Source organism: Simochromis diagramma, unplaced genomic scaffold, assembly GCF_900408965.1.
Source record: "Simochromis diagramma unplaced genomic scaffold, fSimDia1.1 OVJJ01000334.1, whole genome shotgun sequence".
Lineage (NCBI taxonomy): Eukaryota > Metazoa > Chordata > Actinopteri > Cichliformes > Cichlidae > Simochromis > Simochromis diagramma.
The window spans coordinates 1,580,487-1,722,810 of record NW_024386764.1 but is presented as its reverse complement, the minus strand read 5'-3'; the positions used below and the strand labels follow the sequence as shown (position 1 = coordinate 1,722,810).

Here is a 142,324-nt window from a genome sequence, read left to right as displayed (position 1 = left end):
CGGGTTTTTTTGAAGTCACCACGAGTTCCCCAAACAGGAAGTTTTGAGCGACACGTCATTTTTATATTTGTCGGTCACTGTTTCTAAATCACTGTAGTTTTTTTAATGGTGGACCAAGAGCCGCCCCGCTATTACTTACGCCAGTTCAGCCGGTGGCACAACAGAGGGCGCTCGGGAGGTAAACTCAATGGCGCTAAACAGCGAAAATTATAATTGTTTTCTTGCTTTAAGACACCTTACACACATACAATAACAGTAGTCGACGAAAAGGTAAATAACACAAGACTCGTATTCTTTAGTTTTCCTACACGGAAGCAGATTTGGGCCATTAAAACGTCAATCTTCTTCTAATGCATGCTGATTGGTCCATTGGAGTATTCAACCGTGCATATCATCTGTTTCTCTCCCCAACCCTTTAGATTCACACATAGGAAGAATCTGTCTAACAAACCACAGTAAAAGTAATAAGAATATCCGTGCTTTGTTCCAGACAGAATCTCTAACTTTCCCACATGTGGTCTCTTACTGGGATTCCTTTGTCAGTGACATTAACTGGAAAAGAGTATGGACAATTCCTAACAAGTAACTGGTAACGAAAAAAGTGAAGGAAGTCTCATTTAAAATACTGCATAAATTTTATCCTGCTAATCATTACGTGACGAAGTTCAAAAGGGACATAAATGTGAACTGTGGATTTTGTGGAAGCCATCCTGAGACTGTGCAACACCTCTGGATCTGTTCATACGCTGGAACATTTTGGAAAGACTTCAGTAGATTCATTGCTGGACATCTCTATAAAGACTTTACTGTGAAACGGGAAAATGTTGTATTTTGTTTCTTTCGAAGGCAAAAAAAAGAAGATGTTCACTTTATAATAAACTTGTTAGTTATCTTAGCTAAATTTTATTTTCACAAATGCAAATACAGTAACCAAAAGGCTAATTTTAAACATTACTAATGATGTTTTATGTTACATAAAATTGATTAGTGGATCACTTAACAAAAAGGCTGTGAAAACTATTACTGTTTGTAGTAATTACACGTTTGTAATTCTTTGTATTACACCCGCTGGCATGTGTTACTTTTGTTCTGGTTGTGTACATGTTCTGTGTGCTGTTTCTTAATAAAGTTTAATATTTAAAAAAACAAACAAACAAAAAACTAGACGTTAAAATCGTAGTTACAACACCAGAGAAACTGAACCAAACTGAAGGTGACTGCTATCGGAAACTGCTGCTCGAAATTCTCAGCGACTTCATGCCTGAAATCAAAATGGCGGGTGCCGTACAGTGGCCTGTGGTGCTGTGACGTCCCAAATACCAAAACTGTACTCGAGACCGAGAAATAAATAATAATTATTAAATGAATAAATGAATGAATAAATAAATCAATAATGGCGCTAACAGGATCCACCAAATTTGCATTAAAACCCGCGTACAGCACGAAATTTGCATTATTAGGCCACAGTTTGACTGCACCGTTCACCCCGGTGTTTGTAGGAAACAGCGCGTTCACAAAGTATTTTTTTCTGTGCCGTTTTTATTTTATTGCAGTCACCAGGCCCTGCCAGGTTCCAGCTGCTGAATAACTGTAGTAAAAATCAAATTATATTAATAACTCAAACAAGAAAAATGGCACAAACCTCTCAGCGGGTACTGAACCATAAATGTTAAATATTAGAGCACTCACACCTCAGCACATGGTTGTCCTAAGCGGTCTGTGCTTTTTATGATGCCAGGTAATAGCAACATAAAAGTTCTCATTTAAGTGTTTTTGTTGTTGACTTGCCTGGTTCAAGGTTACTTTGAGTCACTGCACCACCTTGTGGTCTAAACGGGCATTACACAAAGCGCATTTCAGCCCCACAACTTCATGTTTTGAACATGAAACTGTAGCAGTTATTTGTTTGAAATTTGTTCATCGCTTTAGTGAATTTGGTTTGAAACTATTTTAAATACATTAATTTACAACAGGTACCTTTTAAAATAAAAATCCATGGTATTCCTAAGAATGATCATTTGTGACACACATGACACGCATGTGTAGTGTGACACAGATGAGACCCAGATCTTGTAAAATGTATTAATACATCTTTTTAAAATTAACTTCAGATAATGTTTTCTTACATATGTGTCTGCAATATTGTTGTGATTTGACGCTATATAAATAAAATTGAATTGAATTCAATATGACTGTATGTGGGAGTTATCATGAGGACAAGTTACTACTGAGGGTAAATCTTTTCCCACATGTGTCCCGTGGCCTTCTCACTGATGTGGGTTCTCATCTCGGCTTGTAGTTCAGCGTTACAGCAGAATCTTTTCTGATGTTTTGCGTGAACATCTGATGAGATCTTTGTGGATTTCCATGCAGCATGTTAGTTTATTGCTTTCACCAAATTTCTTTCTCAAAAAATTGCAGAACTATGGCTTCCCGTCTGTGTGGACTCTCCTGTTCCAGACTGGAGTTCCTTTCGGGTCATACAGGTGAGAAGTGGGAACTTTCTCTTCCTTACAGGCGTGTTGCTGTGGGAGTTCTTAAAAAAGACAGAAATACATGATTAAAAACACAAATCTGGACAAATATATTTTAAATGAAATCTGGGAGCCCTGTTGTTCTGCACACAGTTTTGTTTGCAAAGCTCACAATGAAACCACTTTATGAATAATCATAATTTTATGAACCCATACTAGCAATGCTGTGGCTTTGGGTGATGCATGGGTTTAACTGCTACGTGTCCAGATGTTCTTGCCAGCCTTTATGTTTCCCTTCATATATGCACAATACCTGTTCATTTGAACTTTGATGAGCCTGTATTTTTTTTTAATCCATGACTGTAGAGCAGGGAGGTGTAATTGGAAGGTAGGTGGTTCAAACCCTGGCTGCTCTGGTCAAAGTATCCTAACCCCCCCCAAAAAAGCACAGAAAAAGTCCATTTACTATTACATAATCTCTTCAGCCTGTGTCCTGAGTCTGCAGGTGCTGTGTGCCCAAAACACCTCACCTAGCAGGCGTGCAGGGGGCCTTCTAGCTGCTTCTTTTGATATGGATTAGTCCCAGCTCTACTTTGAGTCAGCATCCTGATCATACCCTCAGCTGCCCATAAAAACCGTGAACAAATAAACCCCATGTTTCCAAAACACAAAATAAAATTAAAAAACGTGAACTCTTGATTTTATTTTGCATCTCATGAGCCAGTTGTAACAGAACACACAATGAATGAAGTGAGTGAAGAAAAGTTATTTTAACTAATTTGTTTCCACGGGGGAACCAGCGTGACACAGACGGATGATATGAGCTAGCTCTCCTGCTATGTTTCTTTCTTTGAAATCGCAAAGCTGTGATTCTAGAAGTTCACTGAATTCACCAAAGTTAAAGATTATTTGGAGACATCAAATCATAAACAGAAGGGGCTGTCTCAAAAAAGGTGAGACACAGTGGATGTGATTAGAAAGTGACAGATGTCTCCTCCCTCAGCAGCAGGAATGCCTCAGCAGGCCGACACATGTCCTGCTTTAGTCTCAGTGGATAACAAGCCTCCGACAGTCTGACAGAACAACAGCACTGCTGAGAGGACATGAGAGGATACCGAGGCGTTAAGTACACCTTATTCATCTTCTGCTACTTCTTTTGGGTGAGTCTCTCCCATTTTAAGCAATTTATTGTTTAAAAAAATGTAGCATCATACTTTCATTAGTGCGTGATAGTAACAAACCTGTTGCATAATAGTGACTAAATGCCTCAGTTGCACCATAACAGAGGAAGAAGATGAGCTACAAACAGCATTTTAATATTTAATATTAACTCATTTATCCTTCTGATTTTATTTAGATATGTTGGATTTAACAGTGAAGAAAAGCCAATATCAGAGAAACATGCTCTCTCTCTCTGTTAGTATCCTTACTGCAGCAGTTTGGATCAGCGAGTTTTTAGGGCAGCTTGATAATAATAAACTACAACAATTGTCCAACCTAGAAGTAATAAATCCATCAGCTACTTTTTCAGCGCCACTCTGAGACAGGATGTTTCCAACTTTAAAGATATTTTGCAAATGTAAGAAAGCAGTCTTACACTGTTCAATGTGCAAATATTTAACAAATCCAACATTGCTGGAAGCCAAGTCAATGCCACCTAAAGTAAGTATCTGGATTCTAAGAGTTTTAGGGCCAGAGTGGCAGCTCCCAGATGGCTAAGCTCCTCATCCTTCCTGTAATGGAAAGGCCAGCCACCCTTTAGAGGACGCTCATTTCCGCTGCTTGTATCCGTGATTTCTTCACCCTTTTCTGGGTGAGGACCATGACCTCAGAGTTGGAGGTTCACCCAGCTGGGAAATTACTGTAGTTTAACTAGCTGGTGTTTGTCATCTGGCTTCATGAATAGAAACTGGGTATCATCTGCATAGCAATACAAATCTATGCTGTGCCTTTAAATGATGCTGATTTCAATCATCAATAATCTCTAGCAGGGGAGGGCTTCTTTCCCATGAAGGCCAGAAAGATGATGTGTACAGAAAGTAACAAAGGAGGTACTCTGTAAAAATAACCAGTTATTTTTCACATGTCAGGTGTAGAGATGGACATTGCCACCATGCTAGCAGATATCTGCTACTCAGTGCTAAATGACATACAAATAGTAGAACTTCACTCAACAAAACCGGAGCACACACTTCCTGGTCTGTTATCACAACTGAACACTGTTAGTATTTAGCTGTCAGCTAAAGAAGCCACATCTTAACAGTGCAAACTTTATTATAAGATTTAATATATTTTTTTTTCACAGTTATCCAAGTGGCCTTTAGAGGAACTGCAGGTTTTGATGCTTCCACAATGGCTTCGTTTTTCAGCCCTAGAAGCTGTAGCTTGCTCCCGGGCAGGCTTCCAGAAGCTGGCCAATCAAAATGAAAGTGGGCTCTTAGGGAGGCATTTAAAGAAAGAGGAGGCCAAAACGGGTTGTTTCACAGAGAGGATGAAGTGAGGGGCTGTGTGAAGGGCCAGGATAACAACCACACTGATACACTTTATATTTAAGACGATGTTTTCCAATAAAACCCATCTCTGTTCTGTCAAGTATTTTTAGAACAGTGTCAGAGATAATCTCCATTTATACTTACATTCTCACCATACACAAAACGGCATGTATTTGCTGGTAAACAGGAAGCAATAGAAAATACTACAGAGGAAGAACAATAGCAGAAAGTAAGAGCAGAAATGTGTCTTCTTGGACCGATAGTGAGATGGAACGTAAAGCAGGGGAAGCTTTGGACTGGGGCCTGTTTCAAAGTAAACATGGTGGCATACTGTCACTCGGGAGGCACTGCGAGTGTGACATCCATCGCCAGCAGAAGCCTCAACAATGTGAAAACAATATGTCAGTTGAACTGCTCTGGTCTAATTTGTGTGACTGATAAGACCCAGTCAAGATGCAAATCTAGGTGTTCATGTCGTCAATTCCAAGTGGGCTTCGTCTCATCCAGGCTAAGCCACAGTCACAGAAATGAAAATGATGTTAATTCCAGTGACAGTAGAGCTAGTTACAGCTGTTCCTCTGTTTTAATGAAATCTGCGTTTCTCTGTGACTTTGCAGGTTGTGAGTGCCATACTTACAGCAGTGGGGATCTATGCTAAGATCGCCAGAGAGAAAGGTGGGTTAGTTTAGTCCACTTTGAATTATTGATTTTTTCCTGGCATTATTAAAAAATGAAAGGAATTTAAGCCTCATTTCTCTGCATTTTGTCTGAATGTTATCTTTATTGTGCACAGTCAAGATTGTATGAAGGTTTGTCTCGGCTTTGTTTTGTCTAATTCTCACATATAGATATCTGGTAGCTATCTCTAGATGAGTCATAGGGTGGGTGGAACCAGGCTACGACCTGGACAGGTTGCCAGTCTACTGCAGGTACAACACAGAGTCTGACAACCATTCACACTCAGATTCATACATGTGGCCAATTTCGAATCACCTTCCATGTTTTGGACTGTGGGAGGAAGTTGATCAAGTTGTCATGGAAACAGTGTGAGAGTGTAACGAGTACAGACCCTACCAGTCTCATGATATGTAACATATTAATTACTGATGCCAGGGTTATAAAATCTGTCCACACAGTCACTTTGTGAAGATTCAAACTAATTAAGCAAAGATTTGTTTTATGGATTGTGAAAGTCTCCAAGTCGGTGGTCCTGGAATAACGACTGTGTGTATGTCGGGTAATCAAAACAAGGCTTGTTGATCACATTCCTGAAGATGAGCCACAGAGTTATTCAGACATGTTTCAACGTTTACTCGCTCTTGTGTTATCACTGATGTTGAGGTGAATGTTGGCTCGTTCACGAACCTCTGGAAAACAACTGGGATTTAGACCCGGTCAAAGCACTGAGGCAGACTTTGAAGGACTTTTCCAGGATTCCCAAAATGACCTTTTGGGTTCCAGGGTCCATTCTGGAATCAGGTTTAAGTCGGGGTAAGTTCTGCTAACAATAGGTAAGCGAGGACATTTAGCCATATCTTCACTTTTGGAAAGACCTTAAAAGAGATTTTTCAAGGACTTGGGTTTCGGGTCCGTGTTATGATCATGTTTAAGTCAGGATAAGGGTCCTGGAAATCCATTATATCCACAAACATAGAAGTGCAAACATATACTGTGTGTGTATGTGTGTGTATAGACGTGGTTGACACCCTGACGGTTGATCCCGCTCTACTGTTGATCGTCGTCGGCTCTGTGATGTTCCTCATCACGTTCCTCGGATGTTTCGGGGCGCTGCGTAACACCATCTGCTTGCTGAAGATGGTATGTCAGTGTGCTGGTTTTTATCTTGTTCTGACTCTGGCCGTCTGTTCTAATCAGCTCCTATTTGTCCTGCAGTTTGTGGGACTCCTGGTGGCCATTTTACTCTTGCAGATCGCAGCTGCATTCGTGGGATACTTTTTCACTGATACGGTAACAAGACGTCGAGAAATCGTACTAAACCGAAGCAGTAAACAAACCAACGTGACAGTTCTCTTGTTTTTCAGGTGATGGAGAGAACTGAGAGGCTGATGATGAAGGCAATTGAACGATACAGGGAGGACCAAGACCTGGAGAACGCCATTGACTTCATCCAGAAGAAGGTGGAGACGAGTTTTAAGAGTCAGTAATCTTTTTTGTTCTTTCTTTTTTACTGTTGTGATGACTGTGCTTCTGCTTCACTGTGATTGCAGTTCCAGTGCTGTGGAGTTGAAAGCTATAAAAACTGGTCCCGTAACGCCTACTTTGAGTGCTCGGACACCAACCCGAGTCTGGAGGCCTGTGGAGTTCCCTTCTCCTGCTGCATTCGCTTGCAGACCCAGGTCAGAACCAGTCAGTGAGCCAGTCCTGGATGTGTTTGGGATGCCTCAGGTGTACCAAGGCTGTTCCATTCTTTACTTAAGTAGAAATACAGATACTTGTGTTTAAAAAATACTCTAGTAAAAGCTGAAGTACTGAATCACCTTCTTTACTCAACTAAAGGTGAAAAAGCTCTGAAATGTTCTCAAAGCAAGAAAGTAAAAAGTAGCTCCTAAGGACAGTTCTAGCATGGATGTTTATGCAAAAGCAACTGAACCCTGCGCTGTATTAATATAATAATAATAAAATAATATTATACATGATAATACAAATGTTCAAATCTAAATTCGGTTATGTAGGACACAAGAGTGACTTCTTCAGTTGCCTCAATAATGGCGTCGTTGTAAATGGTAAGTTTTCCTCTTCATCTAAACAGCTGGGAGCGGCTGTAGTGGCTCCATGTGGGGAAAAGAGTCACAGCTAACAATCATTTCTAATGTGAACTCAGATTTTCTTTGTGTTCAGGCTGTGATCAGCTGACCTGCTGGTCTTTGTGGATTTATAATTGAATTTAACAGGATGTAAGCAGATGTTTCATGAGCTGATTTCCCTTTCCTTCACTAACAGTATGCTGTATTTTGTCTTTACACTAAATCAGCGCTCCCCAACATTTTTTGCTCCACAGACGGTTTAACGTCAGAAAATATTTTCATGGACCGGCCTTTAAGGTGTCGCGGATAAATACAACAAAATAAAATGATGCGACCGAGACAAAAACTGTGGTGTTTTGTAAATATAACAATAAATATTAATTCAATGTGTAACTTTATTAGCAGCGTCCTCCTGAAATGCACCAACAACATTGAGAGTAACACCCTCCTCTCTGCCTCTTAATGCACTCTGGTCGCTATGGTAACGCGTAAATATTTCTTTCAAAATAAGACGCACGACTGCAACACGAGAAAGACCCAGGGAAACCGAGTTAACGATAAAAACCCTGAAAACCATAAATTTCACACCCGAGCCTCGACCCCCGGGTCTGGTACTGGTCCGTGGCCCGGGGGTTGGGGACCGCTGCACTAAATCATATACAGTTGGTATAACGGTGGAATTCAGTGAATTAATCTAAGCGTCATCAGCTTAAATACAAATTAATCTCTGCTACACTTGACGTGACTCAACACTGGCCATGAGAACGACAGCCACTGTGTTTGTGGGATTTGAAATTATTTGCCAGTCGTTCCTCCCTTTGTGCTTACTCTTTTCAGTAGCTGCAGATCCTTTAAGGTACACCTTTTAGGTAGCGTCCTTGTGGAGAGCTAGCACTGGAGGCATTCTTAAAAAAGTCAAAGAAGATCACACGAGACACACCTATGGTATCAAATTTAAATGAGATTTTCAGAAAATCTGACGGTCAGAGGTCAAGTTTTCTGAAAATCTTGTGAATACGATTACTCGAGGACAAAATTGTAAAATTATACCGTAGGTGTGTCTACTCGGAGACTGGGAGGCAGCGCTGGCTGTTTCCAGTTCAGCTCACACCCTGTTTGATGGGCAGGATGAAACAAGATGAGCTGAAACTATTGATACAGGTGAACGTTGAATCCATGCACAAATGAACTTCTTGTCCATGCTGGTGTTCAGTGCATCAAAGCCCTTTTTGTGTTACCTTAAGCAGCTTCTTTCTTTTGCAGACTGTACTGAACACCATGTGTGGTTATGGGATGCAGCAGCTGGAGGAGAAACTGGCCCGTCAAGACATATTCACCATCGGCTGCCTGGATAAAATTGTCTGGTGGGCCAAACACAATCTGCTTCTGGTGGCTGGTCTGACCGCCGGCCTGCTGCTGCTCGAGGTAACACTAGTGAACGTTTGGCTGCAGAAAAACCTCTGAAGTCACTGACAGCAGTTTCTGATCTTTGGTGTGTTTCCTTGAGCAGGTCTGCATGATAGCTTTGGCTGCTGTTCAGATCTGCTGGATAAAAAACGTCCTACAGCGACAGGAAAGAAAAGCAGCTCAAAGCAAATCGCAGAGGAAGGAGAGCCTCTGGTTTCCTCCTTTTGCAGAGTTTGATGATTAATAAAACCCTTTGTTGAGAAAGTGGGGGATGCTGTGTTTACACTGTGAATTTATAGGTTTGAGCTGTGGATTTGAGGTTTGTACAGTGGGTGAACGCATCGATGCTGGGCTCCAGGAGGCAGTTGAAATACTACCTCGTGTAAAACCCTTTTTAATTTTTAGGCCCTGAAACTCAGTTTTGTCATTTTTATGTAGCGCTCAGTGTTTCTATTGCTGCCTTTCTACTAAACAGAATTTATAATTCACCAAAAAGATCTGAGTTAGTCAAAACATGACATGAACAGATATGTTTTTTATAATGTGAAAATGTTTCATTATCATATCATGTGCAAGCTGTTCTTTGGTCAGTGAAATAAGTCAGTCAGCCTCGTTCTGTCCAGTGTGAAGGCTTGTAAAGCTTAAAGTAAGCATAGTTAATGCTGTGAAAGCCTAATGTATTTCTAAAGCTATCCAAGTACATTTGTCGCTCAGCCCCACTCTCCTGGCTGACTAATCTCCCCGACCTCCTGATGCCTGCGTTGCATGTTTATCAGCCAGGAGACTGAAGTTTGCGTCCTGTTTGTGGGACCTTCTGCAGCCTTTCATCCCACTTGCTGTTTTGTTTTCAGCCGCCTGCACTAAAAGCTACTCGGTTTGGGCTTGTGACTCTGGATACAATGTGACCCTTTACACTGAGGAATGACAAACGCCAAAGGACACCTTGTGCATAACTGAAGCACACCTGCTGCTTTAATAAATATTCATCATGCTACAGCCCAGCAATGAGAATGACCTGCATTTGACATGGGAAAAGAATGTGTTGGCTGTTTGGGATCTATAAACAAGAAATGAATGAACATTGAAAGAATATTATGTGCTTACAAAACTAACTAAAGTCTTTATTTTGATCTGTGTTTATTTGGTTTAATTTGCCAATAGATCTGGCCTGGGGAAGCTTTGGTGTAAAGAGACTGCAGAGAATGTGTCTGTGATTGTGTTTGTACTGTTTTATTATGAAACTGTTCTGAACCCTTTATATCCTATAATGTGATAAATAAAATACATATTGTGATAGAAATAGATTTAAAAAAAAGAAGAGCTAAATTAACAAAAACTCTAAAAACTGTGTTTGTCTGTACGTCTGCTATTAGCTGTTCAAACAGACCAACCTCTCCCGTCAGGTTGCCAATCTATTGCTGGACTAACCCAGAGAGACAAACATTCACATCTATGGCCAGTTTAGGACAACCAGTTAACCTAACCCCATGCATGTATCTGGAACTCATGCAGACAAACTCCAAACAGAAAGGCCCCAGCTAACCACTGGATTTAAACACCAGGCCTGTGCAGCTTGCCATCCCACTGCCTTACCTAAGTTTTACCATATTACCATAAATTATTATTGTATGAAAAGGCTGCTGCTGAATGACATCAACTATTTCTAAATACCTGCAGAGATGGCGTGCTTACATGCTATTGGGGTGGCTGCAGCTCAGGAGGTAAAGCAAGTCGTTTATTAATTGGTTAGATGGAAAGTACTTACAGTGTAAACTGAACTTTGCTGTTTGCTTTGCTTTTCAACTTAAATATTAACAGAGAGCTCTTGTTTGTGTCTACATTAGGATAAGGGTTGGGTCTCTCAGCAGGGCCAGAGGTGTATATTGTGAAATTATACAACAATACATATCAGGCCATGTTGCAGAGAGAGTAAGCTACTGAAGTACTTTACCAAACCGGAATGAATTATGTGCAATATATTACATTTATGAGTAGAAATTCCAATACTGCTGTGGTTAGTACTCAAACGCTGCTGTGTATCAGTATATTGGTGTTTCCAGATGGTTCTGAGTTTTTCCCTCAGATGGGAGAGTGTGATTGTTTCAGTTTATCCCTAAGATTGAAGCATCCTTGCCTTTAAGTATTAAGCACCTCGAGGTGACTGTGGTTGTGAATAAAATGAAGCTGAACTGACGTGAACTGAATTGGACACAAAATACACTCCTGGAAACAGGTAGTCATGGCAACAAAGACAAAAACAGTGAAACAAGAAAACAGAGAAGGAGGATATGTGAAAAAGCAGGACACTATCCCCTCTTCTTTTTTTTTAGTGAAAAATGTGTATTTTTAAAATCCTGAATAAGCATAATAAACCTGGTGTGAATACATTCTCACATCAGAGCCTCGTACTTTGATTATTTATCTACTTTCAATATTTTTATATTTTATTTCATTAAAAAAGTTACCACATGTAAAATGATTTTAACTGGTACAAACAATAAGAATAAAAGTAAATAAAAGTAAAATGTGTGCATTATTCAGGGTTACATGCAAAACTGTCATTATTTGTACCTTTGTTGTATGTGGAGGGTCAGAAGTGGCAAAATATATTGAAAAAAAATACATAATTTAATAATTAATTAACTGTGTCAATGATTAATTAAAAATGTAATAAATAAATAATTAATTAAATGTGTCAATAGTTAAATACAATTTGAAATAAATTAAAAAAGTGTTTTTTAAATGTTTTAAATCAAATGAATGGGCATGTAATTAATTATTGAAATATTTATTCAATTAATCAATTCTAATTTTAATTAATGAATGAAACATTTAATTAATTATTAAATTGCGTATTTAATTAATTCATTTTGTCACTCCTGGCCCTCCACAGTTGTACAGATTAAACATGTTATACAACTGCTGGGGTATAATGACCATCTGAGGTGCTTTTAAAGTCTTTAAAAAATGATTACGATTTTGTAAGAAGCTGATTCTGTTATTAGAACATACTCTTTTATAAATGTTCATTCCTGTTTCATACTTTGTAAAACCTGCACTGACTCTATTCCACACTGGTGTTTCCAACCAAACAATGATCTGATTGGACTGGATTCAGTCCTTCGTGCATTTCAGTCTCTGTTCCTCTAGTGCCCCCTGCAGGCTGCATTGTAAATTCAAAACTTGGACAGCAATCACACCAGTGACCAATGTCGTTATCTTGCTAGAAGTCTCATCCTGAGTTACAGAGTTGCAACAAGGCTTGGCATCTTTTAATTTCATTTAATTATTGCTAAGCTAAAACCTCTGAACATCAGGTCATTTTACAACGTGCCCATCTGCTCTGAAAGATTTGCATGCTAAGTGAAACTTACAAAGCTAAGAGACCCCCCTGGTAAGCCTGCCTAATCCCTGTTGTTCTTCCCAAACTAATTAAGTCTTCATAGTACCTTTAATCTGTGGTGGATTATTAGCTAAGGCACCTGCAGTTGCATGTCGTTGGATGGATTCAGTCCCGTGGCTCTCACACTTGCTTTACTGGATTAATGACTGCAGTGCTTTGTGCAGGTAAAAATAACTGCAGTATCGAGCTGCAGCAATGACGTCCCTTTACTGTCCAACCTGCACACTAAAAAACTGCAATTACTATCAGTGTTCTACTAAAAGCCATAATTCATTGTACACCGGCTGGCCACTTTATTAGGTATACTGTTATATATACTGCAATCATATGGCAGCAAAGCAATGCAGTATTGTTTAAATGCCACAGCCTACCTTGGTTTTGTTGTCACTCATGGCATGTCTTTATGACCACAGTGTATTCATCTTAAGTTCAGCACAAAAACTAAGGAAAAATTGCATTTGGTGAATTGTTTATTTATTGTAACAATGCTTAGACATTGAATCCTGTTTATTTCCCCTTAAATTATGCTACATTTGTAAGAAAAATCCACTGGTGGGTTGAGCAGCAGAGTTGAGTGGGTTGCACCCATGAAAAACTTCCATTGCCAAACAGATTATTCTGCTGTGGAGTTGATTGTGACTTTTGTGGTTTATTGAATTAGATGATTGAAATCTGCAGAAACAAGCAATTTAACAATTCATTTATTTGATAAACTGTGGCCTCAGTAGCGTGTGGAAGAGCACACAGGCACAGCAGCCTGGCACCTCCTCATGCTGGTCACCAGCATGGTCATAAAGATGGCATCCCATTCTTCAATCAGCATTTATTGTAAATCAGCTGTTGTGTTTGAGTAAGCTGTTTGACATTAGCAGATAAATATTTGGCAAGTTTTCCATTGCTGCATTTTTCAATCTGCCACAAAGTGATTCTGGCACACTGTCGGGCAACTTAGTAAGAGAAAGCAGTCCTCTACTCACACAGTATAGTCGTGTCCAAATTCATGGGCTGCATCCTCCTGAGGACCCGGCCTTTGTGGTCTACGTGGGCCTCAGAAGGTCGGGTAGGCCGGAAGTAAACGGCTGTAAAATTGCGTCACCGCTGTCTCGGTGGAGTTTAATAAACTCGGCTGTCTTCTGCTTGCTATCTAAAATATAACAGGACACTGGAGTAAACGCTCGACCGTCTCACACTTCTGTTTAATCAGTTTTCTGTTTGACTTTATTCAGCTGTGCAAAAACCACCCGGGGGATTAATAAAGTTTTATTTTATCTAATCTAATCTAATAACTTTAATCTCAGCCAAACTGATTTACTCGCGAACAAATAAAACACTGAAAAAAGCCCAACAATAACATTTTTAGGTTGTTGAAGTGACTTATATATTATGTTTAAACTGAGTAGCCAAAGTCCGCGGTGATCTGAAAATGATGTGCCGGGAGTTGTGCCGTTCTAGGCGGCTTCAGTGTTCCTCGAGCTCCCGACTAGCTATCGAGCTGGTGGGTAACAGACGTCTCTGAAAACGTTGAAGCACTTTTGCAAATATGTGGTGTCTTGATAAACCGAGCAGATATTTGAAATTTACACAGCTGCTTTCTCGCCTGAAAATATGTTAAAAGTTTATTTTGTGACCCAGAAAGATTAATAAGAGTAATTTTAAAACTTAGTAGTGGCCACCATTGCCGGAAACTGAAGTTTGGCTGGGCCGCGCTATGAATTCTGGGATATGATGGGCCACAAAGGACACACCCGACCCATCCTTCAAATTCGGGGAAAAGGAGGACGCATTTGTTGGCTGCATTTGGAGGAGTCTACGAATTTGGACAGCCTTCGGCGCGTCGCTGTGACGTAATCGGTCTACAAATGCGGTGTAGCACCCTCAAGGATTGACGTACGCACGATGTAGTTATAAAACAGGGTTTATTCTGGTCTTGGCAACCCGTGAGAACTGCTCACGGACAAAACAATAAAACAAAAACATCACATCAAAATGCGCTCTTGTACGTAGTGTCAATCAATCAAAAATCCTTAATTACAGAAAATAAAACATTTAAAATACACAAACCTCGTGAGCTGACATCCAGGAGGTGCTAAATAGTCCTTTATAACCTTATTGCCGTATCTTCCATCTTCTTTGTCAATTATTTCCACTCTTTAAACGATATTTTCTCCATGTGTGGAGCTAACTGTGAGCTGCAGCATAGAGACACCATGTGCGCTAGCAAGAGAAAAAGTGGCTGGGTGGAGACCCAAACAGCAAAGCTGTACCATACACAGTTCACCACCAGAGGGCGCAAAGGAACAAAATCCAGACATACAGCTTAAGAAATATCAAATGCAACAAACATCAAATGCAAAAGACCGTTACATGCGGCCTCAGGAGGATGCAGCCCATGAATTTGGACACGACCTGTATAGTGTGAGTGGGGCCCTGCTGACTTCATCGTTAGTCTAACCTCAGATTCAGGAGAAACATTGTAGTTTTTATCCTGGTTACAGAATGCTGGATCAGGTCTCTGTCCTTTCAAAGATATTTGAAGGTGCATCTGGGTTCTCATGGGTTTTGTGAACTTGGTGAAGAGAAGGTGATCATTTGCATCCCTCCTTGAACCTTGAAGCTTGAACCTTTGTGAGGTGCTTTGGCTGTGTGGGTTGTCGGACTTGTTCCCACAAGCCATTTAGTCGGAGTACAACCATTGCAAGAGCTTGGGCCGCATTGTCAACAATAAGTTGGACAATAAGTATTGGGTTAGGGTTAGGGTAGGACTCTGCCACGGCTGCCCTTCGTCACCAAGTTTATAATTTTTATGAACAAAATAAAAGGTAATTGTGTCCCTACGCTCACCTACGGTCACAAGTTGTGGGTAGTGACTGGAGGAAGGACATTGTAGATACTAAAAGGTGGAGATGAGTTTTCTTCAAAGGGTGGCTGGCCTTTCTATAGCCCTTTTCTACTAGTACCTACTGGGCCCGGCGTGACTCAATTCTTTTTTTAGGGCTTTCCATTATTTGGTAGCACCTGGTACCAGGTACCTTTTTAGTACCTACTGCTCTGGGTTCCAAGTGAAGCGTGCCACTGAAAATGTGACGTCAACAGACTGCATACTGCCGATGGGTCACTCAGTGGCACGAAGGAGCAGCTGCTTCACAAAAATCAAAACTGCCCTTTTTGAAAGCACAGGAGAGAAATGGCTTCACACAAAGCAACATGTAAGTGCACACGTTTACCACGTTCAGCAGCAGGTATAGCACCTTCTCAATGTTTTCATTTGCTGTGTTGTTTGTGTTACATACAAATGACATCACTGGACTTTCAGCGCCATAGCTATAACGGCCCCATGCACTCTGAGGCTGCACTCGCTCTGCTAGGACGCTGTCCCTGTAACCTGATCCTGAACAAGTCAAAAAAGATGGATGGAGGTCAAGTTCTGCAAGTTTGGAAGTTCTGGCTTTCCATTCATTGCAGGATATTTTTGACTCACTTTGACATATGTACAGAAATATCTTCATGAAAAAGAATTTATGTATATATTAACATGTATTTATTTTAAAAAAAAAGCAAACATAAATGACAAATAACACACCATATAAAAACACACAAGTGTCATACAACAAGATGCATTTTGATGAAGACAAAATTTCAGTAAAACTTCAGTAAAAGTTGAAAATGCTAGCGTTTGTTGGGCTGATGGTGTGTGTTGGCAGAAGAACGTTGAGGTTAACAGTATTTACAGTTGTGGTCTGAAGTTTACATTCACTCACCATGGGCATTATTGCCATGGTAACACTGAGCTTTTAATGGTTTTTAGTGCTGTTCTTTTCCCAGAGTGGAATAATTGAACATTATACGCCTTTAATGACTTAAAAAAAATCATAATTGGGTCTAGATCAGGGGTGGGCAATCTCAGTCCATGAGGGCCGGTGTTCCTGCAGGTTTTAGATGTGTCCTCGAACCAACACAGCTGATTTAAATGGCTAAATTAGCTCCTCAACATGTCCTGAAGTTCTCCAGAGGCCTGGTAACGAACTAATCATGTGATTCAGGTGTGTTGACCCAAGGTGAGATCTAAAACCTGCAGGACACCGGCCCTCGTGGACTGAGATTGCCCACCCCTGGCCTCGATGTTTATATATAGAATCAATACTGTATATACATGTACTAACTTAGTTCCTTAAGTTACTGGTGCTGGATTTATCCCTATGATGTATTGTATGTAACTTCTTACCACAACTGTAGATTAAGGCAGGTCTACATTATCACATTTAACTCAAACAAACAAACAAACAAACAAACAAACAAACAAACAAACAAACAAAAAGCTACTTTAAAACAGAGACATTCAGGGGCACTTCAAGCAGTTTAAAGAGCTGTATCTCAACCACTGAACATCAATTCATGCAGCATACAAGTCTTTAATCTTTCCTTTAATTTCTCCTTCTCACTTTTAGCCCTGAAGATAAATAGTCAATATTTCATTCTATTTTTATTTTCAGTACAGACTCCCAAACTCAAGGTAATATACACAGCTAAGAAGTACTGGGAAGGTTAGAAAAGTACATAATTAGAAACCATTAATAACACTATTATTGTGTCAGAATTTCCAGGGATCCATATTGTTTAGATTGATGAATTTTTGACATTCGGACCTGGAAATATTATTGTGAAGATAAACACAACAACAAACACAACATGCAACTGACAACGTTGTGCTCTCAGAATACCAATTTCTACATACCAGTTACTTATTGTTGTGCTTGTAATTTAATATAGACATATGTATTTTATAGAGTTGGGTGTTTTGAAACGTGTTGATTGTTGTGCTGAGACGTAACTTTTACGTTAAAGGCAGTTATTCTCCATTTCTGCCTTGTGTTGCAGTTTTTACAGTTTGACTACCATCTGGTGAGTAGCTTTTGAGTGTTTGCATATAATCTCATGTCTTACATGCAAACTATGGGTAACAAACTATGGGTAACAAACTATGGGTAGTCTGCTAGCAACCAAAGCCATCACAAGGAGGCTTTTGGTACAGCACCCTCTTCGTGACCTATTTTATCCATTCACACCGATTCACACAAGCACTTTTTCTATGCTTTTTCTATGTAAATGCTTTCTATCTGCCACACATTCATACTCCGATGGATGCATCAGAGAGCAACTTGCCCAAGGATATTTGACATATTGACTGGAGCAGATGGAGATCCAACTACCAACCTTTCAATTTGTAGCTGACATCCAAATTTTTCCCTTGCAACTGTTGGTTGCATCTTGAGCTACATAAGCATGACGTCACTCAGCACGTAGCCAGTATTGGTATCTTCATCACGCCAACTCAGATGACATGAGTTGTTGTATTACATAGAAGACATATAGCACATACAGTACATCTTAGTGGTTCAGAAAAGCCTTGTCAACTATGTTTTGTCACTGAGGATGGAGTGTGAGCATCAGCTATGCACAAACTTGAGCCCCATAATGCTGATTTTGCTATAGATTATGCATAGCTCCTTTCAGTAATCCTTACAAGTGAATTAGTAAATTGAGAGCACTTATTTGTGGTGTGCTCTTCAGATCTCCTGGCCTTAACAGAAAGTTGGTTTTGTGGCTCCAGAGGCTCCTGATAAATCACTGAAAGTAACCAATTCTGAATGTTTAGTAGACCCAGAATTAAATTAAAATCTGTTCACATTAGCTGCAACTGTCATCGACAAAATTCCACAAATCCACACAGCACTTTGTTTACCTTTGTAATATTCAAGTGAAAAAACAAAAAAACAAAAAGAAGAAAATAATGCACCTCGACTTTGCATGAAGTCAGTGAGAACGCATGCCAGCATGCTACTGTATACAAAGGAATCAGAAGAAGGTTGACTCTACAAGATGAAGAGCACTTGAATTCGTTCATTACACTTTAACCCTTCACCCAGTGTGTGCACTGAGCATCAGCCAATCGGATCACAGTCCAGTGTCTTGCCAGTGGAAACAGCTCCATGTTTCCACTGGCAACATCAGGAATTGGATTTCTTATATGAAACCAGAATAAAACGAACTTCTCCTGAAAGGAAAACTCATTTTACCTGCAGTTACAAACAATAATAATAAAAACAATAGTTTGACATTTAGGTGGCTTTAATTCGTGACATGTGACACCCAGTCATTCTAACCACATGGTGGCTATGATCAGCACAGCAACACAAACCCATTTATTTCAGCCACAGTGGACCAAAATAAGCTGATGCAATAAAGCCTGCAATTCCTGTAGCTGGAGGGCTTCTTTTAAAAGGACCCTATCTGCTTTTTCTTGTTTTCTGTCCTGCATTCACTGCTGCAGTCTCTGATGTTATTAAATGTAAAAGTAATCCCAGTGAACAAAAAGTGCCAGCTTCAGACTGCTCTGTGCTGTTCATGAGCACTGGGTGCTGCCCCTCTGCAGGCTTCCAGAAAGTGCCTAATCAGATGAACGTGGGCTTATGCCCAGGCCTGAAAGAGACAGGAGCTTTTTTGAGACAACAGATGAGTTGAGGGGTTGCTGGAGTGCTGAAAATGAGAACAATAGAGGCTGCTGAAATGTGTTACCTCACACATTTCTTGTCCTTAATGAGCAAGAGAAGCTCCGAAATAAGCAGTCCAGTTTTGGCCACCTCCACCTCAAGTTAGCTTAATCAAGCTGACACCAAGAAGGAGGTTCCTGTATAGAATTAATCTCTTCTTAACAATCCTGTTCAGATGGCACTATGAGGTCTCACAGACCCAGTTGGACCTTTGCAAGGTGAGTTGCTCCACTCTCTCCATTCACACCTGGCAGATGTTGTAGTAGACTGTGTGTGCATTCATCTGGCTCACCGAGTCACCCGTCAAATCGAACGTGCAGTCTTTGTGTGTGTGCATCTCCGTCATTGGCACATCGACCGTGTTGGAGTTTTTGTGCGGAGTCTGTGTCCCGTAGGACGGCACAGGCTGCAGATGAAGTGCAAAAACATGTTAGCCTCTTACTGCAGCAAGATCAGCATGCTTAATCAGCAAACTAGCTACAACCAGTTAACCCCTGCTTTGAGTTTCATTGCTAATCTAGATTAACTAACTTCAACTTCATTCAGAACACAGAAAAGAACATCTGCCTTCTCACAAAGAGGTGTTTGAAGCAACAAAACAACTCAAGAAAGGTTGATCAGTGCTGGTAAGTTGACAGAAACAGCTTCTGGTGTGCTATTAACAGACTGTTCTTCCTGGCAACATGGAGCACTGAGTTCAGTAGATATGGGAGGAGCTAGTCTGAGGCTCAGGATGACAGTAGGAGCTTTAATCCTTTGTAGTTGTTGGTCCAATCTGAACACACCTACTGCTGTAATCGTATTATGTCCATAGACATGAATGAAGTAACAGGTCACAGGCTCAGGTTTATAGTCATCAGGTACATACAGAGATATGTGGTCAGTAAGGTTGGTCATATAAAGACAGTCATATAAATGGAACATGGCCTAAACCCTCTAATAAAGGTAAAAGTCCCATAAATACAACGATGAGACACAAATGTTTTTGAATCTGCTGATTTGAGTGAATTTGTTGTTGGGAGATTTTAAGTATTTTCTATTCAAAACAAACTCTAAACAGTTTGCACATCACTACGTTCTGTTATATTACCCTATTACACAGCATTTCTTTTTAAATTAATCTTTTTTAGAAACAGGATCATACTAATGTACAGTTGTGGTCAAAGGTTTACATCCGCTAATCACAGGAACAAATTTCATGGTCATTTTGGGCTTTCTGTTAATTCTTTGAACTGTCCTTGTACAGCATCCATCTTTCAGCCTTGGATTATCTCTAACATTAGGCCAGTACAAGAAGAAACAGGCCCAGCCTGATATATGTACATATGATCACTTAAATACTTTAATAAGAGGTGCTGAATGTTCGACAGCGTCTTTTGACTTGACAAGGCCAAGGTCTATACACTTCTCACATGATAAACATGATTTGTAGTTTTTGCTGGACAGCACTCACTGGACTGACAAATTCTTCCAAGAGGAGTGATACTTTGCCATTGTTCATAGCATCGGTCAATTCAAAGAGTGCTGTCAAGCAAATCCTTTCATGCTGGCAAATAGAAACTACCAGGTGTAATCGATCATGTTTTTACCTTTCCTGCTGTGCTCAGGGGAAAGTCTTTCTGACAGAGGTGCGCAATGATTCCTGCTGCAAGGGCGTCACCAAGAACGTTGATCATGGTACGAAACCTGTCACTGCAGAGAGAAGGAAAGACAAAATGCCACAAGACCACCTCACCAAGGACTGATTCCATCCTTTGAAACCTGTGATTTTCCATAATCAGCACTTACAGGATCCAATCAATGGCTACGATTAGTGTGATGTCATCTGGTGGCAGGCCTACTGATGTGAGTACGATTACCATGGTAACCAGACCAGCCTGAGGAATCCCAGCTGCTCCAATGCTGGCGGCTGTAGCTGTGATACTGGAAGACGGGGAGACATGAGGAGAGTTAGAGATCAAAACTGAAAGAAAATGAGCAGACAGCAGGCTTCTTCAATGTTTATTATGTATTTTCATAAAGTTTTAAAAGGCTCCACTGGCTACACAGGAGAGTATAATCTGTGTCTCCCATGCACACAGACTGGTTCTATACAGATAAAGTGAAAGTAACTGTTTGTCTCATTTTACCTGATGGTGACCAATTGGCCAAAGTCCAGCTCATAGTCATTAACCTGAGCAATAAAGATGGCTGCCACTGCCTCATAGAGAGCTGTGCCATCCATGTTGATAGTGGCACCCACTGGGAGAACAAAACGAGCGATCTGCCGGTCCACATGACAGTTTTCCAACAAACACTTCATGGTGATAGGCAGTGTGGCAGAGCTGTGGACAGGTGGCATTCAAACAAAAGATTAATAGGCCCATATTCTGTTTCGTATCTTCACTCCTGAAGTAGGGAATCTGTTTTGCTCAGTTAGGGTTTAGCATATTTGCTATGAACCTTTCCAGGACTAACTAACTGAAGCGTAGGAAGCAGGTTAAAGTAGGCCTGACCTGGAGGAGGTTGCCAGGGCGATGACCAAGGCCTGCAGGAGGCCACGGATGTAGCTGAAGGGGTTCTTCCTGGTGAGAAGGAAGTAGAAGAGAGGAAGGAGGACAAGTCCATGAACAAAGAGCCCGGTGAGCACAGTAACGCCGTACCAGCCCAACTTCTTCCCCAGTGTGCTCGGATCCTGCATGTCCAGGATCTTCCCCGCCACCAAAAAGATAATCCCAAATGGAAAATACCTGGAAGAACAGAACATCATTATGAATCCTATAAGAGCTAAACGTGAAGTTTGTCTCTGAAGCTTAAGGCAAAACTTAAATGTTTTACATTTCTTTCCTTTCATGTTCATTTCACATATTTTTCATATATGCCTTGTTCTTGAGTGGAGTTCAGATATCATTAGTTTATTTAGAATTATGAACATAGATTTCTTGAAGTCCACGGAGCATTATTTTAGAAAATTTGATCGGTTTTGCAAGAAAGAGTTACCATATTAAAATAACTCACAAAATATTTTTCAATTTAAAAAATGTAGAAAAAAAACAGCCTCTCCCATTTAAGATCATCTTCTCAGGAACCTCGTGACTGTTCTTCTCCCATTTTTTGATCATTCCTTAGAAGTCCTGTTATGTTGGGTGAGAATGGTTCTGGTTACGGGTGCTCTCACCAACAGTAGCATTCTTTGAGGGTTGATTCAGACTTAGGTGTATACATGCATACAGAATAAAACCTGTAGAGCTGCATCTGTTTGTGTTGAGCGTTAAGGTTTTAAAGCCTTGCTACAGTTTTAAATCTCCTCGTATTTGGTATTTGTCTTGACAGTTGACACATATGAACACAAAAACACAGCTAGTTAAGAATATAATAAAGAAAATATACACAATGCGTGTTGTTGTGACTATTTTCCACCCAGTGGGATTTGTTTTTGTGGTTTAGTTTAATTAAGCTCACCTTTGTTGGGATAGTGAGATTCATTTTCAGTAATGTGAATACCAGTAAAGTCAAATGAATCAATCACTACAAGCTTTCATGGCTCATTTACAAAGCCAACCATGCACTTTTGATTCAAACACAGGTGTAGAAAGCTGCAATTGTAACATAGGCTCTGCATGGCATTGTTCAACCCCTCAAAATCAAACTGAGAGTCTGCACATCAGTTTGTCTTTGATTGTCAATTTGAAGTTATTGTGGGGGTAAACAGACCCCTAGCTGTATGACTGTACTCTGAGTTTTCATCTCACCAAACAGCAGCGTTGATGATCTTCATGACACACTCGTTGATGCACTGACAGACATTGATCAGTGGGACTCCTCGCTCTCCCATCCTGCCCAGCAACAAACCTGCAGCACACATAAACACTGATTATGCTTGCGTTTCTATGCAAGCTTCAGCTCTGTAAATGTTATCACAGACTTTGCCCATAAATGAGGGAGGTCTGGAATGGTGGGAAAACCATCACAGACTGTGGAGAAGGCAAACGAACTCAACAACTTCTTCAACAGGTTTGACCAGCACACAACCCCCCCACCCTCACCTTTACCTACAGAGCCCTCTCCCCACTCTCCTACCTCCCTCGCTTCACCCCTTCCTGGCACTATGACACACCAACTCTGAATTATGCCACATTCAGAAGTTTGCAGACGACACGGCCATCATGGGGTGTATCTGGGATGATCGGAAAGAGGAGTACAGCAGTGTGGTGAGGAACTTCGTCACATTGAGTCACACAAACCACCTGCAACTCAACACCTCAAAGACTAAGGATCTGGTTGTGGACTTCGGGAGGTCCAGAGAAGGTCTACTGCCGGTTCAGATAGAGGGGGAGGAGGTGGAGGTGGTCAACAAGTACAAGTACCTCGGGCTGTGGGTGGACAACAAACTGGACTGGTCATGCAACACAGAGCACCTGTATAAAAAAGCCCAAAGCCGACTGTACTTCCTCAGGAGGCTGAGGTCTTTTAACATCTGCAGGAAGCTCCTGAGGATGTTTTACCAGTCAGTGGTTGCTGGAGTCCTTTTCTATGCTGTGGTGTGCTGGGGGAGCAGCACAGCAAAGAAGGACTCATCCAGGCTGGAGAAACTGATCAGGAAGGCTGGCTCTGTGGTCGGCATGAAGCTGGACACTCTGGTGACAGTGGCAGAGAAGAGGACACTAAAGAAACTGCTGGACATTATGAACAATGCTGGGCATCCTCTGCACACGGCCATTAACAACCAGAGGAGTCTGTTCAGTGACAGGTTGCTTCTCCCAAAAACAAGAACTAACAGACTTAAAAACTCCTTTGTCCCACACGCCATCAGACTGTTTAACTCCTCTCTGGAGGGGAGAGGGAGGGGAGACAGGAGGACAAAGGAGGGGGGACAACCAAGCTATAGTGCCCTTTCACTGTGCAATACTTTGTGTTAATGGGGCGACTGTGGCTCAGGGGGTTGGGAAGCGCATCTGTAACCGGGAAGGTCGCCAGTTCGATCCCCGTACTCTCTGTCCTGGTCGTTGTGTCCTTGGGCAAAGACACTTTACCCTACCGCCTACTGGTGCGATATGGCAGTCTCGCTTCTGTCAGTCTGTCCCAGGGCAGCCGTGGCTACAACCGTAGCTGCCTCCACATGTGTGAATGCAGTGGGCCGTTTGGCTAAAAACACACCAATTATTATTATTCCAAAGCTCCTGCAATTCACCCATTTAGTCGGGAATGCGAGATAAGTGTGTATATTGGAATTCTGTACCTCTGTACTCTGTGCTGTGCTATTGGAAACCGAATTTCCCGGAGGAACCCACCCGAGATTAATAAAGTTTTATCTAATCTATCTACACCCCCATCACCATCAACGGCGCTGCTGTGGAGAGAGTGAGCAGCTTCCGCTTCCTTGGTGTACATCTGGCTGAGGATCTTACGTGGTCAGTACACACAAACAAAACAGTGAAGAAGGCGCAGCAGCGCCTCTTCTTTCTCAGGAGACTGAAAAGATTCGGCATGAGCCCCCGCATCCTCAGGACCTTCTATCACTGTGCCATTGAGAGCATCCTCACCGGATGCATCACCACCTGGTACGCCAACAGCACCGCCTACAACCGCAAAGCTCTCCAGAGAGTAGTGCGGTGCTCTGAACGGATAATTGGAGGTGAGCTTCCCTCCCTCCAGGACATCTACAGGAAGCGCTGCCTGAGGAAACCGGGAAGGATCATCAAGGACTCCAGTCACCCCAGCCAGAAACTGTTCAGACTGCTTCCCTCAGGAAGGAGGTTCTGCAGCATCCGGTCCCGTACCAGCAGACTGAGAGACAGCTTCTTCCACCAGGCCATCAGACTGCTGAACACTTCATAAGACACCCACCTCCACTACTGGAACTTCAACATTATGCACTCCATACTGTACATTAATGCCACTGTTTTGCACGTCTCAACCAACTCTGTATATCCATCCATTCACTTCTGCTTATCCTTTTCAGGGTCGCGGGGGGCGCTGGAGCCTATCCCAGCTGTCATAGGGCGAGAGGCGGGGTACACCCTGGACAGGTCGCCAGTCTGTCGCAGGGCTAACACACAGGGACAGACAACCATTCGTGCTCACATTCACTCGCACATTCACACCTAGTGGCAATTTGGATTATCCAGTTAACCTATCCCCACAATGATGGTGGAATTGAACTCAGGACCTTCTTGCTGTGTGGCAACAGTGCTAACCACCGTGCCACCAACTCTGTATATTTTTTATATATTTTTTATACATTTTATTTTATTGTTTACTCTATTTAATTTGTAAAATATGTACACACACACACACACACGCACACGTAGAAAAACATATTTAGTATACACATCCAGTACTATTATATATTATACATATATTTATTAGTCTCAGATTTAGCCATTCTTATATTTTGCTTGTTTTACGTTATTGTATTTTTGTACAACTCTGTTGCTTGTGAAGCTCGCACACAAGAATTTCACTCACATGTACTGTACCAGTGTACCTGCACATGTGATGTGACAATAAAAGTGATTTGATTTGATTTGATCTAATCTAAATTAAGAAAAATTGGTCTTGACTGGTTCATCACACAACCTGAAAGTGGAACTATTGTGTTTTCCTTATTGTCTGTCACACTTGCTCGTGCTCATGCACATATTATAAAAGAAGTAATCTCTCCAAGCCAAAAGAATAGATTTCACCGTGCTCTGATTATTCAGTTTCAGACAGTTTTTTTTTCAGTTCTGGGACCCATATAATGTCATATAAAGAGAATATCTTATAACATTATTTTGTTATATAACAAAATAGCAGTTTCTGTCATATCTCAGGCTTCTGTGCCTGAGATATGACAGAAACTGCTCAGTTTAGAAAAAAGATTCAAGGGTTACTCTTAGTAGGCTTTCAAGCAGAAAAGAGTTAAAGGGCCTCACAGCAGGAAAAGCTTGTTTCACAAGGTGGATGAACTTAGGGGCTACACTATAGAAGTATGAATAAAGATTATTTTTAACTGTCAATAATTCAAACAATATTCTAGTGGAGTCCAAAAAGAAATGAACAGGTCATTTCTGGTTACAAAAACCAACATGTTGGCAGTTAAAACGCTAATGATGAGGTTTCAAAATTTACGATGTTAGCAACCCCGATCCCACTCACCCATAGTTGCAGAGAAGATAACGATGCCAAGGACATTCATCTGCTGGCTGCTGCCTGGACTTGTCTTGTATATGACATCTGGAGGAGGAGTCAGCTCGAGGTACACCATGCGCCCTTTGGGGTCATTGTCATCAGGGATCACATAGACAAAGTTGGGCTGAATTGTTTTGGTTGGGACTTTGAAGATGGGAATCAGGTCTGTTTTGTACTGAAGAAAGAAAATCATATTTAGTCACAGGATTCAAGCTTGTAGCATTAAAGAAACAACACGATTCTGTTTTCTTACCTGTTGAAATGTGGCCTCAATTAGATTGGAAGGAACCATGTTTCTGTGATAAACAAATTACATCGTTAGCTTTAAACAAACAAACAAACAAACAAACTCCTCCCACCCGCTGCCTCTTCTGCATAGGAGGAGCCTAAGATTCCTCCATGTTGTACGTTTTTGTTCTTATTAATTTTTTATTTTGGAATAAATTTTATTTAGCAGCACGACTTGGGTGGCTCTTCTACATATTGGGGGCTCATCCAGGATTCAGACCTGGGACTTTTTGCACCCCAAGACATAATTCCAGGGATTTAAATCAGCTATGAATAATCCTCCATTTTCTCCCTATAAGCTATTATTTCTGATAGAAATAAAACAAGTAATCTTTCATCAATCTTTCATCAATCTTTCATCAATCTTTCAGTAATCTTTCATCACCATGCTTACCATACTTCAAATCTGGTTTCAAGTACTTCTTTAGTTTGCAATTACCGAGGTCAGACGCCATCATCCTTTGAGAAGTTTGCAGCTATCTGTGAGGTAGAATAACCTTGCTGGTGGCTGATTTGGATAAGTGGTTGTATATTAGTAAGTGCCTGGAAATGCCTTTGCGATAAATTAGGGGGTGGGGAGAGGAAAGTCTGGACCTGGATAAGTTACAGCAAATGACTGGATGGATGGATGGATGGATGTAACTCTAGGAAACAGCATTCACAGGAACATCTATGAGGCAATCACAACTGGGAAAGCTGATTTTTTTTTTTTTGAAAACTCTGATATACCTGATCAGATACTTAGAAATACAGAAAAGCTGTAGATGTCGATGTTTTATACTAGCTAAATTATGCTGTTATTAAATAGTTCATAAATATGGTGAAAACATACAACAAAATGTATCCAACTCAATATTTCAGCCACACTAATGAGAGAAGAGGCAGCACATGTAGGCTGACAACTGTTATCACCAGATGACTCATGAATGTTTACAACATGTGAGTGTTTCCATGTTTATCCTCTATAGGATGACTGTCTGCACCCTTTGCTGGGAGGGGTTCATCACCTCAGGAGGTAAACAATCCAACGAATCCTTCCAACATGGGAGTGACTTTCAAACATGGCACGAGAGCTTGGTCTGCCAACGTGCCGCAGCAGAGATCATGCACAGCCACTGACTTGGTTAATCTATCACTTATCCCTGCAGGATTACTAAAAATATACTGATCAGCCCTGCACTCTAATTGGATTTGTGTGTGTGAGAGAAGAAGAGAGAGTGTGTGTTGGTTTTCTACGTTTTGTTGACCTCAGTTCAGCTGAACAGGTCAGAGTGGATGTGCATCCGGACGGTGATCTCTAATACCCAAAACAAACTGTAAAGCTGTGTGCACGTTTCTATGCTGCTGTGCACCAATTCTCATTTCCCTGAATCTCACAGAGGCCACAGAGATGCAACAAGCACAATTACAGGACATGTACCAAAGTGAAATAAACCAGAATTATCCTTTTGATGTGTTTTCCTCCAAAGCAGCACAACCGAGGTTCATGGAAATTTTGTTGTTGTTTAGAGAAAAATCCTGGCACATTTAGTTTCTGCACATTCTCCAAGTTAAGTGTGAAACTTTTTACGAACTACACAGCAAAACAGAATGAGATTCAGCACACTGAATACAGCGTTTGTATTTTTGATAATCTTGTATTTGTTAGGAGTTGGGTTCTGGTTATGTGGTGTTTGAGTCACTGAACCTGGCACACCTGTTACTCGTCAGCTGCATTCTTCAGAAGTGTTCCCGACAGAAGACTAGTGTCGGAGTATTGACGTTTTTGGAGTCTGTAATTCTGCCCCTGCCTGCTGGAGCCGTTGGATTATTTCTGGTGACTGTCAGGAGTTTTGTTTCCTCCCCAGGATTTCGCCTCGTCTGGTTTGTTTCCGTCTGGAGGTTTATAAACAGTACCAAATCGAGGGCACTACCTGTGTGTGTTTCCGTCACCTGCACGTCCTGGCTCCGCGTCCCCATTCATACGCTATTGTACATACTTGTAAAACCTCCTCATCACTGTAAATAAACTGTCTTCACCGCAACTCTGCTCCCTGCGTCCATCTGCATTTGCCATAACAGTATTTTTGTTCTGTATTCTGTGCATTATAGTCTTCTGGTTATAGTGTTATTTTCACATTCCTGGACTTACGATGACCTTGGCTTTTGTGCTGTCAGTTTCATGATTCCTGATTTATTGATCCTTTTTCTGTCTCCCCAGTTTTGTCCCTGTGTCCGTCCCGTCTCTCTGTGTCCTCTCTTATCCCTTATGCTGTGTGCTCATCTGTCTGCATGTTTCTCCACTAGACCTAGTTTCTCAGTTTGCTCCTGCCCTGCTCTGTCATTGTGTTTTATTAACCAGTCAGTTGCCAGCTAATAAAAGCTGTGTTTTAGGTTCAGCCTGTGTCACAAGTCCTGCATTGGGGTCCTCTTCCTTCCTTCCTTTTTTTTAGCATTTACTTTCACTTTTTCTTTTACAGTTTGCTCTTTCAAACACAGAGAACAATTATCACCACACAGATAACTGGCAGGGACCCTTCCAGAGTCTCCAGCTGACTTTTGACCTGTCACACCTGATGAGGTCGAGGAGGGCATCAGCCGAGGTCATGACAGGCCCGCCACCCAGCCGGTTGCTCTCCATCTCTGTGCCCACACCTGGTTTGATGATGATCACGAGAAAGATGCCGACCACTACGGCGATGAAGGTGGTCCAGAGGTAGTATGTGACGGTGAGGACACCCATTCGGCAACATGCCTTCGACTCCATCGATGATAGACCCGACATTAAACTGCACAGCAAGGCAAGGACAGAGGGGGATCCATCAACAGAGAGGATACACAACTGCACCATAGTGCTGACTGAGAGGTACTGAATAAGAAAATCTATAACAGATCGCTGCTTCTTCAGACTATTTGTTTTAAAACCAGTTTGGGGACATATCTAACAGCAGAATCCTCTTCTGCTGTTAGAAAACTACTCTGTACTTACTACTTAAGAAAAGACTGAAATGTTACTGATAGAAAGCCATGGACACAGTTATTTTTGTGGGTGGTCTTATTGCGTAGATTTGATGCTGGGAGGAGACACAAATCACACTGAGGTTGTTTGAGGACGGCCGTGAAAGTCTGTGTCAAGTCAAATATGTGGAGCTATCCATGTTTTTCTTTTAGAGGATTTACCCTTCTAGTTGAAAATTTATGGAGGAGAATCTTTAAATCACTCATATGAATAAAGTCCACGAGTCCTGTCATTGGACTGGACTTTGATTTATCTTATAAGTGTCATAAGTGTCAGAATCAGTATCTCGAGGCAAAACTTTCCAAATAAATATGCTGTTAACATGCCTTTGTTTGATATTTTTATACGCATAATTTATGGATTTTCTTTAGTAATGTGGGTGAGGAAACATATGTGGTAACACACCGACAAAAATGTGGCCCCACTGCAAACACCTGCTGATAGATTTAGTCTCAATTAGAAGGCCAACTGGACTGTTCCTAACAAACAGGTAAAGTACTGCATGTTTAACTGAAATAACTGTAATAATAATAACAACAACAATAATAGTTTAACACAACTGGCACAGTTCATGTTTAACGTCATAGATACACTCTCTGAGGAGCGCAAAGCTGACCTGCAGAAAAACAACACACAGGAAATACAGCAGGCTCAAATGAAGTGGGATGATCCTTTAAGGTGCTTTTGTTAAAACAAGAGCTTTAACATCACAGCCTTCTAAATCTAAGAGTTCTATAGGGGGCTTTTCTCTTCTCACGGGTTCATATGGCCAGAGTTTCAAATAATGAGATCAGCCTCTGTACAAGTAATCCCTGCAAGCCACAAACTCAGGCTTCAGACTGTTCTAAAGGTCGCATCCTTAAATGTGCATCTATGGTTGTGAACAGAGAAGCTCCACTAACCGGCTTCTTCAACCTTTGGGTTGAAGACGTTTGAGAGGAGCATCTTATCAGCAGAAAGTTATATTCAAGGGGGAGGAGCTAAAATAGCTTATTTCCAATGTTTCAGACAGAGGATGAACTTAGGGTCTGCACTAAGGCCCAGCATAAAAAATAATTATTTGATTGGGACTATTTCTCACAGCCCATGTGCATGACTGGATGGATTATTTGAATCATACAAAGCTACTCTAGTACAAGAATACAAAACAGTCCACTTTAAGGAAATCTAACTGCACCCTACAGAATGCAGACTGTTGCAAAGCCTCATGGTTCTGATTACCTTGATTTTCCTTGTCATACTGTGTGTCGGTACTTTGACCCACCTGGACGTGATGAGAGGAAGGATGAGCATCTTCAGCATCCTCATCAGCAGCTCACCAGGAAAAGAGAAGTAGATCTTGGCCTGTAGAGACAAAAACAATCACTTAAAAAAAAAAAGATAACAAAGGTTTCCATTTGTAATCTGTTAGACCTAAAATGTTCATTTAAGGTCTTAAATCCAGCTCTTTGTAACAGTTTAAACAGATTTTATTCATTTACATTTGATAAGTTGAATCACATGAATTTCTCTGAAAGTTTTAACCAAGAGATTAATGTAAAAGAAATCGATTAACAAAGCTTAAAGTTTTGTTTCATGGCCTTAAACTTTTAGTTGGAACAAAACTTTGGACAGATTTTATGGAGAGCCACAGATTGGTCATAGACCCACAGAGGGCGACGCGCTGAACATGACGCACATCGTGCTGAATCACTGAAAACTTCATAAACTCAGTGCACATAACGGATAATTACAACATGCCATTTGTCCACACAGAAACTCTGGGTCCATGTTTAAAAAGATATGACGTTTTTAGATAATTGAATCTGACAGGAGTTCCATATATTTCCATTAAATAATGTTAGCATGCAAGTCTGAAATGTGTTTTCACAGAATTACAGCACAACCTGGTTTCCAAATTTTCAATCCAAGCATTTATCTTACATTCACTCTGTCTGATACACAGAGAAAATATTCAGTGAGAAGCAGTTGTCTGTTTGAAAATGCCTCGTTGCTGCCAGAGGTCAGAAGATGATAAGATATAATAACCACTAATTACAACCAAAGTATGTGAATCAAGCCTTAAAGCAGATGAGCTACAGCAGCAGGTAAGAGTGCAAAGTGGACACTGAAAACCACACAGGCTCACCTAAACGGCACTAAAGAAAATTGGAAAACATGTTGCCTGGTCTGATGAGTCTTCATTTCTGTTGCAACATTTGGAAGGTAGAATTAGAGTTTGGTGTTAACAGCATGAAAGCATGGTTCTAACCTGCCTACAAACAGCTTATACCAGATGTGGAGGTGTCATAGTGAGCAGATTCTTGTCAGACTTTTGGTGCTTTAGTACCAACTGAGGATCATTGACATGCCACAGCCTGACTGACCTCCACAGTCACCAGATCTCAGTCCAGTGGAGCACCATCGGGATGTGGTGGTACATGAGATTTCAATCATGGATGTAGAGCTGACGAATCTGGAGCAACTTTGTGATGCTATAATGTCTAATAATGTCTCTCTGGACCAAAATCTCTGAGGAAGTGAGGACCTTCCAGCACCTTGTTGAATCTATGCCACAAAGAATTAATGAAGCACTGAAAGCAAAAAAGTGGTCCTAACAGGAACTATCAAGGTGTAACTAATTAAGTGGCCAGTGAGCTATATACTGTTATGGTATATGTTTTCATCTTATCGATTTCAATTCTTTGTATTTGATTATATTATCCCTCTGTTGAGCATTTTGGCAGACACTTGATGTCCTTTAAATGTGCTATTTAAATAAAGATGACTTGACTGTAAGCTCTTATGAACAGGTTCTGATGAAAATTTGAGACTGAGTCTTTATCAGAAATCAAACACATCAGGTCCTCAATTCGGTCTCATCTGTTATAGACAAATTAAATTTAAACACCAAATAGTAACAACAACAACAACATGTCTGTGAAGGTTCTCAGTCATCCAGGTCATCGTAGTCTAAGGAGCTTGGAAAGAAAAGCGTCTGGACTTCTTTAAGTTGCTTGAAGATGTTTCACCTTCATCCGAGAAGCTTCTTCAGTTCTAGGTTCAAATGGTGGGGAGTCCCAGATTTAGACCCAGTGGGAGTTTCCCCCCAAAGAGGGACAAAAGGGCCCCCCGATGATCCTCTAATCACATGAGCCAAGGTGTGAAACTGGGTGTGGGTCACAATCAGCCAGGGTTTCGGGTGAGCTCGTTGTGAAACCTGGCCCCACCTTATCATGTGATGTCCTGAGGTCAGATGGCCCAGGATGTGAGTGGGCGTTAAGGCGTCTGGGGAGGGAACTCAAAACTGGATTATAGATGGCAGACAGTTGGTGTCGTAAGCCACCGCCTCTGTTCAAAGATGGTCGCTCACAGTGGACATAGATGCTTCTTTCACTCCTCTTTCAAACCATCTGTCCTCTCTGTCCAAAATGTGAACATTGGCATCCTCGAAAGAGTGACCTTTGACCTCTAGATGCAGATGGACAGCTGAGTCTTGTCCTGTGGAGGTGGCTCTTCTGTGTTGTGCCATGCACTTGTAAAGTGGCTGTTTGGTCTCTCCGATGTAGAGGTCTGGGCATTCCTCGCTGTACTGTACAGCAAACACCACATTGTTAAGTCTGTGTTTAGGAGTTTTTGTCTTTGGTGAACCAGTTTCTGTCTGAGTGTGTTGCTGGGTCTGAAATGCACCGGGATGTCGTGCTTGGGTTTATATCTGGGACTCTCCACCATTTGACCTTAGAACTGAAGAAGCTTCTCGGATGAGAGGTGAAACATCTTCAAGCAACTTAAAGAAGTGCAGATGCTTTTCTTTCCAATTTCCTTAGACAACAACAACAACAACAACAACAACAACAACAACAACAACAATAATATGCATTAAAATAAAATAATCTTTCTTTTTTCATCCATTAAAATATGGCATCATGCCTCATGTTCTATCATTTAACACAAAGGACAGAAGTTTATCATTCAGTCAGGATTTGTGAAAGTTTGCACCACATAAACGGAGCTTCCAGCAAGGAATTCATCGGCCTCAATATTTATGATCACAGTGCTGCCTTTTATTGATACTTGGTTACCTAATTACTTAGTTATGATTATTTAGTGTATTTATCTTTCAGAATGATGGATTGGCCACTTTGTGTATTATCTCTATCTAGCTAAAAATAGTCACTGTTAGTTAGGATGTCTGGATGTGTTTGCTGATATGACACCGACCAGTCGTGCTTTTGTTGCATCGTTCCTGTCGTTCTCTTCTTTCACGTTTTTTGTTCAGTTTAGGACCAAACTAAATGGTAGATGTAAAGATGCAAGAATAAATCTCTGTGTCATAACACATAATGTAAATACTGTGATTACTCTCAGCTTTCTAAAAATGCAGCTCATTCAAAATGTTTTTTCCTGTTGTTTTTTTTTTTTTTTTATAAAACTGCTGTTAAAACTAAATTTATATAAAGTACATTTAACTTAAAATGAAGAAGAAGTCTTTCACTTCAGTATTCTCTCATAAGTTTGCAGGATTGACATTATTTTATTTGTCATTTATGTTTGTGGAAACAAGTTTGCGTATTTTAATTAAACCAACATATATCTCTGATACAGGCAGGCAAATAAAAATAAATTAATTAGTGAGTGTTTAAAGAACAGCTTGTCCATGCCCACTATGATATCACTGACATGTTGGTCTCCTTAAGCTGTGTTTAAATGTGTTTGACAAATAAACGTGACTGAGAAAGAACAGGAGAGTCACTGAGTGGTGCAGCTGTAATCGGTTCAAGGTTCTTTATTTGTCACATGCATAGTTATACAAGTATAACACACAGTGAAATGTAGCCTGACACGCTCCTCGACATGTGCAAAAATGGGGGGGGGGGTAGAGGAAGAACATTATATATATATATATATATATATATATATATATGTATATACATTGGGTGAATGTGCAGTAGTAGCAGCAAGCAGGTGAATTCTGTACATTAATAAGAATAGACATCTGACTATTTTACAGAATAGACGATATAAAAATATTTGAAATTAAAGGAATTGAAATGTACATTGTGCCTGGGTTTAGTGTCTGGAAGAGTCCTGTCTCAGTCAATTATAGATGATGTGAGAGGGCGGGTGTGTGTGTTCAGGGCCCGGATGGCTTGGGGATAGAAGCTCCTCTTGAGTCTCTCTGTCCTTGCCCGGAAGATGCGGAACCTTCTACCAGATTGCAGAAGTTGGAACAGTTTGTTGCCAGGATGGGACGGGTCCTTCAGTATCTGCGCTGCTCTAGTCCGGCATCTCCTGGTGTAGGTGTCCTGAAGCGGGGGGAGAGCAATCCTGCAGCAGCGTTCTGCTGTACGGATCACTCTCTGGAGAGCTTTTTGGTCCTTCACACAGCTGTTCCCGAACCACGATGTCATGTTCTGTGTGAGGATGCTCTCCACAGCGCCTGTATAGACAATCCTGAGGATCTTTGGAGAGACCCTGAACTTCCTCAGTTGTCGTAGGTGATACAGGCGCTGCCTAGCCTTTTTGGTCTGGACCTGAATGTGGGCAGCCCATGTCAGGTCTGAGGAGATGTGGACACCAAGATACTTGAAGGACTGCACCCTCTCCACTGGAGCTCCATTGATGATGATGGGCTTGTAGTCTCTGTGCTGACCCCTTCTGAAGTCCACCACCAGCTCCTTGGTCTTGCAGACGTTCAGCTGGAGGTGGTTGTCCTGGCACCACGATGCCAGATTCTTCACTTCATCCATGTAGGCCGCCTCATCGTTGTTGGAGATGGCACCCAACACCACTGTGTCGTCAGCAAACTTCACAATGGTGTTGGAGCCATGGGTGGCCACACAGTCTGAAGTGTAGAGGGAGTAGAGCAGTGGCGAGAGGACACATCCCTGAGGTGCTCCTGTGTTGATGGTGATGCTGTTAGAGACGCATCTACCCACCCTCACCACCTGAGTTCTGCCAGTGAGGAAGTCCAACACCCATGCACACAGACGGCTGTTGAGTCCCAGATCCCTGAGCTTTGTGAACAGTCTGCTGGGCACTTAAGTCTAGCTGAGAGGGATCAATTCTTCTCAGAAAGACCGTTCACACACAAACGGAACTATTTTTAACAAACACAGACTCTGAAGTGCATGTGCTCATACAGTAGGTCACAGTTTTACTTCACATAACCGAGTAGTTTCGTTGGGTTTTCTGAATCTGCAGAAACACAGATTGACAGTGATGGAGATTAAAATCACATCAACATTTTCAGATTAAGTTAATCTCAGTTAACTTTAAAATCTTTGTTTGATTTGTGAAACAAGACACAGAGGTGTCATTCATGCTTGCAACAATTAATGTAAACAGTTTTATTTCTCATCTGTAACTTTAATCTTTCTAGATGAACATTTCTATCCGAGTTGGTTTTATTTATTAACATTATATTAGAAGAGTATAATTAGTAACTGTTAAACAATCGCTTAAGAACTTATCCTATGATTTTGTGTTGAAATGTAAAAACTGATGAAAAAAAGATGAATGAAAAAAACTCATGTTGTATTCTGAATATAAAAATAACCAACGGTGATCAAAGTAAGCCATTATTATTATGTTTATACTATCATAGAGTTTTTTGGTTATATTTACAGTAAGATGTTCAGAGGCTGCACAAACAGCTTTGTTTTAACTGTTTCTTTTAAAAGCTCAAAGAGAAGAAGCCCTCTGAGAGCATGAGAGGCACTCCTTACATGGACGGATTAACGTTGGTGGATTTGGACTGGCTGCTCTTAAAGCTCTGTGACACTGTTTTTCTTCAACTACAGTGTATCCTCCAGAGAATTAACAGGCCAGAGACCTCTACATTTCTTGGAAAAGTTCCCCTCAACATGGAAACTTAACAGACCAGTTGTGTTGAAATTAAGTGGCACTGCATATCCTGCATATCCTGCATATCCTGCATATCTGCATCTCTGAAACTGCACGGTGCTCGATTTATCTGTAATCCTATGAGTATCAGGTTGAAATGTAAAAACAGCTATTCATTATGCTTAGTACATTAAGCTTTGCAACCAGACATGCTCAAACTCCTGCAAATACAAAATGAAATATTCTATTTGATATATGTTCTGAATATAATGGATTGCACTTATGTAGCGCTTTTCGAGACCCTCAAAGCGCTTTACAATTCCACTATTCATTCACTCTCACATTCACACACTGGTGGAGGCAGCTACGGTTGTAGCCACAGCTGCCCTGGAGCAGACTGGGGCAGAAGCGAGGCTGCTGGACACTGGCGCCATCAGTGGCCAACACCAGTAGGCGGTAGGGTGAAATGTCTTGCCCAAGACATCAAAACAGTTTGATCATCTTTGCTCTGCAGCAGGAGATTTGCTGTTTAAATGTAAACACATATCTGGATAATTATCTTCTGATACAAACTTTAGTTTTCCCTTTTATCTCTCTTTGGTGTGTTTAACAGTAAGAACTCATTGGACAATGTAAAAACGAATCTTGTTATGAAATGACATTTGTTTCATTTTATTTTTTAAACGTTCATATAGTTCTTCACAGAGCTGACCGGAACCATTACCTGTGCTGGGTTAACATGTTACAAAGTAACTTGTTACTGTTATCCATAATTACATTACAGTTACAGTTATACTGACACTTGTGTTATAAAGCTTCCTAAGTTATCTGCATGCTGCATATAGAAAGCATAAAAGGACAGAAAAACTTCATTCTTCTGTTAGAGAAATTTGGGGTTTTGCAAGCATCTGCAGAGATACTGTGCGATCATGAAGCTAGGCAACACCCCAGAGTGATGTCACAGCTGAGTCATTTGGGAAATGCAGTAATGTAACACATTACTGCATTAAATTTAATAATCACATTACAGTTACAAGTATGTTGTTGTTGTGTTACACAGGTTCTGATCAGGAGATCAGGAGATCAGAAAGATCTGATCAGAAAGAAACATCAATCATGCCTTTGTCAGCTACCAGCTGACTTCAGTTTCTGTGCAAAGAAAAAAAAACTTTTGAAATGAAGCCATAGACACTACTTTTACTTTCAATGCACAAAAGGCCAAGGGCGCGATGGTGAAGAGCAAGCTGCGTCCAGGACAGAAGCAACTGCGTTTATACTACTAACACACACGGGCTCCTTGCAAGCTGCACAGACAGCACATTTACACAAAACTAAAGTGCTGAGTGTGTGTCGACCTCAGGCCAGCAGACAGAGCCCAAACTGTTGGCAACAGAAGCAAGCCGAGCCTTTCTGCCTCTTCATTTTGCTACAGTAGAATCGCTGCAGTGATTTCTTTGAAGTCCCTTTGAGCATGTAATAATTTTGTTGGGATGTTGTTATGAGTAATTCTTGAGAGTAATTCAGTAATATATATAATACAGATCTTTTAAAAAAGTAAAGAATAATTAAAAATACATTACTTTTTTTTCTTAGAGTGCCCCAACACTGGGTTTGTACAAGAAAATGTGAGTGAAATGTAAACCATAAATTCAAGTGTCACATTTTTACTACGTTTAGTTTCATTAAAACAGTGATTAAAGAAACCTAAACCTAACTGGACTAAACTATCCAAACACTGGAACTGACAACCTTTCTCTCTTTCTTGGCTTCTACCTTCAGCTGTGTCCTTCACTCTCCTTAATAAGAGATACATAATCCAGTAAGCAAGAAAGATTTGATATGAACTAGAAACTAAGAAGCACAATCTATATTACTATGTTGCTAATCAATCACATATAAAAACAATTTTCACTGTCCTTTATTTCTCCCCAGAGATGCTCTGTTGGGTTCAGGCCTGGACTTGTGGTGGGTTTCATTCTGGATCTAGCCTGGCCTGGACTTTCAGTTTTCCTGAAGCCTGTCTTTTTCTTTCTTGTTTACAGTAACGACTGTGTCAAATTCCCTGTGAATTATTCATCAGGTTTGTCACACTTTTTTTTAAAAATCTGGTTCTTCTTGTAGAACATAGCAAACTTGGCAGTGCTGGAGAAGTATAGTTGCTGCACATTATCACTTTTCATGCCCCTCCAGGGACTTAGGCTGTAAATAAAGAGTTATCTTGTTGAAATGTAAATGCTGAAATGTTTTTAAAATCAGGATTTATTTTCCTACATCCATCTTTCCCTCTCTAATAGTGGGTCTCCCATTTGCTGCTGCAAAAGAAAGATCACCACCACAGAAGCCTACAACAATGATGTCTTCTGTAAAGTTCACCAGTCTTCGTAAAGGAACTCTGGATCTCATTCAAGGTGTGCGAAAGGGTCGTGAGGTGACAGTTTTTGGCACTATTTAATTAAAACTGAACTGAATTCAAGGAAACTGATTCAGTTCATTTCACTGTTATAGTGAAATAGGGCTTAAATAGGGATCAAAGGAAGAGAAACCAGTAAGGGAGAAGTCCCTGTCAGTACTCACAGCAGTATTCTAGATCAACTGAAAGACTTTTCCAGGAGCTTTTAATAATAATGAATTACAATAGTCCAGTCTAGAAATAAAAAACGCATAACCAGCGAGTTTTCAGCATCACTCAAAGACAACATGTTTGTCTTTGAGTGATGCACTAACTAAACATCACAAACAATAGAAGATATAATAGCAGAGAGCCCTACATGCTACTTTAATATGTGTGTTAAAGGACATGTCCTGGGCATAAGCAACTCCAAGATTCTTCAAAGTGTTACTGGGGCCTTATAAATATAATAACTCCAGTTTTATCTGAATTCAGCAAATTAGAGGTAATCCAGGCCTTTGTGTTTTTAAGACATTCCTGCAATTCAACTAGTTCATTTGTATCTTCATAGATAAAGTATCATCTGCATAGCAATGAAAATGTATGTTTTCTAATAATATTGTGTAAGGGAAGCCTGTTTAATATATGTGTCATTTAAACAATAATGGTTCCAGCACAGAACCCTGAGGGACTCCTTAACTAACTTTTGTGTGCAGAGCTTTTCTCATTTACATGCAGACTGGAGTCTATTAAACAGACATGATTTCATTTAATGGAAGACTTAATTTCTGTCGTAAAATAATGTAGTTTGTATCTGCAATCTCGTTCTTTCGGTCACTACCCACAGCTCGTGACCACTGGTGAAGGTAGGGACGTAGATTGATGGGTAATTTGAGGACTTTGCTTTTACACTCAGCTCTCTCTTCACCACGATGGAGCGGTACAGCGTCCGCATCACTGCAGCTGCAGCACCAATCCGTCTGTCGAGCTCCCGTCACTCGTGAACAAGACCCCGAGATACTTGAACTCCTCCACTGGAGTTTAGGAGAAGTGGAGGAGAAGACTCGAACCTTTGTATTAAAATATCAAAAGTTCAGCAGTTTTTTTTTCAGTTTTTTGATTTATCTTCTTTTTTATTTCCTCTTTTTTTATGTTATAGTATTTTGTTAATTTGGTAACTCTTCCGTCCCTCTCTGCTACTGTGTGTTTTGTATACTTTTTACTTATTTCCACAAAAAATATATAAAATAAACAGAAAACAAAACAAAACCAACCAAACAAACCAAAAAAAGTAATCAACACAGAAGCTGAAATTTAAATTTAAAAAGATATATCGCAATAAATCGAGGCACGAAGCAACGTAAAGACATTTGAAATAAAAATATCAACACAAAGCTTTAGGTTATTTTAAATATTACCTTCAGCTTCACAGGAAAATATAAACACAGAAGCTGAAATTTTACATCCTAACAGAGTGTTTAAAGGCAGCTACTGAGCAGAAAGCTGAGAGAAGTAATTAACAGGAAAAGTGTTGGACAGTATCAATACACGAGCTTAAAGGTGAGCTCCTGGCAGCACCACTGAAGGTGACCTAACAGGATGTTTGAAGGAAAGAAGTCCAGTCGACATAATGACGTGATGTAAATATGAAGCTGAGAGTTTAATGGCATGCTGTTTGCTGTAAGGTGAACAGTACCTGTGTAGACATCTGACTTCCTCTCAACATAAAGCCTAGCGTGCAGCCGGTGATCACAGAGATGACTGACAGCGTGAGCAGCCCATTCCTCTTAAAGAAATTCTTCACCTGTCCTCAGGTCCCCCTTCACTGTCTTCAGGAGGAAAGTCTTCATTTGGTCCCCCATCGTCTTCTCTGCATTTCCAGGCGCGTACGAGCTGTTGTCAGAGCGCACCTCCTCCTCAACGTTCGGTAACAGAAGTTCCTCCATACCTGTGAAGATCTGAGTGTTTATATGTGTGGCTGGCAGGCAGACAAACCTGTGAGACCCAACCCTCTCCACTAAAGGATTAAATGATCACTGATCAGCACCAAGGTAGCTCTGCAGACAGCCAGGCAGACTTACAGGACTAAGAGGCTTAAAGAGGTGGAGGAAATATCACAGGCCTTTGGCATCTGGTCCTGCTGCTAGACTCAATCGTGTTGTTGTTGTTTCGGTTTTACACCTTTTGGCAAAAGAGTCTGGGTGAGCATGGGTCAGAGGAACCTTCAGCTTTAGGAAAAGCTGCTGGACTCTCAATAAGCTTTCACTTTGAAGTCTCAAATCAGGGTCAGGGTGACTGCACGTGACGGGAGGAAATGTTAATGAACCTGTTGGTCAATGAATCTTCATTAACAACTATATTTACTCCAGAGTTCAGTCTCGATTTCTTTGGTCGGACGTTTAACATTCACATGCACCTACGTTTTTTTTAAGGCCCAAATCTTTCGAACACATTTATAAATCAAGAGGCTTCATTTTGTCTTAAGACAGGAGGCCACTTTATTAGCAAACATCTAATCAGCCAATCACATGGCAGCAACCCAATGCTTTTAAGTGCTGAAGTTTAAGCCAAGCATCATGTTGTGAAGAAAGAAAAAACAAACAAACACTGTTCTCAAAGTTTGTGTGCTTTTGCAGTTTTTTATTTGGAGCTCTTGGAGTTTAGATTATGTAGAATCCCCATGAGAGTAAACTGGGAGATGTTTTTCCAGTAGCAGGACCTGCAGTCTGTGGGTTTAAGGGTTGAGCTGAGAACAGCAGTGGGCCCTGATCTCTCTCTGAGCTTCTATGAAACTTGCTGATTGCTTTTAAAAGCAGCTAAAAAGTCATCTTTTAAACTTGCTTCTTGGTTAGCTGCGACCTGCTGGAGCGGGGGGCTAGGAGGAGGAGTTGGCCGTCCGACTGCAGTCTGGAGTGTGGGGCCTCCCTGCTGCTGCGGAGTCGGGGCGGTCTGCCTCCCCCCTCCGCAGGGAAAAGGGTAACACCACCTGGGTCTGGGTGCAGTTCCCCCTCCAGGGGTAAGGGTACCTAGACCCGGTTCGTAGAGTACGCTTGGGGAGTGTGATCGTGTGTACAGCGTCTCTTTATGTCTGTCTCCACGTTGGTTGAGTGTGGAGTGAGTGCATATGAGAGCATGAGGGTGGGAATGGATGTTTGTATCTGTGTGTGTCTGTATGTCTGTGTCTATATGTCAGGTTGGGTGTCAGACGCCACCTCTCTGGGGACATCTCAGGCCCTCCAAGGTTTGGAGGCCTATCTCCCCCCACCACCACTTCCCCTGCCAGTGGCGGACGCCCTCAGACATCGGTGCGTTGGTGGTTCTTTGTGTCTGGGGGTGGGCGTCCAGGTACACACCGGCTCACTCCTTGGCGGCCGCTTATCGGGGCCTGGAGCCTGGGGCTCGCTCGGGCCACTTCGGGGATGGGGTGCCCTCGGCCTCTCGGCCTGGGGCTCGGTCACTCAGGCACGGCTGGCTGCCGGCGGAGCTCACGGGCGCGTCACTGCAACTCCCCCTGGCTTCTGCTCCGCGGCTGCTGAGTGAGCCCTCATCTGGGACTCTCCTCAGCTCTTACTGGGACAGTGGCGCGGCTGCCCCTCTGTTGGTCTTCCTTGGTCTCTTGTGTTCTGGGGGCCTCTGGATGTCTGGAGTTTTGATCTCCTCCATACCTGCTTCATGCCCTGGAGGACGGGGCTGTGGCCCCCCACACTCCCTCTAGCACATAGGTGTCAAACTCTGGCCCGCGGGCCAAATTTGGCCCGCAGCCTACTTACATTTGGCCCGTGAAGCCATACCAAATTACTATTAGAGCTGGCCTACTGGTATTATACAGCTAATATATATATATTGTTTAGTATTAAGCTTTGCTTGTTCCATATTCAGTTTTTCAGCAAAACGTGTTTGAGTCCATAAGAAAAGATTCATTCTTATATCTGGAGGAATAAATATATTTCAATAAATATTAACATTAGCCCGCGACTTTGTTCCAGTTTTGAATTTTGGCCCACTGTGTATTTGAGTTTGACACCCCTGCTCTAGCAGATCATTACATGAAGGAACCTTTAAAAACAAGCGCGTCCATGCTCACAGGTGTACACACGGGTGATCACACACACAAACTACACCCTTTTTGGCTCCTACCTCAAAGCACACTGTGTGCTGTCGATCTTACGTGCTGCACAATAATGTTTAATATTTAGTATTTACTGTCATATTCCCATATATCATTGTGATGTTGTTTATTCTATTACTCTTGTTCTCTTCTGCTTGTTTTCTTTTTTCTTTCTCAACAGGTGATCCAGGTGATCGATAGATGCATTTTTTTGTCTGCTTATTTAGTTGGTTTTTGTTTTTTGCCCTTTATCCCCGTCCCTCTTCTCCGCTGTTTTTTTTCCCCCTCTTCATTTCTCCCTTTTCTTTTCCTCATTCAAGTCTGTCCCGTATCTAGCAAGTGAAAATTAAAAAAATAAATAAAATAAACAATAAAAGGTGAATCAAATGGACCATTACGGCAAGGCTGGGATGGTCAATTTGGTAAAGTAAATCCGTTGGGCATCTTTCTTTGCCTTTAGACAATAATTCTGATGCAAAAGAGCCAAACGGGACAGGCAAAAAAAAGAAAAAGAAAAAAAAAACTTGCTTCTTGGTGACTTTTTCTGTTTTGATGTTCTACCATTTTTGTTGTGAAGCAGTTCGTGATATTTATCTTGAAACATGCTATATAATAAAAAATTTGACTGTACTTTAGTTAATACACAAGAACAAGCACAGTGCAGCAGATATTTTATTCATTAATTGTGAACTTAAACAGAGAGTATTACAGTAATTCAGAGACAAAATGTTAAGAATACAAAGATGTTAACAGCGTACTTCCCGCTGTAACGGCCATAAAGGACATTTTATAGATGGACAGACATTTTGCTTTAAGTGAGAAACAGCAATAAGAATCTAAAGGCACCGACTGAACAAAGCTCAGTTTTTATTGCAGTGCAGAACTGGTGAAGAAGAGTATGTTCTTCACATGCACTATGTTAGACATGAAAAGCAGAGGGCAGTAGAGGCACATTAACTCTAACCAGTTGAAAGCAAGAAGGTTTATTATTAACTGCTCCTGTTTCATTCAAGTGAAGACGCACAAACGTCATGCTCGTTGTTCATTTGCTGGCGGAAGAGTTTGTTTGCCAGTTCCTTCTGTTCTGGTGTGGTCAGATACTTGTTGAGCAGCGCTTTAAAGTGCTGTTCTGGGTGGCCGCACATGTTGGACATCTTCCAGGTGAAGTATGCGCTGCAGCAGTTCTCGTTGAGCTGATTGGCTAGCCACAGCCACAGCCTGGAGCAGGGAAGCAGAGCCACGGCGAATCTGATTCTCCATGATGTCTTTGTAATCAGACAAGTACTTTTTCATGGCAGGGGTTGGTTAATGTTTGACACACTGTGTGGATGTGACAAGTAGATTTAATTATTGACACAGGTTAAATATAAATTGTAGCAATGACTTCAAAACAGTAACATTCCAGTTAAACAGAGAAATGCTAAATGAGGTTGCTGAAGGTTTCTTACATTGAGGTTAAATTCCTTTAACGTGCTTTCAGCATACGTCTTGTAGCTTTCACACCTATCCTCCATGAAATCGTGGAGGTCCTCGGGGACCTCGACTTCGTTTCTCATCTCATCCAACATGTCTGTGACCACCACCAGATAGTTGATGTCTTGGATTATGAATTTGACATAGTTGTCTGCAGAGGCGGAGCCAGACATTTGAAACACCCGGGGCTTAGCCCAGTAAGCCACCCCCACGCTCCGCCCCTGGTTGTCTGCCTGCAGGTCTCCAAGCTGCATGTGCTGTAGACACGGTGTATGCAGCGTGTGCTCAGCAATGTCCTGGTTACTGACCCACAGGTATTCATAGACATCAATGTTATTAACTGTGGGGGAGAATTTTAAACAGAATTAACCGAAATTCACATTTGCAACTACGTTACAACACATTTATAACCGAAACAGCCACTTCATGTTTTGACAGTTATTTTCTTTTTGTCTGTTTTGAGGGTTTTTGCAGTTTTTCAGTGAGCAGATTGAAATATAAAGACATTTCTTACCTGATTCCATCTCAACGTATCACTCGGACGCTGCAGCACAGTCACACAGCAGGAAGCTTCTTCAAAGGTTAAGAATGTCAGACTGATACTGCATTCACAGTTTTGGTGAGTGGGTGTTTTCTAAACTGTGGTGTAATTTAATACATTTTCACTTCATGTTCTAACTCCTTAGATGAGTCATCTTTTCTTTTATTTCAAAATGTAGTTACACAAGAGAAGGGAAAAGTCACACCGGTTAGACCTGTTTCAGTTGTTTAGCTCCCATCCTGTCAGCATCAGCACTCTTTTACCAAAGCGTTAAGCCGAAGTTTTCGAAAAGTGTAACTTTTGTCAGAAAGCTTGACGGGTTGGCTAAGGCTACGTCCACACTAGCCCGGATAGATTTGAAAATGGTGGTTTCGTCTGAAAACGCTCTGGGTCCACACTAGCAAAGACGCAGGAGGTGAAAGGGATGGCTTCGCAGTATACTGCAAAACAAGCTCAAATCACCCACCTATCTGATAGGCAATATCCTCTTAGTACAATAAACTTAAGAGGATATTGCACCTCATACCAACTGTCAACGTGCAGGTGTTTGTGCTCATACGCTGTGTTTGGTTTTCATCAAATGCGGTGTTTTTGCATTATAGCCAAACATCACTTTGGTCTTCTGTAACAAGGAAATTGTTCCAGAAATCTTGTGTTTGTTCAGATGCAACTTTGCCAACCTAAGCGATGCTGCCATGTTCTATATAGAGAAACCTGTGGCGTTTGAGATGCAGCTCTTCCATGTTTTGCAGTTTCTCTGAGCATTGCACGGCCTGAGCTATGGCTGAATTTACATCTACTCCTGGCGATGTGTTAACACACAGCTGAATGCTCCAGACCAGCAAACTGGCAAAACTTTTGCTTTCATGGAGGCGTTCATGCTCGCTGATGATCAGTTATCGAATGTATTTGATTAGCAGCATCGTGCTGCTATTTGCTCTCTACTTCCCATGGAAGCAGTAAGGGTGCACTGAAGGTTTTACAGGCCAGTCCTTTGTTTTTCATGACTGCAGTCACCTGATTTCCTCTTTAACCTTTGTCTACTCATGTCCTTCAAAAAGTTTACAATTTCTAAGCCAGTTTTTTTTGTTCTGTGCAGCTGCGCTGCTTTTATCATGTATTACGCATTTAACCTCTTTGTTTTCGACTCTGCTATCAGCAAACCGTATGGTGGTGATATCCTGGGTATGCCAAACCTGGTTCATAGCACAGCCTCTAGGCTAAGTTCAGACTACAGTCTGAGTGAACCATCAAACACAAAGCCGTAAATGGATGTATCAGATAGTAATCAGTTTATTTCCAACTAATACACACACAAAAAAATCACCTTGCAAAACATATTAATGACATCAAGACAAGATGGCAAAAACAATCATAAATACAAACCTGATCCAGATCTCAATATGAACACATGAAGAAAGAAAAAGCAGCTAAAAGGCTCCAGTGTGTTTGTGTGGGCATTTCTGAGAATACAGCAGGAATGTAAAAACAGAAGAGAAACTGAAGAGCTTTGACAAACTAACAGAAAATATCTGGGATTCACCTTTGGCTCACAGCTCTGGCATCTAGGCTAGGAGAGCAGGACAAATCTGATTCCGTTTCTGAGTCCTCTAAGCTAAAGGCTTTAGCTTGTTACTGAGTAGACGAATAGTAAATAAAACTATAAACATGGACGTGTTCGGCTTGCATCATCAGTAACATCCCCGCGCGCTGATACTGCACCTCTGTCGTCTTCTTGACATCCAAATGTTTGAGTTGGTCTCCCAGTTTGTATGAAAACCTGAATCTCTCTACAGCAGTGCTTCTCATAGCGCAACAACAACAAAGATCACCAATAAAAAATAATGTGGTGGCCACCACCTCAGCCTCCTCCTCATAGCCTCCTATGGTATAAAGTTTTAAATCACAGGTGATTTTCAGAAAAGCCGACCAAGCCTTGTTCTCAAGTTATTGTATTTGCAAACAACAGCTCATCAGCCTTTTATGGGTGAGGGTTAAAAAGGATAGGAGATGAATTAAAAAAGGTCAGCGAGCAGCATCAGAAAACACTTTTTTCCTAAAATAAAGTTGTTTTTCATGGTCATTCATCGTTTGAGAATCACAACTTTAAAGTCTCTCTCTGCATAGACTTTGTTTGTTACATGCAAAGTCTGTGTAAAGATGCAGATTGGCAGAAGTAAGATTGGACAAAGCGAAAATGTGAATGCGTATCCACAAAACTTCTGTGAAAAATTCACTTCACACCATGTTGAAAAAGCTAATCAGATGATCATCATCAGTGACATCACTTTCCTGATGTCACAGACAATAAGAAATGGAGGACAAGCATTTGTATTCGCAATTTACAGATAGGTGGAGCGGCAAGAATCGACTTCACTCGGAGTTTGGAGAAGAAACGTCCAGGATGTAGCGTGTTTCATAAACGTAAGAACCACTCCTGTCTCTAATAAATAAAAACTGACGTTTAGGCCTGAAACTATGTAGAAACAAATGACCTAAAACTGGGAGGATGCTAGATGTTAGGAACAATGTCAGTGAGATGGAATCCTGAGAAGTCAGGTATTACATACTACCTTATGAGGTATGACCAAAAAGGCCTGAGAACGAGTCTATAAAATAAAAACAACCCAACCATGTTTAATATGAAACAATCTCTTGGTCAATGTCATCATCTCAGACACATCCAGGTAGTGTTTAGCAGAGCAGCTATTTTTAGATGTCTTGCTGGAAGCCCTGTTCTGACCCCTTTTTCCACATTAACAGACCACCAGATTTGCACTTTTCAGCTTCCCACAAATTAAAAACAGTTCAGGCTTATGTCGACACAGTGAAGGAGACAGAGGAAGCTTAGTACAACAGGACCTAGCAGGGCTTTCATGAAGCAATCTAAAAATAGCTGCTGCCTTGAAAATGGTCTAGAAGTGTCCAAGAAGATGACCTTACATGTAAATCAGTGACGGCTTTTTATTTTTAGGGGCTCATTCCTGGAACTTTTTGGTTACCCCACACATATATGTGAATGCAGCGCTAGCCCTATGTAGCAGTCGCCCCCTTCAACCTGCAGTTTCTACTGCGAGATTCAATCACTGTAACGGAAAGGTTTATAAAAATAAGTTAAAAACATTTTAAGCCCCTTTGTTTAGCATCTCCAAGCAGCCTACAAATATCATAAATGGTTTGTTATAGACTATAAAGTAGCTGTAAGGAAATTTGAAGTGTCCTTATATTACAGCTCCAGATGTGCAGCAGCAGCAGTCTCACTGCAGCCACTTACAGATATTAGTTATTAAACACATAAATGAACTCATCCGTCCTTCAGGGGCAAAAGTCTGATTTTAGAGTAATTTCCTCTTTAAAACGCCACGGTCACTGCAAACAGAAACGCCACATGTTCCCGCCTCCCACAACTGATTGCTTCATTAAAGTGAACTCTTAGTGTAGTTTGGCATCGCTGGGTGTCTGTCACCACTTGATGAAGACGAGAGCAGCGAGTGCGGCGTAGCCGATGATGAGGAAAAGCACTTTGAGCAGCCGGTCCTGTTTCTCCTCCAGCTCCCGGGTGAGGATCTCAAAGAAGGTAACAAACAGGAAGGTTCCGGCAGCGAGTCCCTGCAGCACCACGGACACTATGCTGCCCGCCAGCGTCTGGGCCGACTCGATGCCCATTCCCACCACCATGCCCAGCGGAATCATCATGCTGACTGTCACACCCAGCTTGGTGGCGTCCTTCATGCCGAGAGATGCCTTAGCTACGCTCACCCCAAGGGCGATGGCTGCCAGTGTCTCATGCACAGCCACGCCCAGAAAGAGACTGCCCAGCTTGGCCCCGTCCTCCTGCAGGCCGAGCGCCAGGCCCTCGAATGCGGAGTGTGCGGACAGAGCGAGGACCAAGCTGACCAGCCGCAGAGGACCCGCCCCCGCCAGCTCGGCCGGGTTGAAGTGTCCGTGGTGGTGGCCGTGGGAGCGGTGACCGCCGTTGCTCGGTGAGCCCCGTGCTGAGGAGATAAAAGGGGTATCATACTCAGAGTCGCTGCCGGCCTCGGAGCCGCCGGCGTTGAAAGTCTCGAGGTCGATGAAGGATGGCTTCTCCTTCCTGAAGGTGAGGACAGCCTGCTCTATAAAGACGGTGAGGAAGAAGCCGAGCATCATCATTGTTTCAGCCAGAGGATAATCGCTGCTGATCTTCAGCTGCTGGAACACATCGACCACCTGAAGGCGCAAAACGAAGACCACAACAATAAGCAGATAAAACTTCATCGTTATCTTAGTATTCTGAAACAGGACATCCTGAGGGAGCAGTTGCTATGAAATACCAACGACAACACAAACCATCAGAGCAAAGTCTTTGCTCTGGTGAGAACATTATGAACTCATCTGGAAAGTTTGGCTTCACTTTTAAGAATGCAAAGTATGTGTGCAAGGTGAGAGGATGTGTGTTTACCTTATCTCTGACAGTAGGAAGCAGAGCATTGAAGCAAGTTGCGAGGAACACGCCCCCTCCAAATGAATTGCACAGAGACAATGGCCTCCTGTATCTCTGTGCTCTATCACAGTCAACGAGCAGGAGACGTACTGGGACCAGCACACCAGCCAGCATAAGGCCGAACAAGCCCAGCAGGCCAAGCAGCTTGGCCACCAGGATCTGCATCCTGATGCTTCAGAGACACTAGAGCGAACGGAGCGGTGAACACAAAGTCATCTCCTGTCTGCTGCTTCTGATGAGCTTTACTGGAGCTGCTGGGACATCTCTGCTGGTTTTAGTGGAGGAGACACAGGCAGATGTTGGTCTAAACACAAGAAATAAACACATGTTGCACTGGTCTGTGCTGGAAAAATGCATCTAAAGATTCTGACCGACAAATATCCCCCATATATATTCACTAGGGGTGCAACGATATTCGTATCGATATTGAACCGTTCGATACAGTGCTTTCGGTTCGGTACGCATATGTATCGAACAATACAATTTAAAAAAAAAAAAAAATTTAATTTTTTTTTTTTTTTTTTTTTTAATGTGTCCCGTTTGGATCTATAGCCATCAGAATTGTTGTCTTGAGGCCAAGAAAGATGCCAAGAGGATTTATTTTACCAAGTGGATCATCATATTGGTCCATTTGATTGACCTTTATTATAATTATGAATTTATTTTATTTTCAGTTGCAAACGGGACAGACATGACTGTGGGATAGGACAGGGGGAAAGAATGAAAGAAAGAGAGGGAGAGAAAGAAAGAAAACCAAAGGGGATAAAAAAAAAGAACAATACAAAATTTGTAATTTATTTTATCAACTTTCCTTCTGACGATGCTGTCTGTGTTGAGCGCTCAGTGAATCTGCATTTGACTACTCCGCCTAGGCTCGAGAGTGCAGCCTAGGCGGAGTAGTCGAACGCAGATTCACTGAGCACTCAACACAGACAGCATGGTCAGAAGGAAGAGCGCAGGGCAAGCTAGCGAGACAGAAGTGGACCTCCCCCACCCTCATTCAGATCTGGCGTTTGGAATTATTTTGGTTTTCATGTGACGTATGACCCTGAAGGTAAGCGAGTCATGGACTAAAGTAAAACAGTATGTTGGATGTGCCATGCAATGCTCAATTACATGGGTGGGAGCTAGTGTGTTAGCGCAGTTAGCTCGTTAACGTGTTGGCCGTCTAGCCCCATGCACGGGGCGATCGGTGGTAGCTCGTTAACGGAGATTTGCCGTGTTGTGGCGTTAAGGTTATTTCAACGAGATTAACCTGAAAGCACTAGTGGGAACACAACGAATATGACTGCACATTTACGCCGACATCATCCTAGTGCAAAGACAAAAACAACAAGCACGCATGCTACAAACTTTAGCCGAGTCATTTAGACAGCTGTTAGCACATGATTCTCCTTATGGGGACCTGATATGTTTAATATGCTGCTGAGAATATAGCCCAGAAGAAGCGGATAGTATAGCTTTTATTTTGGAAAGAGACATTTCTCTGTAATAAACTCTCTTTTCCAAAGATGAGTGATTCCTCAATCAGATACAGGGCTCGCAATATCGCTAGCCCAACGTCCCGGGGCTATCTCTGCCCTGCCTGTCAGGCTATTGTAGGAAGGAAAAATATATGTCAATGCTTTTGCATTCTTTCAGAAATGTAGCTGGGTAATTATGTCATTGGGTGAGCCACTGTCAATATGTGACATATTGAAATCGTGTTTGAATTTGCGCTTGTTTTTTTGCTTTCACTTTGCAATCGCGCGAACTGTGTATAGAGAGCGACAGTACTGATCTGTGAGTGATGATAATTTGTGCACCAATTCCTCTGACATCGTCTTATTAATTGTTAGCTTACTATGCAAACATGACAAGTGAAATCTCCCGCAGCTTAAACATGTGAGAGGTTGATCGCGCAGAGAATCGCTGAGCTTATGTGAGTGTGTGTGTAAAAGCAGCAGGATATATATTTTAGTTCTGCTGAGCCAAATAAGACAGGTCAGGGTGAAGAAGTGACAGCCAAAGAAAAGCTTACCACAAAACGGAGAAGTTATGACAAATCAGACTATAAGGCAAAAAGAAAGTGCAGCTTTATGGTTTCATGGACAAAAGAATTTCTGTGGCTGCAATATGATGAGCTAAATAACCAGGGCTGCACATAAGTGGTCCACAGGTGCGTATTCGCTGTCAAAATAAAAAACACGCACAAGGGTTAGGGTTAAATTTAAAAACTGTACTTTTGAGTTAAAATATATATTTATAATTTTAATAAATGACAAATTAAAAAGACATGAACATTTTTTTGTATCGAAAAAATATCGAACCGTGACACCAAAGTATCGAACCGAACCGAACCGTGAATTTTGTGTATCGTTGCACCCCTAATATTCACATCTTTCTTATACCTTAATTGGGGTGTTCATCTTTCTTTCTTTAGTTCAATGAGTCAGTTTAGTATCAGGACGAATTAAACATGTTACTAACAGCAAACTATTATAAAATAACTTCTCATCTTTAGGTTTGGATTTTCTTTCAATTAAAAAGCAATACAGAAATTTGACATTTTATAGAGGAAGGTCAGAGGTCAAAGCCAGAGCCCCTGAGCAAGATGAAGTTACAGGTTAACCGGCGTTGAATTCAGTAAACGTTCTCATTTCCATCATTATTTTCCATGGCACCTGGTTTCATTCTGACCAGCTTTTAGCCAGAGACTTCCTGTTTCAATCATCAGAGATGAGCTCTGCAGTTGTTCTTTGTACCGCTCCCTTACAAAGAAACCATGAAATAAACAAAATGTCAGCAGGTCCAATCTTGTCATTATTAGTACAACGTTAAATCCACCATTTCAAATCATCTTAAATAAGTTATGCATCATTTATAGAACAATGCTAATTTTTCTGTTTAGTTGTTCAGACAAAGTCAGCCACGTGTTCTAGCGGAGTACATTCATTAGAATGATTAGAATTTAAATAAATGCTCCTGTTCACGTGTATTAATACTACTTTACTATTATATTATTATGACATGAGGTTCAGTTAGATTTGCACAAAAACAGAAAAGTCCTTCAAAGACCTGCTTTTTAATTTCACAGCTTAAATACATTCAGAGCCGTATTTTTCACTTTTATTTGAGTAAATAAACTACCAGTTTAAAAAAATCTGTAAGTATCTGTACTTCTAAATGAGTGAAGAATGTATGTAATTATACCATATATATTATGGGGAACATATAAAAATATAGAGTTTATGCATTACCACCACCTGGAAGTCGATATTTTTGCATATTAATATAATTTTAACTCTTATATCAAATCTTATATTAACTTTCGAACACTTTATGTACACCCCAACTTACACTACCAGTAAACTAATCAGAAGTATAGTAAAGTGAAAATAAAGCTGAAATTTAATTTACTTGAGAGTTTCTTTGTAATGGAGCAACACAAAAAACAGCTGCAGAGGTCATCTCTTATGTACTGAACATGGAACAGGAAGTCTCTGGCTAAAATCTGGTTGGATGAATCCAGGTGCAGATGTATCACAGCTTAATCTGGTTGGTTTGTTAGAGTCTGCATTGTTCTTTTGTGAGACAATGCCAACAGTTAAATGCCTTTTTGGTGCCTTTGGAGTTTATTTCCTGGTTTGTCATTATTTCCTCCTAAAACATCAGGTGTATGATACACCCGTTTTATCCTCACCAGTTAATCTGGATCACCAGCGCTGTGCCAAAAACGTGACTGTCTGTCACAAAAGTATTGCTGACATTTCTATACGTTTTCTATGTTTAATGCTGTATTATTGCTTATTTTGGTAAACAGGCTGACATCAACAGGATTTACAAAGGGGTTATATGTAAAACAAAGAAATAACCTGTTTTGAAAGACTGTAATATTGTGCCTACTTTGTATTCTACATTAATTTTAATTCAGCCCTATTTGGGTTCCTAAAATCCTTCCATAGAACTGCTTTGTTACATTTGTCGCCATTCCTGCTGCACTCTTGGCCACATGTTTTACTTTTTAAATCTCAATCTCAATGAGACTTATCACCTGAGTTGTCGCCTTAACACTAAATAGCAAATATGAAACAGTGGCTTTGCAGGTCACCTAAAGCAACACCTGAGTTTAGACACCACTCGTGCTATTAATACATTAACTATTGTCAAATATCGAATTTACAAACTTAAATATAGCGTTTCGGAAAAACTGTTACTGAGGGAAAAATGATCTGAATGTTAGGTCATTTGTATTGTCATATGTAATTAGAAGGTGGATTTTCATTAGTTTGTGGCAGCCATTAAAACGCGTTGTTGTCGCCTTTGACACAGTTACTACCTTTAGTCAGAACACAAACACCGCGAGCTCTCCCATTGTGGAGATTACCCCATTCACCGGTTTTCTGTCCCACTGGTTTTATCCGTCTTTTATTTGTTATATTAATATATAATATGATGCGGGAGAAAAACATGTCAAACCACCAAGCGGGAATACGTGCTACTTCCGGTGGGTAATTTCATAATAAGACAACTGGGTCCTCCTTTACGTCTGACAGTCGAATCAATTTGTATTTATTATTGTAATTCAGCGTCACAACTTGTAATCACGTCTTTGGTCCCACTTCATCAAGTGTGTAGAACAAAAATGAAAGTTTACACAACGCAAATAACCGCACTGTTTCCGTGCGAATACTGTCTAACAGCGGCTAACTTGACGCTAGCATTAGCTTTCTGTCATTTGTTCATGGGGGGCTAAAGAGGCTAACAAACCGGTGTGGCGCTCAGGTAGGGAAAGCAGTTGTTTTCCTTTGCTGTTCACGCTTAACAGCGGCTTTAGCTCCGAAACAACAAGATAAACCGCAAATATCACTCAAACACCGTGTTTACCTGTTAGAACATCCGCTCTCATCTACTGCAGGTGCACAATAATACTTCCGCGTTTACATCACGCAACGCAACCCCCCGGGCGTGATGACGTAGTCCACAAACAGGGTGACGTGCAGCGTCCTGGCGTGACAAAGGATGGAGACGCACGACCCCTGAAAGGACCAGCCGAAGGAAAATTGTTTTAACGGATTTTTAAGTATGATTTTTTTTTCCTGTCCATACATATTTTTTTAACATATTCCGTTATATGAAAAATATTCAAATTTGATATACGTGTAATTTCTTTAAGGTTTTCAAAACTGCTAAATATTGTGTCGACCATGTTGTTATTGTTTTCGATTGGTGTGAAATTAGGTTAAGAGTAGTTATTGAATAAACTGGACTTCCTCTTTTTTTTTTTCTTTTTATTCCTTTGAGTCATGAGAAATGGCCAAACTATGCCATTCCTACTTCGGGTTTCCTTCTCACTAGAATTTCTCCCCTCATAAATGTGTATGTTTTCCTGTAAATATATATTTCTTTCAATATTTTTTTTAAGTCAACCCATCTTACATTTGACACTTAATTAATTAAATCATCTAGGCCAGTGTTTTACTGGACTCAGTAGACTTCTACTTTTGGAACCAGCGTTTTCTGTTTTTTCTGGCTCTTGATTTGTCTTCTTGTGACTTTTTTTTATTTTAAATTAAATTAAATCAACACTACAACTCGAAGCAGCTATAAGAAGAGACTTCACTGAAGAAGAGGAGCTGCATTAGTTTTGCTGGTTGTAAATAGATAACCACACTTTGGAGGAGAAGAGTAAAATGTTGAGATGGTCTTTTTATTTAAACTGTGTTCAAACAGCCTCCCTGGTGCCTCCTCAGAGCTTCGTGTGACCGAGGAGTCATTAGTTCATTTACACTAAATTAACCCTGACACTCATCCTCACACACATACACACACTCATACTCTGACACACCCATCAAAAACAACAAAAATGCATTTACAGGTACACTGTGTAGTTTCTAGAGGATAAGACTTTCCAGGTTTCTACAGTTGTTTAACATCTGGTGTCCAATATCCTATCAGAACTTCTCTGATTATTCTGCATTTGATCTAAAAACCACACAGTTGCAGGAAGTGGGTGGAGTTTTCGGTGACGTGCCTCCTGAAAGACAAGGGAGGACTCGCTTGCGCTCTCTCTCTCATGCAGAAATTAATCAGCGATGGAAAAACAGAACTTCTTTTGAGTCCTCCGAGTTATTATGATCCAGATCAGAAAGAAAAACAGGTCAGACAGTGCGTGCTCCTCCTCCTCCATAAACCCGTCCCACCTGAAATAAGTAAGGAAACAAAAATATAAACCCTGCCAAAAGGAGAATCAATAAAGTCACAGCTCCACATTACAGCATGAAATTATGAACATCTTCATGTCTTGAAGAACACATTTTTTGTACTTGAGTGTAAAAGTCTTACACGATCAATATGGTCACGCTGTATTTTCAATTATTCGTTTTTCTGTATCTATGAGGACTCACACTAAACACAGGCTATCGGGGCAGAGATGTATATTTTAACTGAATGTTTTTACAGCTGAAGGTGAAAAATATGTAGAATCCCTTTTATCTCATAGATCAGTGTGTTATAGTGCATATGACTTTTTAAATTCCAGCTTTCAGTGTCCTCCTCCTCCTCAGTATGTTTGCTGTTACAGGCAGATATTCAAAACTTCGTTCTGAGTTCGAGGTGAAGGCACTGCTAGATTTGCCTAAACATTGTGACCAACGCTGAGGCCTCACAGGAGGCCGTCAGCTCTCCAGCAAATTTGCTCTGTATTGTGATCAGTGATCACTGACATGATAAAAAACCATTTACAGGAAATAATGACAATGATTATGGTTCAGTTTCATGTGTACAGACACAAGCTAAGTTTAAGCTACTGCTCTAAGTTTGTGCTAAGAACAAACGTTAAGATTGTAAATATGCGCAGGAGTTCAGCGAATAGCAGTTATTATCAGGAACAATAGTGGATACATTAACATTACATTAAACTTTGATGTCTTTGTTGCTGTGGTTCCATTTTTATGATAGTTGCCAAAAACGCAAAGAAAGGAAAATAAATCTTACATCACACAGACTGTAATTAAATAACTTCACTGTCTGAGCTTTTCTACGTTGCATGAACTATGCAATCATGCATGACTGGTTGTGACACCATCCGGATGAAGCTCATCTCATACACTGTGGATGAAGAACAGCAGTAAGACCTGTGGTGTGTTAAACTGAATTAGTGTGTATTTACTCTATGCGAGGGTCACGGCTGCTCCTCATTCCCAGAGCTGGGTGTCTGATTGCGCATTTGACTCCTCAGCTGTTCGATGAGTTCAGGGTTCTGCTGCTGCATCTGCTGAGCGAATTGCTGCCCTCTGCAGAAGCAAACAGAAAGGCAAAATCACCTGTCATTCATTGACACCACCAGCTTTAAAATGCAGTCCCTGTGCTCAGGTACGTACGCCTGGATCAGTCTTGATAAATCTCCAGGTGCTGCAGCACTAGGGGCTGCTGGTGCAGCCCCAGGAGGCGGGGCTGCACCTCCTCCCCCTCCAGCGCCCCCACCTCCCAGTCCACCATACGCTCCAGACATCATCCCGGACATCCTGGAAGATAGGACAGGAAGTTAACTCTGAAAAACCACAGAGGAAGAATGGATTTCAGATGAAGTGAGACAGACTTACAGCTGCTGAACCTGAGGGTTGTTCATCAGAGACGAGGCCTGCAAAGAGACAAGAGTAGGATGGAAAAATTTACCGAGTAGAAACAGAAACTGTAAATACCTAAATTAAAAATAATGAGCAATGCTGGTAAATTCTCAGAGTTCTCACTGTTTATGTAAGCTGCAATTTAATCACTGTTCAAATGTGTGTGTGTGTGGTTTTTCTGGTCATTTCTGAAATTCTACACTTCTTTAAAGGAGTGTCTTGTAATTAAGAGAAAATAAAAAACATTACTATACCAATGCTATGCGTGGCTGTTGAGTCAACAGAACTCATTATGTTGCTGTGTGCATGTATCTTTTAGAAATTAGTATCCAAGTGAGTTTTACCTACCAAAACTGACAAGACACACACCAGCATTATATGTGCTGTATGGACTAATAGGCATGTTACAGTTTCTGCATCTGAAAGGTCGTTAGGTTCTGACGAGGACCGAGTGATGCAAATTTGGCCATCATACAGATTTGCTTTGTGCAGTTGTGTGATTTACTATTGAAAATAACCAAATAGCAATAGCATGTGAATGCGATCAAAAACAGCTTTTTTCTAGCATTTACAGGAGCAAGCAAGATAAGGTTAGCCACCTACACCGCACCGACATGTTTACTGTCAATTAGGAAAGTTAGCCGATAACGTATTTTGCCAAAATCAGGAGACCTCATTGACTCAAAGAACTATATTGCATGAAACAAGATTCGATTTTGTGTCAGCAGAAAGACAAACAAAGAGCTCAGGTTGGAGTTTGTGTGGCTTCCATGAACTGAGCTTGGCTTCACTGCCCAAAACTGGCTTTCTTTCTGCTAAAGTAAGCCACACTGATAATGTGGTACCCAATGCAGCATGTTGCTGGCTAACCTTCACTTGCTTGTTTATTATCAAAATAATGTCTGAAGTCACATGACTTTGTGCTTTTGTATATTAGAGGCAAACTCTTAGAATGTGGTCTCATCATTTGTACGATGGTTCGATGCAACAGAAAAGGTGATTTAAAGGAAACCGAAACAAGAAAATTAGCAGTGAGCTCTGACGAGTGCAACTGGTTCTGATGGCTGCCAAAACTCCGTGACCGCTTAGAAATGTTACAGGCCAAACACTCAGATCTCACCATGTTCATGAAGCCGGGGTTACTCAGCAAACCAGCTAGATCGACTCCGCCCAGCCCTGCAGTCTGAGAGAACAGAGACAGGTTCACGTAAACACAGTGCTGTCGGGAAGTCGGAAATTTGATCCCTCATCCTGCCTCTTCTCACCGGACTGGACGTGTCCATCTTCTCCTCTGCGATCTTCAGATTGGTTTTGTAGGTGTCGTTATCTGGGTCGAGCTCCAAAGCCTTCTTATAGTAACTGACTGCTTCTGTGTGTTTGTTGAGGCTGGCCAGAGCCAAACTGAAACACAAGACGACAAGTCAGGGCCAGAGACAGCTGAAAACAGAACGCAAGGAGCTTCCAGCTTTTCATTCTTCATGCTCTAATGCTGCATGTTTGTCTACTTAAACAACTGCAAACTCCTGCATAACTGGTTAAAAATAAATAAATAAATAAATAAATAAATAAATAAATAATGTAAAAACTTTGTGGAAATAACTTTGTGCTGGCTGACTTTGGTTTTACGGCTGCAGTCAGCACTGACCTTCATTTTCAGTAAATCTGCCACTTGTGTTTAATAACTGACAGTTTTCTTCCAAAGGCAGTGAAAACACTTCATAAATATCGTAAAACAAGATTTGTTTATTTGACCAGCTTCACAAAATCCAAAGATATTCAGCTTCAGCACAGAGCTTCATTTATGAAAACTGCAAACTTTACTTGTTCCTAAAATACTTTTACAAAGGCAGAGTATAAATACTCATCATCTTAAGAAGACACAATTTTTATATTTTATTTTACTATTCAACAGATAAATCCTGAGATCTGAAGGAGCCAAACACTGTGAAAGCTTTCTTTTCTGATGCTCCAAAGTCACTTATTAAGAAAATAAAAGTTATAGGAAAATTTTTAAGTTGGATCTCTTTGTGGAATCCATTTGTTCGAAGAACCTGGTTTCATTTACGTTATTTTATCCCCAGTCTGTCTGATTTTAAAGGACATAGAGACAACAATCCTCTGATGAGCCTTTGTTGCTAATTCGTCTGTTAAAAATAAACGTGTATATGTAATGGAGAAAACTACAGCCGTGATGCAACAGTGTCCAGGGTGCAGATCAGAATCAGAAATACTTTATTAATCCCGAAGGAAATTATAGGTTACAGCAGGCAGCAGGCTAATGGCACATGCGCACTTACAAAGGAACCCTCTGACCAAACTTTACACAAACATGTCAAAGAGTAGGCTGATAGGAAAAAAAAAAAACACCAAGATTTGCTATTAGCTCGGGTCCACACCAGCAGGTGGCGCTGTGAGACGCATCCTTGGTGTAAAAGGAAAGCTCCTCTCTGCTGCCTAAGAACAAAGAAATGCCTTCCTGCAGTTTCCTCTGATAAACACAGGACATTTTTTCTACATGTGAGATGTTTTTGATGTCAATGTGAAATCGCTTCACGGCAACAATGAAAGACAAAGAGAAGATGCTGTCATACCCCATCCGCCCATAAGCTTTGCTATAGTTGGGGTCGATGCTGATGGCTCGTTCACAGTCCTGCACGGCTCCTGCGTAGTTCCCCAGCTTACTGTAAGCTGCAGCTCTGCACAAAAAACACACAAAAACTAACTGCTTCACGTGAACGTCAACAATCTGAACACAGCAAAACAACTGCAACAGAGCATTTGCATAAAACGTACATAAACAGCACAGAAAAAATCGTTTCTAACAATATTGTCATGTGACAATATGTGAAGAATTTGTTTTTTTTAAAGGACCAAACTTAAAGGTTTTATGTAACAAAGTATGTAAAAATATCTAAAGTGACAAAACAAGTGAAAACACATGAAAAGTGTTTGTTCTTTTGTTTCTGGTTCATCATCAAATACAATTTTACTGTTTTTAAAATAAAATGAACAACAAATATTTAGTGATGCTGAGGAAATGCTGACCGACCTGTTGCAGTAGTAGACGGCGTTCTGAGGGTTGATGGCGATTGCCTTCGAGTAAAACTCAACAGCAGCTGCAAAGTTGTCCACCTTCATCTGGTCGTTGCCTCCAGTCGAGAAAACAGAAAAGAACAAAAACGCCTCACTCACCTGAGCACTGTGCAATAAACTTTATACAGCAATGTCACTCTAATGTCATCTCTCACTTGCTGTCCTTGCTATCATTAGCATTAATTATTATTACACAATATTTATTCCATTCATTTGGCATCACTGATTTTTCCTAGTATTTTGCTGTGTAGAGATACTAATGCTATAGTATCATGTGAAACATAGACTTTTATATTTACTTTTAAATGTTATCTTTAACTTTCTCTATTTAACTTTTTTAAAGTTATTTATTTGACTTTATTTATTTTTTTACAGACACTTTTTATGATTTTATTTTACCTTATTAAGTAAAGTTTTTGTCACATTACCCTTTATTTTACTGAGCTACTCTACTATAAGCTTAATTTTTTATTTTAATTGCATTTATTGTTTTGGCTGCTGGAATCTCCCAACTTCATTTTAATCCTCTAAGTGATGACGTGATGAACCCTGCTTCCAGGTCCAAACTGCTCCGTGTTTATTAAGGCTGTTGTGTTTTTAACATGTTTTAATACTTTGTACCTTGTTCTAATCTCAACAAGCCCATAAAAACAGTCAGTGATCACTGTCGGCCTCTCTCGGTTTTAATCATCACTGTTCATTTTACAGCTCAGTGTTTAAACCCTTAGGATGTAGCTGCAGCCCAGCAGCAGTATATTAATGACTAACCTCGTATTGTGGATGGATTATCTCAGTTGTTCTCCTGACTGAAGTTTGGTCCGTTTACAGCATCCTGCCATGCGACTGCATTTGTCCCTAACTATCAGGAACCCTCAGGTTAACTTTTATCGAGTGGAAAAAAGTTAGCGTTCATCCTCCAGCTTCACTGTGTTTATGCTAACATAGCTGTGTTGCTAGCAATCACGTAGCACATCATTATATAGCAGCTAGCCCAACTTCAGTAACCCTACAAACGTCACTGCTGTTTAGTTTTCTGTCTTCATTTATGTTGGAAGTGATAGCAGAGCTGTACGTTTGAATTTATTCACAAATCTCTCAGTCAGAACATGCTATATCATGTTTAGGTGGAAGCTAGCGAGCTAACTTCCTGCTAACTTCTAACTCTGTTAAATGTAATAAATTCTGTTTTCATGGATGCCTGGATGTTAAACTTCATTGTTACACCTGGTAAAGCAGCAACGCTGATCATTTTATTACAGATGAAAGAATTTAGGTTTTAACTCTCAGTGATGCTGCAGTGTTCGTTTGACTTTATAACCTGCAGCAGAGTTTGGGCCTGACACGGCTGATGTCTGACGTAAAGACCAGATAACAATAAATACATGTCCTCTTATTTCTATACTGGGGATAGATGATTAGACAGAAGTCAGCACTTTAGCTTTCATCATTAACCTGCCTTGAGGCCACTTTTGTTGCCTGCTTACATCAACAGTACTGCATTTGTGCTTGAGTAAATTATCACGTAACTGTACTTCTGACTGCTGTATTTCCAGTTAATGTATCTGCTCTGCCTCTGTGAGTCTCTGTTATAGAGTGTCAGGAAAACCAAGTGTTACTTCCTACAGCTTTCCAAAAACCTGATTCAAGGAGCTGCAGGTTCATTTGCATCATCTCTTCCTTGTACCAGCTTAACCCTACAAATGAACACAAAGACAAACTAGCTGCTCTAGATAACGTGTTCACACCAGCCTGGACTCACCGTCACTTTTGAGTCTTTCAGCCTCTGCTTTCTGTTCCTCTGTTGGGGAGTTTGGGGTGGAGTTGTTGTTGACCTGCGACTGAGCTGAATACTGTCAAACAAACAAACACTGGGTTAAATGAGACTTCCTGTAAAACAACTATTAAAAACAGACAGACGGACTCTTCAGGTGTGCAAGATCACAGAGAAACACTTAAAAAAAATATGCTCATGTAAAATTAACATCTGGTGCAACCCGCACTAAGGCCAGTGCTCCATTTAAACGTTTAAAGAATGGCATTTGGATCTTCACCAGTATGTAATAGCTTACTTTGCCTTTTGTAAGCCACAGCAAATAATACTGATATTTATTATGCATTTCGTTTCAGCTCTGGCTTTGGAAGAACAGTGAAATTAACTCAGACTTGCTGCAGGACATTGATGCAAAGGCCAAAATGTTCAGACTTGTCATCTCTGCAATACAAAACTGAAACCGTTTGGAAAGTTGCAAGGGTCTTCTGTGTTTACCTTTGCTGTAGCGGAGGTAAAGATCTCCGGTAACGTCATGGGGACCGCGAGACTCTGGTCATCGGTGGAAACCTCAAACGCCGTCTCCAAACACTGAACAGCAACTGAAAAACAATAAGATCATGTCAACAACAAGCTGGTTCCAAAAGATAAAATAAAAGAGCCACACAAAAGGAAGAACGATTCAATCTGTCGTGATCTTTCAACTACTCCAAGATGTGGAATCAGAAACATCCCTGTGTGTCCTGAGGTCTTCTCACCTGTTGGGGAGTTGGATCAGGTGTTGGGGGAGGATAACAAACAGCCTGGGAGCACGTATGGCCAGGTTCACTACTGCAAACTTGGTTCTGGTGTAAAAGTATTGTTGATATTTACTGCGAGAGCACAATGGGACAATGGGAATGGGAACTGAGGTTTGTTGACTGACCCTGTTGCACATCTATTTCTGGAAGCTCAGGGAGGAGAGTATTTAAGTCAAGCACACAAACTGATTTACTAAAATTTGCATGTCTTAGTTTTTGCACTTGATAATGAACTAACTGACAGTGTTTAAAAAGAAAGCACAACTTTTGTAAATCACCTGTAAAAATAAACACACCTATGAGCGCTATTTGGAAATTGTGCTCACATGACATCTTGCCCAATTTAGTACATCTGGCCCACAGTGAGGTATTCTCTTAGAGCATCTGGCAGAGCCTGAGGTCCTTTTCCATCCTCTGAGGGGAAACGTGGATTAACTGAGGTCACCGAGTTAGTTAAAAAACTATTTTGTGACTGGACTTTATGCAGATGATGTTTGTCTTCAGCTCTTCGGGTGTTGTGAGGGTTTCCTGGTTGACACGTCGATAAAATGATCCAACTGTTTCAGAGGCACACTTGAGGACAGCGACTCTGGAATAGCCGGATATGGTGGTAAAATATTCCGTGGCATAAATGCCTTTCCCTCTCTGAAGCCTTTATTATACTTTGTGTCTAGAAGTCCACTATGGTTTGCTTAGGTCAGAGTGATATAAATTTTGTCAACAGATATTTGCAGCTGTCTTGTGTCCACAACAGAGCATCATAAGAGAATGTCTATGCCAGAGTAACGGAGGAGCCATTAGGTGAACCTCAAATTCAGGAGAAACAATCAGGTTTTCATACTGATTGAGGCGTATTGGACCGACTCTTTATCCTCTCAAGGACACTTTGAAGTGATGGTTTACTCATCTAGACACCATTTGTTTTGTTTTTCTCGAGAAAGTATTCAACGGCATCCATGTAGTGTTACAGCACGTGTTACATGTGCTATGTGAGCTATTTGGTCTCTATCAGGCTACCAGGCACAAGTTTTGAATTAGTGATGGCAATGCAAACTGCCAGCCTGCCCTATGTCACAGATTCTATTAATAATCTTTGTGGACAACACAGAGCAACAGCATTCAGCAGGTGAAGGGTGTCAGGTTCAGTGGTCTCTGGGATCATCTCTTTGCTCCTTGTTGATTTATTACAATTCAGTTTTATTTCTACAGCACACACAACAGATGTCTCAAGACACCGTATAGTGTGAAATAAAAACAGAACACAAAGAACAAAAAAATTAGAGAGTTTACAAAAGTTAGTGACATGCAATATAAGGACGCTGGGAGTGAAAAGAGGGAAAAGAGGATGATGAAGAAGCGCCAGTATCTAAAGGCTCTGGCTGCTATAGTAATGAATAGTTTGTAGCCAAGTGGGTGGCAGCTGGGATGTAAATAACAAATCCAAGTTCAAGGTCAAGATTTCTATTCAAAGACTGATCTAATGGGCACTCTTTGCTGGGCAGAAGTACAGAGACTTGTGTTAAAAAAGTGAAACAAAAGTGAAGTACTGATTAAATTTCACTCAAGTAAAAGTGAAAAAGTACAGGCTCTGAAATGTACTTCAGAGTAAACAGTAGCTCTTTTCTACTCGCTGTTTTTGCCCAAAGCTAAGTAAACCTGTGCTGATCCTTGTAATGACACAACAACAGTATAGTCAGGAGATAAAGTGAAATTTGGCAGATGGGTAAACCTGTAAGCCATCCTTTCTGTGACTTAATACTGATCATAAACAAAATAACTGTTGTGCACCAGCCCAACACAGTGCTTTACAGCACAACAAGCTAACTTGTTTATCCTGCAATAAACGGCAGGATTTTATGCAACATGCATTCATAGACACGATGCATTCGTGCATCAAGCGCTTTGAGGGTCTCGAAAAGCGCTATATAAATGCAATGCATCATTATTATGTCTATTTTGCAGGAATGTTACACATAGCTTCACATAAATATATAGTATTTGATTAAAAAATCAAGACATTACATGTAGCTTTTATATCCAGCTTGTCAATTAATATCAGTTTGTCAGTGGGCAGTCCTTACCTTCAAAGAGAACCCCTCTTCCTCCTCTACTGTCCTGTTTCTCCTACATCTTTCTCTATCGCTGACTCAAGTTATCTCTCATTCTTTTCTCTCCCTGAGAAATACAGCAGCTGGACCTTTAGCTAGCAAACACACTCCATGACAAACTGCACAAGAACAGTTTGTGTGTTTACTGATGATTGTTGAGCAATTACAGAAACGCTGCATTTGAAAATAGCTGCTACTTAACAAGTTATTCCCTGTATGCTCGCTCCTCTTAGGGATATCTGCACCAAGAACACCACTGGATTGTTCTGCTCCACTTAGCTCTATAAACAAAGCCTCTTTCATTTCTTTGTACATGATACAACCTGGTGATGGATACACCAATAGGACTGTCTTTTATGTGCTACTGGTCCCAACTGGGCTACTTGGCTCAAATCCGTCTGATGTTTGAAGGCACAGACTAACGTCTTAAACCCAAAGTAACAAACCCATTTGGAAAATTTAAGCAGTAAAAAATATAAGATTATGTGTAAAAATGTAGACAGTCAGAGTAAAAAGTTGTCATAAAAAAACAATACTCAAGTAAAGTACAGATACCTAAAAATGAGTTACTCTGCTTAATTTTGAAGTATTTGTACTTCTGTTTCCTCTGCTGCTCCTCCAACCCAGACTCAGACATATGAAGCCAGGCTATGTGTGCTGCTGTATGTATGTTGTGGAAAGAAATATTGAAGTGAACTTTTTTTTAGTGCTGTAGCCGACTCAGTCAGAAAATCTGCTGGCATAACAGTCAGTGATGATTTTGACCAAGATCACAGTCAAATGGAGTCACAGGAAGTTTGAGCTTTTGTAATAAAAACAAATATAATAATAATAATAATAATAATAATAATTCCATTCATTATGGTATCCCTGGTCCGTGGTTATAAGACACTACGACACACGGCAACAAACCACACAAACTCTGAACATCATACTTATTCCCCATGAGAAAGTTTAAGTGTGCATTCTGAGTCAGGAGAGAAATGAACTGAGCAGCTTCATGTTCTTCTTCTTCATGTCTGAGGACTCACCTTCGAGACTCTCCTGAGCATCTGAAGACAGAGTCCCTGACTGGAGCTGGTCATGGAGGAACTGGATGATGGAGAAAGCGAGGCGTTTGTTGTCTGTCATGGCGGCAGAGGTGCTGCGTCTCTGTGCTCACTGAGGGAGAGACACCCTGCAACTAAAACCTTGTTTCCAATAAGAACCGGAACCCTGTAAATGTACATAATGCATGCAATGAAATCCAAATCATTTAAATACCGCTTAAGCATTATATGAAAATAGTGCAGTGCATTTGTTCATTAAAAAGAATATGTGCCAACTTTGAATTTGATGTGAGCAACATATTTCAGCAAAGTTTCAATATGTACTACATAACCTCTTCTTTTAACAACACTAAGAGGAGATCAGAGGGTAAACACATAGCATATCAGTAATGTGTTCTGAGCCTAAAGCCAGAGTTTTCAAGCTTACGAGTGTGGCTAACTTTAGTTGACTATAGGAATTTATGTTAAACACCTTACACGGTACGGACCAAACCAGAAATGTTGCCGTGCCGGTGTATTTACACTATAAAAAACAGCCTGTTTTCAAAACTGTGCTGCCTGCAGGCCTAAGGGTCACAGGAAAAGGTTTCCAGCCTTTTGCCCTCATGACATTTCTGCTAGCTCTCTAACTCTTTCTATCTCACAAACTGCAGACCCCATCTTTAATTCTGAAATACTCAGCATCAGTAATGCCCTTTTTTACACCTCATTAGGTCAGTAATTAACCTCATTAGCTGTCAGATATTGCAGACGTGTTTGATTTTTTTTTAAAAATCACATCACTCTCTATATGTAGACATGCAGCATGTATTTATATGCATGCATACATTTTGTTATATTTATTACTTTCTTTGGTATCAACCAGGATTGAGTACTAACTTTGATGTACTTTGATCACACCTGCTTATTTTGAATTTGATCTCTGCAGCATGAAGGAATGCCTTTATTGTCATTGCACAAACTTCTTTGTTTCAGCCTCTGCTATACTGCTGTTTTGAGGGGGGCGTAAAGTTTAGTTGTCTGGGTATTCTGCCAGATAATGCTATTAATGATGCATTAACACCTTGTATCAACAGTGATTAATGCTCGTCAGGGACATGGAAGTACCTTCTTTCCACCACACCATATGTTTAGCCACCCCCTTTGGTATTAGCATGGAGAATGTTCTAGCAACTCCAGCACTGTGTGAGCAGAGCTAACGTTAACCACCTCTGAACATAAAACCATTACACAAACAGAACAGCTGATGCGGGCTGATAAAGGAGATCTGTGTGTCGTGTTTTAAAACTGCTAAAATCAGTGAAGTTTATGAGGAGTCACCGCAGACACAGTGACTCAAGATCTCTAGCTAATTTCTAGCTTGGCGTGCTAGCATACCAGTTAGGACAACTACAAATCAGCACACATCTACGGTTTATTTGGCTCTTGAGGGTACACGTTACGTTTTAAAATGGGTTTCCAGGAACTGCTATGGCAAATCTCGCAGTCTAACGCTATTACTATAATCGGTACTGAATTAGGTGGTTATGCTGTATTGTTGAAACCCTGAAAACTTAAGACTACAACTGACTCGTCGGACACGAATTTATCTCCTTTGAAGTTAACAAGCAGCTGGTTTATCTTCAGACTGAGCATGACTCGAAATGGAAAGAATGTGTCAACAAAAAGACGAAGCTGATGCTAAAATGCTTGTATTTAGTCAACCCGTGTTACTTTCTGTATGCAACACAGGCCGGATTTGACAGATGATTTCGAGAGTTAAAGATATGTCTTTAAGTTTTCTTCTATTACACCTGAGGGTCGCTCTAGATTCTAGAAGAAAGACCACGATGTACTGCAAGAGATTTGAAAGGAGCGTGACGTGTTCGTCAAACCATAGCGGCACGATGCTAACGGGTGGCTAGCTGATCATATTCCTTTGAGTACATAGGCGCTGCTTTATAAATAAACCTTCCACGCTGCCAAAGCGAGGCTGACAATACAGCTAAGCGTTTCTCCTACCTGTCGTCTCCGAGTTTCAGATGCGAATCAGTCCTAAAAAAGAGAATTTACGTTGCTTAGCTTCTTTGAGGAACACTCACTCAGTTCGTTCATAAGCTTGTCGCAGAATGATGTCATCATGCGAGGATGCAGTTGAGGGGTCGTAATATTTTTAGCGACCTTACTCACTGCCACTGCATTATTATTATTATTTTTTAAATTAATTATTTATATTAAATTGAACAAGTGTGGCGGAACACACAACTGTGAAATAATAGAAAAAAGAATAATTAAACAATAATAATAAAAAAAACAATACACTGAGGGTTTTAACACAAAACACAACTTGTATGTACTCTTTGTCCTGGGCCATTCTGAAGGAAGCTTAAATTTCCGTCGATCTTACGCATCTTTACGGACACTAAAATTTGTACCTGACAGGGGCGCCTCCAGAATTCTTTCATAGGGGTGGCCATATGGGGACCACTAAAAATATCAGGGTGGCACACAAAAAATAGAATTTCTCCTTTTATTATGCTGTTATCAAATATAGGTCACTTGACAAAAAAAAAAAAATCCCCCCAAAAGAGAGAAAGTAAAGAATTTTATCCAGTAGACTCGCTCATTTTTCAGGAAGTGATGCCTCCAACTGGTGAGGCATCCTTTTTCTTTGTTTCATTCTTCTTTATTATTATTATTATTGATATAAAGCTGGCCATTTTCACATGACAGTCACTTTCAAACTTTTTTAGAACTGCATTTTTTTTAAAGGAATAGAAATGGTAGTACTCCAAATATGCAAGAACAAAATGTCCCTCAAAGTGAGAAGAGTCAATTTTAAATCAGGTAACTATTTCATTTGTTTTTATTTTTGATATATGGAAAACTGACATGCATAAAGGAATAATGCCACATTTTTACCAGGAAAGGTTAGTTAGTTTTCTTGAAAAACATCAGGTAAGAGTATTAAATTCCCTTCAAACCTTTGTCATGGATCATATATACAGAAACCCATGTTTATTATTATGTTATCATGTTTATTATGTTTCTTATTACACTTAAATAGTTGTTATGTGTGCTTTGGACTTTATTCTTTTTACAATAGACTTTTGTCACTCCTCTCTGAAGTATTTTGAATTGTTCTAAACTGCACAAAAGTGTTGGGTAGCTGTGTAAAGCCTAGCTGATAATCCTGTATATAGCTTCTTCACTTTTTACTCTGTCTTTAATAAATGAAAATATTTATAAAAAGAACTTCTCAACACCTCTTTGCGTGCTCCTCCTCCTCATTATAGCAGATTGTGGTTGTCAGAGGATTAAACTTGGCCCCGGACTCACCGCAGGCTGTTGTCCTCCGACTTCTCTGCTGTCTGAGGACCAGATTGAGGACAATGGGCCTGCTGAATATTATCAGCTCTATCAAAGACCGAGCTGAAAAGTTTCTAAATGAGAAAAATGTGGTGACGGATATTCTGGGAAAAATGGAGGAGAAAACTGGGATCAAGAAGAAGGTCATTGCTCTTGGTACGTGTGATTTAATCTTCTAGAATTATTTTTTTTACCAACTTGCTGCTTTGTGTAGTAGCACATGGCTACTTCTGGATCATTCTGCTCTCGTTCTAGATGTAGTTGATTTGTATAAAGCTTGTTGCAGGCCAGTGGAAACCTGAAGAGGATTCAGTTAATCCTCCTGTGATCAGCTACCGTCCACAACAGGAAGCTGGGAATGTTCTGGAGGTTTTCTGCTTCGTTTATTCTGCAGTTAATCCTCTGCACTGATAAATATTTTGTCATACTGAACTCAGATAAACTGCGGCCCTCGGGGTTTTAGCATCGTTAAGCTCCTGGTTTTGTGGCAGTGCCTGCTTCATTGTGTCCAGTTCTTTGATAGGACATGTATCACCCTGAGCTGAAAGCTGAAAGTCTTCTGTTTAGTACTTTCTCTGACTAAGCAGTGATGGGCAGAAGTCTCCTTATATCTTATGTTTTAGTTCCTGGATCAACTATGTTAGCAGCTTTAAAGGACTGGTTTTACCCCAGTTTGATGCTGGTCCTACGCAGAGCTTACGTGTAACTTTTTGCCTGCTGCACAGAAGACCAGTCATAAAATATCTGTGTAGGCTTCATACCAGGAGTCCTTCACTCTGAATGGGTAAATATCTACAAACACTAATGTGGTTCAGTGAAACCTGCGGGAGTCTCAAAGCTTTCTGCAGCTGTAACCTTGAATAACTCTCTCTCTTGGGGAAGACAAGATAACTCTTTATTGTTATTGCACAGTCATACGTGGCTCAATAGTACAATGAAATTGGAAAAACTGAAACTGGGACTAGTATCTTGTGTGGAACTAAAGCTGTATTTTAACACCTTTAATTAAATTCTCTGTCACAGTTTGGTTTAGACAAAAACCCCAAACAAATTCTGATAGGACACCAGATGTTTGAGGTACCACGATAACTGGCTAATGATCAAAGCCAGTCATTGTTTATAATGATACATTATTTCATAAGCATAAAGGGCACTTTAAACAATGACAGGTGATATAAGAGAAGTATAACTGCTTAGAAACAATCAAAAGAATAATCGTACCCACACTGGCAGCTCATCCAGTTTCACGTTTGCAGCAACAAATGGAGAATCTTTTAAAAGAAACTCTGTTACAGCAAAATACACAAGACTTCACTTGAGACGTCAGATTTTATAGATTTTAAAATGTTTTCACAAATTTAGCAAAACAAAGCTAAACAGCAAAAAACTCCAAAAAAACCAAATAATCCCCCCCAAAACAAATCCTAACCTTCTCCCCATCGACAGATTTTTGGTAATCTTTTGGGTATCAAGAGGGTAACAGAAGCTGAGGTTGTTAACAGCATTCTTTCTTTTGACTTTATTATACATCTTCACTGTCAGTTGTTTCCTAGACCATGTGGTCCCTAACATGGTCACAACATGTTAGCCATTTAGAGGGAGGCCTATTAATTATTTTTAGTCCTGTGTGGACATCACAAACTAATACAGATCCAAATATCCTTCTTGATCCTGGGACCCAATTCCTTTGGTGGAAGGTTGAAACTTCCGGCCTTGGAAGAGTTACACAGACTCTCAGACTGTTCTTCATATTTAATTATTTTGGGATTTATTGTCTTGTTGGGTTTCTGGTTTCAGGAATTTTAATTAGTTTGCACCATGTTACTTCATCTTCATTTCTAAAGGGCAAATCATCCAAATTAGCAAACTAAAAATGGGGTGACTGGAGCTCAGGTGGTAGAGCAGGTCACCTACTAACTGGAAGGTGTTTCAATCCCAGTCTGCTCCAGTCTGCATGCCAAACATCCTTGGGCAAGATATTAACCCCGTGTTGCTCTCCGATGCATGGATCGGAGTATGAATGTGTGTGAATGTTAGACAGTAAGCGCTTAGAAACAGCTATGAACAAAGTGCTTGTGTGAATGGGTGAATGTATAAGTTGTGTAAAGCACTCTGAGTGCTCAAATAGAGTAGAAAAGTGCTATATAAGAACCAGTCCATTCACCATAAAAATGGCTTTTCCCTCCCAAACTGCTGCTGATTGATATATTTCCATCCAGCTTTGACAAAGAAAACCTCTGTGGCTTCAGGAGTTCATTGTTTGGCTGGAAATAAAAAACGTTTCTGCCATAAAATCTTAAAGGCAAAACCTCGGTGTATCCATACTTGATTTGTCTACGGTCAGTTCAGTAAAGGTTATTCAAACATCACAGCAGTGTGTTCAGTGTTAACAGAAAATGGGAAGAGAACAACCACGTTGCTCTACTTCTGCCTTTCCTGCTGAATTTCTGAAGCTGTTGCACATTATATTGTTTTATAAATATGTCGACATTTTTACAAGAAAGTTTTGTTGTTTTCTAAAAATAGATACAGATCAAACAGCGTATTTTGTTGGTAGTGTTAAAAGGGCTCTCAGGTCCGTGTGAACACAGTGATCCAGTGAGCAGGGAACAGCAGTGTATTGAGAGCACGTTGATGCTGGTGCAGTGGATTTGGAGCACATTAAGCAGGACATGATGTCAGCGTGGTGCCTGGTGCTCGCTGTCTCCCGCTCTGAGCCTTGACGTTAAAGCTGATTATCCACAGAGACAGGCAGCAGAGCAGCGCCGCCTCCATGTGTGAACAGCAACATAAGCTGATCAGAGGTAGGACACTTTTTTACAGTACTTCCTGTCTGTCTGGCTGTCAGCCAATCAGTGAAATTTTGCTTGTTGTTCAGATTTGTTTTGATATTTGGCTGAATCGCCCACACTGTTGGCCTGTGAGCTCTGCACTCTGTGCAGAGAATATACCTTGTTATTCCTGTCTTACATGGATAACGAAACAGGTTTTACTTCCTGTTCATGATGGACATCACCTTTCTTCATTGTAAGTTATGGAAGGCTATGAAATATATGGAAATGTACATTTAGGTGGAACCACAGATCGCATTGCTGCCTCTTAGCAAGAAGAAGTCCTGAGTTTGAATCCAGTCTGGTGCCTTTCTGTGGGGAGCATGTTTCACCTGTGTTTACACGAGTTCTCTCTGGACACTCCAGCTTCCTCTCATAGTCCAAACACATGTTCATTGGATATGAAATCAAATCTTGTAATGCTACGGCCCTGTTCTTTTGCCCACGTCTACATTGCTGGTCAGTAAGAAGTCTTTTGCAGGAAACACTTTCTTCTGCATGATTTTGGTTCCAAATTGGTCGAGTCTGTGCTAAACTGGCTGTTTCTGCAATGCAGTCTAATGAAATAGTTTGAACACTTGTAAAACTGTTAACTGCAAAATAGTTTGTGGAAGTCGGGGCTTGTCCACTCATGCACCCCACTTATGCACTGTGATTTACAGGAAATGTTACTTAAGAGAGTAAAGTAGAGCATAACTGCTTTAAATATTTGAAAGACACATTTCTCAGTGTTTGTATTTCAGACTTATAAATATTAATAAATAGCAGCAGTACATAGAAAACAAAACATCTGTGTCTTCATCCAGGTGCCGTCTCGCTGACCGGACTCTACCTGGTGTACGGATATGGTGCCTCCCTCCTCTGCAACCTGATTGGTTTTGTTTATCCAGCTTATTATTCGTAAGTTTTTATTTTTAATTTTTTCTATTTTCTTTTCCTCGTTGTGTTAGGAAGTCATTGTCATACTCAGTGGATCCATGTGGCAGTCTCAGTATAACAGCTGTGCCTACAATACACTGAGTTTTCTTGGTATTATTATCTTTTTGTGACATTTTTGGCATATATTGATCTTTTCCACAGTATATATTTAATGATATTTGGACATTTTATGCATTTATATAAAGACATTTTACTACATTTGGAGACATTTCAAAAAATAATTTTATTAGAGATGTTCAGACATTAATGTCATTAAGCTTAAGGATGTTGTCTGGTGTGTATTCTGGTTTTGCCCTTGAAGAAGCACAACTGATAAAGATGACTTTGTCTGGATAATTTTGACATCATTGAAATTGTGACTGATTTTACTGTTAAAGTTTATGATATTTATATCTGTAATACGGTTCAGTGACTAAAGCAAATAGTCGTGTTACTGGTGCAGAGGCACAGAAGTCTTTATCATATTTGAAGGATCAACATGTTTCTCAGCTCTTTTACAATACTCCAACTTTGTGCAGAATCAAAGCCATCGAAAGCCCGTGCAAAGAAGATGACACAAAATGGTTGACCTACTGGGTGGTGTACGGTGTCTTCAGTCTGGGCGAGTTCTTCTCTGATATTTTCCTCTACTGGTTCCCATTTTACTACGCTTTTAAGGTGAGATGACATGTAGCAAGCAATGATACATGCTACACCCCTTTATGGAGCATACCCTAAAGAACAAAATGCTTCTTTTAGGACGAAATATAGAAACAATATTGCATTTATATCCACTACTACCTTTTTTGAAGGGCTATGACCGTCATACTAGAATTGAGATCAGGTAAAAGGTTTCAGTGACTCCAGTAATCTCCTTCTTATGTGGTTCCAGTGTCTCTTCTTACTATGGTGCATGGCACCAATGTCCTGGAACGGCTCACAGATTATCTACAACAAAGTGGTTCGGCCTGTCTTCCTTCGCCATGAGGCCACAGTGGACAACATGGTCAGCGACCTCGGTGGGAAGGCCATGAGTGCTGCCGAGAACCTCACCAGAGAAGGTAAAACTGGCCCAGGACCACCGCTAGGGCCTTTTACAGAAGATTTAAATATGTACGTACTTCCTCTCTCGCTCTTCTCCCTCCTTAGTCCTGACCACTCTGGTGAAGAATAAAGCCATGATCATACCATCGCCACCTGTTGCTCAGTCTGAAGCTAAAAGTTTACCAAGTACATCAGGAGAAACATCCACAGCTAAAGTTGGTCCATCAGAGATGAACGAAGAAAGAAGAGTATGTAAAATACACATTTTCATCCTTTACTCAGTCTGTTCACCTTGAATTATATCAGTGAAAGCAGCTCAGGAAACCTGCAGTCTGCTGGTTTATGTCCTCTCTACAAGCTGCTGAGTGATGTGCTCTCACTCAGAAAGCCTTGTAGCATCTCTCTTTACCGTCAGTAACCCAGCTGGGAAAACTGATCAGCAGTCCCTTCAGTATAGAATCCCACTAACACTGTTTATGTAGCGGATCAGTACTTGGAGTTCAAGCATTGTTTAGATTTGTCCACATAACTTACAGAAATCCACGGTTATTAATGACACCCGTGGCTGTTAAATGGACTCCAGTCATGATTTTGTTGCTTGTGTTTGGCTAAAGTGGACTCACAGTTGATGCTGGAACAGACCTGTCCTTCATCTACATCAAGTGTTTATGTGTTCATATAGGAGATGAGGAATAAACTCTGACCTGTTGCTAATACAGCTATCTTGTTACCTGTTCCAGCCTTTCCTGGGTTAACCAGTTTGGTAAGTCAGCTGGTTAAGTGTTAAAAAAGTAGCACAGTGTTGTACAGACAGTGAATGTGGTGTGAAGCATGTAGACCAACAGTGCTTTTAATGGTCTGAAGCTAAAACAGACAGGATACTTTATCCTAGGTGTGAAGACCTGAACTGACCTTCTAATATACCCTCCTCAACTTTATCTGCAGCTCTTAGTGGTCCAGAAGAAACAGAAGCACTAGAAAATGATCTGCTTAGTAGTTTTCAACATTGGGTCAGAGTAAAGATCAGGACCAGAGGGTGAACTAAAGGCCCAGTATGAGATAAATATGTTTAGAAAATCTAAATTACTATTATTATTATTATTATTTTTTATCTGAAAGTGAGTAAGTCCAGAATTACAGTCTTACTGCAGCTCTCCTCCCACACTACCTACACCAAAGCAGAGCATGTGGGTTGGATGTGTATCAACATACCATGGTGGCAGAAACTTTCCGCACACTCATCATTGGCATCGTCTGCATGAATCTCATGGTATTTTGGGCTTTTCAAGATTTCTTTGAATTGTTCCTCTTCCCACGGTGGAATAACTGTACACCTTGCATGTTTAAAAAAAAAAAAAACAAGAACTGGATGCACTTTGAACTGATTTTGGATTTTCTCTAGTCCACACAGTCACATACCCCCACTAATGTTTGGTTAAATGTCCATTATCTAGTTGCACCTGGACCAGACACTTCTGGTATCCATCAGCAAGCTTTGAGCAGATATTTAACCACTCTTCTTGGCAGAATTGTTAGAGTTTATTTGTGTTTCAGTTGTGTTCATGTTTGTATTCTTCTGACCATCTGTGGATTAGTGAAAAACATTAAAACGTCCCAAACCAAGTACCCATGACATTCATGCCCATGATGAGTGTGCGTAAACTTCTGACCACAACTGTACATTCAGAGATTAATTTAAGTATTCAAATTAATCCATGAGGTTGTTTTAGGAACCCTCCCCTCCAAATAATTCACTTTTCACTTCACATTTAATGTTTTTTGTTTCTAACCTTTGGTTGTGTCTGTTATATGTCTGCTCATCAGGATGAACTCAGTGTAGACTGATGGTAAGTTACTCACAATAACAAATCAAAGTAATACAGAGGTGATAAATAACTTTCTTTCTAAGATATTTTCTGAAAGTCAAACTTCACATCCAGATATTTGTGTTCTGTTCAAACAGTTTCTACAACTGAGCTGGAGAGTAAAAAGTTAGCTTGAGGGGAGGTGGGGGATTAAATACGTCCTGTAATTGAACTCAATCAGTTTTTTTAACTATTAAAGGAGATGAACATGAAAAGGAAGCAAACAAACACTCAGTTACTTTAAATAACCAAGTAACAGGATTTAGTTTGTGTGTTGAAAACACGCCATAATAAATACATTCTATGTCTATGCTTCTTATTAACGTAATAATTATGGTTGGATTTTACTTGACAAATTAAAAAAAGAAGCAGGAAATCACAATCCGGTAAAATAATAAATGAGACTGTGTTTCTTTGCTGTTTATTCAGTTCTTTAGATAGCAGCAGAGGAAGAGGAGGAGCCTTGGTGATGAAGAAAAGGAGGGAAAGAGGGCTTTTCCTCATCATCCTGACAGATTTCAACAGGATTGTTACCTCTGTCAAAGAGACTGATTTCCTTTTTTTAAAAATCATGTTGTAGTTGTGCAGCAGGACATTGTGAAAAGATCGTTTTACTTCTTTGTTTCAAGATTTCTGGGAACAATTCTTTTCTTCTTTTCTTCTTCTTTTTTTTTAAGTTATTAAATCTTTTCTATGTAAACCTCCTGAATCTGGATTATAAATAACTCACAGAAGCTGTATTGTTGCCCTGGATTTTACTTGTTTCTATTGTCCTGATTCAGATAGAAGACCCAGAATCTAAATGTCTGCTAAAGTAAATCAAGCTCACATCCACACTTCATAAGAATAAGTCAAAAGTTCACCTTACATTTAAAGATTCTTTATGAAATAAAATTAAGTGTTGGTTTTGTTATAGGCTGGTCTGACCTAAGTTTGTGGGGATTCTACTTTTGCAGCATAACTATGGGACTGTTAGCTGGCTGGACTCTTTAGCTCAGTCTGTCAAAGTCTTTGCAGATGTGATCATTTATTTTCAGACCCGGGCAGCTAAAGACTTTTTCCATCATCTGCACTTAAATTTTTTCCAAATACTTGAATGAACTGGCTTCAGCAGAAATGATTTCTGTTTTGTCTTATTTGCAGGATCTACTGTTTAGCACAACGCTTGCCGCACTGCTTTTTTTGGTGCCCAAGGATTCCAATTATTTCTCTTCGCGACTCGCTCTGCCCTCTGACTAGTTTGACTTTAGATGAGTAGCTTCTTTATTCTTCTCATAGAATAAATGACAAAATTTTTGTGTTGCCAGGGAGATCTGTTATTTAGGTGTATCATGAGCATAACAAGGCAAAAATGGACAGTACTCTAGTAATCAGAAAGTCATAGTCACATTCTTTGGGTGCAAAGAAATACGTCATGTGTTCCTGGATAATACTGTATAATCACAGTAAACAGGTGTACTAGAGTAGTAGACCTGTTCCTATTTGAGATGAATGAGATAAATGAATGCTTTTGTGCTATTGTGAGCTAAGCAGAGTCATGGAGCTGGAAATGAGATCCACTTTACATGAGAACTGTGCAGAATAATTCAATTTTCACTCTTCAGCTAAACGGCTTCTTTAATGTGTTCACATGTTTGCACATTGTTGTGTTAGACTGTGACATGCTTACCTGATGGAGTTTGCACTTGACCTTTTTTTTTAATCATTTGTTATGTAAGTAGTTGCACACTTGACTTTGTAACAGCAGCAGTTGGCTCTGTACTTGGCTTTGCATGTTTCTCCTGTTCGTACAGTAAAATCTAACCTCACTGTGTCACACATGCTTTAGTTTATTGCACCTTCTGTTTTTATTTTTGAAATATTGCCCACATATTGTTTCTATGTGCATTACTGCCACCTTCTGGTACATTACATCCTGGAAACAAAGACAAATTACATACAGTACTTTAAGATAAAAAACAAACATTCAGGGTTTCCTATGAAAGTCTTTACAAATATCTGAAAATCTTGCCCATCCCTGCTAATGATGACAGTAAGATCATCGTTTTCTTAACACAACTCTCCTCACCAGCTCCTACCAAGCATGCAGGAAAAACTATAAAAACTCTTTGCAAACTAGCAGATTTACTGATTCGTCTTCTATCAAAAGAAAATGAATGTGCAACAATTTAAACAGTTTCTGACATTTTTCAGCAAATGTACTGAACAACTGCTGGTTTGGTTAATATTCATATATAATTATAGCACATGTATGAAGGTGAACAACATGAGAACTCCTTCCCAGTGAAGCTAAAATATGTCCATCCCATCATGGTTGGATTCCTCATTTAGGAGGTTGCATGTCAGGAGGTACTGTTCCAGTCATAAGAGAATACATGTTACCGGCATTTTTTTTTAAAGCAAACTGTGAGCAAAGCCAAATGGGAAATGCTACACCTGAACTGAAGTGATTTAATTATTCAAGCTCTGACTCTTGATCTGATCTTCTCTTCAGTTCACTTTTTTTCTCCACACAAGTCTGTTTGAATCGTGTATTGTTACGTTATTTTCAAATTCATTCTTAAAAGGACAATTTCAAAGGCTTTAATGACTTGCTGGAAAATGTTTGTGACATAGAATTAATTTTACATACAATTTATGGTGAATCCGGCATCAAAATTCAGAAGAAGAGTTTTTATCTTCTGACTTGTCATGTGACGCGTCCGACGTGCTGACGTGGCAGGCGGCGTGCTGACGTGCCGTAGATTTAAGTTTGTTTGCTAATGTTAGCCGTATTATCAGCAGAATTAGCTTGTTTTTTTGTGCTCCTTAGTCCGGGTTAACGAACAGTGAAGACGGGGAACGACTGTCGAGACGCACTGCAAGGTTTCATCAGCCAGGACAAACTCTGGTAAGTGCTGTGCATCAGCTACGCCTAATGCAGCCGAACCCTTATTTCATAGATTCAGAAATAATATAGAACCTCTATCCAGCTAAAATAAATGCATGTGTCGTAGTTAAAAATACTTCTCAGCAATTTTCAGAATTTTTTCCAAAATTCGGCTTCAAAATATTCCACCGGTTAATTACAGTTTTATTTTTTTTTTCTACATTTTGCTGCAAATCGTTTTTACAGTGATTAGGCTAGCCGCTAGCATTGCTGTGTTCGGCTCTATAAAGAGAAAGGAATGGATGAAGTTCATAAAGTACACTCTTATGATTTAGATAATTCTTGAATGACTTGCTTTAAGCCGAATTGACGAAGAAGAACGCAGCAGTTTGGAAATATATTTAAAATGCTTTTTATTTTGCGAAAGATCCTCCACTTTTTTCTAAATGGAGCTTAACACCAAACAGTAATAGTTTGGTGATAAAATTGCTGTTGAACACGAGAAGCAGATTTGGACCTCATTAAATAAACTCTGTTACCCGGGGTCAGGTTTGTGTTGCATGCAAGCAGCTGGAGTTCAAACTTTAGGAGAATGAATATTGGCTCTAAAAGTAAGAAGCGGATGGTGCTGCCCAGCCGTCCTGAGCCCCCGACCGTGGACCAGATCCTGGAAGACCTCGACAGAGCTGCTCCTGATGACCCGATCTTCAGCATCCTAGAAAAGACTGGACAAGGTGACTCCACAAAGACGTGTATAGGGTGGGGATGATAGTGAGTGGCAACTTTTAAAACTGGGAGCACTGGGAAGGAGAGACAGAGAAAGAGCAAGTTTGGGATCTTTCATTAAAGCAGCATGTCAGAAGCCACAGTCACTTTTGTCACGACTGATGATGAATATAAGGGGCAGAAATTGTAATTTCACTGGCCATTGTAAGTAGCTTCTTGGTCAGGAAAAACCCCACAAAGTAAACCATTTTATATTATCTTTGAATAGTTCAGCATATTTGAAGTAGGGTGGTGTGATGTTGTCATCTACTCTTTTGTGTTTGAATCAATTTTAGTGATTTAAACTATAATCTCCAAGTCAAGCAACGTGGTTTGACGGGGTGCCACTTTGGCTCGGTGGGCGAGCAGGCAGCCACATGCACTTGCTGGGTTTGACAACAAAACACAATGGGAGTGATTTTGGGGAGACAATAACGTGATGTAATGGCTGCAAAAGTGACAGAAAGCAGTACATGCACAGGGTTGGACTGAAACGTGCTTATAGGAAGTTCATCTGTGAGGCAGAAAAAGATACAGCTAATTGCATGACTCCTAATAATGTAGAAACACATTTACTGTTAGTTTAGTCATGTTACTCTCTCCCCCAGTGTTCAAGGTCTGTTAGTGTGTTTTTGTAGTGTTTTTCTAAGGTGCCGTGTATTTGACCTCTCAGGGACACTGTAGATTTCTTGCTTCAAACTTTATCCGACGCTGCTGCTTTATAGCAGATATATAAACTGGTCGTAATCTCAAGGTTTACTCTGTTTCCTCCTCAGACGTGCCCCGTGCCGCAGACAGCGAGGTGGAGCTACGGTTCCAGAAGTGTCGTCGATATCTGGAGCTGAACAAGGAGCTGCAGGAGGCTCGGGACCGGCTGGTGCAGCAGAGGGTAGAGCTGAAAGCAGCAGGAGAGCAGGCAGACAGAGAGGTGGAAGAAATCAGAAGTCAACAACTCTGATTTGACCTTCCCTGTTGGACAGACTCTCCTTGTCATTCGTGGTCTGGCTCTGTTTCACTGAAGTCTTCTCAAACCCACTGACTCGGCACAAACCTGCGCTGGTGCCACTGCGTCAGGCGCACAGCACTAGCTGACCTCTAACCCTAGAGCAGAAGTACATGATTTTGTATACCTAAGGATTGTTGGAGATCAAGACTACTTCACAATAAGTCTGATGCTGAGCAAAGCTTTAAATGTGAAGCAACATGAAGAGTTTGATGTCAATCATTACTAAATTATAATTAGTATAGTTAATGTCTGTCATGTAGCAGTTTAATATTTCACATTTTTCCAGGTGTATGTTAACTCGGATTGAAATAAATGTTGATGTAATGGATCAAGCAAAAGTGCCAGATTACATATTGTAAAGGGGAAAATAAAATGATCAGAGTTGTTTGGTTAATTGGTATCTTAAAGAAAGCAAGAAAGCACCTTGTCTTAAGAATTGTTGCCCAAATTACATTTACTGCCAGTTTGTTGTTTCTACGGGTTCCTGTAGGTCATTAAGGCTTTAATTCAAAATCAAGAAAAAGAAGGCCGTAAACCCCCCCCCCCCCCCCCCCCAAATAAAATTAAAAAAAATTAATGGTTGTATTTAGAGATGATGTATGTTTGACATTTGACTTTGAAAGTCATTTTTTATGAAGAAGCTGTTGTTTGAATATCATTTGCTCAGAGTTATTTTTTTAAAAAACGCATTAAGCTTTTAATCATCTTTGGAAAATTGCTGCTTTTCACAGTGTAGCCATACTTTTTTAATACATAATTTGGGAGATTTTGTTTACAAGTTACATTTTGTATGCAATAAAACTGCCATCAGAAGAGGGCAGCACTTTACCAGAACATTTTAGTGTTGGGTCCAAATAAAGTGAAATCCGTATAAGAAAGCTCCTACCGGCTATAAAGACACACTAACCAGTGAAACCTGACATTTGCTCAAAGCAAATTACTACTTGTTACGACTCCGGCGGTGTGGACACCCCTGACTGGACAGAACGTCGACACAGCTGTTTAAGGAAACACATCACTTTTTATTGAATGAAGACATTTAAAATGACATACGTCTGTTTTGCACGTTACCATGATACCTCTGGAGCCTTGTTCATGCTCACGATGCTTCGACCAAGTTCACAGTTAGGTTCAGACCTGCATTAAACTTGTCTCCAGTCACGCATAAACAAGGCACCAGCAGAGACTCAGATGGTATTTGTCTCCCTGCTCATCTTGTTCACACCTCATTCAGTCTGGATGGGGCTGCTAATGTGATTCTGCACCCTAAATCTGTCTTTTGAGTGTCAAACACTCAGCTAGTTTCCTCTCAGGTCTACAGTTACAAGCTCAAAAGGTTTTCACTGGATGTTCAGAAATATTTTAATCATTATATTTGAATATTTTTCCCTGGTTAGGAAAGCTCAGATCAGATTTCTTTTTTTAACCGATTTATTATTGATTAATATTCTACTTATTTACTCAATTACTTGTTAGGTCTACATCATAAAAGAGTGAAAAATATCAAATGAAGATTAAATGTTATGTCAGAACAGGTAATTTTTTCACATCTTATTGATGTGACTTTTCTTCCTTTGCTTTTTCATGGGGAATATGTCGAGCTAAGGATTTAACAGGTTATTTGATTTTTCTGGTTTGCTAAGTGATAAAGTAGCAAACAGCTGCACCTCTTAACTGCTCTCCTAACAGTTTAAAAGACTAAAACACTGTGACTTTCTCAGCTTTGTTGAACCACACTACTGTAATCATGTGCGCAGTGTTCTGCAGATGTTTTCAGTTACTTCTTCCAGAGCTTTGCACAAAATCCAATCGTGTTTGACACTCAAGAGATAGATTTCTATAGTGAATCACTTTTAAAACTTTAAATGGGTGTTGGGACTTGAAAGGATTGCATTCGGAAGCTTCTTGGGTTTTATTGAAACATGCTTTGAGAACACAGTAAGGAATTATGTTTTTTTAAATTACCGGCCCCTTAACGTAGACTAACTTTCATCCCATTCAGCTCAGCGGGCACACATGAAAGAGTGATGGTACAATTACAGAGAATATTCATCGTCTTTGTATTTTCCACCTATCACTACTTTTACAGCAATACAGTTAAGCGGATATTAACACATTATAAAGACTTCCAGAAGATGACTTCTGTGAGAACGCACATCTGTCCACTCAAAGCCCGACCATCAGTGAAGTAGCAAACAGTACCTGAATCTAGTAGCAAACACAACGTCAGAGGCATGGAGTCGCTTTGCTCATCTATGCTGACAGCTTATATCTTTATAGGTTTTTGCAGCACAACAATACAGATGGCAGGTAACGCTGTTGTCGGGCTTTGGAGAGTATATTAACACTGAATATTATTCAGTGTCCACAATGTTAACAGGTGTGTGTATACAGTCAGTGAATATATTAGCATGCTGTCAGGGAGCGACACCAAGGCTCTTCTACCCACCATGGAGCTGTAGTATATCTGCATATTTACAATACTGATTAAGACACATTAAGAGAACTGGAAGGAGTGAAATCGTTCAGAATCTGCTGATGCTTTCTGTGGAAGATGCTGTAATATTTCTGCATGTTTGGGTCATTGCAATTTTCAAATGACAGAGTAGAACTGTTTTATGGAAATGCTCAATTTAAACTGCTATAATTCATTGCTGTAGAGTAAAAGTTTTGTATAGCAATATACATTCAGACATTCACTAAACACATGTGCAATCTGACTCGACAGCTGCGGCATGATGTCTGCTTTTATGATGCTAATAGATTGTCAGAAAGGTGTTAATGGTATTGTTCACTGTCAAGGTCATAATGGATAGTTCTTATATTTTGCCCCTCTAAGTGAATGGACAAAATGTTAGGAAGATTAACCAACATTTCACTTGAAATAAACATAATTATCACCTTTGTGTTAATGTAAAAAAAAAATCAGAAAATGTGTGGTATAGCTGTTGTGCAAGACTGGACAAAAATATGTTTGGTGGATTTTTAAGGTGTGAACAAGAAGTTCTGAGAATAGGACCAAGAAAATCATTTCGATTTACACTTCTGACTTTCTGTCCAAGCTCATCTTTTTGGGCATGTCCAGATAGCGTCTAATGTGGCTTTATTTGAATGATTATGTGGAAGTCCTGTCCTCGTGCACTTGGTGAGAACATTCAGTGGAAATGACTTGAAATGTTGTGCATCAAAAAGCAGGACTTTTAGAGAGATCTAAAAATGATGACCATGAATGTGAGACTGACCAATTGTAAATCAGGAAAGGTTTGTGAATTCTTTTTGGACCTTTTTAAAAATAACTTTTTGATCACACCTTGTATATTCATGTTGTCGAGTAAGCACGCCCAAAACCTCAACATATTCATTTTCACTTTCATTTTGGTATCCAGATTTTTCAGTTTTGTACTAGTTACATTTTTATCATTTAACGCATTACAAAGGATGCCTTTGAAAAGACAACAATGCGTTGAGTTTTCAAAAAACATCCACAAAGTGTATACACACATCAGGAAATTAATAAAATAGGAAAATTCACAGAAATACAAGTGTAATATTGATCGAGAACAGCGATTTGGGGGAAAAAAGTGCATTTGAGCAACTGGTTTCCTCGGAAATGTGGAAAACCTACTGGGCTCTGTATGTAACAGGAAAGGCTAACATCATATTCAGCTGAGCATGGAAGGAGGACTCCAAGCGATGATGTATTTATGTAAAAAATACTTTACATGTTAGTGTATTTATGTCAGTAAGAGTCTGTCAACAGTCTGCCACAGTTTGAACCTTTTTATGTAGAAGTCCAACCAAGTGATCATTCAAAAGTTTGCATAATATTGGTCTTTTTAATCGATTGTGTCCAAGAGACTGATGATATACGTGCTGAAATTTCTAATTTCTACTAGGCAATGATTATTCTACAAATACAAAAAAAAGGAGTACAAAAATGCACGTTCTCTTCATGTGAGATTTTCCTTAGAAGTGCAATAACTGACAGTTATTGGTGGTTTGTTCAGGTCAGACTTGCCTCAATGCATACATCCAACTTTGTATGAATGGTAGAAGGAAGCCATAATCAATTGCTCAGAGAAAAACTTTGATTCCAGTGAATGGTTTAAATAAGGGTCAATACCCGAGGTATGGGGACCAGCACACTCCTCATCTGTCCATCTGAGTGCTGAGTCATCTGTATCAACCAATAATCCACCAAATACCCCATGGCTCACTTTTTCCCCCCTGACTTCTCAATTATTGTCCCTACTTGGTTCTGGCTGTCTTGTAGACAGCATGTCATGGGGCTGGGGATGTAATTAAATGGAGTGACTCGTGCAGCCTTGCTTGGGGATCCCTGTCGGAAAGTCACAACTCCACCCATGTGGCTATCTGCTGTTCCAGTGGAGATGGTGCTCCTCAGAGAGCCTTCGGAATCTCCTTCCTGGAGGTTACTCCCAGAGGTGGCACTAATCTTTCTGAGGAGGGCCAGTCTTGCTACTTCCTCAGAGATCACTGGAGCTGTTTCGACTGTAGGTGAGGTACTTGAGTTGGTCTTGTTATTTGATAAATCTTCTGTCTGGACGGTTGCATCACTTGTCTTGCGGGATGCAAGTAGAATGGTTGGCAGTTTTCCTGGAAGAGCTGGTGGCTTTGGCTTTTCTCCATCAGGAGAAGGCACCAGAGGTAATGCATTTGCTGGCAGAGTACTCTTCAAGATTTGAGGTACATCTTCATCCCTGATCCTCCTCCAGGTAACTCCATCTTTTAGACGAGATGCGGACCTCTGCCCTTTCTTCTTGGTATCATCCTCACTCTTCGCTCTTCCACTTGAATCAGATGAAGAGGAGCGGAGGGAAGAACGACTGGTCACTCGGCTCAGTATGTTTATGCTTGGTGATGAGGCATGACGTTTAAAGGTGTCCTTGTCTTGCTGCTGCCTGAGTCCAGAAAGTCTTCCAGGTCCATTTCGCTGAGCCACCCTGCAGGGGCTTTCAGAGCTTGTTCTCCTAGCTGAGCGTCTTGAAGATAGGTCCCTTTCACTGGATGTTGCTCTTGATAGAGTTGCTGTCTGCTTGTGAAGGCCGGTGTTTGGCCTCTGGATTTGTTGTTTTTGATCTGGATCTTTTACTTGCACCCTTCTTGGGGGTTGCACAGCAGCCTTAAGTTCCTGACATCGGGATGAGCACAAGAAGACAGCTGAAGCTCCAGGAACTGCTCTGCGAGGTGATCCATTCTGAGATCCTGGTGTATTGCGAGCAGAGCTGTCACGTCTCAACATGGTCTTTGATTCCTTAATGAAAGTTAGCTGTCTCAAGAATCCATTGCGATCAGACTCACTGCCACTTGAATGGACAGAAGTCATCCTAACGAGATCAAACCGATTGGCTGGTACCACCCTTTTCCCATTGACCTGGTTTGTTTGTCTACCAGTTGTTTGGTTTGTTACCAGTGGGGACAATGGTCTGGGTTGCCTGACAGAATTTTGCATGAAAGGAATTCGGACAGGAGACTTTTGAGTTTTAGGTGGTGGGGATTTCTCATTTTGATTCACAACAGGAGAGCGTCCTTTTCTTTCAGGAGGACTAGTAGCTGGTGGGCTACTAGCTGGTGTAGCATTCTTTTTCTGGATGGATTTGTTAGTCTGAGCTGGAGAAGTTATCTTCTTCTGTGACTGTTTGGATGGTGTTGAGCTCTGCGATGATCCAGAAGATGAACTTTTTGGTATTCTTGGAGGTGGGGTAGAGCTCCTCTTTGGCAAAGACAGTTCCATATCCTGGGGGTGGCCTAGCCGGTGAAGGCTCTTTGATCTGTGCTGCGCTAGGTTTGGATTCTTTGGAGCATCTGTTTTGGTTGGTACTTTTCTGGGAGGTGGTCTTTGTGATGGAGCCGTCTCTTTTTTCGGTGTATAAATCACTGTCCTGCCTCTGAAAACCACTGGTAAGTTTGGAACTGGCTTGCGCTGTGCAAAGTCTAAAGGTTTATTTGCCTTTTTGTCCTTAGCAAACTTTCTTTCTTTGGGTGTAAAGCTGGATGTTGACATGAATGACAGGACCGACTCAGTCTCTTCAGAGGACGGGTCTTGAGACTTTGAAGCTTGTAGTCCAGTGACCACACAGTTAGCACCTTCTTGTATGGCTCTCCATTCAACACTATTGAGGTCTGACTCTTTATCCCATGCCATGTCATCACTATCTATTTCCTCATCCACGTCCCACCCACCAGAAACCTTGTGTTTTTGTTTTTGAGTATTTTCTGCTTTCTTTTTCCTGGCAGCCAACTTCCTTCTCTGTTTGGGCATGGCAGATGTTATGCACTTTTGAAGGAGATCGTCCTCTGAATCCATGCTGACAGAACTTGGCGAGCTTTGCTCTTCGTATTGGCAGTGAATGTTCACTGGCTTTGTTTGCTGTACTATGTTCACTGCTTTATTGTGTCTGTTCTTGTACCATATTTGTTGGGCTTTTGATTTATGATCATCATATTCAGCATCACTCAGTGAACTGAGAGAGGAGCTGAGTGAGTAACAAGCCATTGATTCATCTTTTATCAGATTCTGTTTTATCCTGTGAAACCCTCTGGACTTTGCTTGGGAATTATCTGACCGGCCAATATTTGTCATGCTTCGGGAAAGATTGCTTTTGCATGGTTCTCTGAAATGTTTTCGATTCATGACCTCATTGTCATTGTCATAGAAGCTGTTGCTGTCCTCTGAAGACAATGTTGGTTGTCGGTACATTTTATTTCCTTTTTGTGAACCCATATTGATGTTACTTTCTGTGTTTTGCTTAATGACAGGCAGTTCCAGTTTTCTGATGGGGCCTTGATCTTGTCTCCTTCTTTGTTGTTTAGGAGACTGTTCACGATTTTTTTGGTTTGCCACTCTATCAGCTACCTCTTTGCTCTGCATCAGCACCTTCTGAGTGGGAACGACATGTCTGGTTGTTCTGCTCATTTGTATCTCAGGTGAGTAGTTCATCCGGTTGGGTTTGTGGAAATGTGAGAATATTCGCAAGTCTTCAATCCTCTTTGCCTCATCGTTCTGTTTGTTCATCCCTTTAGCTGTGCAGTCTTTAGCCCCCCTCTCCCTCACTGGATATTGCAGTGTTTCATCACTCAAAGATGTCGTGCTTGAGAAGTTGACAGGTGTTCCTTCTGCTGAATCAGTAAAAGATGAATCATCAAATTTTAAGTCTTTTTGAGGGATGACAATTCTTCTCCCGGGACACATTTGGGTTTTGCCATTTGGGAGCATCATGTAAACTGGAAGATGAATTGGTTTTCGGGCCTGGGAGTTCAGAATATGAGGAGGGATCGTGGTCATCAGGCAAGGTTTTACTTTTCTCAACTTTGATGGCATTGCTGAGTTGATGCATTCCTTTAAGATTTCTATGTCATCATCTGAATTGCCCTCACTGTATCGCTCCCCATTGTCATGTCCTTGCTCATCCTCCTCAGGGTTGTCGTTTTGCTGGAGCAGGGGAGTTAATTTAAGCTCTACATCTTTCTGTATGTAGTGCTCGTGTAGAGGTAGAGCACTTAAACTGGAAGCACAAGAGAAGTTCTCGGTGGGTTTTTCCACAGTAAAGTAGATCATTGTGTCCAAATCAGGAGGAAGGTTAAACCTCTCCTTAGAGTCTGCAATCTCCATGAACTTCCGCAGACTGCTTTCCCATTGCCCTGCTATTCCTGTCATCTGTGTTTCTGGCCCATTGGGCTCAACACAACATGGAGTTTTACTTCGACTGGGAGGCATGGTTTGCCCTGGGCTATCAGGAAGATCACTTGGGCTTATTGTTCCATCAATCATTTCACTGCATGGATCACTCTGAATTGAGCTGGCAATGGAAGGAGACTCAAAGCTACCCAGTGAACTGACCGAGCTACAGCGACTCATTACCAGGGGTGTCTCATGGATGTAGTTCTCAGATGAACTAGAAGGTGATCGGTCTTCAAGTATGGCAGGTGAAGCTCCTCTTAGGAACACTTTTTCCCTTTTGGCTGGACAGGGGATCTCAATGGGATTTGTCTCTTTGCTTGGGAAGGTTTTTGAATCAGTCATTAGCAGTTGACTGTCACTCAGATCCTCCAAGGTTTCATCCTCTTCAACTCTCTTCACTATTTCTCCATCTTCCACTTCAATTATTTCTAATGATGAGTCACTTTCCAGTTCATTTTCACTTTGCCCATCCAGAGCTCCATCGCCTGAGGAGAGGGAGGACAGCGAGCTACAGCGAGAGAAGCAGATTGGGGTATTTTCCACAGAATATTTCTGGACTGTCTCCATCGTTCCGATGGTTGGGCTTCGAGTTGAAGTGATTGGAGAAAATTTTGCAATACTCCCTCCTGTCATCACAGTAGGTACCCATGCTTGCCGCCTCATTGCTTGGGCAGCCTGGACATTGATAGCAGTCTTTGCTACACCAAATTTGGCTACACTCTGAATGAGAGGGACCTGTTGATAAGTAGGAGAAAGTTTTATTGAAGTCATGCTGACATCCGAGGACACTTTAGTGGATGCACTAACTGGTGTTTGTACAGGTGGATCTTGGTTCTTTTCTGTGTTTGCATTGCTGAGCTCTAGAACTTTTACATTTTTGTTTTCAGCAGAATCTCTCTCTGGAATTTCTTGCTGGCTACTCTCAATCAGGGCAGCAGGTCCTACATTAATATACTCTTGATGGGCCACCTTCAGGTCGAGCTGATTGGGTCGTTGCTGTTGCATCATTAGAGCTTTTGGTGAAGGGCGCATCTGGTCTTTGCTTCCGCAGTATCCATCACTGGTGCTGCCGCTGTTCAGACTATCTGTTGATACACTAGTATGGGCAGTTTTGAGGCGCAAGAGGGCATGGGCTCTGCTGAGCCGCTCCCTGTGGGCTAAGCTGCTTGTATCAGAGAGACGGCAGGGGGAACATGACTTTGCCCGGGCTTCATTGAGTTCATCCAGTCCATAAGGCCAGTCTGCCAGGTGGTCCTCAGAGCTTAGGCTTAAACTGTCCTCTGAGGATGTGTGCATGGTGATGTCCTCCACTAACCTGTCAATCTTGGCAACTGTGTTGGTGATCTTTTCTGCTAGCTTCTCTGCAGCAGCAGAGACCACATCATCAGGAGAAGCATGTTTCTTCTCGACAGTCTGAGGCGGGTCTACATCTCGCTCAGGCTCACTATCCCTCTTGCGAAGCTGGTTTTGCAGGAGGTTAGAGTTGGTGAGAAACATGGACAGCATGGAGAAACTCCCAGTGTCCAGGCTACTTGAGATGTTTGGAGCCTCATCATCATCAAAACAACCGGAATCAGATGCGTAATCCTTTGCCAAACTCTCGATGTAACGTAGTGGCTTGTTGAGGGTCAGGTGTTTGGGGCTCTGTTTCTCAAGGGTATCAAAGGTCTCTGCGAGATGTTTGGCATCCAACTCTGCCTCCAGAGCTTTCTGCTTCCTCATGTAGAGTGAGGGCATGCAAGACCCGGGGGATACAACCGCAGTGTCCTTATATTTAAGCGGTCGATTGGTTAGGAGGTTCCTTAAAGCTGCAGCGCTGCCCATGGCTATCATCTTGTGCTTGGAGTGGATAAGATTGCGCAGCATGCTAACTGCCCCGAGGTCCCACAGCAGCTCCTGGTCTTTTGGGCTTCTGGCCGAAAGGTTCCAAAGAGTCCCGCAGGCGTTGCTTACTATGGTCAGGCTGTGGGAGCGCAGGTGCTGCAGCAGAGTCTGGAGGCAGTTGTGGTCCCTGAGGATTTGCCTGCGAAGAAAGAAAGAATGTAGAAGGCACTTTAATAACTTTGCTATATACAACTGAAAAATCCCTCTTTTGTAGTTGTAGGTTTTTATGTTTAGTTCAGATTATGTTATTTTATACTACTGTATGGTTTCTGATCATATATCTGGTGAACATCACATTGTATCTCCTTTCTAATGCATCAACGTAATGTAATACAACAATGTCTGAATAAAATCTGATACTTTTTTCTACAAATGTCTCCAAATTTATTTTAATATAATACAGGAATAGGAGGAAGGGATCTAAAAAAAAAAAAACAGTGAATAGAAATCTAATTACAATAGAGCCCCGTTTTTAGGGGAAAATCTGCATAATTTATTAATATCCTGTTGCTGCGGCTTCTGTGCCAGCTCCTCTGTGACATCATACAGATCCATGAATAAAAAAAGTGTTAACCTGAGCACTGAGAGCAGTCTGAAGTCTAAGCAATTAGCTCACTGGGATTACTTGTACATATGCTCATGTTTAAAGTTTTTACATGAAACGTTTATCATGAACATGGATGGAAATAATTGTTGTCTGGGAACGTTAGATGAGGGTGAAACCTCCGAGTCTCATGAGCACACCTATAGTCTTCTCGTGTGGCAACCAGACTGGACACATTTCGAAGGATTCCTCCGCCGCTCTCGATGATGGCAAGTGAGTTGGTCTGACAGCGATACGTCAGTGTGCTGACCAGGAAGCCCAAAGCGCCATCCACCGAACAGATTGCTACCTTGTTGTCGATACTGTGAGCGGACAGGTTCCACAGAGCGCTCAGAAGACTCTTCAACGTTGACTCCTGCAGAACCAAAAAACACAAAAACAGGTTTCTTAGGTATGACAAGGAAAAATGGTAAAAAACGAAAAGAAAAAAGCTTAAACTTTAAGTGTTGTAATAAATTCTGTTTCATTCCGTTCCTCCAGATTATTATCTATGATCTTCCAAAATAAAAGCTTCTCCTTCTCTGGGGGGAGATTTGTTTTCATTACCTTGGTGGCCTGCAGCGCGCAGGTCATCAGTGCAGACACACAGCCGATGTCTCGGAGGACTTTCTTACTGCTGATGTCAGCCCTCCAGGACAAGTTCCTCAGGATACTGGAGACCACCTGATGGAGCTCCTCACTGTCGGAGGCCAGCTGGGCCACCAAAGCCTGGAGACAGCTCTTCTTCGAACACAGAGTGGCCTGCAGGAGTAAAATGGATGTATTACTGTAGTGGATCAGTAAAAAGGGCTGAGCCAGATTTAAATGATGCTACTGTTAAAGTAAAGCAAGTAAAAATGATCAGAGAAAATAATAAATTAAAAAGAAAATTTAAGATTTATTTATTTATTGTGTTGACAGCAAAACTATCTGTCCTGATCAGACTTCTGTTGGGACTTTTAGATTAAAGTGATCATTCTGAAAAAGGCAGATTAAGGGAGTGCAGGTGTGAGTGGGGTGCTGCTATTGTTGCACTGCTGTCAGTTAACCTCCTTACAGTGCCTTTCTGTACCTTGTTGACGACATCCCCGAAGGTGAGATTGGTCAAAGCCATCCCTGCATAGCGACGCAAAGCCATGTTGATGGGGTCGTTCTGCATGCCGTACATTTCCTGGTCCAGGTGGATCAGATCTGCCACCACCTGCAGACCGCCTGAAAGAAATAAAAAACAAACTCATGTGAAAATACCGAAACACATACTACAAATCAAAGCTCTGTTGTAGTAAAGATAAACCAAAGTATTTTTAAACTTGATACTTTACAGGAGTCATTCCCAAACTTTGGCCCAAATTCAAATCTTAAATTCTTCCAAAACTCCTTCTAACCTTTACTTTGTCTTAACGTCTTTTATTACTTTTGCCACGCGCCAGCCACTGCTCTACTGTGACTCCCCCAATGATGAGACAGAATTTATATTCCATGGCTTTATTAAATATGTTTGCTATTTAAAATATAAATATTTTGTGGTAATTGCAAAATAAATTCCAAAATTGAATAATAAAAAAATCATAGGGGGTCATATGTTGAGTTTCTCTCTGTATGTATTATTGTAGGGTCTACCTTACAATATAAAGCGCCCTGAGGTGACTGTTGTTGTGATTTGGTGCTGTATAAATAAAATTGAATTAAATTGAATTGAAATAGCTGAAAAACACATTAAAAATAAAACAGATCAAATATCAAATCTATGCATTACAGGAAATAACTGATACTTTCACTGTATAAGTGCAATCGGGCATAAAAACGAAAGCGCCAAAGAAACTGCAAACGGGTCCTTTGGTGTCAAACAAACCTAATTCGTTCATGGCTCGTCGAAACTCCTCTTCGAAGGAGAGCTTCATGATGGCGCACATGGCCTGACAGATTTGAGGGTCCACGGGTTCAGGGATATCTGTGGAGAAAAACAAGATGTTTAACTTAATCCACATAAGTTTGCGTTATTTTGAACATGTCGTTTTGGTTTCATCAGATTTACTGGAACTTGGATCACTGGTGGTTTTGTCTGTATCTATAGATTTATAGATTTTTGTCCTCCACTGTAGGATACAACTAATGTAACATGTAAGTTTGTTTATCTTTAACTGTACAAAAGATGGATGTAGGTGTTGTGATGTCACCCACCAGTTAGTGAACCCCGTTATGTTTTTTTGCTCGGGTTCTGATGTTCAGGTTTGTTTTTTTTTTTTAAACATGGCTCACCTGTGGTTCTGGTTCCCCCTGGTGAAGGTGTCCCGGCGTGGCTCTCGATCCAGTCCCAGCCACTGTCGCAGTAGGTCCGGATCTGCTCCAGCATGTGCAGGACCCTCATCTCCCGGCGGGCTTGGCCCTCATCCTGCTGTGAGTAAATGATGTTGTGGAGGGCAGCGCTTGCTCTGGACTTGGCCTCACGGCTGCAGCCTGTTGTGGTACCACCCGCTGCTGTCTCACCAGGACCGCTGCCTCCGTCCGGGCCTTCATGCAGAATCTGGACCAGAAGGGGGACGCAGCCAGACTTTCTCATGGCAATGCAGCTGTCCTGAGAGCTGGAGAGAGCCAGTAGAGTCCGGGACATCTCCTCCTTATCTCTGTTAGCCAGCATGGAGAGCAACCAGAAGACCATCTCCACCTGCGGAGGAAACATCAGTAACGATCTTATCCACTTCCACCAGCCATAGTTACAAACTATACAATGACAGGGTACGCTTTTGTAAGTTTCACTCTATAAGTACAATGTTGTAGACATTAATTGAGTTTTTGGTGTGTTGTTACCTTGCTACCACCGTCTGCAGCTTCTGTTCCTGCTGCTGTGGCTGATGATGAGCTGCTGTTCTCTGGTTCTCCAGCAGGGGGCTTCTCGGCACCAGAGAGCTGCACACAGAAAGACAGAAGAAGAAAAATGCATAAAGATGGTATCTTTGACCTACTTCTAGTCTGATCTCCACCTTTCGCATATACAGCTATACTTTTTGATTTTTTAAATTAATTTCCTTTATCATTATTTAGAAAAAATAAATTATATTTTCAGTTCAGTTTTATTTTTATCATTAACATTATGGGAGATGTTTACCTCAAACAAACCTGTTCAGAACAGGTACTACGATAAACATGGAAGCAGGTGATAAATCTGCAGGTGATAATTTTACATTTTTATTCATGTACAGTAAATATTTGTATACATTTAATTTTAATTTAAGTTATTTATAATAATCATCTTGGTGTGGACACATTGATCGTTGTTTCATATGAAGAAAAATTTGTCTCAAAAATGTTACAAATGCGTTTGGTATGATCCACAAATGTACACAAAGATTCATAAGTGCGTGTTTCAATTCACACAAAAATATAAAGCAATATGAACACATGTAAAACTATTTTACAAATGCATATACCCAAACCTGAATAAATGCTGATCATTTATAATTTATAAATTCATCTTCACAAGTCGGATAATTTTCTCTTTCAAAATGTTTTCTGTGCGTACAAATGTCTAAAAAGGTAAAGTCTTGCTCACTTACAGAACCTTAACAACGTGTGCACGAATCGCCTGATATGCACAAATCACATCACATCCCCATGTGGGGTTTTGAGACAAAGTTCACGCTGTCAACAGATCCACAAATGAAAGCTTCTGTAAAACGGAGACATCTGGGCTTTATCTGTTTTCCTGTGTTTTTCCAAATAAAGCGAGTGTGTCTTCTAAATAAATAGAGCAACTCGTCACCCCTCTACTTGGAAAAATACATTTACCAATTACAGGCACACGGTGGGCTGTAAATGTTAATATATGGTTTAAATAAGCTGCTGACACATGCTGATGTGTTCAGGATTAGTCATTAGGCTAACATGAATGTTATAATAAGAAAAGCCATTTGTGTAAGACCCTGCTATTCAAACCTCGTGTTTATGAGGAGCAGCCAAGCTGTATGACATGGAGGTTGGCCTTAAAGGAGGAGGAGCTAAAACAGCTGGTTTCAGACAGGGAATGAACTGAAGGGCTGCAGTAAGCTCAGTAGAGCTAAATAAGGATTATTTTGAACCTTGAATCATGCAAAGCTTCTCTAGTAGAGTCCAAGAATTAAAAGATTTGCAAGACAGAGATGAGCAGAATGGGCTGAATATCGGCTAATGTCAATGTCAAGCTCTATTATTAATGCTCTACGAACCGATTAAAATATTCTACACATCTGCAGAATTTATATTGAGATTTCTTAGGAAACACTAGACAGAGGACATGTGGATGATGTAGGATCTTTGATGTCTTTACTGTGAAATGTTCATTTAAGAGCCCGTATCACAATCTTCTTGCATCCATTTGTTCTAATTTCTTTGTGAGGACCTTTATTTCCTAAGAGCTTCCCCTAAACCAGAGCATGAACCCTAAAACCAGGTCTGACCCTTCACACCTGAGTCCGCTGAAGGTCTGTCCAGCAGTGAAAACCAGACCCTCCTCACCAGGTCTAAAACTCACACTGGTCCTCACACAGATAGACATCCACTGACAAACACACAGCTTCATTTGGATTCACAGACTGAAACCTTCAGAGACTCCCATCAAAGACCCCCCCCCTTTCATCCCATCACCATGGTAACGCCTAGGGGTGTGATGTGTGAGCCAAAGACTGTCTACAGACAAAGAGGTGTGTGTGTGTTAATCTCTTTTTTCCTCCTGAATATTTTTCCGTCCTCCAGTTGGACAGACTGAATCTTTGGCTCGGATCCAAACATCCTCCAACACGAGCAGCTGCAACGTGACGAGAAAATGGCCGACAGCATGCGGCGGAGATAAAACATGATCACTTTCATTCACCATGAGGGAGGACGACCACCTCTAGCAAGACTAAAACACATAAACACTCAAACACTATTTTGAAACCTTTCAGCATTAGAGAACACGGTGCTCTGCCTTAGACCGGCCATCCAGGTGCTGCACAATCATCTCACAGAGTCAGAGACTGTGAGATAGGCTACTGCCACCATCAGGTCACGCTGAGCTTTTGCCACAAGAATCTTATTAAAGACGCCTCTCAGAACATTTTTATGGACTGCTCTTTCTGTAATCTTTTTATCATCTGTTTTTATGCCCCTGTAAAGTTATAAATCCTTTTAAAAAGACATTCATGTTTCAAATTTGTGAGCAACACAAAATAAATTCCTTCTGTCTCTACTGTTGTCATGGAGACAGATATCTTTAAACCTGGATAAATAAAACCAGGACAGATCCTGAATCCCAAAGCAGGAGAAGGGCTGGAGCTGTTGTAATTTGGGTGAATTGACCCTTTTAATGAGGTGATATTTGTTAGTACTGTCTGGCATCCATTTCTGTGGTCTCATTATTCTCAGAGGGAGGCAGAGCAGAGAAAAGAAGCACCGATTCGCTCTCTTTATCTCAGACACACTTGCTCAGTGCCAACCCTGCAGCTTGGCAACAGCCAATCATAACGCATCTCTGAGCTACATAAAAAAACAGGTTTCTCTGCACAGCAACGAGTGGAAGCTGAAGAGCAGGAGAGCGGAGCTGCTTAAATTCTGTTCTGTCTGTTTTTATTTTTTCTTCACTCTCTGATGCATTTTAAGAAATAACACTTTCTTATAGGAGCCACAAATGAAAGGTTTTCACCTAATTGACACACAGCTGGCAGATCACTGATAAACTGATGGGTCTACAGAGTTTTTCAAATAAGTTCAGGTTTGCTGCAATCACCAACAATCCTTGTTTATAAAGCTGAATTTCTTTACTCTTATATAATTTTTTATACATTTTTCTAGTGTCAGAAAAAAGTAAAATCAAATCAAAAGGTCCCGAGTTTGTTGCTATAAAGAACCATTAAACGAACAAGTATTTACATTTCAGATAGATATAAGCAGTATCTGCTGGGCTGAAAAATCAGTTAAAATCACCAGCGTGAGCTTGCAGAACCCAGCAGGCAGGACATAGGATCAGCTTTTTGAGTCACTCATTTGGCAGAAGCCTCAGTCCATCTGGACCAATACCTCACAAAAACAGTTTCTTTCCATCTGCAGTTGGAAAGAACTTTTAATTAACATGTTACACTTATATGCACTTATTTTTAATAATTTTGCACATTGGACACACTTTGAGGTCCAGGCAGTGCCTCCGATTAGCTGATGCCAGTCATAGTGGACAGCTAGCATCTACAGCTGCTTGTGTCAGCATCCAGGTGTGAATAAGAGGCAACACCTCGAATCAAGTTTAAGCCTTAGTCTCATTTAAACAGGTGACTTATTTTTAAAAAACATTATCCCTGGTACAGTTGCTAAGATGGAAAGTTTAGCTGCAGAGACCAAAACTGGCTGTAAATGTGTTTATTTCTGCTGTAAAGTTGGTCATTCTAAAAATGCGTGTTTTTGAGGATTAACTTCCTTTTCAAAGCCGCCACATGCAGCCATTAGAGGAACTGCAGCCTTCCACTCTTAATCTGTGGCTTCTTTTTCCCGGTCTGGAGGCTAATGCTCAGTAAACATGAGCTATCCCATTTTTTAAAAATGCAAAAGTAAGTAATGAAAATTAATATGCAAAATGCTTAGCATCATAAATATAAGATGCCAGGATTTAGTTTTATTGGGAAAAATATAACTGACAGTGACACAAACTGGTACATTTCACTTCACATCTGACCAAATACTAACACTTGACTGATAAATCATTTTTGTTTCGGTTTAGCTGTAAAGCTGCGCTGACTGACCTTTATCAGAAATGAGTTTAAAGCACCTTTGTTTTTGCTCAGTTATTGAACTGAATATCTAATTTCTGGGATTTTCTTATGGAGTACTTGGTTCCACATCAAAGACTGTTTATGTGTGAAGAAAGAAAGTCTGGGAAGAAACGTTGTTATTGCTTTTTGTATTGCACCCAATGGTCTGCTGTCAAACATTTGTTGTGCATAAGAATGCCGACCAGTTGTGTAGGTAAAATAATAATAATAGTAATATTTTAAATTTCAGGCCATGTTACTGGACTGGACTGCTGTGTACATTGATGGTCAGTGGTAGTCCAACATGTAGTTTCTGCTTCAGGGCACCGGACCATGTGACTACAGCCATGCAACTGAACTTGACTTCATATTTCGTCACAGCAGAAGCAAAGTGGAAGCACTCCCCACAGCCAACCAATCGTCTGCTCTGCAGTAAGGTGAAAACATGGAGACAAACTGGTTGAACCAGAAACCAGTTCAGAAATGCAAGAAAACCAGAGGGAGACACAGATTTACAGCAGAGACAGAGTGTGTGTGTGTGTGTGAGGCCTTGGTGTTTTGTTTTCAAATCTTTTCGTGGTTCGCAAATGAAAAAAGAAGAAACGTGAAGCAGATGTGAGTATTTCAATGAGACGCCGTTGTTAAGAGTAGATTATTGGATTAACTCCTAACAAGCCTAAACATGACCTGAGATTTACCAACTACGTATGAACGCGCTTTCTGTTTCTGTGAAATCTGGATTCAGAAAATCATATGATTCAAGTATTTCTTTAAAAGGACCGAATCAGCTGTTTAGACAGGAAATGGTCGTATTTTTAAATGTAGCAGACTGAATATTAATATCTGTCATTCAGAGCTCAGGAGAAAATTACCGGTTACTTTCTTTCTGTCCAGAAGAAACATTTTAGTTCCTGAAACCTTTTTAGAGAACATGTATTTTGTTATTTGTCATTGTTTAGCTAGAATTGGGTTAGAGAGGAAGTAGTCTGAGCAAACTACCCCGGGTTCCCCTTTCACCAGACCAGAAGGGATTTAGAATCCTTGCTTTGACCTGGAAAATCTCCCTTTGCAGGCATCCAGATGGCATCCTGGTCAGACACTTGAAGAGCCCAGCTGTCTCCTTAAAATCCTTTTATTAGCAGTGCTACAGTCAGAAATCAAATGTATCATTTCCACACATATCTGTTCGTACAGGTGATCCCCACAGCCTAAATATCAATATCTTAAAGATTGCTGTGAACACGTCACAAGGATTAAAGAGTTTCACAGAACAACAAAATGAGCCACAGTGAAAAACCTTCAGAGCAACAGGATGAGACAGAGACTGACATACACGAGGACGACAAACTTCACCTAGAGGACTGTAACGGTAAAGATGATCAGGTGAGAGATTTACTCAAGACGAGTCAGACGGAGAAAAGGTCGGTCAGCCCGCTCACTCTTTTCAAAGAGGACTTGAGCCAGTTCAAGGAAGGACTGTTGAAAGTGTTCAAGGACAAAGACACAAATCCTAAAACAACACAGCCACCAGAAAAGCCGACCAGCACTCTGACTCTGCTCAAAGAGGACTTGAATCATTTGAAAGAAGACATCTCCAGCATCTTCAGAATCGGCCTTTCAAAGGAGCATGAAGACAAAGATGGTGCTGCAAAGCTAGATTCCTCCAACGCTGTCAAGATAAAAGCCACTAAAGCTGAAAGAAGTGACGAGTCCCTCCTGAATCTGTTCAAGAGAGGTAGTCTTTCAAAGATTACCCCCAAAACAAACGATCGTCAGGAAGTTAGGAAGACACTCCCAGTAAAGGCAGAGGAACAAACGGATAATGGATTTATGAACAAAAACTCAATTAGCACCGAGGAAACTAATAACAATACGACGGAGAGGCTGAACGACTCAGGCGACAGCAAGCTGGATGCAAATGTTTCCCAGGAGGTAACTGAGAGGAGGAAGGCTTCCTCTGAAACACAACAGAGCCAGGAGGCGATGCATGCATCAGAGAAAGGTGCGTCCTGCTTTAAAAAAGCCACACATGTTTACAGTCAAACTCTACCACAGCTTCTGGTTTTTATTATGTTGTCATATTCATATGTGTGTCTGTGCGTCTGATGAAAATTGAAGGTAAATTAATTTTTTTTTTCTTCATTCAGCTTCAAATGAATCAAATCTGCTGAAGTTGTTTAAAAAATTAGATCAAACAGATGGAGCGAAATCTTCATTTGATTAATTTTCTATTTTAAAACTCGTCTTGTGTATTCATTTATTTTCTTCAGTTGATCAGTTAAGTGAGAACAGGGAAGGGGGGACATGACTCGTCAGCGGCGTCAGGAGAGGAAGAGGAAGAAGATGAACCTTCAGAAACAGTTCAGTGTCCTTTGATGTCTAGGCTCACTTTGATCGCTGTGGGAAACACCGACAAAGCAGACCTCAAGTGAGCCAAACCATTTCAAGCATTCGATCTCCAAATAGATGTAATTGCAACGCTGATCAGATGTTACATGTTTTTTATGCTGTGACTGTTTCTGGTCTTTTAGGGAGTTGCCAGGAGGACACCTGTGGGCACTGAAAAACTGTAATTGTACCTCTGCTTCTTTAATGCCTCTGTGTCTTTAAAGGCGACTTTAAAACCCTTTCATTTCCAATACCTTAATTTTTCTACACAATCTCCTGGTAATGTTCTCCCTGAAAAATAGTTCCAATCTAGCTGTGAGATTTTGAGATATTTGACAGGGTGGTATCGCAGCCTATAATCATTAAGTACTGACTCTAATTTCCTTCAAGAAAAAACACTTTTTAAAGTAAAGACCATTAAATGTAATTACTCATTCTGAGAATGGCTGTTCATGAGGTGGTCATGTCCCAAGCTCAGTCCCGGGCTAATCAGCTTCTCCTGTTTCACCTTCAGTTGCCTACTACCTGACCCTTGACCCCAACACTGCCAACTCTGAGATCCTTCTAACTGACAGTAACAGGAAGGCAACTCGTGTCTGGTCAGACCATCAATACTCAGAGCATCCGGAGCGGTTTGAGTTCTGTCCTCAGGTCCTGTGCAGGGAGGGACTGCTCGACAAGGTGTACTGGGAGGTGGAGTGGAGAGGTGGTGCTGACATCGGTGTCACCTACAACAACATCTCTAGAGATGGAGACACGGTGAACTGCCTGCTGGGACACAACGAGCGTTCCTGGACTGTGGAGTGCGCAGAGGGAAGCTACACTCCGTGTCACAACAGAAAGAGGTTAAAGTCGCTCTCACCTGAGAACTTCACCCACAGAATTGGTATCTATCTAAACTGGCCTGCTGGCGCTCTGTCCTTCTACTGCGTCTCTCAGGACATGATGGTCCACCTCCACACTTTCAGCTGCACCTTTACTGAGCCACTGTACCCGGGGTTCTGGGTGTGGGCATACAACGGCTCAGTGTCTCTCTGTCATGTGGAGTTGGAGTGGGAACATGCACTAAAGTGACAACAGGACGACCCCAGGATACCCAAATGAGACTTTTCTCATGGCTGAGAGCATCATGTGGAGTTATTCATCAGTGTTACTCATTGTTGGAGCGATGCAGTCTCCCTCCATGCTGTAGGAGAAGTTTTTCAGGGGAGTGGGACGATGGGGCGGGGCTTCAGAGGTAGATTGGGGGCGGGGTTTCAGAAGTTGGACAATGCAGTGAGAGCAGAGATGCAAAAACTATACCCACAGCTTTGCAAATAACACGTTATGTGATGAAACATCAAACTACATTGATATAAACACGACTTCCTTATTCTGTCTGAATTCATGCTGATATCGTTTCAAAAATCACGACACTGGATCACAGCAATCATGAATACTAACCTTTCCTGCTTTTTTCTAGCAACAGATTTTTACACATTTCTGCTGTTGGTCACCCACAAGAAAAAAATCCACCAGCATCAGACACCAGAAGCCTCAGCTGACCAATCACAGCTCTTATAGTCGCCATGTGACATCTCTGCATCCAATTAAAGCGTCTACAGAATTCATCACTAACACATTTAATGCACAAATATCCTGTGGATTCACACACTGCTGTGTGTGTGTTAGAGTGTACAGTATATCTGACCTGCAGCTGGCTCTCCTGACTCCCTCGGGCCTCCTGCAGCTCTTTCTCCAGCTGCTCTAGACGAGCAACACGCTTCTGCAACACACACACAGACACACACATTTCAGATGCATCCAGATGTGTTTTTTCCACCAGCAGTTGTCGCTGACACATCTCATTGGCAGAAATCTCTAGTCGCTGTAGTTTATGATCTAATTATTCTGACATGTCATCATGAATACCGGGACTGATGACTCAAGCTGTGGATTTGCACTTTATTCACGGCCATTTTGTTCCCACGACGAACCCTCTGTGTGGATTAGGGTTCTCACAATAATTCACTTCAGTTATATTACTGTGATATCCAGGGTTAAAAAAGAAAGTAACAACGTTGGCTATCGCATGGCTCATCAAGAGTTACATTTGATATGGGGTTTCTGAGAGATTTGCCTGTTCACAGCAGCTGTTTAAATTCATGGAGGCTTTGACTTTGCTTCATTACACGTGAACTCTTTGTGATGTGGACGCTAACACAGGTGGGAAAGCAGCTGACTGCCTACTAGGCCTCACATCCACTTGCTGGCAGTTACTGAAGTTGACCTGTTTGCCGTATTCGTACTGTTGATGACACATTTCAGTGCAGTTATGTGACAGATAATCGGACACACTGTGAGGTTAATTATACTAATAAAGATGTGTGAGAAATTCTGGTGGTTACTTAGGACTGACTGGCAGGTGTGTGTTTGTGTGATGAACCTACACGTTTGGGCCAAACTCAGACAGCACTAGCTAGTTTATCCAAACATGACCTACAGCGGTGGCCAAACTTCAGAAACGGACTTCATAAAACTATGGAAATGTCAATGTCCAGTGTTTGGCTTCTTTCAGTTGTTATTAAGGAAACTGAGTTGATCAAACTCACCTGCGTCCTGTGAACCACCTCATCACTGGTGCCGAAGCGTTCCTCCATCACAGACCGGATCTTCTGAGCATCGAACTCCAGCTTCTGCCGGATCATGTCTATCTGTAGTGAAAACTGTAGCAGCAGAAACACACCGAGGTCAGAGGTCAAAGGTTTCTCTGATTACTGGACAAAATAACAAGTCCATGTATGAGTAAAAACACCCATAGCTTGCATTTCTGTGGTTATATCCTTTATTATATCAATAAACTCTCACCGTGTCGATGCGTGGCAGCTGGGCCAGTTTCTGTGACAGCTCCTCAAGCTGGCTGAAGAACCAGCAGCGCTCCCTCTCTTCTCGGTCAATTTCCCCCAGCAGGAGGTCCCTGTAGATAGTTGTAACCGTTATTATTATATTATAACCATACAACATAGCACTGACAGGCTAAAACCTGATTAGCATCAAGTAAGGCGGAGCTTATTGCCATTCGTTTGGTGGCTACATCAGATGAAAAGCTCTTCATCTTAACTACCATGGAACAAGTTACATTAGCCTGCAGGTCTAATTTCATTTTAGAAAAAGTTTTTTTTTGACATTTCACAATTAAACATTACTTATATTGTGTTATTATACATTTCACTATTTTAAATCTTAAAAAATTGCTGATTGATCAGCTCTCTCACACGTTGTGTCATCTGTAAACTCAGATGAAGGCTCTGGGTGAACTTGACTGTACCAGTCCCATGTGACCTCCCACCCTGAGGTGCCTCAGTTAATATTTATGTAAATCAGCTTACCTCTCCTTGCACAGCTCGTCCAGGTGATGGTCAATCACTCGTCCGTCTGCTCCAGTGATCATAGCTATTTTGGGCGGGGCTCCATCCAGGAAGTGATGCGGCAGGATGACAGCGGCAGTCTTCCCGGCAGACACTGTGCTTTGACAGGATGCCGATCGGTGAGGACTCCTACCTCTGCTTACTGCGGCCATCGAGGAGGAGGAGCACGAGGACGGGGCCAGAGCTAGGTGATCATCTAGTTCTGCACCTCCGCCAACACCTGGCCCCGCCCCTCCTAGGCTGCCTGTCAGCAGCCTCAGGTTATGAGGTTGATGTTTGAGTTCGTAGTAATTGGTGAGGTCCATGTGGAGTTCTGAGGGAGGAGGAGGAGGAGGTGAAGGAGGGTCAAGAGCCATCAGATCAACAACTCAGGCTCTACTTTTAAATCTGGTTTATTTAAAATTGGAATTTCTGCCTATGATGTAACAGCAGCCCCGGGATATTCAGCGTTTGATTTTAGAATTACAGTCACTATCTTTTATTCGTCAATAATACTCTTCAGCATATTTATACTCACATTTTTTGCAATATTTCTGCATAAAATTATTTTGTTAAAGGACTTATACTGTGTTTAATCCATTAAGTTTTTTAAATTTTACCTATTTTATTTGCACCTTATTTGCCTCTGCAGGGGTCTATTTTTATTGGGATTTTTTGTGTGATTTTGTTGATGGGCGATCGTGGCTCAAGAGTTGGGAGTTCGCCTTGTAATCGGTAGGTTGCCGGTTCGAGCCCTGGCTTGGACAGTCTCGGTCGTTGTGTCCTTGGGCAAGACACTTCACCCGTTGCCTACTGGTGGTGGTCAGAGGGCCCGGTAGCGCCAGTGTCTGCACTGACAGAGGCGAGGCTCAGGGCAGCTGTGGCTACAATGTAGCTGCCATCACCAGTGTGTGAATGGGTGGATGACTGCATGTCTAAAGCGCTTTGGGGTCCTTAGGGATTAAGTAAAGCGCAACATAAATACAGGCCATTTACATCTGGTCATTTCTATGCAGGTGATAGGCTTGTCTTCATTTTGCTTATTGTGATCTAAAATTATATTTAAGGAAAAAAAACAACAAACGTCTCCACTTTTTTCAGACTTTAACAGCAAATCTCTGTTTTTTCTTTGGATGTTTTGGTGTTTAAATGCTAAATTTGTGTGACTCATAAAACGTGTAAACAAAAATATTCTGTCATTAGCAACAATCTATTTTTATTTAAATGCTCTGTCATAAAATCTGTCATCTGTCCAAACCCGGCTGGCTTTCACTGGTTACCAGTACCATAAATACCGTAATACTAAAACACTCTATTTTTTAACTGGACCACCACTTTTAAGTTTGTATGGTTACATTTGAAGTAAAGTTATCTAAATTCAGCGTTAATGCAGCTAAACTGTTGGTTTTATGTTTATTAATTCGACTGATTTAATTTCAGTTGTGTAGCTGAGTTGACAGACAGCTGAAGTCTATAAACACATCTGTCAGCTGGAAATGAACAAATTCCTGTCCAGACAAAGTAATTGACAATAACTGGCTATTTAACTGAATGAGGCCTGGCTTGCTGGAGCCAATCAGATTAGCTGAATGAGTCAATCTGCTTTCTCTGTAAGTGATGATTAGTCTCACTGGAGGCTCTGAGCTCCACACACCAGCAGAGTCAGGTAGGTGCAACTGGGACAGAAATTAGAAGGAAAATTACAACAATTAAGGGGGAAATGTAGTCTCCAGATGTACAGTGACTAAACAGACAGTTATAACCTTCTCTCACTGTGATTTTAAAGCAAATTATTGTCAACATAAACCATTTTTTCTAAATCCAGAAAAAAGAGACGAGCAAATCTGAACCTGGTTCTCAAGTCATAATGTTGTTGAGTATGAGGGGAACTTTCTGGGGGTGAACATCCCAAGTTCCTTAAATGGTTCCTAGAAAATGGTCCTCAGGCAGAAACAATCCTCAAATTACAAAAAAGAAAAAAAGTCAAGCCAGATTTCGACCTTTAAGCTGGTGCAGCACGTCGCTCCTTCCAGACGATGCCAGGGTCCCTGCCTCCTGTTCCAGCTTACTCTGCAGTTGTTTCAGCACCTCCTAAGAAGAAAACAACATGAATGTATCCGGGTGAAACTCCACAAAAGACATTTCCAGGTCAAAAGGTCACTTCCTTGTCAGGGGCTGGGTCTGAGACCCAGTGTTTTGTGTTATCATTCATCTTTGATTTCATCGTGGTTTATCTCTGCTAGTGTTTTGGTTTCCTTTTTGTATTTCTAACTAGTATTTCTTGATCTCTAGTCTTTAGGTTGTGTTTCTGTGCCTCCCCTGTGTTCGGTGTTTCTACTCTGTGCCTTCCTGTCCCACGTTTCAGGTCTCTGTTCTCTTGTCATCCTTGCCTCTGTGTTTGTGTGTTTCCGGTTTTACTTTGAAAGTCTGGTTTCTGCTTTGCTTCCTTTGTCTTGTTATGTCAGATTAGCCCCAGCTGTGTCTCCCCAGGTGTTTCCACTTCCCTCATTATAAACCCTTGTGTGTATTTAAGTCCTCTGTCTCCTTCTCTTCATGTCAAGTCATGCTCACAGAGTCTTGTTTTCTGCTGTCGTACTTGTGTTTGGATTATTTCACAGTCATGTTTTTGGATGTTCCTGTTCAGTTTCATGTTTTCTCTTGTCCTCATTTTCATGGTTAGTTTTATTTTTCCAGTTTAGGTTTTAGTTTAGTTCTCTTTGTTTTGTCTCGCCTTGTTTGGCTATTTTTTCCATCAGCCTAAATAAACGTCTTGCTTTTTGTTATACTTAGTTTCCTCTCCTCAGCTTCGCAAACACTTCCCTCCTGATCTCGTTCTTCTTGGTCTCATCTACTACAAAAATACACTCGCTACAGTAAAGTGATTAATTGTAACGTTGAGTGGTGAGTGTTTTTAAATGAGTGTTAGATGTAATAATTCCTATGCTGGATTTGTATTTAAGGTCAATATAAAACTTCCATAGTGAAATTGCCCATTTAACCTCCTAGGACCTGGCGTCCACATATGTGGAAATTTTGCTCTACAAGGGCCTGATATCCACTTACGAGGACATTATACTGTCTCTATTTTATCAAAATTTAAAACGAATATCCTCAATTAAGCAGTAAAGTATCTTATATATAATAACATAAGCCTTTTGGGGTCCTTCTGTGAGGCGTATTATTGTTGGCCTTGTAGCCTGTAAGCTATATTTGATTTAAAGCGGACTTGATAACAACAAAGAGGCTTCAAACATCACGGAGAAGTCATTTTCCATCATTTTTAAAGTCCGGTTTTATTCCCGCTTTATTCTGTGACCTACTTTGTATTGCTTCTGGAAACTGAAAGAACTGACTAACCCTTTTTTGTGTTTTTGTTGTTGAAGTATACATTAAAACACACTTTCATTACAAACTTGTATTTTAAACGTTTTTGTGTCATTTTGGTATTCATATAGATCAAATACCACTTACATGGACGTTGTTTTTGCATATTCCAGGAACGCAGAGACAAATGAATGAAATCCGCACAGTGCGAGCAGTGCAGGGATTTTTGTGGTATTAAAAACATTTTCTCTTACAGTTTAGATAGATTATCCTCCGTGTACAAGCAGGAGCGATTAGTCTCAGTGAAAGCTCTGGTTTTTTTCTGCAGTTGACAAAGACTTGGTTTCCCACCAAAATAAATAAAACTCAGCTATTGAATCTCATGAGATCTGTGGTTAAACCACCATGAAGTTACTACTTATAGGTATTAAACTGAATATATTAAAATGACTGGAGTATAAACATTAGTTGCTACATGACACACAGAAATATCTGATGACTGTTAGTGATTTTTTTCAAACTAACCAGACAAAATGATTTTTTGATTTATCTCCATTTTTATCCTGACTGATGAGATTAATAAACATAAAAAGATAATAATCCCTAAAAGCAGCAGATAAAATGTCACCTCATCACTGATAGAGATAAAAAGCAGTTCTTCATCAGCTAGTTGTAATCTATCAGTTTGGATATTAAAGGTGTTTTTAATCAGTCGACTCACCTGCTACAGGTGAACTTGGTGCAGCAGTGAACTCTGTGTGTATGTCTGCTCTCTCCGGTCTCTGTCCTGGTTCTGACTAAAACCTGCTGATCTCTGCCTCATAATCTAGCTGCTCTCAGCATCTGGACACGTGAGTCAGTGCGTACATGTGTACATGCACATGTGTGTCTGTGTGCCTGCAGCTGATGGGATTTACATCCAGCAGCCTTTGAGTCTTGGCCTGATTCACAGCCTTCTTGCTCTCAGTGTGAATTTATTCATTATTCTGACGTAGAAATAGCTGATTTGATTAAGATGTCTGATTACGGGCTATAAAATTCAAAAATGTGAAAGTGAATCTGAATTTAAAGGTTTATTTTTTAACATCAGGATTAGCAGTTTGAACAAATAATCCTAAAATAATCTTAATATGAAATCAACAAGCTTAAGAAGAGTACACGTGACCCTGGAACCATGTTATGGACATTTTATGTTCAGCCCAGCTGGTTACTGACATGTCAGATTTTTTTATTTTTTATTTTGTTTCGGTGTGCAACTTTGCCAAAACAATGTGGGACTCTGTAGTTTTCTCTGGTCCCCTCCCCAATCAGACCAGGAGCGACATGTTTAGCCACATGTTCTCCTTAAATTGCTGGCTGTCTGAGTGGTGTCCCAGAAACGATGTGGGCTTCATCGATAATTGGCAAACCTCCTGGAGGAAACCTGGTCTTGTTAGGAGAGACGGCATCCATCCCACTTTGGATGGAGCAGCTCTCATTTCTAGAAATATGGACAAATTTATTAAACCCCCCAAAATATGACTATCCAGAGTTGGGACCAGGAAGCAGAGTTGCAGTCTTACACGCCTCTCTGCAGCTTCTCTCCTCCTGCTACCCCCCCAAAACCCATCTCCATAGAGACTGTGTCAGCTTCCAAACAGACAAAAAACAAACTAAAAACCAACAATAAACAACTTAAACATAAACAATTACAAAGAAAGAACAATACAGTATCCACATCTGAACCAAAGAGTAAAACAGTGAAATGTGGATTATTGAATATTAGGTCTCTCTCCTCCAAGTCTCTGTTAGTACATGACTTAATAATTGATCAACAAATCGATTTACTCTGCCTTACAGAAACCTGGTTGCACAGGATGATTATGTTAGTTTAAATGAATCAACACCCCCGAGTCATTCTAACTACCAGAAATCTCGAAGCACAGGCCGAGGGGGAGGTGTGGCAGCAATTTTTCACACCAGCCTATTAATCAACCAAAGACCCAGACAGACTTAATTCATTTGAAAGCCTGATGCTTAGCCTCGTCCACCCCAGCTGTAAAACTCAGAAAACAGTCTTACTTGTTATCATCTATCGTCCACCTGGGCCTTACACAGAGTTTCTGTCTGATTTCTCAGACTTTTTATCTGATTTAGTTCTGAGCTCAGATAAAATAATTATTGTGGGTGATTTTAACATCCATGTAGATGCTAAAAATGACAGCCTCAACATGGCATTTAATCTGTTATTAGACTCAATTGGCTTCTGTCAAAATGTAAAAGAACCCACCCACCACTTTAATCACACTCTAGATCTTGTTTTAACATATGGAATAGAAACTGAACCTTTAACAGTGTTTCCTGAAAACCCTCTCCTGTCTGATCATTTCCTGATAACATTTACATTTGCAATAATTGATTACACAGCAGTGGAGAGTAGACTTTATCACAGTAGATGTCTTTCTGAAAGCGCTGTAACTAAGTTTAAGAATATAATCCACCCACTGTTATCATCTTCAATGCCCTGTACCAACACAGAGCAGAGCAGCTATCTGAACGCTGCTCCAACAGAGGTCGATTATCTTGTTAATAATTTTACCTCCTCACTACGTACAACTCTGGATACTGTAGCTCCGGTGAAAACTAAGGTCTCTAATCAGAAGTACCTGACTCCGTGGTATAATTCTCAAACACGTAGCCTAAAGCAGATGACTCGTCAGCTGGAGAGGAAATGGCGTGTCACAAATTTAGAGGATCATCATTTAGCCTGGAGAAATAGTTTGCTGCTTTATAAGAAAGCCCTCCACAAAGCCAGAACATCTTACTATTCATCACTGATTGAAGAAAATAAGAACAACCCCAGGTTTCTCTTCAGCACTGTAGTCAGGCTGACAAACAGTCAGAGCTCTGTTGAGCCAACCATCCCTTTAACGTTAACTAGTAATGACTTCATGAACTTCTTCACAAATAAAATTTTTATCATTAGAGAAAAAATTACCAGTAATCATCCCACAGATGTAATATTATCTACAGCTACTCTTAGTACCATTGATGTTAAGTTAGACTCTTTTTCTCCAATTGATCTTTCTGAGTTAACTTCAATAATTACTTCCTCCAAACCATCAACGTGTCTTTTAGACCCCATTCCTACAAAACTGCTCAAAGAAGTCCTGCCATTAATTAATGCTTCAATCTTAAATATGACCAACCTATCTCTAATAATCGGCTATGTACCACAGGCATTCAAGCTGGCTGTAGTTAAACCTTTACTCAAAAAGCATCTCTAGACCCAGCAGTCTTAGCTAATTATAGGCCAATCTCCAACCTTCCTTTCATATCAAACATCCTTGAAGGAGTAGTTGTCAAACAGCTAACAGATCATCTGCAGAGGAATGGCTTATTTGAAGAGTTTCAGTCAGGTTTCAGAGCTCATCACAGCACAGAAACAGCTTTAGTGAAGGTTACAAATGATCTTCTTATGGCCTCTGACAGTGGACTCATCTCTGTGCTTGTCCTGCTAGACCTCAGTGCAGCGTTCGATACTGTCGCCCATAATATCCTATTAGAGCGATTAGAACATGCTGTAGGTATTACAGGTACTGCACTGCAGTGGTTTGTATCATATCTATCTAATAGACTCCAATTTGTGCATGTAAATGGAGAGTCCTCTTCACACACTGAGGTTAATTATGGAGTTCCACAGGGTTCAGTGCTAGGACCAATTCTGTTTACATTATACATGCTTCCCTTAGGCAGCATCATTAGAAGACATAGCATACATTTACACTGCTATGCAGATGACACCCAACTCTTTCTATGAAGCCAGGTAACACACACCACTTAGTTAAACTGCAGGAATGTCTTAAAGACATAAAGACCTGGATGGCTGCTAACTTTCTGCTTCTTAATTCAGATCAAACTGAGGTTATTGTACTCGGCCCTGAATATCTTAGAAATATGGTATCTAAGCAGATTCTTACTCTGGATGGCATTACCTTGGCCTCCAGTAATGCTGTGAGGAACCTTGGAGTCATTTTTGACCGGGACATGTCCTTCAACGCACATATTAAACAAATATGTAAGACCGCTTTCTTCCATTTGTGCAACATCTCTAAAGTTAGAAATATCCTGTCTCAGAGTGACGCTGAAAAACTAGTTCATGCATTTATTACTTCCAGGCTGGACGACTGCAATTCATTATTATCAGGAAGTCCAAAAAACTCGCTGAAAAGCCTTCAGCTAATCCAAAATGCTGCAGCAAGAGTCCTGACAGGGACTAGAAAGAGAGCAGATTTCTCCTGTTTTGGCTTCCTATTAAATCCAGAATTCAAAATCCTGCTCCTCACATACAAGGTCTTAAATAATCAGGCCCCATCTTATCTTAATGACCTTGTAGTACCATATCACCCTATTAGAGCACTTCGCTCTCGCTCTGCAGGCCTACTTGTTGTTCCTAGAGTATTTAAAAGTAGAATGGGAGGCAGAGCCTTCAGTTTTCAGGCCCCTCTTCTGTGGAACCAGCTTCCAGTTTGGATTCAGGAGACAGACACTATCTCTACTTTCAAGATTAGGCTTCAAACTTTCCTTTTTGCTAAAGCATATAGTTAGGGCTGGACCAGGTGACCCTGAATCCTCCCTTAGTTATGCTGCAATAGACGTAGGCTGCCGGGGGATTCCCATGATGCATTGAGTTTTTCCTTTCCAGTCACCTTTCTCACTCACTCTGTGTTAACAGACCTCTCTGCATTGAATCATACTTGTTATTAACCTCTGTCTCTCTTCCACAGCATGTCTTTATCCTGTCTTCCTTCTCTCACACCAACCAATCACAGCAGATGGCCCCGCCCCTCCCTGAGCCTGGTTCTGCTGGAGGTTTCTTCCTGTTAAAAGGGAGTTTTTCCTTCCCACTGTCGCCAAAGTGCTTGCTCATAGGGGGTCAAAAGATTGTTGGGTTTTTCTCTGTATCTATTATTGTACGATCTACTATACAATATAAAGCGCCTTGAGGCAACTTTTGTTGTGATTTGACGCTGTGTAAATAAAATTGAATTGAATTGAATTGAATTGAATTGAATTGAATTGAATTGAATTGAACTGAATTGAATTGAATTGAATTGGATTGTTTGTGTGTGTTGTGCTAGGGCAGACCAGTTCATGCATGGCTCGGGACTTTGTGTCAACCACATTATTATTGTGATAAATCTTAAAATCAAACTCATTAAAAATATTAGATATAGTTTAGCAAGTTTAACTCTGTAATTTCATTATTAAATATAAGTTTACAGTAAAGAATTATTTAGCATTAAACGGAGGAATATGAAATTAGGTGGAACCACAGATAAAAGATAAAAGACAAAACCACCTTGAAGTCACCAGCTGGTGAGGGAAGTCCTATTTTTGAAATCTCCACTTGGGCATTATAATAATCACCATGTTGCCTGTTTGGAAATAGACATGAAGAGCAACGGGAATATTTGCAGCACCCTGTCGATCCAAAAACACCCTACATCATCTCCTGCTTTATGGTCTTTGTTTACTCTAGCATAATTCATTTTATGTTAAAATTTTTGAAACCATAAACTCAGCTGGTAAGTGTTTAATGAGGTCACACATTATTTCAGTAGTATGTTTGTTTCCCGTAGTTCTTCAGCACAATCAGACTTCTTTTACAGCCAGAGGAGTCGCCCCCTGCTGGCCATTAAAATGAGAAAAGTTTCAGACACTTCCTGCTCTGCCTTGACTTTAACTACGCCCATCATTTATATGCAATTCACGGGTGGAACCAGCGGCTGCAGAGCGGCTCGAAGTGCTTCGATCGCCACTGACCTTCATGCCGAATGTCTCGGTCTCAAGCTTGGACAGGTGGTTTGAATTATCCTCCAGCTCCCTCCTCAGGTGGGAGTTCTCCTTTCGGAGCGCCTCCACCTGGTGGGCCAGCTGGTCGTAGGAAGCCACGGTGTTGGCCATCTTCACACTCTGCAGCGCCTCCTGCAGGAACACACACACATAAGAGGATGGTTAAAAGCTGGAGGCAGGTCTGATGACATCACACAGGCAGCAACTACCTGAAGCTGAACGGGAGGAGTGTGTGAAAGTATGAGTGATGGGTAACTTTGCTTCCTCGCCTCCTCCGGGCAGGACGCTCTTGTTAGATAACATATTATCTAAGTTCTCCTCTGGCTTTTTCCACTTTCCAGTCAGCTGATCCTGAAACAACCCGAGCTTCAAATTTTCCACTCAGTCACGGCTCATATTTCTGCATTAGACTTCCGCAGTACTCTTCACAACCGTGTCGCACATAAAACAACCACGTCTCCTAAAAACTGCCTCAAACTCAATTATGTGCAGCTACAAATATCTCATTAAGGAAACATCATTTTTTACATTTTCTTTTTGATTTTTAAAAAAAAATGATGTTTAGCACTTTTGAGTTAAAAGATTTAAATCTTTCTCTTCAACAATAATGATTTTCAAGCCGTACAAATAAAGCAAAATGCATTTGTTTGACTTAAGGGTGTAATTTTCAGTACCTAGAAATAATTACTGGTTCTTTTACTTAAAATGCAAATTTCATTTAAGAATACCTTTTTTTAAAGTACCAATTTAACGTAGTGACTTTAGAGGTAAAGAAAAAACTATATTTCCCATTCTCACACTTCTGTTATTATAAAGTGTCAGAACTGAATTATTTATAAGACAAGAGGAGATAATATATATTGCTGCAGTAACACAGCCAAAAAGGCCAAAAAATAAACATAACCTTTGAACAAATTGCTGAAATAACATAGAGTAGTCTGATGAAATAGATTTATATATTTACATTTAAATGAAAAAGGTTAATTTAGTAATAAAATATATATTAAAAAGTTAGATACAGAAAAACAGTAAAAGGGCTCTGTGTTTTCTTTTACTGTACCTACACTTTAAGTATGGGTAGGAACTGGTATTAAACATTAATGCCAGTATTTCAAGAAGCTACATTCATAAAAACATTGAGATGTGTGACATGTAAGTGTGCGCACACATCACTGAAACATCTAAGTTTGAATATTAGGTTAACAAAGGTCTTAAAGGTAGCCTGATATCAGCTCCAACTGCAGGAACACACAAAGAAGAACAGAGGAGTGTTTGGTGACGCAACACAGATAACAAATAAATTGAATAAAAATAAATCGTATTTGAAAGGCACAGATGCCTGAGTGCTTTGAGCTGAGCCCAAGCCTGAGTTTTGTGATCTGCTTCATAAAAATAACCATTTCAGCGACAAATCGGTGCATAAATATTCATCAAAATTCAGGAAATCAAGCTTCTGATACTCAAAATTTCCCATGGGAGACCACTGTTTAAAATGTCAGGGGTTTGGGAAAGACAATCACGAGAGTTGTGCATCATGAACACATTTGTGCACAACGCATAGTTAAAATGATGAAGAAACAAATGTTAAAACCAGATGAATGCATGAATGTCACACTGAGGCTCTGTGACAGTTAGGGTCAGAGCTGCACATGCTCAGTGTGCTTTTTAGTCCAAACCAGGGTGTGACCTTCACTGCAGAGAAGTGGCAAACAGAGACGCACACTGCTGTTTGTTTGTGCTGCGTTGTGAATAAACTGACGCTACTGTCCTGCGTCTGGTTCCTATTCAGATGTTTTCAAGGATTTTCTTTCGTCAGGTTTCTGTCCAGCTCAGCAAATGTGGAGTCAGTGCACCAAATGTCACTGCTGCATTCATTATGAGAGGCTGACCTCCTCTTCTCCTCTACTCTCCCTCCTCTGCCTCTCAGGGGATTGTGGGTAAGAGCTGCAGGTCTGAGAGAGGCGGCATGATCCAGATTTTATTGGATGTGATCTCATGTTACAGGAAGATTGCAGAGGACTGAGGCTCTGTACCACCCTTTGATTTGATCATGGACCACATGTGCTGCACTTTGCTTTTTTATCAATTTATTCACAAAGTAATAACTGTACATTTGGCGAATGGCAGCTTTCACTCTGCTGGTTTTATTAGTGGATGGAATAACAGACAACGGGCTCCTCAAAAGAGAGACACCTCAAATCTGTTAATAATCATTTGTCTCCAAGAAACGATAGTTTCAGTCACTTTAGTCGGCAGGGCAGTACATTAGCTTCACCCATGGAGCACAGAAATGCTCATTGTCTCTGACAGTGATGAATGACTCAGCATCCTAATCCAATAAATCTCTCTAAATCCACCTGAGAGCTGAACTCTTGAAGAGTAGCAGAAGCAGCAAAAACCATCATTCTGGTCCTTCATTTAGTTTTTACGAACAACTTTCTGCTGTAGGAGGCCACAAAGACATCTACAAATCATTACTAAGTAACATACAAATAATATGATAGAAGTTCAGTCACTAAAAAGGTGAATTTTAGCGAGTGACCTAAACCTACCCACATATTATTTGTCTGACATTTCCATTAAGGGAATTAAAGATAATCCAGAGGTCCTGTTCAAAGTACTGCAGGCGAGGTGAAGCACAGCAGCCAGCTGGCCACACCCGCCAGTGTCACCACCCAGCTTTCCATCAAACCTCACTAATAATGTTAACGTTACGCCATAAAAAATTTCAATGGGTTAAAAATTATACCCACTGTAAAGTTGGTATAATGGTCACAAAGAAGGAAATTTAGCACTAGGCTATAAACATTTTTTTTCTTTAAATTTGGACATTTTGCGAGTCTCTGGGAATTTACTCGCTGTTGGACACAGCCTCAAGTGGCCATTCGATGAACTACAGTTTTTGGCACTTATACTGACCTATGCTGACAATCGGTGCTGCCATAAGTTGATATCACTCTGATGAACTCCATTAATGTCCATCATCACAACAAGCAAAGCCCAGGTCCGGATCACTCTTTGGGGTGTGTTACCTATTTGGATACTGAAACCACTGCACATAGTAATAACTTCAATAACACGCTATAAAAGGAGCTTATTATTATTATTAAATGTCAAAACAAACAAACAAAACAAATCTGTTTGAAAGGAGGCTATTTTGAATCCAAGACGTCACACTTTGTGCTGTTCCTTGATTACTTTGGTTTCTTTGAGTGGAGACATTCAAATTATTGTAACTACAGTATCACTAATATTCAATTTGTCACACACACAGAGTTTGCCCACAAAAACAAACCAATACAGGTCGTAAGTATAGCAGTCTAAATGTGTGTGAAGGTCCCCAGACAGTACAGACCTCAGCTAGTGTGTGTGTGTGTGTGTGTGTGTGTGTGTGTGTGTGTGTGTGTGTGTGTGTGTTTCCCCATCAAAGTCCTCGCATATATGGTTATTCCCTTTAACAGGGTAACATGCTCATCTTCACCCCCCTCATTACCATGGTGACAGATTTGCATGGAGCGATGGCTCTGTCTGCCTCCCTTTTCATCTCTCTCACACACACACACACACACACACACACACACACACACACACACACACACACACACACACACACACACACACACACACACACACACTGCCGCAGTCAGTGCAAAGCATCCTGGGTAAGGAGCAGAAAGAGCTGCTCTGGAGAGGCAGGCCAATCATACAGAGAGTTAACGAGCGCTAACGGACCCCTGTTAAAGGTACTGTTGCTATGGAAACAACTGATTCGATGCATGTGACCCCAATATGAGTCGACTGCATGAGATGAGAAAGGATGAAATAATCACAGTGAGTAGACAAACCTTTATTAAAAATACAACTAAACCAACAAAAAACTAAACAAACACCTCCGCCAGTAAACCTTAAACCATCACTGCAATGCCAACGCACACACACACACACACACACACACACACACACACACACACACACACACACACTAATCCAGTCTAGCTGGATTCGAGGAGAAGGCTGAAAGTCATTAACCTTCACAGAGGCCTGACAGGACTGATGATTGACTTGGAGAGAGAGAGAGATGCTAAAAGAAAATCCTGTGTCAGCATTTAGACCGCAAGAGAGGAAACAGAAGGAAAGCAGGAAGAAAGAAAGGACGTTTAAGAAAGACCAGTGAGAAAGACACAGAGTAAAGAAAGGAAAGATCAATGACGAATGAAAGACAACGGGAAAATCTAAAAGTCAAAGTCAACCAACCACGTGGTTTAAAAGCAAACACCGAATGATGGGAAATGAGAAACAAAAAGCTTAAAATTAAGCAAAACAGAAAGAAAGAAATACACAGTGAAAAAAATTACTAGAAAGACAAAAGGCAGAAAGAAAAAAACACAGAGTAAGAAAGAATGGAAGGATAAAGGAAAAAGAATAAAAAATAAAAACGATCAAATAAAGGGAACATGCTGAAACCTGCTGACATGGTAAAAGCTGCAGCTCAAAAACACATGAATGAATTCAGATGTACGTCATAAATCTTCAGCATCTAAAGATTTCCAAACTGAGCCACTTCTGTCTTCAGAACACCTGGAGGTGACTAAATGTGACAAAATGTTACTGATTTTTTATGCTGCACATAGGAGAGTGCAACATTACGAACACCAGCTGTCCCATTTTCTACAGAGGAAGTGCGTTTGTTAGCTTGTTTCAGTCTAAACAGCTGAAACAAAATAAATCATGTTGGTTTAATAATACAATCTGGTGCTGATTGAATATGCAACATAAAGTAGTTTTAAACCCGCAGAAAAACACTGACAGGATGCTGGCACCATTTTCCTCCTCTTTCTTTCTCCCTTTCTTTCATGCCTGGAGGATGCGGTTGCCACAGTAACCAGACAGTCCCAGAGGAGACAGAGATGTAGGGAGATGGAGGATGGGAGGATATGGGGGTGGAGCAGGTGGCAGGATTGATCGACTCTCACTTTGTTCACGAATATAAAAATAAAGCAGGTTACAAACCTCGAACTGGGACTTCATGAATAAAAACACATTTTACATCCAAGTGGGTCAAACTCACAGAGGGGAGATTTCTGCACAGAAAGTCTCATTGTTATATATTTACTTGAAATATATTTTACTGTGAAACACTGAAAACGAGTGCTGTTCAGGCCTCTTCAACCCTGATTATGTCTTTTTGATTAACTGTAGATACTTGATGCAAGAAACTGTTGGTTCTTTGTTTTAAATATATTATAAAAAGAGTTCTACATAAACTCATAAAACACTAATAATAATAAGCCTTGCAGTAGTGCTTGTTGTGATTTGGTAAATAACATTCAAATGAGCTGAATTAATACCACCCGCAGCAGATGACTGCAGTGATCGTTGTGTACGCAGCTCAATATCAGTCAAAACAATGACTGAGCTGCACTGATGCAGGTACTGGAGGCCGTGTATGCAGTGCATGATGTTAGTGTACATACTGTGCACCTGTTTAATGACAACAATGAGCTACAGCTAGCTCTTAAAATACCTTCATGTTATGTTACTTATGTGTTATGCTAGTGCGCTATCATATGATTTAGTCCTACTAATCGCTTGATATAGTTTGATATATTTTTATGATTATAATTCCTTGACTCAACTGGATCTCAATTTAAAAATGTACCATTTAAAAGGTGAGAGTTATGAATATTAGAAAGTTATTTTGACACTGAAGGAATCACTGTTATCAAAAGTTCACCAGGCGAGGCACAGAGAAAGTTTAATAGATAAGAAGAAAAAACATTTATTTTTTATGTCTCTACCATGAAGGGAAGGATGTTTATCAAGTCCTAACAGCTACTAACTGTTAATAAAATGCTGCTTTTACATTGAAGCTCTGACCGGTTGATCAGCTTCAGGTTTGTCACGTGAGGCCTGGAGGAGGAACAGATGGATGGATGATGGATGAAAATTTGGCTCCAGCTAAGCGAGCGCCTCTTTATTAACCACAACAATCAGATACTTCCTGTCAGCAACACCAAACAGCTCTGCTGCTGTTGTTGATGAAATGTGAGACTGAACGGTGGAGGCTGCTACGGAAGAATAAGCGTGAGAGTGAAAAGCATGGAAGCAGATGCTGATCGAAGAGGTGATTGATTTGATGACATAACAGTGAAGCGGTCAGTACAAACAGCTGCTCCTGTTGTGATGAGCAGACTCAGCGACAGGACGAGAGGACGTGTCAGCGAGCAATAACGCAGAAACACGTTCCTCCATCTTTGTTTTATGCTGCAGAAGTCGACCTCCTACAAATGACCTACATTCTCATGCAGGTGAAGCAAATACAGCAACGCAAAACCAGCTGAATGATGCAGCAAATAAATCTGCAGCACTGTTGATTAATCACATATATATGAATCTACTTTCATCTGAGCTCAATTTATTTGAGCATTTTGATAAAATTCTTCTTTTGGCTTTTCGTCCTTTTTCTCAAACTGCAAGGACATCTGGAATGCCATGAATCCAACGCTCAATCACAAAAAGTTCCCTCGTTGAGAGCAAATAGCAGCAGCAGCTTCAATCCCAAACAGATGATGGAATGAAGGTCAAAGGTCAGAGGTGACAGACTAAACTGATGCCCAGTCTGACAGAAAACACTAACCCCTACATAGCATAAGCTCCTCCTCCAACTTTCCAGCTCAGAGATCTGTCTGCGAGTCTCGCTGAGTCCGAGAACCAACGTTGCCAGAGGTCAGATGACCTTTTCCTCTGATTCAAGGAGGAAAATCAACAGAAATAAGACAGAACGAAGAGGAAACAGACTGGACGTCAGCGCATGTGCACTGCGCTCATCAATAACAGTTTTGAGTGACTGTCTGAGAGCATATTTAAAGTAAACAGATAAAATCAGCTCTTCACTTTGAGCAAACCAGCTGATCAGCTCACCGACTTCCTTCCTTTGATGCTGGTTTCCCACTGAAAATTATTTTGTCCCATTATTATGCAGGGATGCTGCCGTTTCATTAAGAGACTTTTCTTTTGATTTTAAGTGGCAGGCGGCAAACCAGAAGTGGGAATAACCCTGTCATGTGACCTACTACAACAGGGTTACAAGCATAATGACTCTGAAAGGCGTTTCAGGCTAAAGGCCGTTCAGAATGATCAAACACGATTATTCAAAACAGCAATATGCAGTTATTTTGCTATTCACATGTAAAAATGAAAAATAGATGACTTTGGTGGAGGACACAGGCTCACCCGGCCTGGACCAGCAGTGTTTTTGACCACACAGCCCGTCTCACAGGGACGACTGCAGGAAGTCAGCGAGTGCAGGAGGGGAGTCCAGATGAAGGTCGCAGCAGACTCTCAGGCCTCAGGCAGCCACGCGGCGAGTGACAAAGAGCTGGAGCTGACATCCAACTGTTGTGTACTACAGAGAGCGCAGCGGGAAGAGACCACGATGCAGAGTCAAAAACAACGAGTAATACTCCGTCCATAGGTCATCGTGGCTTGAGCTGAACTAGACTGTGAGCGACTTTGAGCTTTCAGGCAGGGGCGAAAAAGCATTACTGTAATCATTATAATTAATCATTTGAAGTCAAAAGTTGAATTAGAGCTCAGCTCAAATTCTGGATATGAAATCTGTTTCCTTATAAGATCTTCAGCCCCTTTTTGCCACCTCTGTCTCTTTCTTGTCTGACAGTTATAGATCTGAAATGGACCTTTTTTATTATCTTAATCTTAATAGATTGTTTAATAAGAGTGTTCAGCCTTCCATAACACTTTGGTCTTTAGTTGGTTCATTGTCTTTTAAACTAGTTCACTAAAATAAAATAAAACCCCTCATTTTGTGCATCCTGGGATTTGTAAAACCGTGAAAACAGTGTTCAGCATTTCACTGTAACTTGATGTGCAGCAGAGGCTTCCAGTACGTTTTCTCCTGGTTTATCGGTGTGTTACCTAACACAAACACTGTCATACCCACAACACATGAGGAGCCACTGGTGCAACACTTGGGTAACACAACAGGGGTTTCGTGCACTGTGGCTCTGTTTTTGTGTCTTTTAAAGCCTCTGTTTATTTCCTGTAAATGAAAGCTCGATGTTTGTTTCCACTTTTTTGTTGGGGCCCGTGAGCTCGGATATTATGATGAGGACTTTATGATAATCTTTGCGTTCTGTTGTCTTACGTACAATTGGAGGAAAATATTTGGAAACAAATCAGAATTAAGAACATTAAAAAAAGAAAAGGTTCACACATATGAAGCTGTGACAGATTGTGAGACATCAGACTGCGTCTACAGAAGAGCCCCAGACTGAATGAGACCGACTGCATCAACACTCGTGTATTTTGGACCGTTGCCTCTGTCTGCAGTGGTCCTTCTGTCTTTCTTAGTTTTCAGTGTTTTTCATATATTTGTTTATCTATTGATATCTGATCTATTATCTATTTCTGCTTGTATTTTCTGTCTGACTCTGACTCTCAAACCGGGGGCCTCATTGACCCCCTGAGGCTTCTTCACTAATCCTTCTATGCTTATTAAAAAAATCTTCAGAATGGTCCTTTAAATGCAAACTGACAGCTTTATTTTGTTATTTTCTGTATTTGAGCTACTTCAAAGTTTTCTTCATGTATTCATTTTTTACTGTGAAGGGTGTTTCTGAGCAAACAGAGATGTGAGACAGCAGAGGAGCTGCTGGGAGCCACACCCTCCATCTGTGCCAGCAGCCTCCATCACACTCACTATAACAAAGCTTCAGATCACCAGGAAAAGACGTCTACATACAGAGCAAATCCCAGAAAACTGAAGGTACTGTCTCTGTTTCTCATGTGATCAGTCAAACCACTAAAGTGCAATAGCCCCACAGTTTCTCTCACATTATTCTCAATAATGTCTGTGAAGGTTCGCAGTCATCATGGTTGCTGTAGTCTAAGGAACTTGGAAAGAAAAGCGTCTGGACTTCTTTAAGTTTCTTTGAAGACGTTAAGAGAGAAGAAAAGGATTCAAAATCCTGGAGAGCACAGCACAGAAATCTTATTAAGCTTGGGGTTTAACTGAGAGCAGTCATGCGCCTTTGTTAGGGTTTCAACAGAACCGTGGGCTGGCTTAAAAAACAACTTGAGTTTTGCTGTGATTTAATCAAAGGAAATGTTTTTATGATGAAGGATTTGAAATTATTCATACAGTCAAAGCAGCTACTGAGGATGAGATTTTTACAATAGCTCTCATCATGTAATCCAGCTCTCTCTGATGATGAGGCTGGACACTGGAGAAGCAGAGCAGCTCCTGCAATCATCGCTGTAGAAGGATCACAACACTGACAGCAGAGATTTATCTGTAAATGTAGAATAAATCCCGCCAGCAGTTTAATACTCACACAATACGTTTCTTAATTTTTTATTTGGTTGTTGTTATTCCTCATTATTCATCCAAAAGTTATAGACCCTCTTAAGCTCTACTGCACTTTGTACGCTTGGACTGATTACCACATGGGCAAATGGCCACATACCCAGCACCCTGCAGCCAGTGGAAGCCGTTGACTGTTGTTGTATTTCAAATATTTGCATAAAGGGATTTTTGTTTGAATGTTTTCTAAATTGAACAATCTAAGGATTACGACAGAGGTGTAATATCAACTGTTACGGTGATAGTCGTGGAGCATTCAAGGACTACCTGAGACAAGCAAAGTGAGCTGCATCCTCTGGCGTACGTGGAGGAAAACAATTCTTAACTGTGGATTATATTTTGCTAACACATACAGGTGAGACTGCTTAACGAGTATTGTACTGTACATGGTGAATAAAGGACGTAACAATAATTTAACAGGACAAAATGTAAGTATTACATGTTGTAATTGTGAGCTACCTCACATTTTCCTCTACAACTCTGTGCTTGGTACAAATACCAGACACCCTGTTTACAGAGTAGGCAGGTGGGCCTGTGGCAGGTTTGTGTTCAGGCTCGTGACAAACCGTGATCTCCTTTGTCCTTCCAGGGACACAGATATATACTATTCACTATCTCGATCTGTCTCCTCTTACTTACTGACCTACATCTGCCAAAACAGTATTGTCCCTAACGGTACCTTATTCTTATTCTTTCTACGTGTACATAAAGCTGCAAAGATTGTGGAACAATTACTTCTTCTGATGTTTGAACTTTCATTACATTTGATGTTTCTTATGTTTTTATACTGATTTTATATAATTTGCTATGTGTAATATTAATAAATGTTAAAGGTCGTAAATACAACTCTGATTAAATGTCCGGCCTAAATTCACACGACAGCATTAAGGTGCCATGAAAGTACCTTTTTTTGCACCTTTTTTCATCCCTTTCAGAATTCTTTCCTGTATATTTCCTGTGAAATATTTTCCCTGAAATGCAAAACTTTCATTCAGTTTTATTAAGAAAAATAGCTCTGCTTTCACTCTTCTTTCTAAGGAAAGTTTAGGTGCTTTATTTATCAGAGCCTGGGCCTATTGATGCTCCCCTTTGCCCAATCCAGCTTGTTCAGTAATCCTGGACCCTCCCCTACACCACACAACAGAAAATACAAACCTACAGCAGCTGCACCCTTCATGTTCACCTTCTGCAGGCCTAATCAATGCAATAAATCATTCAGGAGCATGACCTGCTTTTCTTCACCAATTCACAGATTATGCATGTGCATTAAAAGGAGCATATATGAAAAACAACCAACATAAAACTTCGATCTGTCAGACATAAAAGCAGAAGCAGAGCAGCTCCAGAGGAACAATCACCACCACGTATTTTCTTAAAATCAGCACATTTCAATCACGATGAAGACAAACAATAAACAGAGAAACGCTGAAGAAAGCTGCGACAGCTCCAGCAGAATAAATGAATATTTAACAGAGTGGGGTGATGCATCCTTAACCAGTGAACCCAGTGAAACCAGCGCATACTGGGGGAGACTGCAGGAGACCTTCAAGGCCCAAAATGATCACCCAACTTAAAAAAAACACCTCACAGTAAATTTCCATGTGACTTTCAGCTGCATGAATATCCATAGAGGATTTTCGATTTGATTTTTTGTTTTTACGATAAAACAGATATTTTTTCTACAGGACGCTTTCTTGCTATTCTTGAATCTGACCTCCTTTTTAGCTGCTGCTTCTCTGACGACATCTATGATTCATCAGCTCCTCCATCCTCCTCCATCCATCTGCATGCATGAACGAGAAAATACAGCCCTCCCTTCCCTTCCCAACCCCATCACCTAATACCCCGCATGAATGATGGATGAAATGAAAACAGGGTGGAGGAAAACAAGAACGTTGAAAATTCGACTCAAACCTGAAATCTGCGCCGCAGCTTTTAAAATCCGGACACATCAGCCTCCTCCCGTCTGACCTGCGCTCATCAGCGAGTCTCTTTATGTCTTTATCCGCTGCGTTTAGGAAGAGAACCACATCTAGTCGGACCGAACCGGACCGGACAGGAGGGTCGGTACGGTCGGAAAAAGCCAGATTATAAGGGAATGAGGGGTGAGATGGAAGCGACAAACCGAGGAGCGGTCGGTCCTTACCTCATGACTCTGAGACTCCGAGCAGAGCTGAAGATCACAGAGAGAAGAGAGAGGGGGGAGGTTGGGGGGGTGGGGGTGGAGGTGGAGGGAGGAGACAGAGTCGTGGGGGGGGGGGAGTTATATGGAAATAAAAAACAGGTTTTGTTAAAGACCGCTGAATTCAGTTAAAAAAAAAAATATATAAAGTCAAAGCAGTGAGACGGGATCCTTAAGGTGAAGACAAGCACATTACATAGAAAAGGAATATCTTTTCATTCACTGTTTGAATCACAGCGGGTTTCCAAATAAGTTCCCACTGTGTAAAGTTTTTGTGCTTTAAAGATTTAGTTTGATTGCTGAGAGGTTTTAGTTGTTTAGTTGATTATTTGTTGTGTTTGCGTCCTCCTGTGTTCTTGTTCTTCAGTGTAGTTTGTCTCTGTTCTTTATAGCTCATCTTTAGGTTAGTTCCTGTTGTGCTTTGGTAGCTTGTTGTCTCAGGTGTCCTCACCTATTTTTTGTTCCCCTTGTGTCTCCCATTCCCAGTCAGTCCTCACTGTATACGTAGTCCTGCCATTCATAGCTGTAGGTTTGCGTTTCCTGTGCTCCCTGTTTGCCTGTTCGTTGTGTTTTTTGGACCCTAATCAATTGGCTTTGTGTTTCATGGCTCCTGCCTCCTGTGTCTACAGTTATTACACTCCACACACAACTAACGATGGCAGTTTAGGGAAATCAATCCAACAGCTGTTGGAAAAAAAAGTACACGTAAGACTGCAGAATTAATCAGCCCAACAAGCCAAACTTCACAGTTTCAGGACCAGCAGACTGAAAAACAGCTTTTTTCAGTGCAGCATCAGGCTGTTCAGTACTTACAACAGACCAATTACATGCTCACCACTGTGGAATATTCACCTTATGTGCAATAGCCCCAAACCTAAAACACCTCTGTTGTGTCCATTTATTCCACTGCCCACCTGTGCCATCATTTGAGCTGGTATCATTAGATTTTTAATCCCATTTATTGTTTTATGTATGATAGAAGAAAATGCAGGATATATATTTCTAGGAATTATATTTTATTCTTATTGTATAAATGTTTATCTTTGCATGCACCAAATACAGCAGTGCTTCTAATTTTGATGCATGTATGTTGTTGCTAATAATGACAATAAAACTTAATATATCTTAAACTTTGAGAATCCAGCTGGTCAGGAAAAGCTTACTCGGCTTACTTTGTTTCAAACATTACACATGTTCTTTGGTCTCTTTTTTCTTGATATGATTCTTGGTGTTGTTTCTGCATCATTATAATTTACATTACTCCACAGCTATCAGTGTTATTGACCAGTCGTGTTGTTGGGATATCAGGACTGGAAAAACATTAAACATTTAACCTAAACCAAAATCTTAAACCTGTAGATATAACTGTATAATTCAATAATTTACTCAAATGGTATTTAACCTAACTTATGGCTCTTAAAATATTAGTTTCTAACGGTAACTAAGCAGCAAGTAAAGACACAAATAACACTGAGAAAAAAAAAATCAACTATACCTAGAAATAATAAATCAATGCTGACTTTTGTTTTAACACAGGACCACAGCCTCCCAGGTGGAATGAACCCAGTGATCTACCACAACCTGCTCCTCGCACATCACCTCAGCCGACTTCTGAAAGCGGCTTTAAAGTGTTTCTGTCAGAAACGCCTGAAGACAAGCAGCTCCTGCTGCAGTCTTTTCCTTCACAGCTGCAGAGCTGTGAAATCACAACAGCGTGATTTGAGAATGTGAGGAACGGGAGGTGCACTGATGCTTCTGCACCAAAATAACAAGAATGTTATATGAGAATGTCACACTGTTTATTATAATAATAATTCATTCATAACAAAATAATATTCCTCACATTCATTATGGAGGCTATGTGCTGTGCACAGCATATTTTAATGCAGTACTTGTGATTCATTCTGTTTCTTTAAATTAGAATTAATTAGTCTGTTGTGTTTAGTTCACTTTACAGTCAGGAACTGAATCTCTGCCACTTCCTCCTGCATCCTTTTCCTTCTTGTTCAGAGAAATGTTCACATTTGCTTTGATTGTAGACATTATTTAATAAATCCTTTTATCAGTTTACATGTGTAATTGTAAAGAGCTGATTTTCTTTAGAAACATCGCTAAGACTATAGTATTCTTGAAACCTGCCTCTCTGTCTAAACACAAAACCTAAATTTAGCTGCATTCAGGAAATATCTGATCAAACTGGGCAAAACCTCAAATGCATCAAACCAGTTTACCAAGAAAAACATTAATTTCCGATTATGAACAACAACAGTCAAAAAAACTGATGAATATTGAAATTCACCTGGCTAAGTTTAGAATAATTATTTAACTGTTATACAGAATGTTTGACAGCCTAATTACCTTTGTTTCAGTATAGTAGACATTGACTCATTACCATCACATAAACGTTAGCTTTGCAGTGCTTCATCTTCCCCGCTAGAGGGAGATAAGTGACCGTGTTTCTATTTTACTTTATCCGGGTCTTTCCAACACATCCAGCATTTTTTTTTTAAAATCCATCCTTTCATCCTCAAAAAAGGAAAAGAAAAGCAGAAGGCTGAGACCACACATTTTTTTTTAGCAGTTATTATCAGTAAAAATCGATTTTAGCATTTTAAAAGGCAACACAGTAGCATCCCCTGGCTGCAATATAAATCAGTAATACAGACAATATAAATCAGCTGACTCTGACTTACAAACTGATTGATACTGCACACTCATCCACTCATACATATGCATACTTATACATATGCAACTTATCTGGATTTCCCCACCCAACCCTCCAGCTCTCCTGGAAAACACTGAGGGATTCCCAGCAAGCTGAGCGACAAAATCTCTCCAGGATACCTGAGTTTTCCCCGGCGTCTCCTCCCAGGGAGAGATGCCTGAAACACCTCACCTAGGAGATGCCCAGATGTCTACTGGGCTCCTTGCAAACCACCAAGCCCCTCACCCCATCTCTAATGGTGAGCGCAGACATCCTTCAGAAGCAACCAATTTAAAAAAGGTGCACATATATTTAAATTAATGATTAAATAATACTATGTATTCTTTGACAATAAATGATAGATGAATAATCAGCTGGCTCTCCAATGCTTTATCATCTCATTTATGGATGATCAGGAGGCGGGGGGGGTTGCATCAGCATGTGATTGTGAGTAAGTTAGAAACTAATAAATGTGGCTTACAGTACAACGTGCTTTGAGTGCTCAGTTACAACAGAAAAAGGCTATCAGGAGTAGTACCGATCCCTTTACTCCAGCTCCACCATCTTGGACTGCAGCTGCAGTCTTTTGTTCTCTGCAGCCTTGTAGCGGCAGCAGTTCTCCACCTGCTGGAGGGTCTTATTAGTCAGATCTGGAGCAGATTTCAAACTGTCATCAGCAGCTGCAGTTCAAGACACTGGAGATGGAGTTTGTAAAAGAGGCTTGAGACACATGAGTGATCTTTAGAAATGCCACAACAGTTTAGCCTGCAGGCAGGGAAACACAAGACGAGGAGGACCGGAGCCAAGCTGGTTACTACAACTTTAAGAAAAAAACCTGAAACATTAGGAAATCAGTCACATTGTTGTCTCAGGTAGATAATAAAATTAAAGTCACAAAATTTGCTCCGCCCAAATATAGTCTATTTGTGGGGAACAGTGGACTTGTTAGTCACAAAAGCTTTGTTACACTTCTTGATGGTCCTTTAAGAGTCTAAGTGGGACCATAACTTACAGAGTATCATCATGCTGTGTTCAGTAAGACTTCAAACTAACAATTAAGAGCATGAAGTCGTCAGGAAAGCGCTTCCAGCCTCTTCACTTTTCCATGACGCTAAATTTAGATTGTAACCTGTGATAACTCCAAACACTTACACATAACCATATCAATGTAAACACCAAGATGCAATCCCCAAACCTGCAAGCAACACATGCTTCATCTGTTATATCAACAGCTCTTTGTCCTCATGCACCACGTGACAATAATCAATGCGATATCGATCACTCACTACTGAAGCCTCACTGTAACATTACGTAACATTACATTAGTCTGATTTGCATCTATTGTTTTCCTTTTGATGAAAGAAGGATCGAGATAATTGTTCTGAAGTAAAACCAAAACACAAAATGACTTTGGTACATTTGATCAGACGATCAGGAGTCACACAACCCTAAACAGGGACATTTGATCACTAACAGGTACCCAGCTTATATTACAGGCAGCATGAACAGCCAATACTGCGTATTTCTAATGTAACCTGATAGGATTCAAGCGTGATTTTTACTTCTACTGTATTCTATTTATTCTGCTCATTGCATTTTTTCCTGTCGATGACGTGTCTGACTGACGCTAAAGGAGGTGAAGGTGAAGAAAAATGTATTTTTACTTTAGAGGAGGAGGATGAAAAGAAGACTTCCGGTTATTCTCAGCCTTCAACCTAAAAGCGCGTAATGCTTTGAAAATAGAAAAAAACACAATGAAAGTTATTTATTCACAGAAAGGTTTATAATCGTATTTATTATCGGTGATGTGTACGGGTGAGTGTAACGGGGGGAGTGCGGGGATTAAAAATGCTAAAAATGTTCAAATTTGGGCGAGGAGGAAAAGAAGCCTTAATTTATTTACTTTCTCTTTTTTCACAGCAGAAAACCTAAAATCTGACGAATGTGCCTCAAAAGGGTTACACAGCCAACTACTGAAGGTAACAATTGAAATCTTTAGCATGTTTTAGTGCTACCCATTTATCCGTGAGAATACAGATTTGGTGCAGCGGATTTGAAGCTTTAAATAATATTGTATGCAGTCTGTAACTTCAGTAAGATCATCCGCAAGAGCCCTTTATTCTGAAAATCCATTCGAACGGAAGTCTTGTCCTGCCAGCGGAGTCGCGGAAGGAGGTGATGGAGGAGGGAGGAGAAGGAGGAGGAGGAAGAGGAGGTCTGGTGTGCGCTGAGCAGCAGCAGCAGGTCTGATGATGGTGATGATGATGGTGATGATGATGGTGTGAGTCAGACAGCCGAGGGTTCAGGCTGCTCACAGCCGCTCCGGAGTAGACAAACCCCGCAAACACACACACACACACAGGGAAAGACGGAGAGGATCCGCGGAGATAAGGTGAGTCCGCAGGCATCACACCCACACCCGCCACTGCGCTGACACTCACACCGGAAAAAAAACAAACGCACCGTCAGCCGGGGAGGATGTCGGGCAGCAGCCGAGGAGCAGAGCTCCACGGCCGGTCTGATTTCACCACCCGGCTCGGTGCTGGTTTGACTGTATTCCAACAATCTGTGCGCGCGCGCATAGGTGTGCACGTTCATATAATGGTTATGGACGCGCGTGCCCGACTACGCGCACGCCCGAGGAGCAGTCTTTTACTATTGAGTGCAGTCACACTGATTAACATGATGTGAGGAGGTAATGACACCGAGGAGCTGCAGCTGATTGAGACCGAGAACAAAGCTGCAGGTCTGTGTGTGTGTGTGTGTGTGTGTCGTGACAGTGTTTTATAGTCGTGAAATGCCATCACAAGCACAAAAAAGCTGCTGTAGTGAAGATGCTTTTTGAGTTTTAACTTAAAGAACAGTCACACGGTGACCGAAATGTGGTGCAAGTCTCAGAACAGAATGATCAGCAGCCCAGCCTTATCATACTCAGTGATGGAAGTCATCATCATTGATAAATGGTATTTGATAGTCAAGTATACTTTAGTTAGCCACCTTTATAGTTAAGAAATAGTGAACTGCATTTAGTAATGATCAGTATTTAGATAATAACTGGTTTGGAGAACACATCCAGATTGGGTTCATACTCAGAGTGCATATGTAGGCAGGGAGCAGGCAGTAAATACAGTAGCTTGTTTTAGTGTCTTAACAGCTAATGAAATCATAATCAATACTGTTTACCAATGATTGATGTAACCTTTTTGTGTCATTAGTTTGTGCAAGAAAAATGACTTTGTGAACTATATGTTGCATTATGTGTGATGTCATAGCTAACACGAGAAGTCAACAGTTACACTGAGATGATATTTACAACATTTTGATTACATGTTAGTTAAACGATTACCAAACTCACTGAGTCCCAGAGTGATTTACTGCTCTTTAGTCAAAGCCGCTGCTGTCTTAGGGTTAAACTCAAGTTTTCCTTTAGTGTCGGCGCTGTGACGCACATGTGACGTCATTAGCCATTTCCGGGTCAGATGCTTCTTCAAGTTCCCAAAAGCAAACAGAGGCAGAGGCGCCTCTGAGAGTTAGAAAAAGTCCAAAGTCTGACATAAAATGGTCAGCGTGGCTGTTCATAAAGGTGTTCAAGTGTCCACGGAAAAGGATTTATGAGGTTTAGTGGAGTTTAGATAACTATCTGGTGTCTGGATGACACTATACTAAATACTACATCTACCTTATAACTTTGGATGTGAGCACAGACAGGAAAAAGAAGTGAACAGCATGCAGTGAAAAATATAATTCGCAGTTTGCAGTTTGGCAGGAGTCACAAAGATACACTTCAGACCTCATTGCTCTCACTTTGAATGAGTTGACGTCACGTGTTTCTGCTCCATGTGGCTGTTAGCCAATGACAGGCTCACCTGTGCAGTTGAAGAAGCTGATTTTCAGTCTGTCGTTTACAAACAGTTACAGCAACTAGCTGGGATAATGCTAACTGTTGATCAAAGCTTGGCTAACGTGCTTTGTGATAATTAGTTACTCTTGCTGTGATGATTGTGATATAGACCACATTAAACATGAGGAACACCAAACATTAAAGCAAAGCATAAGAAATCTTAGTTGGCCTGAGACTGATTCTTCTCTGAAGTGTTCGATTGTTTGGCGTTCAGGATGCTGCGTGCTGCCATTAACAGTGCATATAAAAAGCTTTAGAAGTAAGTGAAGTGTCAGCGCTGTGTGCCTGAGATGAGTGTATGAGTATCCATATCAATATAAAAGGACAAATGTAGCTTCCGGGTCTGAAAAATGAAGCCAACACAGATGTGCAGATGTGTTCTTCTTAATGGCCACCAGTGGGCGATGGTTGTGGTCCATGGCAAAAACACAGCGATACACCGACTGTATTGTTTGAAACTTTTGGCTTTATTTATTCAATATGATGGATCTTACTCTGGAATGTATCTTACTCTTTTTGTATTTTTGGATTAATAGTCCAGTTATAACATTGAACATCCTCTTACTTATCCTCATATTTAAAAGCCAAAAACAAATTAAAATTAAAAAATAAGTAAGTGGAAATGCAGCGAGGAGCCTCCTTAAGAAAGGAGCCAGCTGAGGTGGCTCTGAATGGGATGCCTCTTTTGTGCCTGCTCAGAGACCTCGGGGACAGACCCAGGATACGCTGAAGTGATTATGCCCTGTGGCTGACTTGGGATTGCCTCAGTATCCCTGGAAGACCTGGAGGAGATGGCAGAGGGAGGAAGATCTCTACTTAGACTGCTGCAACCTCCAGCTGGATAAAGAATAGAAAATGGATCGATTAAAGGCTGGAAACAGAAAAGAAACAAACTCACATCTGAGAAGCAGGAGCATTTGGTTGCTTTTAGAGGAGAATGTGTGTTTTTTAAAATCCACTTCTTGATCAAATCCTAAAATTTTGATCTGGCAAGCAGACAGGCACAAGTATTTAGTGACACAAGTAGAAGGAAATAGTACAGTACTGAAATATGAGTTATTTGCATTTTTGTACTCCTCAGTCTGCTGCAAGCTTCCTGTTGGACCGGTATTCTCGCTTCCCACATGTTCACGCCTCAACATCAGGTTTTATCTGAAAAGCTTTCAGTTTACGATTCATTCAGACGTTATTCTCCACAAACATCTCAGAGAGTTAACAGCAACTCCAACTCATCTCCAGGAAGAAGTGGCTTTTAGCATTTCTGAATCACATTCAGCTCTTTGCTGCAGGATATTAAACACTGAGATTTTCAACAGAGTGTGAACGATGTGAGGAGTTCAGCTGGAGGTGTGAAACTGCAGCAACCTCAGTGTAAGTGTGAGTACTTGGATTTCTCACGATGTGGGGACATGAATGAGTTCACGCAGTCACATTGTGGTGACGCTTCAAACCAGTAACTCAGCTTGTTTAAAAGTTATGGAGTGAAACTAACAGACCGATGTCACACTGTGTTCACATTGTGCCTGACTGAGCGATGCAGGTGGCTTTGATAAAACTGCATTTTTTACACGGCCTGATACAAACTCAACTCTAGCTCGACACAACAAAAAGACGGAGGCTCCACCTTGAGGCTTTTTTCAACTCTTACATTTTGAAAGTTAAATATTTATTGAGTTAAATTCTTAAAGAGGCAGGCCACTAAAGCAGCAAAGTAATATTTCAAAGATCCTGAGGCATCTGTAGAAACTTCCTAGCTGGATGATATGCTGGCTGGATATAAGCTCCTCAGTGCACCTGAGGGCATCCTGATCAACCACCTCAGCGACTTCCTTTTTAGTGGCTCTAGGCTGAGCAAAATAACAGTGGGCAAGTGGGCAAGTCCCAGTCTAAACTTAGCTCAAGGGCAGTTCAATGAAAATCTCTATCATTTTGAGTAAAGAGTGTTTTTTTCCTCATACCTTAGAGGGTTACCTCAGCAGCTGGAGCTTGGAGTGAGAAAGAATCGACTTTTTCTGCTGGAGAACAATGGCCTTAGACTGAAAGAGCTGACTTTCATCAGTGCATGCTGTCATTTGTGTTCATCTGCAAAAACGGACGCACCTCAACTTCGCCCTGAGATCCTCTCCATGACTATGATAAAACAGGATGACGGATTATGAACGAGGCTGTGGATAGAGTTTTGTGTTCATTGTGTTGGCCCATCAGAGGGCGTAATCCACCAAATAACTTGACTTTTGCCTGTTATAGAAGATTTTTCTTTATCAGTCCGATGGATTGGTGAGCTGAGCAGAGTGGAATCATCTTTTTAAGCACAACTAATTTTTATCGTTCTTGCTTGGTCTCCATTTAAAGCAGGCCTGCACTGTCAGTAGCAATGACAGTAATAATTAGAATAATGAAATTCATATCCTGGTCTCACATTGGTCTGTTTTTTTTAGATTCTGTGTCTGCAGCTCTGATGCTGCTGCTTTAGTTGGAGGTGTTTTCCCTGCTGCCTGCCTCCGCGCAGGAAGTGACATCAAGTGATGTGGGCAGGCAGGTTACCTTGACAACAGCCCTGCTGGTGCCGATGACATGTTTGCTCTCCTCTCTCAGTGCCGTCACCACGGCGACTGGAAACACTCTCTCTCTCTTTATCACACACACACACACACACACACACACACACACACACACACACACACACACACACACACACACACACACACACAGTACATTGAGATGCTGCCATGGTTATATCCAGAAGCACAATGGAAGCTATCATGAGGCAGGTGTATGTGTGATGCTCGTCATGCTGATGGATTAACGAGGTGGTGATTGGCTGGTGGTCTGAATCTGTGGCAGAGATAAGGAGGTGGTGACGTTGGTGAGGAGGAGAAGGAGCTCCCTTTAGAATCGCTGTTGTCTTTCCTTCTCTGGGGTTTGTTTTCAGCTCTCCTCTTTAACGACATGGAAAAGTGTCATTTGTGCGCGTTAGTCATTCTGAAGGGGTGGAGGGAGGCTCACAGCCTGGAAATCCTTAAATTACTTAAATTTGCCTGTATGTATTTGTACTGTTTCAAGTGATTAAACCAATAATGAAAGTAAGTACTTTCATTATTTAAAGAAAAACCAAAAAGAAAAATGCTACATTTTTCAGTCATTTCAATGATTCTTCAATAATTTAAAGTCCGGTCATTGTACCTGATCATTTTAGTTTTTTCTTTGTGAACTCGTGTAACAGTTACCTTTGAATTATTTAAACATAAAAAGGGACCTAACTTAAGGGATGACAACTTAGCAAAGGACCAGTTTTAATTGTCTTTTTAGGCACTTGGTTATTACCAGCATGTCACAAAAACACATCATTTGTTTCAAATTCTTCAGTTAGAAAGGAATACAATAGAGTAGAATAGCCCTTTATTGTCACTGTATACATACAACGAAAGTGTTGAATCTCTAAATGCAAAAGGTAACACAAATAGATGTAAGATAGTAGTTTTGCACCAGCAAAGTGATTCCGAGGGCTTTTAGCTAAAACTTGCCATGTCTTGGCATTTTTTGTCAGTCTTGTGTTGTGAACAAAAATAGTTGAAAATTGAACAAAATTGGCCTGAAAAACTATCTACATCCGATGAACAGCATCCGAAAGTCCTGTCCTTAAGAAATAGGAAAAAAGCAGCTAAGACCTGACACAGGACATGACAGACGCATCTGACCCTCGATCCATCGACTGTTCGCCAAAGATTCATCAGATATGGTCTCTGTGGAAGTCTGGCTGTCAACGAGACATCGTTAAAGAGGTGAAACAGGAAGAAAAGGCCGAGGTATACCAAATTACACAAGACTGGACTGAAAACAAGTTGTATAGAGTGATGAATCTAAATTTAATTCACCGGCCATCAAATAACTGTCGACAGGCACGTGTAAAACTCGGTGTGGGTGAGCTGTAAGGTGTAAAGCTTTAACAAAACTAAATAAAGTGTTCTTATAAAGGTGAGATGAGCTACACGAGGCACAAGCAAAGCTGGGCTTTTTACTATCTTGTACCTTAGGTGGACCTGGAAGGTGCTCTGCTACCTTCATGGACACCTAGGAAAACAGAGTAGTTGTCCACACTTCACTTTTAGCCCCACACTTCAAATGAATGCAATGTTTAAGGTGATATAATGTGCAGGACATCGTTTTGACCCTTTCATTTTGATCCAGTCGTATTAAATAATCCAGCTTATGTTCTTGTCCTGTCTTCTTTAGCTTACAGATCGTAGAGCCAGAGAAGCAGGTGAACTGTAGTTCCCAGAATGCCAGAGCAGAGTAATGACTACCGGGTGGTGGTGTTCGGTGCCGGCGGGGTGGGGAAGAGCTCGCTGGTGCTTCGGTTCGTGAAAGGCACCTTCAGAGACACCTACATCCCCACAGTCGAGGACACCTACAGACAGGTGGGGCTCTTGAGCATCTTCACGCATGATCAGAAAGTTTGGCTGTAAAAGTTTCTAATACCATGAATGAAATGTGCATACATTTAAGGTTTCTGCAATTAATAACACAGAGTGAGTAAATGAGCCCCAACCATGCCATAGCTTTGCCAAACATCACCCACATCGTTTAGTGTTATTTGGGCTCTATTCAGTCTTCACAGCAAACTATTAAGTGCACCAGATCTTGACCAAAATTGGCTCAAGTTTGATGTAGAATATTTTTGCTATATTTGGCTTAGAACCATTTTATGAATTATCATAAGGCCATCAGCACTGATTCATTGCTATCTGGGGCATCTCAGATAAGAAGTAGAAAAAGCTGGTTGGCTGAAGCAGTTAAAAAGAAACTGACACTTGCTTCTTGACACTTGAAATAATGTTTCCTTCCACACTGCAGTAACAGAAATGTGTAAACGAAACCCTCCTATCAAATCTGCTGTCACTGTTAATACCTGACATCAGTGCCTGTCATCCCTGCAGGTGATCAGCTGTGATAAGAGCGTCTGCACGCTGGAGATTACTGACACAACAGGAAGTCACCAGTTTCCCGCCATGCAGCGTCTGTCTATCTCCAGAGGCCATGCCTTCATCCTAGTGTACTCCATCACCAGCCGCCAGTCACTGGAGGAGCTCAAACCCATCTATCAACAGGTCACACTCTGCAGATTAATTGCACCACTTCACATTAAACTCACAAAAATCTTTCAGAAACTTTGGTTTTCCAACGCCATTGTTATCACGGATGTTGAAGCACACACCAAACACACAACTCCACAGATGATACCGTCAGTCTGGTGGTGCAGAAACAAAGTGAAAAATGCCTCAGTGGTATGCAGTTCACTGCAGAAGTCATGCTCAGGACTGACAGCTTCATCTTTGATGACCTAATGTTTAGTCCTAACTGATGTTATCTCATGCCCATTTAGGTTTTGGCCATTAAAGGCAGCGTGGAATCCATTCCCATCATGCTTGTGGGCAACAAAAGCGATGAAACGGCTCAGCGTGAGGTGGAGATGAAGGAAGGTGAGGCTCAGGCGGCTGCCTGGAAGTGTGCCTTCATGGAGACGTCGGCCAAGACGAACACCAACGTCAAGGAACTGTTCCAGGAGTTGCTGGCCCTAGAGAAGAAGCGGGACATGAGCCTGAGCATCGACGGGAAACGGTCGGGAAAACAGAAACGAGCTGACAAGCTGAAGGGAAAGTGCAGTGTCATGTAGAGCAGCTGGCAGCTGCAGAGGACTCACTGCAAAGGACTCACAGACTTTAGAGTCTGTCTGAATGCTAGAGCCCAAATGAACAAAATGACTAATAACTTAAAATGGAATCTGGAATATTTGAATATTTATATCAAGACCTCGGGCTCCTGCTACACCTGACATGGATTGTGTATATGGTCTAAACTATTTGTAAAAAAAGCAAACAAAAAACTTTTTACACACTCAACCTGCCACTATTAACAATTACATGAAAGAGTAAGGAGTACTTCACTAATGTCATTGTAAATGTTGAGCCAAAAATCAGATTATGGTTAAGCTCGAGTTTGTTCCAGCAGTTCCTACAGGACCAACCCAACTGGTCCTGACAGCTTTATTTTAGAGATGAGCTTATTTTCAGCTCATTATGTTTCTGGGACTCGACAACATTAGACTTGCATGATTCTTAGTTCACAGAAACTCATTGTATACTGGCCCTTTATAGAGCCCCTCAGTTCTGTCTAAAACCAGCTCTCTCATCCATGGTTTGTAAAGGTCCCTTTCTCTCCGAGTCCTTTGTGTGAATTGGCCCACTGTTGGAAGCCTGCCGAGGGGCAGCATGCAATGCTTGTGTGCAGATGACTGTGTAAACAAAAAGAAAACAGTTAAAACCCAAACACACACACACAAACAACAACCTAGGGTGGACTTAAAGGACTATAGCCTTCACAGGGTCACCTGTGCAGCCAGGTGAGCTATAGTGGTACCCTGGATATCAATTAATTTAACATGACCTCCTACAACACAAGATGGTACATCTCAAGGAGTTTATCCCAATAAATACATGTTCAAATGTTTATGTAACAAAGTAAGAAAAAGCAGAGTAGTTCCTGTGTAAGATTTTATTTTTCGGCATGCTGCTTAAAATAGTGGAAATAAAACCAGCGCAGCAGGCTTCACGCTTAAGCTAAGTTTAAGTACACAACCAGAAAGCACTAGTTTTTAAAATCTAACAGTTATTAACTATTAACCATTAGCTCACAAGAATGATGAAACTCTTTTGGCCTGCTTTCACTTGTCCCCCGTTGACATTCTAGCAACATGCAATGATGAGCAAGAAACCCAGGAACTGGATGGAACATGTTAGCATGCTAAATCTGATGTTGCAGAATATGAACTCAGTGATACTACATTTACTTTAGTCATCTGTATGACATGCTCAACACTAGTATTTGGGGCTGTCAGGTTTGCTAAAACATGCTAGCATGCTAATATATTAGGCACTCCCAAAAAGAACATTTGTGGCTGCTTGCTGCCCCCTAGTGGCAGAGGGGAGCATGGTTTACGTTTTTGAAATCCTGTGGCACTCTTGATTGGCTGCCTCAGGACTATTCATCACATATATACCAGACATTTATTCTCCGTCCTGCAGATAGGGCAGAAAAATAATTAAATAATCCTTTATCTAAGAAGTCTAACTGCTTTTCTATTGTGATTCCCTCCTTGGTGGTCGTGGCTGTTTTTTATCTTGGAGCTCAGCTTTCTGCTGTGATTAGATCTTCAACATGCAAGCTAACAGTGTTTAGCCTCTGAACTCTCAGCTGACGGACTGCAGTGGAAACAGCAGATTTCACCTTAACTCAGCAGGAAACTACAAAACGGCTTCAGTGATTTTCCAACTGGCCTTTTGCACTGTTTTCATTTTCATCAAACACACTGAAAACAAAACATTGTTAGCATTAGCAGGGAGGTGCAGGGAAGCATGCAGCTACTGTACAAGTGATTTAAGGAACAGTCCAAAATATCTGGAAGCACCTTTTGTAGTGGTTCATCTCTGCGTGTCCAACACAGAGATGGAGCCAGGACGTGTTTAGTCTAGCTTAGCACAAGGACTGGAAGCAGCAGGGGAAACTTATGCTTATGCAATGCTAACTCACTATCTGTTAGTGTTGATAGTTTTTAGATGCTTTTAATTAATTAATTCCAAAACTACTTTTGTGGTTCTTAAAAGATCAGTTATTTTCACACACCAGGGTCAGGACAGAGAGGCAAACATTATTAAAACAGGTCCACTCTGCTAGTTTCTAGCTCTATATTTTTATTGTGAGCCTCAGTTTCACAGTGATCGTTATTGATCACAGGCCTTGGTGCCATTCCTCAGTTAATCATCCGTCTCAAATAAGCTGTTTTAGCTTCTTCCCCTGCAATGTAGCTTTCCTCTGATTGGCTGACCCTGACTTTGGATGCTTTTAAATAATTAATATACGTTACTATTAAAATGAAAAGGAAACAGTCATTTCTCTACCAAGGACAGGGTTACATCTTTTACCATCTTACAGTGCAGGATTTTCCCAGGTCTTTTTAGACAGTACTCACGGCCACTGATCAGTGGTCATGACAGTTTACATATTAATAAAAAGAAACTGACCTCAAAGCTCAGGTTAGTCAGTAATGCTAATGTTGGTCATTATTCAAATAGGAAACCTGCGGCTTAGACTGAGAAAGTCACTTGGCTGAGTAGCAAAACTGAAAAAGTACTGGGTGACATCCACATCTGCAGGAAAGGCTTCTTGTGATATTTTTCTCAGTACAGTTCTCCATTCTGAGAGAGTAAGACCACAAGACTCAAATATTATTTTCAATGTGGCAGAAACTGTGAAACAGTTGTCTGTGCATCTCTGAGTGCATCAAACAGGAGCTTCGCATAAATATGTGCACGTAGCTGCACTGCCTGAGCTTGTGAGATGCATCTCTGCCGTCATTTCGCTCCGGGGTCTGACTATGAGATCTGACTCACTCCTATCTATAATATCAAATGTTTGTGCTGCCTTTTGATATTCCCATGAAAGTAATGTCACATCTAAGGAACAAGAAGTCCTGTTCCAAAGCTGAGAATCTGTTTTACAAAATTTACCAGCGTGTTAAAGCTAAAATATCACAGTAACTAATTCTTCTTTTAAGCTGACTTCATGTTAACTGACTGTCCTGAAAAAGAATCAAACTAAGCAAACATTTTATTTAAAATAACCAGAAACATGTGAGACGTGTCTCGATCAGCCATGTCACTGGACCTGTTAGAGTGTACCAAACTCCAAAATTTGCATGTCACACCCCTTTTGCCACTCAGATTTTCACATTTTCACCTGAGTTTCTTGCTGGTACTCAAGGTGCTTTTTACACACAGATGCAGGACACAGAACCACAGGTCGTCTGAGTAAATCCTGAACCACCGTAAACAACATTATTTTTGAGTGTGTCGTAGAGGAGCTTTGTGTAACCAGTGAGAACTATAAGAGTTCGCTTCAGGAGATGTGACTGAAACAGTATTACTGGCACTACTATGCTGACACCCCTTTTATCAAATGAATATAAAAAACCCGATGGGTTCAGACTTCTTCCACATGGTTTATAATTTTACACTGACATCGTTCAGAAAGCATGTGTAGTTTACTAGTTTAGCCCCCATCGTGGGATTTTGAGTGATTGCTTTTATTATTATAAAAATACTATTAATTTAAGAATGAATATTTGAAGTTTGATACTTGTATCCACCTGTGAAAGAAGTTTTATGCTGCATGATTGTAACATAGTTCCAATATTGATTTTAGGCACTATACTTTGGAACTATTATGGTTACTCGTAATAAACATTTTAGGATGAAAACTTTTAAAACCACACGTTAAACGTATCCAAGTAGCCGTTTCTAATAATTACAGTTTTTGCCCCGTAACAAATCATCCTGTTTAAAAATCACATCTCTCTGAACATTATGGCAGTCATACTGGCGCATCATTGCAATGACCAGCAGTGACCAGTACAACATCTCTTTGTACATATTTGTGCTGTTCGTGCTACTTTTAAACAAACACTATTTTTGCCTGAACAAAATCCAGGCTGACATGGTGAAAGCAGGTGTAGCTGTGTACAAATGAAACTATAGCAGGACATTAGAGACACAGCTCGGTGGAGCTATGCTAATTCCTTTCATGTATTTCTGTGTTCATACTAGTTCCCAAAAAGTGCGGATTATTAACACTGAGCAGGGCAGGGAACATGAAAACGCTGGTGTTGGACTGATTTTATGGGAATCCTCGTTTCCCCACTTTGCTGATCCACAGTGGGAGCTAAACTGGAATTTTGCATACCTTGTGCTAAGCTAGCCTTTATATTTAATACTCTTAAAGACCTCAGATATGTATTTTCTCATCACACCAACAGGATTTCTAAATGTTGGGCTGTTCCTTTACCTGGCAGGAAAGCTGACCGTGCTACATTCAAAATGCCTTTCCTTCCATTTTACTTGACAATTTATAATCTGAAAATAAGTGAGCTTAAAAACTTTACGAAGCACAAACACTAGAACATGTTAGACGAGCTCATGTTATGTACACGTCAGCTTTGTATTTAATTTCACTGTATAAAGCTTTTCATCATGCTGTGTTCTTGAACTGTCACCATGCCTCACTGTTAGCTGTGTTCAGCTTTAGCAATATCAGAAACGGCTGCACTTTGTACGTGGGCAGTAGAAATAACTCTCAGCAGTTTATTGATGCCAATAAATTCTTTTATCAGCAAATTCACGATCTTATCATTCCACTACTGCATGTACATGTTCAAGTTAACTGACTTAACCTGAACACAAGATGCTTTCATTTGTATTTTCTCAACATGAATGACACTCACAAACTATGAATTAATAAAAAGGATATATATTGCACTCCAAAGAATCCTGAATACAGATTATTTTTTAGTGGTAAAGATGGGAGTAGTCCCTCCCCCCGCTCCCACAGAGCCAATAAAAGAGCTGAACAGAAAACATCTGATACAAATTTGACATTGACAGCAGTTTGTGTGGTGGCACGGATCTGATTGTTATCATAGTGAAGGTATAGATACGTGTATATACTAAAACAGCTGTATTGATCTACTTTACTGACCTGGGCTTAAGCTCCACTTTATAATCCTGCAGCATTGTTCTGTTAATGTGCTACCTACAAAATAGCTCTTAAAGTCACAACATGGAAAGACAAATGCCATATGACGGCTGTAGCTCAGGTGGTAGAGCAGGTCAACTACCTAAAGGTTGGTAGTTCGATCCTAGTCTGCTCGAGTCTGCATGCCAGATATCCCTGGGCAAGATACGAACCCCAGGCTGGTCTCCGATGCATCAATCGGAGTGTGAATGTGTATGAATGTTAGTTAGATAGCACTAAAAACTTGTGATTGGGTGAATGAATGAGTTGTGCAAAGCGCTTTGAGTGCTCAGAGTACAAAAGTGCTGTATGAGAACCAGTCCATATGTTTAGTTTCTTGCCAACAATGTGAGCATTAGTTATATTTTCTTACCTATGCTATATCTCAAATTGCATCCATCAGTAAAAATGAGTCAGTGGTTTGTACACTTGTACTTGCATGAATTTTAAAGAGTGTTGTGAAGTTTTTGGAAATAAACTATAAAGAAAATTTTTTTCTGCAGTAAAGACAACAACACAACAGTACCCCATACATGTAATGTCAGTACCTTAGAAAAAAAGAATAAAGGGGAAAAAGCTATCACTGGCATCAGTGCCGATGATGGCCTAACGATTGAAGACTGATTAGAAACTAGTTGCTGATTGGTTATGATCACTGAGAAGTGTGAAAAGTGTACGACGAAATACTTAAAACAGTCACATTTAACTGTTTACTTCCGGTCTTCGGTGCCTTTCAAGGACCCAGTCTAAGCAGACCAGGTAGGCCAAGTCCTGTGAAGGATGGATTTTGACCCAGAGCCCACACAGCAACACAGGGACATTATGCTTGTATTTAAGTTGTGTAAACTGAAAAATATTCAAGGCTTCAGGGACTCTTCTTGTTGTTTCTCTTCTCTCTATGCAAACACCAGTTGTTTAGCAACAGTGAAGCTTTTACCCCAACAAAATAATTTGCTGCCATCTGGTGGTCGGCATCTATATATATTATCTATCTATCTATCTATCTATCTATCTATCTATCTATCTATCTATCTATGTCCAGATATTTGATAAAGAGAGCTGTTACTGATACTAGACAAGGACTGTGATAAACAAGTTCATCTATATTTGTGTTGACTTGCATAAACTGACTCTGCCATGAACGAATGAATGAAAACATTTTGGACTGTTTGTACTTGGAGGCCTCCTTGTAAGACATCCTCTACCATCACATTGTAAACAGTAGTCCAGAGGCGTACCTGACTTTGTGTTGACACATAAT

General features: G+C 40.8%; 10 protein-coding genes across 22 annotated transcripts in view; 5 read left to right on the top strand and 5 right to left on the bottom strand.

Annotated features, from left to right (window-relative positions):
* Positions 1-127, bottom strand: part of si:dkey-66a8.7 (PI-PLC X domain-containing protein 1) — a 4,642-nt gene extending 4,515 nt beyond the window's left edge. The window contains exon 1 of one of the 2 annotated variants that reach the window (XM_040031019.1): positions 1-127. This exon is cut by the window's left edge and continues 305 nt beyond it. The gene's annotated coding sequence lies outside the window, so the exon portion shown is untranslated. The other variant, XM_040031028.1, reaches the window with a different exon arrangement.
* Positions 128-2,377: 2,250 nt separating this feature from the next.
* Positions 2,378-11,331, top strand: zgc:113223 (uncharacterized protein LOC541424 homolog). Its single transcript, XM_040031034.1, has 9 exons — positions 2,378-2,486; positions 3,478-3,634; positions 5,584-5,641; positions 6,660-6,784; positions 6,860-6,934; positions 7,009-7,104; positions 7,195-7,323; positions 8,995-9,156; positions 9,242-11,331. The coding sequence occupies exons 2-9, from the start codon at positions 3,578-3,580 to the stop codon at positions 9,380-9,382; spliced, it is 843 nt and encodes a 280-aa protein (XP_039886968.1). The 5' UTR covers positions 2,378-2,486; positions 3,478-3,577; the 3' UTR covers positions 9,383-11,331.
* A 5,714-nt stretch (positions 11,332-17,045) lies between these two features.
* On the bottom strand, positions 17,046-40,687 carry slc1a8a (solute carrier family 1 member 8a). The gene is made up of 12 exons (XM_040029812.1): positions 40,636-40,687; positions 40,438-40,550; positions 30,792-30,871; positions 29,082-29,297; positions 26,495-26,537; positions 26,209-26,416; positions 22,821-22,920; positions 21,585-21,818; positions 21,219-21,413; positions 20,878-21,012; positions 20,679-20,781; positions 17,046-19,495 (listed from the first exon to the last, which is right to left on the bottom strand). The coding sequence occupies exons 1-12, from the start codon at positions 40,685-40,687 to the stop codon at positions 19,331-19,333; spliced, it is 1,644 nt and encodes a 547-aa protein (XP_039885746.1). The 3' UTR covers positions 17,046-19,330.
* Positions 40,688-46,132: 5,445 nt separating this feature from the next.
* On the bottom strand, positions 46,133-54,915 carry LOC120733007 (zinc transporter ZIP3-like). 2 transcript variants are annotated; one of them, XM_040030985.1, is made up of 3 exons: positions 54,213-54,915; positions 49,305-49,650; positions 46,133-49,072 (listed from the first exon to the last, which is right to left on the bottom strand). In XM_040030985.1, the coding sequence occupies exons 2-3, from the start codon at positions 49,509-49,511 to the stop codon at positions 48,326-48,328; spliced, it is 954 nt and encodes a 317-aa protein (XP_039886919.1). In that variant the 5' UTR covers positions 49,512-49,650; positions 54,213-54,915; the 3' UTR covers positions 46,133-48,325. The 2 variants fall into 2 exon arrangements, with proteins under 2 accessions (XP_039886919.1, XP_039886929.1); XM_040030995.1 differs by lacking the exon at positions 54,213-54,915 and having other exon boundaries at positions 49,305-49,738.
* Positions 54,916-55,014: 99 nt separating this feature from the next.
* sgta (small glutamine rich tetratricopeptide repeat co-chaperone alpha) lies at positions 55,015-67,917 on the bottom strand. Of its 2 annotated transcripts, none has more exons than XM_040030974.1 (12): positions 67,853-67,917; positions 65,754-65,937; positions 62,313-62,416; positions 61,806-61,896; positions 60,003-60,102; positions 59,545-59,649; positions 58,219-58,354; positions 58,074-58,136; positions 56,930-56,967; positions 56,708-56,851; positions 56,497-56,620; positions 55,015-55,528 (listed from the first exon to the last, which is right to left on the bottom strand). In XM_040030974.1, the coding sequence occupies exons 2-11, from the start codon at positions 65,851-65,853 to the stop codon at positions 56,509-56,511; spliced, it is 993 nt and encodes a 330-aa protein (XP_039886908.1). In that variant the 5' UTR covers positions 65,854-65,937; positions 67,853-67,917; the 3' UTR covers positions 55,015-55,528; positions 56,497-56,508. The 2 variants fall into 2 exon arrangements, with proteins under 2 accessions (XP_039886908.1, XP_039886898.1); XM_040030964.1 differs by having other exon boundaries at positions 67,773-67,904.
* A 985-nt stretch (positions 67,918-68,902) lies between these two features.
* reep6 (receptor accessory protein 6) lies at positions 68,903-75,311 on the top strand. Its single transcript, XM_040030937.1, has 6 exons — positions 68,903-69,275; positions 72,757-72,850; positions 73,408-73,546; positions 73,761-73,929; positions 74,018-74,160; positions 74,653-75,311. Exons 1-6 carry the CDS (start codon positions 69,143-69,145, stop codon positions 74,665-74,667), a joined length of 693 nt encoding a protein of 230 aa, XP_039886871.1. The 5' UTR covers positions 68,903-69,142; the 3' UTR covers positions 74,668-75,311.
* A 3,168-nt stretch (positions 75,312-78,479) lies between these two features.
* Positions 78,480-80,965, top strand: cunh19orf25 (chromosome unknown C19orf25 homolog). The gene is made up of 3 exons (XM_040030950.1): positions 78,480-78,667; positions 79,196-79,380; positions 80,188-80,965. The coding sequence occupies exons 2-3, from the start codon at positions 79,239-79,241 to the stop codon at positions 80,367-80,369; spliced, it is 324 nt and encodes a 107-aa protein (XP_039886884.1). The 5' UTR covers positions 78,480-78,667; positions 79,196-79,238; the 3' UTR covers positions 80,370-80,965.
* Positions 80,966-81,963: 998 nt separating this feature from the next.
* On the bottom strand, positions 81,964-123,844 carry apc2 (APC regulator of WNT signaling pathway 2). The gene is made up of 14 exons (XM_040030874.1): positions 123,568-123,844; positions 112,242-112,403; positions 105,113-105,203; positions 103,095-103,446; positions 102,574-102,682; positions 102,318-102,431; positions 101,417-101,491; positions 93,395-93,493; positions 92,846-93,251; positions 92,439-92,537; positions 91,659-91,798; positions 91,154-91,348; positions 90,748-90,962; positions 81,964-90,142 (listed from the first exon to the last, which is right to left on the bottom strand). Exons 2-14 carry the CDS (start codon positions 112,380-112,382, stop codon positions 84,631-84,633), a joined length of 7,548 nt encoding a protein of 2,515 aa, XP_039886808.1. The 5' UTR covers positions 112,383-112,403; positions 123,568-123,844; the 3' UTR covers positions 81,964-84,630.
* Positions 97,736-102,259, top strand: LOC120732954 (neoverrucotoxin subunit alpha-like). 8 transcript variants are annotated; one of them, XM_040030925.1, is made up of 4 exons: positions 97,736-99,340; positions 99,609-99,766; positions 99,870-99,907; positions 100,241-102,259. In XM_040030925.1, exons 2-4 carry the CDS (start codon positions 99,714-99,716, stop codon positions 100,798-100,800), a joined length of 651 nt encoding a protein of 216 aa, XP_039886859.1. In that variant the 5' UTR covers positions 97,736-99,340; positions 99,609-99,713; the 3' UTR covers positions 100,801-102,259. The 8 variants fall into 8 exon arrangements, 4 of the variants coding, with proteins under 4 accessions (XP_039886859.1, XP_039886837.1, XP_039886830.1 ...); XR_005695719.1 differs by lacking the exon at positions 99,870-99,907; XR_005695717.1 differs by having other exon boundaries at positions 99,870-102,259.
* A 4,888-nt stretch (positions 123,845-128,732) lies between the features above and the next one.
* Positions 128,733-140,787, top strand: LOC120732926 (GTP-binding protein Di-Ras1-like). Of its 3 annotated transcripts, none has more exons than XM_040030846.1 (4): positions 128,733-128,931; positions 134,674-134,858; positions 135,378-135,548; positions 135,824-140,787. In XM_040030846.1, the coding sequence occupies exons 2-4, from the start codon at positions 134,721-134,723 to the stop codon at positions 136,112-136,114; spliced, it is 600 nt and encodes a 199-aa protein (XP_039886780.1). In that variant the 5' UTR covers positions 128,733-128,931; positions 134,674-134,720; the 3' UTR covers positions 136,115-140,787. The 3 variants fall into 3 exon arrangements, with proteins under 3 accessions (XP_039886780.1, XP_039886789.1, XP_039886797.1); XM_040030855.1 differs by lacking the exon at positions 128,733-128,931 and adding an exon at positions 129,300-131,811; XM_040030863.1 differs by lacking the exon at positions 128,733-128,931 and adding an exon at positions 129,300-131,817.
* The last annotated feature ends 1,537 nt before the right edge of the window (positions 140,788-142,324 follow it).

Coding starts and splice junctions, on each gene's coding strand:
- slc1a8a (XM_040029812.1), bottom strand. CDS start 40,687: ATGGAGGAACTTCTGTTACCGAACGTTGAGGAGGAGGTGCGCTCTGAC. Junction 20,782..20,877: donor GTAGCCATTGATTGGATCCT/GTAAGTGCTGAT, acceptor TTCTCTCTGCAG/TGACAGGTTTCGTACCATGA. Junction 19,496..20,678: donor CCCTGAGCACAGCAGGAAAG/GTAAAAACATGA, acceptor CTTCATCTGCAG/CCTGTGCCGTCCTACGGGAC.
- LOC120733007 (XM_040030985.1), bottom strand. CDS start 49,511: ATGCAGATCCTGGTGGCCAAGCTGCTTGGCCTGCTGGGCTTGTTCGGC. Junction 49,073..49,304: donor TTCCTACTGTCAGAGATAAG/GTAAACACACAT, acceptor TTGCGCCTTCAG/GTGGTCGATGTGTTCCAGCA.
- LOC120732954 (XM_040030896.1), top strand. CDS start 98,617: ATGAGCCACAGTGAAAAACCTTCAGAGCAACAGGATGAGACAGAGACT.
- apc2 (XM_040030874.1), bottom strand. CDS start 112,382: ATGGCCAACACCGTGGCTTCCTACGACCAGCTGGCCCACCAGGTGGAG. Junction 93,252..93,394: donor CTGCAGACGGTGGTAGCAAG/GTAACAACACAC, acceptor TTTCCTCCGCAG/GTGGAGATGGTCTTCTGGTT. Junction 90,143..90,747: donor GCCACACGAGAAGACTATAG/GTGTGCTCATGA, acceptor CTTTCTTCGCAG/GCAAATCCTCAGGGACCACA.
- LOC120732926 (XM_040030846.1), top strand. CDS start 134,721: ATGCCAGAGCAGAGTAATGACTACCGGGTGGTGGTGTTCGGTGCCGGC. Junction 134,859..135,377: donor TCGAGGACACCTACAGACAG/GTGGGGCTCTTG, acceptor TCATCCCTGCAG/GTGATCAGCTGTGATAAGAG. Junction 135,549..135,823: donor TCAAACCCATCTATCAACAG/GTCACACTCTGC, acceptor ATGCCCATTTAG/GTTTTGGCCATTAAAGGCAG.
- zgc:113223 (XM_040031034.1), top strand. CDS start 3,578: ATGAGAGGATACCGAGGCGTTAAGTACACCTTATTCATCTTCTGCTAC. Junction 6,935..7,008: donor GATACTTTTTCACTGATACG/GTAACAAGACGT, acceptor CTTGTTTTTCAG/GTGATGGAGAGAACTGAGAG. Junction 7,105..7,194: donor TTGACTTCATCCAGAAGAAG/GTGGAGACGAGT, acceptor CTGTGATTGCAG/TTCCAGTGCTGTGGAGTTGA.
- reep6 (XM_040030937.1), top strand. CDS start 69,143: ATGGGCCTGCTGAATATTATCAGCTCTATCAAAGACCGAGCTGAAAAG. Junction 69,276..72,756: donor GAAGAAGGTCATTGCTCTTG/GTACGTGTGATT, acceptor GTCTTCATCCAG/GTGCCGTCTCGCTGACCGGA. Junction 73,547..73,760: donor CATTTTACTACGCTTTTAAG/GTGAGATGACAT, acceptor ATGTGGTTCCAG/TGTCTCTTCTTACTATGGTG.
- sgta (XM_040030974.1), bottom strand. CDS start 65,853: ATGACAGACAACAAACGCCTCGCTTTCTCCATCATCCAGTTCCTCCAT. Junction 61,897..62,312: donor TTACCTCCGCTACAGCAAAG/GTAAACACAGAA, acceptor TTTGTTTGACAG/TATTCAGCTCAGTCGCAGGT. Junction 59,650..60,002: donor GCCGTCTACTACTGCAACAG/GTCGGTCAGCAT, acceptor TTTTTTGTGCAG/AGCTGCAGCTTACAGTAAGC.
- cunh19orf25 (XM_040030950.1), top strand. CDS start 79,239: ATGAATATTGGCTCTAAAAGTAAGAAGCGGATGGTGCTGCCCAGCCGT. Junction 79,381..80,187: donor CCTAGAAAAGACTGGACAAG/GTGACTCCACAA, acceptor TTTCCTCCTCAG/ACGTGCCCCGTGCCGCAGAC.